Here is a 103,272-nt window from a genome sequence, read left to right on the forward strand (position 1 = left end):
TGGGAGCGAAGTTCACAGCTTTGCTGTCCTCAGGGAACCCGTTGCCAGACTGGGCTGACCTCAGAGGTCTAACGGGCGACTTGGGCTTTGCAAGAACAAGGGTCCAGACCTCACGCGCTGAGGTGAGAGAATCGTGCTGCCGATTCTCAGCATGTTCCTCGAGGGTCTCATGATATTTGGGATTTTCCTCAAAGCTCCAGCTCCCGGCGTTCTCAGACTACCGGAGACTGTCTCCGAAGGCGAAGGTCTAGCCCTCGGGTGCGGGGAGAAGCTGGCACACGCGACCCCGCCGGGGCAAAGAAACCCAGCGGGCCGATACAACCGCCCCCCTTTCCAGGGACGTCCCGAGCTGGGTATGCTGCCCGCTCCCAGGCCTGGCTCTGCTTGGCGTGCGTAGGCCGGGCGGGGCGGGGGGCAGGGGGCCACGCTGTGGGGGCAGCCCCTGGCACGGCGGGCGCCCCGCTCTCCGTGGGGGTCCTGGGGCTGCCACAGCACCCCCAGCAAAGTGCCATCATCACCGGGGGGGGGCCCTCCCCCACTCTGTGGCTTTGGGAGGTGGCTTCCCCCTCCCTGCACCGTGCACACAGCTGGGCGGGAGCCTTCCGCCCCCTGACCCCTCAGGCCCTATTTGAGGCGCGTAGCCCTTTAAGGCCTACGCCATGTGGGGCGCGGGAGGGGGGACGCATGCGCACTGAGCGGCCGCGGAATCCCGTGCGGTGGCCGAAGTCCTCCTACGCACGCGCAGTAGCACCTGCGGAGAGCCGCCGGCCTCTTCTGCGCATGCGTATCCGGCTGGGGAGTGGGCGCGCCCGGCCTCGGCCCGCGCACGCGCAGTGGCGCGGGCGAAGCCCTTTCCCCTCCCACCGGAAGTGAGTCAGCGCGAGGGCGGAAGCGCCGCGGCGGCTGCGGAGGCTTCCAGAAGGGCCTGGCCGGCGCGGCCCGGGCGGCACCATGGTGGATTACAGCGTCTGGGACCACATCGAGGTGTCCGACGACGAGGATGAGACTCACCCCAACATCGACACGGCCAGCCTCTTCCGCTGGCGCCACCAGGTGCGGCCCGGCCCGGCCAGACCCGGCCCTGCAGAGACCCGGCCCGGGCGGGGTTCCTGCCCCCCCCGCCCGGCCCCAGCCCCCCTCCCCGATAGCCCCCCCCCCAGTGCCACTGTGCTCCCGGCCCGCCCCAGCCCGGCCCCAGCCCCCCTCCCCGATAGCCCCCCCCCAGTGCCACTGTGCTCCCGCCCCCCCCCCCGCCCGGCCCCAGCCCCCCTCCCCGATAGCCCCCCCCAGTGCCACTGTGCTCCCGCCCCCCCCCCCGCCCGGCCCCAGCCCCCCGCCCCGATAGCCCCCCCCCAGTGCCACTGTGCTCCCGCCCCCCCCCCCCGCCCGGCCCCAGCCCCCCTCCCCGATAGCCCCCCCCCAGTGCCACTGTGCTCCCGGCCCGCCCCAGCCCCCGGCCAGCCCCTCTCTCCACCCCCTCGGCCAGCCTCTCCCCAAAACCCCTGCCCCCCCCGCCCCCCCGCCCGGCCCCAGCCCCCCTCCCCGATAGCCCCCCCCCCAGTGCCATTGTGCTCCCGCCCCCCGCCCGGCCCCAGCCCCCCTCCCCGATAGCCCCCCCCCCCCAGTGCCACTGTGCTCCCGCCCCCCCCCCGCCCGGCCCCAACCCCCCTCCCCGATAGCCCCCCCCCCAGTGCCACTGTGCTCCCGCCCCCCCACCCCCCGCCCGGCCCCAGCTCCCCTCCTCGATGGCTCCCGCCCCCCCCCCCCCGCCCGGCCCCAGCCCCCCTCCCCGATAGCCCCCCCCCAGTGCCACTGTGCTCCCGCCCCCCCCCCGCCCGGCCCCAACCCCCCTCCCCGATAGCCCCCCCCCAGTGCCACTGTGCTCCCGGCCCGCCCCCGCCCGGCCCCAACCCCCCGCCCCGATAGCCCCCCCCCCGTGCCACTGTGCTCCCGGCCCGCCCCAGCCCCCGGCCAGCCCCTCTCTCCACCCCCTCGGCCAGCCTCTCCCCAAAACCCCTGCCCCCCCCCCCCCCCCGCCCGGCCCCAGCCCCCCTCCCCGATAGCCCCCCCCCCCAGTGCCATTGTGCTCCCGCCCCCCGCCCGGCCCCAGCCCCCCTCCCCGATAGCCCCCCCCCCAGTGCCACTGTGCTCCCGGCCCCCCCCCCGCCCGGCCCCAACCCCCCTCCCCGATAGCCCCCCCCCCCAGTGCCACTGTGCTCCCGCCCCCCCCCCCGCCCGGCCCCAGCTCCCCTCCCCGATAGCTCCCGCCCCCCCCCCCCGCCCGGCCCCAGCCCCCCTCCCCGATAGCCCCCCCCCCCAGTGCCACTGTGCTCCCGCCCCCCCCCCCCGCCCGGCCCCAACCCCCCTCCCCGATAGCCCCCCCCCAGTGCCACTGTGCTCCCGGCCCGCCCCCGCCCGGCCCCAACCCCCCTCCCCGATAGCCCCCCCCCAGTGCCATTGTGCTCCCGGCCCGCCCCAGCCCCCGGCCAGCCCCTCTCTCCCCCCCCTCGGCCAGCCCCTCTCCAAATCCCCTGCCCCAGCGCGCCCGGCGCCGAGACCCCCCGCCCACCCCAGAGCCACTGTGCTCCCAACCTGGGGCCCCTGCCCCAGCTGGGACTTGGCCCCAAGGAATTCCCCCCCCCCCCCCCCCCCCCCCCGGGCTCAGCCCATTGCAGAGACCGGGTTCTGCCGCGGCACTGTTGAGAGAGGAGAGCACTGACCTATTCCCCCTCCCCCCGGGCCGCCCCTCCCCGATAGCCCCTGCCCCTTCATAGAATATCAGGGTTGGAAGGGACCTCAGGAGGTATCTAGTCCAACCCCCTGCTCGAAGCAGGACCAAGTCCCAGTTAAATCATCCCAGCCAGGGCTTTGTCAAGCCTGACCTTAAAAATTTCTAAGGAAGGAGATTCTACCACCTCCCTAGGTAACGCATTCCAGTGTTTCACCACCCTCTTAGTGAAAAAGTTTTTCCTAATCTCCAACTTAAACCTCCCCCACTGCAACTTGAGACCATTACTCCTCGTTCTGTCATCTGCTACCACTGAGAATAGTCTAGAACCATCCTCTCTGGAACCACCTCTCAGGTAGTTGAAAGCAGCTATCAAATCCCCCCTCATTCTTCTCTTCTGCAGACTAAACAATCCCAGCTCCCTCAGCCTCTCCTCATAAGTCATGTGCTCTAGACCCCTAATCATTTTTGTTGCCCTTCGCTGGACTCTCTCCAATTTATCCACATCCTTCTTGTAGTGTGGGGCCCAAAACTGGACACAGTACTCCAGATGAGGCCTCACCCATGTCGAATAGAGGGGAACGATCACGTCCCTCGATCTGCTCGCTATGCCCCTACTTATACATCCCAAAATGCCATTGGCCTTCTTGGCAACAAGGGCACACTGCTGACTCATATCCAGCTTCTCGTCCACTGTCACCCCTAGGTCCTTTTCCGCAGAACTGCTACCTAGCCTTTCGGTCCCTAGTCTGTAGCGGTGCCATTGTGCCCCCCCCCCCGCCAGCCCCTCTGCTCCTGTCCCAGCCCCTCCCCGATAGCCCCTGCCCCTTCCCCCCCGCCCCCTCCCCCCGGCCAGCCCCCCTGCCCCAGCCCCAAGGAAAAGCTTGCTAGGTCTGGAACAGGCTTCCCAAGGGAGTTTGTGGATTCCACATCATTGGAGGGTTTTAAGAACAGATGGACATACACCAGTCAGGGATGGTCTAGGGTTACTTGGTCTTGTCTCAGCGCAGGGGGCTGGACTTGGTGACCTCTTAAGGTCCCTTCCAGCCTGATCTTTCTATGATTTTGTTTTATCAGGAGATCTGTGATCCTCCAGTGGAGGGCTGATTTATATTCCCTTAGTACAGAAAGAGAAATGGAGGCACAGAGCAGGGAAGGGAATCGCCTGCAATGGTGCAGCAAAGCAGGAGTAGTGTCTGGACTACAACTCAGGAGTCCTGACTGCGAGTCCAAGAGGAAACCCTGGGGCTTACTGTCTCCATATGCTCTCTTGTGAAACCCCAGGAAGCTGTCTGGGCAGAAATCCATTCCCCAGTCTCCCAGTAAGTTTCTCCACCACAGCCAGTCTGCACTTGGGAGCCAACAGAAAGGAAAACCAATGTCATGGCCTTAACTGACTCTGATACCAGTAACACCAGTGTGCAGGTGCTGTAGTGGATACTAGCCAACAGACTAAAGCCTCAGACAGGCAGGTGTGGTAAGACACTCTACTAAGTCCCCATGTATTTGTAACTGGTTCCAGTTTAACAGATGAGGCATTGAGTCAGCCTTATCTGCCTTCTTTAGGGAATAAATGAGCTCTGGATGCAGTGTGTGTGAATGCAAAGGCTTAGTTTCTAATGCATCACCTGTCAGTCACCTTTTATTGGGGTTGGGAACCCACCCTGTTGGCTTAGGGAGTTCTGATCTTCTTTGAGTGGCAAACACTGGGGAAAATCCAGTTTTATTCTGGATAAGATGGGGGCTGTTCACCTCTGCTGCATATGTGGTATAGATACCAAGATCGACCAGTCTCTCAAAGGTCCTAGAATGTTGGCAGTGCACTTTGCCTTTTCTCCTTCCCTGGGGAATTCCAGGGATTTGAGAAGGGAATGCGATGCTGAGGTCCAATAATGATTCTGTCACTCACTCGTGCTGAGCAACTCATTTCATTTCCCCTGCCTCAGTTTCCCTATCTGTAAAATGGGGATAATACCTGTTAGAGGGAGCTGCGGTGGGGGAAGCTGAAGTTTTGATGGCTAATTGAGGAGTGTTTTGGTAATCTAAAGCACTACGTAAGTACTGGGAGACAATGGAGAAATAAACTGTGATCTTTTTCAAACCCTCCTTCCCTGAGTGTTGTGCATCCCTACTTTGAGAGCGCATGTGCAGTGTGAGTAACTGTATCTCAGCTAGGGTGTTCTTCCTCCAGACTAGCATGTTATGCCCAGGAAGGATCTCTGCTCCATGTGGAGAAATAAATGTTTTTCTCCACATGGAGAGGAAAATGGGAATTCAGCTTTTGTTTTCCAGGCTCAGAGGGGGAAGAAATTGTTCTCCAACAGCCACAGCAAGAGCCATATCCAATCAACAGCAAACAAAATCCTAAGGATCTTAGAACCCTCTTGAAAACATAACACAGCAAATGTGTTCACTAGTTAACTGTTGGGTCTCTGGAAGGAAGGCAGCATTAGGATGCCTATAGCTAGGACACACAGACTGAAACAGAACAGGGGGCAAATTTGAGTTGAATGTCAAAGGAATCTCCAACACTATCGGCCTAAGGGAGGTGGTAGAAACTCCATTGCTTGAGGCGGTTGCACCTAGATTAGACTAAAGATTGTACAATAGTGAAGAGCCCTGCCCTGGCCTGTGAGGGTGGATGACATGGGGATCAATAGGTCTCTTCCACCTCTTAATTTTCAGCTAGTACAAATTGATACTGCAGAGGAGAGGAACGTTCATTCTCCTGCTTCTGGGTTAACACTGATTTCCTGCATCGCGTGCTCTGTCGAGCATAATTGGAGTCTCTGCAGATGTGCCAAGCCCTCGGGAAACTCTGACTACTAAGTGGCACTGAGCTCTCATTTAGCAGCACAGGGTGGCTGTGTGTGTGAGAATGTCAGTGCAGCACAGAAGAGAGACAGCTAAAAAGTCTGATTAAACCATAAGGCTCCTACAGGCTAGTTGCAATGAGTGAGAGGCTGAAGGTTCAGCTCTCTACAGAGGCAAGAAATTAGCCACGCACTCAGTGGTACTGGGATTAAGCGAAAAGTCGATGAGTTGGGAAGCGTGATAGTGCAGGTAGGCTAACCCTTCTCTGGCACAGAAAATACTGTCTTGTTGGTGTAATGTAATTCAGCATGTCAATTACTGTTCTGTTAGATCCTATCAGGGTTCGAATCAGCCCAACGATCATCTCCTGTGTGTGGTACACGAGACGAGGAGAGGGTTCCCAGTGTTACTCAAACTGTCTGTACTCTCCTCTTTGCCAGCGAATCAGTTGGCTCTTCTATTCCAAGAGCAAGTGATGAAGAGTACTTTAAAAAAAGCTGTAAATTGATATCTGCAGGCCCGAGTGGAGAGGATGGAGCAGTTCCAGAAGGAGAAAGAAGAGCTGGATAAAGGATGCAGGGAATGCAAACGGAAACTAGCCGAGTGCCAGAAGAAAATGAAGGAGCTGGAGGTGGCAGACGCGGTGAGCGGGAAAGGGGAGCTGCAGAGACTTCAGGCCGAAGCGCAGCAGCTGAGAAAAGAAGAGAAAAGCTGGGAAAAGAAGATCGAGGAGCTGAGGAAGAAGGAGAAGAACATGCCTTGGAACGTGGACACCCTGAGCAAAGACGGCTTCAGCAAGGTTGGTCTGAAGGGTGCCTGGTGAGGGGAAGGAGCTGCGTGGGTTTCTGGCTGGGGAAGCTGCCTTGCAAACATGGCATCAGAGTAGGTGTGCTGGAACCACAGCTGGCGATGCAGCAGCACCATGAACCAGCCTCCTTTCTCTCTGTGTCTCTGCAGAGTGTTTTCAACGTCAAACCCGAAGAGGACGACGAATCGGAGGAACAAAAAGAGAAGAAACACAAGACGTTCGTGGAGAAGTACGAGAAGCAGATCAAACACTTTGGTAAGTTAGCCAGCTGCAAGTGCAGTGCTCTCTGGCAGTCTAGGCGATGAAAGCTTCAGAAGTCCCTCTTGACCTAGAAAAGGGCTCTGGGTTAGCGAGGCTGTGAGAGACTCTTCCAGCAGGGTGAGGGAAGTGACCACAACATAGTTGGATTCCCTGCTACCTGGGTCATGTCCACAATACCTGTCTTCTCCCGTGCTGTAGACTTAGAAAGGAAAGAACATGCAGTTGGAGAGACCCATGTGCAGTGTGGGGTAGCGGAGTGTTCTCAGCTGGGGGTCCCTGCCTCCTTTCAGAACCATGTGTAAAAGGCACCAATAAGCCAGAGGTCTCCTAACACAGCCCACTCCTGGGGCTTGTTTTTATCCTTAACTTCACTTACAAAGCCCTGCTGCAGGACTGTATGAACCAACATCCAGCTGTAGCATGTAGGCTCTTCTCTTGAGTCCCACCCCCGACTTCGCTGGACCTTCTCTGCCTCCTCCTAACTCTTCACTACTTCAATCATTCTGAATTGGAGCTTTTCTCAGGTGCCCTTCACCAGAACTCTGGAGCTGCTCACTTACTAGTGCATCTATCCGCCCCACAGTCCTGGGGTAGGGAAGGGTTATCCCCATTTTACAGAGGTGGATCTCAAGTACAAAGGGATGAAGTGACTTAGCCAGGATCACATGGAGAGTCTGGCGGAGCCAAGAAATGACCCCAGATTTCTTGAGTCCCAATCTAGTGCCTTCCCACAGGCCTGTCTTTTCTTATGAGACCCTCTTGGTCCAATTGGTCAGGCGAGTCAGCAGGTTAGCTCTATGTTGCCACATCATTGGGTCCTGCACTGGATTCTGCCTTCATAATCCTGCTGCTTGGATACCAAAGTCATAGGCCTCTAATAAATACGCTTGGTAAATTCAGCTGGGTGTTCTTCGGTTAAATTCCTACAACGCTTCTGTCCCACCCACCCCATCTAAAGACAGCACACCCTGCCTTCATTTGGGCTGTTCCTGTGAAATGCAGCCAGGAGGAGAAGTTAATCCACTGTCCCGTGTTTGATCTGTCCTAGGTACGTAGGTGGCCCCTTGACCTTGTAGATGGTGAGGTGCTCAGATACCAAAAGAGCCTCTCATGAGGGAGCCTACTGCTACTGGCTTAGCTGCACAGATAGAGAGCTGAGGCACAAAGGCCCAGATCCTCCGGGGTGTTTACCTAAATACCTAATACTAAGTGACTTGGCCAAGGTCACACGCACAACCTGGAGCAGAAGAGGGAATTGAACCCAGGTCTCCCTATCACAGGCGAGTGCCCTGACCACACCACCATCTTTCCCCTCCAGCAGGCGGAATCCTGCCTCCTAAAGTACCGCTGATCCTCTCTAGCCCTGTCCAGGCTCCGCAACGGCTTTGTGGGTGGGCTCTTCTCTCTGACCATGTGGCAAGGTGACTGTCTGCTGTTAACTGGGGCTCTCCTGCTTTGAAGGGATGCTGCGGCGCTGGGACGACAGCCAGAAGTATCTATCTGATAACCCGCATCTGGTGTGTGAGGAGACCGCCAATTACCTGGTCATCTGGTGCATTGATCTGGAAGTGGAAGAGGTGAGGCTGCTGTGTTTCCCCAGGAGCTGTGACTGCAGCTGATAGCAGCGAGGAATAAATCCCAGGTGCCCTGCTGAGTTCTGACCCATTCATGTTTGTGGTGGGCCAAACTCTTTTCCATTAGAATCCCTTCCCTAATGGACACCTCATGGCATAGTGAACCCGTGCTGGGGGAACGAGACCCGGAAAGCGTGTACCCAAGCGGCTCCATGCCGCGCTCGTGCATTAGTTTCCCCTGTCAGTACTGTTGTCCCAGCAGCTGTTCATCTGATCCACTAGCTGCTCATTCTCTTCCTGAGTCAGCCTTGGTTGTCTTGTGACCAGCTGCCCCCCGCGGAGCCAGTGTCTCTTTCAAAGACGGCCTCCTCCGTTTGCTTTAAAGATGGCGCTGACATTTGAGAAATCCTGGCAGCTGAGTCTGGAAGGGAATGGGCCAAGGGCTCAGACTGCAGCGGACTCGCTTGTCATGGCTCTCTGCCAGCCAGTGTCTTCTTCCCACTGCCTCCCTGAGTAACGAGGGGCAAGGCTGCGGTGGCTGGCGTCTCGGGGTCTGTCAGAATTTGAGCACGCCCTCAGCTGGCAATGCACCGCACAGCACGGTCCTTAGAGCCACAGGTGCCTTTCTCTTCCGCCTCCTAGAAACACGCCCTGATGGAGCAGGTCGCCCATCAGACCATCGTGATGCAGTTCATCCTAGAGCTGGCCAAGAGCCTGAAGGTGGACCCCAGAGCTTGTTTTAGACAGTTCTTCACCAAAATCAAGGTGAGTTCCAAGTCCCCTTCAGCTGTGCTGTTTTCTCCCCATTTCCTCCTCTCACAGGTGGCCTGAAGTCAGGAGGAATGCGGTGGACAGTGTGGAACTCCCTGCTGTCGAGTGTTGGTTAGGTCAGGAATTTAGCAAGATTCCAAGAGGGAGTGGACACACGGATTCCCAGAATATCCCAAATTCGAACAGTTACTGCTAAGGATACAAACCTGCTTCAGGGTTTGAGACAGCCTCTATTAGAAGTTAAGAAGAGATCTTCGTGAGGCAAATTACCCCATGTCTACATCCTGTGTGGTTTCTCGCACTGTCCTCTGCAGCTTCTGATTCTGGCCACTGTCAGAGACAAGCTACTGCGCTATGTGGACCTTAGATCTGAGCCAGTCTGGCAATTCCGATACCACGTGGTGACATCCTTCTTCGTTCTCAGTCTGCCCTCTCTGTAGAGAGGGGGCCCAAGGCCCACTCAGGAGTGAGGTTTAAATACAGTCTGACTTTTGCCCAGCTTCCCATGGCCAGCTCTCTGGCTCAGTAGTGTGAGGTGTGGCTGGGGTCACCACTGTGGCTAATAGCTAGAGCTGAAGATCCTTCTCCTTTGTTACTGGGCCATCTGAAAGACACTTGGGGAGCTGCCTCCTGAGAGCTCTGTGCCCAGAGGGCCCCAAGCTCGGAGAACATATTGGACTGTAAGTTTTATCCCTCCTACTTGCTGGACTTTTTCCTGCCACCTGTTGCTTGTGCCCTGCCATCGCCTGCCTGTGTATTTGTGGTGCTGTGCTTGCTCCCACGGCAATGGGTTGTGGGGACGCCGCAGGAGGAGAGTGTCAGTCTGTCACAAATGCTTCTGAGCTGTCCGTCCTCCTGCAGCAGGTGGCTTTTAATGAAGGAAGCACGTGGGCTAATAGGCAGCACTTCCCCTCCCCCCAGCCCTGCAATTAGCCTGATTGAATGGGGGCGTGGCTACACTGGCACACTCTAGCCTGAGCATGGGGGTGTGTAATCTGGGTTCGGCCACGGCTCTCGTGCCTGGCTGGATCCTGTGCCATCTTGGCTCCTTCGTTAACATTCTGGCCTCTGACTCTGCTACCCTGCTTCTCCCTGCTCGTTGCAGACGGCCGATCAGCAGTACATGGAGGGGTTCACCGACGAGCTGGAGGCCTTCAAGGAGCGGGTGAGAGGCCGCGCCAAGGTGCGCATCGAGAAAGCCATGAAAGAGTATGAAGAGGAGGAGCGGCAGAAACGACTGGGCCCAGGCGGGCTGGATCCCGTGGAGGTGTACGAATCCCTCCCGGCTGTGAGTAGCCTGATCGCTGAGCAGCAGGTGCCTTGCGCTCTAAGCAAGAGCAGCTGGTGTCGATCTCGCATCCTGGCTCCCACTGAAAAGGGTTTCCTTCCCACGCCCTATCCTGTCTAGAGTACTTATCTGGCCCCATTCTCTGAGCAGCTCAGACGCTCTGATGCGTTTATTCCCCCCACCCCCCAGGTCAGAAAGCCCTGTCCCCATTTTACAGTTGGGGCACTGAGGCATAGGGAGACTGTGACTTACCCAAGTCTGACAGAGCAGGGAAGTGAACCCAGGTCTTCCAAGCCCCCAGGCTAGTGTCCTGGCCACTGCACCACCCTCCAAGGGAGGTGGGCAAGGTGGCATTCCTCCATGCCCCGGGGCATGGGGGGGGCACTGCGGAGTGCCTCCGGGTGCCTGAGCCAAGCGCACAGTCTCCGCTGCCTTCCTAGGCCTTGTCTCCTGGCTGAGCGGGAGCACGAGACGTGAGCTCCTGGGCGCTGTCTATTGCATGGGGCTGTGGAAGGGGCCATGTCCCGACCAGCTCACCGTGCTGCCCTCTCCTCCCCCAGGAGCTGCAAAAGTGTTTCGATTCGAAAGACGTTCAGATGCTGCAGGATGCAATCAGCAAAATGGAGCCGGCGGTGAGTATGCCTTGGGTGGGGAGGACACGGGGCCTAGGTGAAGGCCGAGAGTGCCTAGCTCTTGAGGCACGGGAGGAGAGCCATCAGCTTTCTGTTGCTGTGAATTGGGGTCCGTTCCCAGGCACATTATCGCATCTTCCTGCGTAGCTATTGGCTTCTTCCCAAGTCACTGATCTCCAGCCAACCAAGTGGCAATGGGCCCTTGGCTGAAGGCTGCAATGCAGTGTCTGGCAGGGGATGGAGGTGGGCTTTGGGAGCTCTGGGAGGAAGCAGAGACCCGTGGGGCGAGTGCTGGGCTAAAATCCCTTCGCCCATGCTCTGCGTTCCAGGAAGCCAAGTACCACATGCAGCGTTGCATCGATTCTGGGCTCTGGGTGCCAAATGCCAAGACGGCGGAGGGAGCGGAGAAGGGAGGTGAGGAGGCGGAGGCTGTCTACGAGGAGGTCACGAAGGAGAGCAGCGAGGAGGAGAAAGGAAACCCATGAACTACTGCTGGAAATGCGTAAAGCAGACTGTCCCCTCACCTCTCCCCCACTGCCACCACCCTACCCCCTCTCGCCTTCCTCTCTCACCCAATTATCCCTCAGGATGACACATGCTTTACACACGTAGACACTTTGTGAATGTGTGAGCTGCTTGCTGGCTCTTTGTATCCAACCCCAAGCCCTGGGCTGCCTTGGGGGAGCAGCCGGAAGCCCCTGTATTCGCACTGGGGCCGTCCCAGTCAGTTACTCTAGGGACTTGGCATGGCCGTTTAGGTTCTAGGCCTCCCTCTGGTCAGAGTTACAGATGTGCCGTTGTATCTTTTCTGTTGGTAGCCAGTACGGCTATTACACGAATAAAGAGATTGAAGGAGCTGAGCGTGGCACGCACTTGCTGGGGGCAGAGTCGTGGAAGCTGCTGTGCTTTTGTCGTGGCTTCTGAAAAGAGAGAAATTGACCTAAAAAGTTGTCCCCGGTGCTGGGAGTTACGTTGCAGGCCAGCCTGAAGGCATTGGCCTTCCCTAGTCTGCAGGAGCCCTTGGTGGCCAAAACAAACTGTATGGGCTGCCGTGGCACCTGGCAGGGCCTGCAGGCCAACACACCAGCCAACCTGCACCTTGGGTAGCTCCTGTGCCACCTGGGCCATCTCCCGGTGTGCGCTCCGGGGCCTGGTGGAGCGGGCTGTGCTGTGAATGTGCCCAAGGCTTCGGCCCAGCTCTGCTGACCGTCACTGTGCGTGAGCAGTCTCTCACTTTCCTTACCAGCTGCCTGTCTCTGTCCAGCCCTGTCCCGTGCTGAGGGTGACGGTTTCACCGTAGGGCCGCGGAGTGACACCCTACATTGATGGGGACGCACAGCTGAGCCCATGCATCTGTCTGCTCCCTGGGTAGCCATGAGAGCGGGGCTTGGCCACGCTGTGCCCAGTGGCTCTGTTATTTCTGGTGCTGCTGTGAACTTCTCCAGTGCCAAGCTCTGTTTCTTCTGCAGGTGGCTCAGTGCCCCAGCACTCAGAAGGGCAGTGGGTAACCGCCCTGCTTTGCCGCATTCAAAGGGGGAGCAGCCCTAGGGAGTGCCATGGTAGAATGGCACAAGGCAAAATCCACCTGAATTTTTAACAGGCAAATCCCGTGCCCAGGTGTGGCAAAGCAGGGAGTTGGCAGTAGAATATCAATGGGCTTAGGAGTGCCAGTTTGACTCTGGTCCAGCTGGGATCACGCTGTGCTGACGCCGCACCGAAACTTCCTTATGCAATTCCTTGGCCTTGGGCCAGGCCTTCCCAGCGCGTGGGAAGGGCTTGGGTGTTAGGCCCAGGTTCTGCTGGTTCCCCCCGATACTAACTGCCCAAGGAGGTGGGCTGCAGATGGGGGGACCCTGGGTCTTCTAGCTGGAGTGCTTCATTTCCTGCATTTTCAGAAGCTGTCAGGGAGGGAGACAACTCTGACTGAATAAAGGCATTGATTATCCGATTCCCTAGCTTTGGCTGGGACTCCATGTACTACGGAATGCAGTCGCTGTTGTGTTCCCAGAGCTAAGCAGTGCGGGTGGGGGGAGGAAGGTTGAGGGGGAAATATATGTATAAAGGATTTGGGGGTGCGCGCGCACAATTCTGAGCGAAATGCTGGACAAGTGACCAGCTTGTTAAGTGGTGTGTCCCCTGGCTTGGGTGTGGTAGGTAGGTACTAGCAATAGCTGTGGGGACAGATCCCTGGGCAAGTGTTTTTCCCTTCTCTGCTTCCATTTCCCCATCTGTAAAATGGAGATACAATGTTCTCTGCCCTGCCTTAACTTCCCGGCATGAAGGCCCTGTGGAAAGCGTGACCGGTCCCAGTGTGAGAGTGGAAAACATGCAGTGCTACAAATCAACACCCCACGAGCCACATGGCAAGGGCTGTGCCCAGAGACCGAAAACCTGCTTTTAAAAGTTCTCAGGCCCTTCTTGGAGCCAGACGGGGGTCTGCTTGGTGATAGCATGAGCCTTGGCATGAAGAGTGACATACCAGCACGGTCTGGGAGACATGATCCAAATCTGCCTTCACACATCACTCCTGGGGGGGTTCAGGCTGGAGGATCCAGCAGTGGTGAGTGAGCGGAACGGCGGCCCAGCCAGCGTGACGCAGACCAAGAGCTTGCCTTTGTGCCTGCCAGGTCAGAAAGGGCACTGACAGGCACGTGCAGTGGTGGCCCTAGACGGACGCAGATTAAGCAATTGCTGGGGGCCCCAATGTAGTAGTACCCCCGAAACACCATTCATCTTATTTAATTTGGGCTTTTTAACATGTATTTAGTAGATGTTGATGTGGGGTTTTTTTGTTTGTGGAAATAATAGAATGGGAATTTAGAGGGGGTGGGTGAGGTGTAAGGGGGGGTCCCTAAAAACATTGCTGCTTAGACCCCCAATGGGCTAGCACAGCCCTGGGTGTGCACTTGTGAGTGTGTGTGTGTGTGTGTGGCAATAAGGACAATGAAACTGCCTCTCTCTCGGAAGTGAATTTAGTTCTGGTGCAAAGTGCCCAGGTTGACAGTTCTGCTTGTGCCCAGTACAGGTATAACCTGGGCATCAACATGCCGCTGATAAGCGGGGGCATTGGCATAGGAGAGTGAAGCTCTCCGTTAGGAATTGGACTGAATCTCTAGCCTCCAAAGGGTTGTAAAGCGAGGGACTGGCTGGTGGAGTAGCAGGGACAGCCTCTGTCCAGGCAGGGAGGGGTGTGGATGGAGTGCCTGTGTGACATTCAGGCATGTAGCATTGGGCTGGGGGCTGTACGTCATTCAGTGTCCATCACCTTTTGTCTCTGAGTATCTCTGATGAAATGTAGAGTCACAATAGGCAAGTCCAGAGTCTGGCTGTGAGTTCTAGGAAGCTCTTCATGGAGCAGGCTGTTTTGGATGGGAGCTGGGGAGAAGGATGTGAACATCTGTCTGATGATGCCAGAAAAGCTTGATCATAAGGAAGAGGAAGGTTTTGCTGTGTTTCCGAGCAGGCGGTCAGATTCTGGATTCATCTAGTCCCTCTGGAACCTGGTTCCATGGCTGGACCCACTCAACTGAGTATTGTCCCCTCCACTCTCCCACTCCTTGTTCTGTACATTGTTATTTGCATCATCCCAGCGGAGGGCAGCTGTCCGGGCAGCTCTCAGCTGGGGCTGTGGTCTCTAGTGTAGCTGGAACTGGAGCCACTCTCTTCCTTAGTTTTCCCCTCTACGACAGCTGCCTACTCTTCAAGGCCTCTTGTGATTTTTTCCGTCAGGGTTTGAGGGGAGCCGGAGCCAAGACCTTGGTTCTGTGTCATCTCCGTGTTGAGAGATGATGATTCTCTACAGCAGGCTCCTAGCCAGCTTCGGAGAGTCACAAGCAGCTTCAAGCCCTACTTTTCAGTTTTCATCACGGCTTCGCTCTCCACACAAGTACCTCCCCTTTCAGCCTTTCCCTTGATGATATTCCTTGTGGTTTTATAACCTCTCCTATACCAATGGCCTCCATCCCTCCGCGCCCCTGGGGCCTCTTTCTAGATGTGAAAGTGAAGGCAGCTCCTTGCCAGCAGGGTGGGCGGATGTGTGGGTGGCTGTGAAAGTCCTTTGCTCTGTTTGGAATGATTCATGGCCCAATTCCAAACTCAAGAGAAGTTGGGGGAAGAATCACTGAACTGGCAGGAATGTGAAAACTCTGAGGCTCTTTCAGAGCCCGAGGCCCTTCTGTCACTTGCTAGCACTAGTGCTTAGCCAAACATCTGCTCCTCTAATCCAGCCTTTGGCACGACTCTAGCCTGTCTTTTCTATTGGGAACAAGAGCATGGATGAACGTATGAACCTGAATTAGTGGGCTTGAGCCTTTACAATATACCTGCCTAGCTTATTGTTCCTTATTTCTATTATTGTAGTATCTAGGAGCGGCCCCCTTTCCCCTCCCATGGAGCAGGACGCTGCTGTACAAACACAGAACCAAAGGGGGGGGCCCTTTCCCCCAAAAGCAGATGCTCTCAGCATAAGACGAGCCATCAGGTGAGGATAGAGAGGGGTGTACAAGGAAACACTGAGCCGTTGCTGGTCAGCATGACAGGCAGTGCTCTCAACGCACCAGCACAAGACTGATTTATTTTTTTGTCCTCATGCCTACAAGCAAAAGCCAGCTCTTAAGGAGGGCTGTGAGGGAGGCCAATGACCTAGTCTGAGGTCATTCTGCGAGAGCCCGTCCTGCGTAGGAGGGATGGTATGGAAGAAAGCATAAAGGAATTTATTTGCTGCTTGTTCCAGTCTGTCAGTGAACTGTCCCTCTGGCCAGGATGGGCAGGTGGGTTGGTGGGGTCTAAGTCCGAGTTACTTTGGTCTCCATCGCTTAAATCATGCACCCCTTCAGTGCAGGAAGGGATGAATAACCCTGTATTCAACTGCTACACCGTGGAGGCCGGGGAGAAAAGAAAGAACATTGCTGTCTTAGCCAAACTGCAATGCACGTAGTTCTAACATCCTGCCTCTGCTGAGACTTGGCCTCTGCTGGCCTTGCTGATGAACCATGACCAGTTGCTGTCGGACAGTCCAGCTGCAGGTGGAGCTGCTGACAGCCAAGATCTGAGGAACGAGTGGCTGCTAATAGATAATGTCCTTCGTCCGAAGCTCGGTGGGAGTTCTGAGAGCTGAGACATTTACGCTTCTCTTGCTCGGACTGAACTTTCCTGCTACTGTGTATAATAGTTGGATTCACATCTAAGCAGAGCTTCATTGTGGGCAAATTAATAAAATCCACCACCTCTTAATGTCAGGTAGCGGGGGGAGTCGTGTTAGTCTGTATCCACAAAAACAACAAGGAGTCTGGCGGCACCTTAAAGACTAACAGATTTATTTGGGCATAAGCCTTCGAGGGTAAAAAACCCACTTCTTCAGATGCAATTTAATGGTGAAGCTATAATCCAATGCATGACCCTCTCTCTGGGGCTGCTGTAGAATCTCTACTCCTCTCCCTGTAGGCTAAGAGCAGGGCTCACTAGAAACATCTGCTGGCTTAGTTTACCTAACATGTATTTTCCCAGTGATTCACCGTAAGCGCTCCCACCCATCTACTGTGCTGGAAACCCTGACCCTAGAAATGGTAGCTGCACCTTAACAGCTGATCTCTGGTTGCACTAACTCACTGAGTCAGAACAAAGTGTCTTCTCTCGTTCGGTCTGTGGGCCCAAGTGGTCTCGTTTGCACTGCTATAGTCTCTCTATTGTCAATATGGTAACGGACTGGGGCAGGCCGGGCATAAACTCCTTTCTACTTTCTCTGAGAAACTGCAGAACTGGAATTAACTTGCAAACTGGACACCATCAAATTAGGCCTGAAGAAAGACTAGGAGTGGATGGATCACTACAAAAAGTAATTTTCCCCCTGCTGCTACTCACACCTTCTTGTCAACGGTTGGAAATGGGCCACCTGGATTGCATTGGCCTCGTTAGCACTACAAAAGTAATTCACCCCTTCTTGTCTACTGTGGAGACTAGGCCCCTTCCGCCTTAACGGAACTGGCTCGTTAGCACTGACCCCCACCTGGTAAGGCGACGCCCGTCTTTTCACGTGCTATAATATATCTGCTGCTCACTGTATTTTTCACTCCGTGCACCCGATGCAGCGGGCTGTAGCCCCGAAGGCTTGTGCCCCAATAAATGCGCTGGTCTCTAAGGTGCCACGAGGTCTCCTCGCTGTCTGATCTCATGGCTGCGTGCCTCGGTGTTCCCGCCTGTAAAATGGGGACGCTGGACTGCCCGCTGCGGATGGGTGTGCTGACCGCGGAGGTTTGTAAAGGGCTGGGGGGGGGGGCCCTTCCTAAGGGACTGGGCATGAGTCAGCGGGCGTCATTGTTATTGGAAACTCCGCAGCGGGGCGCCCCGGCCCTGAGCGCCGCGCTCGCCGGAGCGGGGATCGCAAGGGGCGCCGGCCCGCCCCCCCGCCGCGCAAAGGGCCCCGATCCCGCCAGGGGCCCCGCCCGGCCGCCATCCAGCGGCGCCCGCCCCCTCCAGCTGTGGCCGGGGGCGGGGCCGGCTGCGGCCGCCAATGAGCGTCGGCCCCGCGCCTCTTGTGGGCGGGGCGCGCCCGTTGCTCCCGCCCCGCCCGGCCCGGGCCGCTGGGGCGGGCGCCGCCAATGGGAAGGCCGGACGTGGGAGCGGCCAATGGGAGCGGGCGGCTCATGGGCCCAATGGGAGGCGGCCTCACGGCGGGGCTGAGCTGAAGGCGCTGGCGCGGCGGCCGGGCTCGGGCCGCCTGGGGCGGGGAGCGCGACCCGGAGCGGGGGTAGGTGGGGGCGGGGGGGCTGGCTGGCCCTGGGATTAGGTGGGGGCGGGGGGGCTGGCTGGCCCTGGGATGAGGTGGGTAATGGGGGGCTGGCCCTGGGAAGAGGGGGGGAATGGGGTGTGGGTTAGGGGGAGGTGGGGTGTGGGCAGGAGGGGGCTGGGCGGGGGCAGGGGCTGGCTCTGGGAAGAGGGGCTGTCTGTAGGGAAGTTGGGGGGCATGGGAAGGTGGGTAGGGAGTGGGGGGGGGCTGGCCGGCCCTGGGAAGAGGGGGGATGGGGTGTGGGGAGGTGGCAGTGGGAGGTGGGGTGGGGGGCAGGAGGGGGCTGGCCCTGGGAAGAGGGGGGGATGGGGTGTGGGGAGGTGGGGTGGGGGTCGGGGGTGTGGGCAGGAGGGAGCTGGGCGGGGGCAGGGGCTGGCTCTGGGAAGAGGGGCTGTCTGTAGGGAAGTTGGGGGGCATGGGGAGGTGGGTAGGGAGTGGGGGGGGCAGTGGGAGGTGAGGTGGGGGGCAGGAGGGGGCTGGCCCTGGGAAGAGGGGGGGAATGGGGTGTGGGTCAGGGGGAGGTGGGGTGTGGGCAGGAGGGGGCTGGGCGGGGGCAGGGGCTGGCTCTGGGAAGAGGGGCTGTCTGTAGGGAAGTTGGGGGGCATGGGAAGGTGGGTAGGGAGTGGGGGGGGGGGCTGGCTGGCCCTGGGAAGAGGGGGGATGGGGTGTGGGGAGGTGGGGTGGGGGTCGGGGGTGTGGGCAGGAGGGGGCTGGGCGGGGGCAGGGGCTGGCTCTGGGAAGAGGGGCTGTCTGTAGGGAAGTTGGGGGGCATGGGAAGGTGGGTAGGGAGTGGGGGGGGGGCTGGCTGGCCCTGGGAAGAGGGGGGATGGGGTGTGGGGAGGTGGGGTGGGGGTCGGGGGTGTGGGCAGGAGGGGGCTGGGCGGGGGCAGGGGCTGGCTCTGGGAAGAGGGGCTGTCTGTAGGGAAGTTGGGGGGGGCATGGGGAGGTGGGTAGGGAGTGGGGGGGCAGTGGGAGGTGAGGTGGGGGGCAGGAGGGGGCTGGCCCTGGGAAGAGGGGGGGAATGGGGTGTGGGTCAGGGGGAGGTGGGTAGGGAGTGGGGGGGCAGTGGGATGTGGGGGAGGCTGGCTGGCCCTGGGAAGAGGGGGGGAATGGGGTGTGGGTCAGGGGGAGGTGGGTAGGGAGTGGGGGGGCAGTGGGATGTGGGGGAGGCTGGCTGGCCCTGGGAAGAGGGGGGATGGGGTGTGGGGAGGTGGCAGTGGGGTGGGGGGCAGGAGGGGGCTGGCCCTGGGAAGAGGGGGGATGGGGTGTGGGGAGGTGACAGGGGGAGGTGGGGTGTGGGCAGGAGGGGGCTGGGCAGGGGCAGGGGCTGGCCCTGGGAAGAGGGGCTGTCTGTAGGGAAGTTGGGGGGACATGGGGAGGTGAGTGGGGGGGGGGGGGCTGGCCGGCCCTGGGAAGAGGGGGGATGGGGTGTGGGAGGTGGCAGTGGGAGGTGGGGTGGGGGGCAGGAGGGGGCTGGCCCTGGGAAGAGGGGCTGTCTGTAGGGAAGGGGGAGGGTATGGGGATGGCAGAGATCTGTGGGAGGACTGGGGTGGCGGGAAGCGGGGAGGATGCTGGGTCGGGGTCAGAGAGGAAGGGCTGATCGGGAGGAAGTGGTGGGAGGGGTACAGGTGGGGGGGCCAGGAGGTGGATGAGGGGTGTCAGGGAGTCGGGGGAAGCGGGCGTAGGTGGCTCTGCTGCTGGATAGCGTGGGGGAGTCATGGAGATGGGAACGCCTCGTCTATCTCCTTCCTCTGTCAAGTCTAACCCCTCTGGCCCTGGCGAGGCTATCCGCTGCTCTGGGACGGGAGAGGGGCCAGGAGGCTGTGGCGCAGAAGCTGGGAGAAGGGGTGTCCGGCATGAGGAGGAGTCAGGCTGGCTGCAGCAGAAATGGGGTGTTGTGGGGGCAGTGGGGTGTCAGTTGCGGGAAGATGCCAGCTCCCCTCCTGTGCTAGTGGGGAGGGGCACAAGAAGTGTGAACCTCTGACAGCTGACTTGCTTGTTGAATGCAAAACAGCTGCCCTCCCCAGGGGCCAGGGCGCTGCCAGCGTGCCTTCTGACGCCACCTTTCCCATGGACTTCTTTGAGTTGGCGTGCTCTCTGTCTGACCGTGGGCCCCCCGCTTCACCCTTCCTGGAGGTGCAGGATTCTCTTGATATCCCGGCTGGTGTGCGTCTTCCCTTTAATTTTTCCCGGGTGAAGCTCTTGGCTTGTGGGAGCATGTGGCTCATCTTGGATCTGTTTTTATTCTTTCTTTAGCCGAGCAGAGAACATGAGCAGCAGTTTCAAATGGTTCCTTGCCCTGAAGCCCTTGTGGGCTTAACCTTTGGGGGGGCTCCTCTAATTTCCAAGGCAAGGGAGAGTACAGAAGGCTGATTCTCTAGGCCTCGTAGTGGGTCCTTGCCTCAGGGAGTAGATAGTCTCCAGGGTAGACTCAGGTGAGACTAGCTGGTCCCAATGGCCCCTTCTGGGGTGAGAATCTATTGAGCTGACTTGACAGGCAAGAGCAAAATAGACCAGATTCACTGGTTCAAAGCCTGGAAGGGACCATTCCCACTCTCTGGTCTAACCTCCTGCAGAACATGGGCCATGGTACTTCCCCAGATTAATTCCTCCTTTGAATTAGAGCAAAAATCCAATTTTGATTTTAAAATTGCCCATGATGGAGAACCCATCCCAGGCCTTAGTAAGTTGTTCCCATGGCTAATGACCTCCATGGTTAAAACTTTGCCCCGTTGTTTCCAGTCTAAATCTATCTAGTTTCAACTTCCAGCCATGGGCTCTTGTAACCTACGCCGGGAAGAGCCAAAGGGACTTTGTGGTTATTCGGTGTAGGCAACTGTATGTCCAGGAGATTCCAAGCGTATTAATATAAAGATTAAAGTGTAAGCGCTGGGGGCCGGAACCTCAGCGGGTGTCAGTGGGCCTAGCTTCACTGAAGACAGTGGAGTGGCTGTGTCTGTTTACACAAGGTGGGGCTTTGGCCCTCCTTTGGCAGGGTGGTGCTGCAGAGGTGAGTCTCTTAGGGGTGGTTAGGTCGAAGCCAGAGTGAAGGTTTGGTAAATAGAGGCTCGCCTACCTGCCCCAACTGCGTTTGTTTGACTTCAACTGGTTTTAACCAATTGATTAAATCGGTGCAAAAGGCTGAATGGACACTGTTCTGTTGGTTTAAGCTGGGTTCATTTTGATTTATCTTAAGTCCATCAGGAATCCGTTTAACTCAAGCCCAGATGAGCCACTCTTAAACCAAAATAAGAATGTCCACACTGGTAGGCACTGGCTTAACTAAATTGGTTTCAAAAACAGTTTAAGGTAAAGCAGTGCAATTTGTGTGTGTAGACAAAGTCTAGGTTCCTGAAGGGGTGTTGCTATGAAGAAGGGAAGTGCCTCCCCTTTGGCTTTGGTGGTCTGCTCTTTAGTTTGTGTCCAGTTCTTCTCCCCTGAGCCTTGAGTTTATGGTTGCTTAGGATCTGTCTGCACTGGAGACATGCCCAGTTGCAGCCATTGGTGTAGATTTACCACTGCAGATCTCTAGCGTAGATGGGCAAAGCCGCCGTAAGCCGTGACTTGCAGCCGTGCAGCTGTACCCCAGTTGCAAGCCGGGGGGACTCACCACACTGCAAAGTGTGGTGAACAGCAGTTTTGCCTGTCTGCCCTAGGGGCTTTCTCTGGTGACAGGTCCCCAGGCCTTCATGTGGGTGAAAATAAACCACAGACATTGAGGATGTGTGCTTCTGAAATCTTGCCAGCTTCGCTCTTGCCCTAAGGTCCGGAGGCCTGAATCAACAGGATTCCTGCTCTCCAGGAACAGCAAACATTTTGGAGCATTTGTCCCTGTTACAAGGGACAGGAGAGAGGCCACCGGTGAAAATGGGGGAAGCCAAAGGAAAACATTTAGGGCAGTGGCTGTCAATTGCTTCCATTCTGAGACCCCTCCACACTTCTGTTTAGCAATATGGGAGGGGCAGTGTGGTCACAACCCTGGGGCACCCCCAGGGTCCTTAAATCAAGAACCCCCAACTTTGCAGACCAGTTTGGGTTTCCCCAGTTCCTGTGCCTCCATACTGTTATGGAACTTAATGAATACGAAACAAACCCCAGACTCCTGTAATTGTCAACGTTTTTCCTGTGTTTTGCTTTGTCAAACTGTTGACGTTGCAACTTGAAAGCTGGAAAAACCCTTTGAGCTCTTCCCCAGAATAATGTACTGCTGAAAACCACCATCTCCGTTGCTGCCAGCGGGTAGCCTGCCTGCAGGGCTGATAAAGGTTCTCATTTTTCAAAGGTGCAGTGCACATGCCCTGTTGGCTTCTGTGGGAGCATGGGGTGCTGGTGCCGAGTGCCCGCAGCTCCTTAGAGTTGGAGGCATTGAGCCCTCCTGCCAACTGAATGCAGGGGCAAAGCCAACACGGGGGAAGCAAATCTTCACATTGCCTGGTTTATAGAAATGAGGAAGCAAGGCTTTTTGAGAGGAGGAACAGCTGTCTGTTTTGGATTCCATTCTGGTCATTGGCAGGGGTGGGGAACTGTGCCACGGTTTAGCGTGAGGATGTGTCTGAGGGATCCTGTTACGCACTGAGGTTTGAGAGGCTTTGTCCTCTGAGCAGCAGGACAGAATCCAAAGGAACCCGTCTTTCCTCCACTAGGTCCCCCGTCTGGAACCGGGTATGGATGAGGAATCCCTAGAAAACTGCTTCTCACTGTCGTTTTATCCTCTCTTCTCCCCCTTTCCTCTTCCCCAGCAAGAGTAAATCAAACCCGGCAGCCCACGCTCCAGAAAGTGACACTGGTCTATGCTGTGCAGCGTTCCTCTGCTGAGTCAATAGGAGGAACATGACCTGGCAATAATCTAACCTTCCTGCTCCCTGGAGTAACCAGCCATGCAGTAGCAGCTGTGCCGTGGGTGGAAGGAGGGGGACGGACATATCTGATGAGCTCCCCCAGGAGTGAGGGGTGGCTTGAGATAAGCCTACTCACTCAAGCACAACACCCACCCTCCCCCCACAATCTAGCTCCTGTGGCAAGCCGCTGAAATGCACAGAGCACTCACAGGGAGCAGACACCTAGCAAGGTCTCTGGTGTATTTGCTTAAAAACCTAAACAGCTGCATTTTCTTCAGCTGTTTTGCTGACAGCCGCCTCCTCCCCCAAACAGAAAAGGATCAGCCAGGCTTTATCCTGGGAACCGGTACTGCACGGGGCTGTTTGGCCTTCCGGAGTGGCTTAATCCACTCTGGAATGGGGGTGTGTGTTTTACTGTGTGGCTCTGTCTGCTCCCATCTCCAGCACAGGGCGTGTGCGTGCGGATGTCTAGTTTCTGCACATCCAGGCCCTATTGTGGCTCCATGGCGGCATGGCACATGCAGTCTCTGTTGTCACTGGGACTAGCCCGTTTTTCTGAGCTCCCCAGGCGTGTCTGAGGTCAAAGTGAGCCCTGCGCTTATATCCTGTTCTGTGGTCGCACGTGCTTAATGCTCATTGTGGTATCGCCTGCCAGAGATGCAAAACTACAGACCCAAGAGGTTCGCCTTTCTCCCCCTCCTGAGTTACTCTGGAGACGAGCCCCATAAATCTTGCGGCAAGCTGCTGTTGCACTGGGTGTCCGTGTGATCCGTTGTGTCTCCGGGGAGCAGGATTTTTATCTCTGCAGTTCTTCAGTCTGCTTATCGGCTGCATGGTAGGCAGGACCTCCTCTGTCCCCTGCGGCGTTGGCTCTGGTGGGGAATGGTAGGATACTGCCTTTCCTATGTGGGAGTTCCCCACTGAACGATGTGTCTAGAGCTGGCAGAGGAAGCCAATAGCTGTATGCTAAGATCGGTCTTTAGTCAGCAAAAGGCACCTGGTGCATGTTTGGCTGCGTATCGAGGCCAAGGCCTGCCTGGTTACAAAGACACAGCTCCCACTGCCTTCTCTAGGGGGAAGCCCCCGTGTAACTGTGGGCAAAACGGGGCCCTGGCTTAGAGTGTTGTCTTCTGATTAGAACAGGAGAGAAGGGAGTTGGGACTCCTGGGTTCTCCCCAACTCTGGGAGGGGACTGGGATCTAGTGGGTTAGAATGGGGGGTGGGGCTGGGAGCCAGGATTCCTGGGTTCTATTCCCATTTCTGTCACTGACTTGCTGCACCCCCTTATCTAAGTCCTTCCCTCTCTTGGCTCAGTGGAGAAATGTCTTTGGTCTGTATCTTACGCTGGGTCACGTGGTGTGTTCTGCTGGGCAAAGTGCTGTTAGACTTGGATCCAGCTGTGTTTTGTCTGCTGGGGTTGGGGGGGTCCTACCTGTGAGGCTGATGGATCCTTTGTTGTGTGAGCAGAGCGGTGGAGCCTGGCCCACTGTCTCATCACCCACGAGAGAGAGAGAGAGAGAGCCACACCAGAGAGTGAGGGGCAGGTGGGGGGCAGGGGGAGGACATCTTTGCTTTCAGGGTTCTGGGCGCTGACCCCTTGCTTCACCCAGTCGTTTAGGTGGGGTGCGGCAAGCTCAGCTATTGCAGAGTAATTGGGTGGTGGAGCGAGGGCCAGAGTATGTCCCTGTTGTTGTAAGGCTTATGGGAGGGTGACTGGGCTTTGGGGGGCTGGTGTTCCTCCACCCTGGGGGAGGGAGTGTCGTAGGGACCCCATCACTCAGAGGCAAATGTTGGGAGCTGGCCCAGGGCATTTGTGGTTCTGTGTTGAAGCTTCACTCCTCACTGGACGGCTAGTTCCTCTTTCTTCTCCCTGCTGGACTTGCTGCCTTTCTGGGGCCCTCCTAGGACCCCTCCCCTATTGAATGCAGCCATGGCAGGCTTCTTCCAGCTGGCTGGTCCCTGGCTGGACCCAGAAGGAATCTGGGACACAAGCACCCGCAGCCACACGTCTCACCAGTGAGCCGGAGCAGCAATGTTCCTTTGATGTCGTCAGGCCCAGGGACACTTGCAACCCTGCCCTGAGTCCTACCAGAGATCGCCCCACCCTTTTCTTACAAACGCTTCCCTCTCTCCTTTCAGGCATCGGCGAGATGTCTCTGTGCCAGTGCGCGGTGAAGCACAGTGAGTCAGACGTGGAAGGCTGCTGCTTCTCGGTGGGCGGGGGCCTGAAGGTGTACCTGCACTGGAACGGCGAGGAGGAGGAGCGGTGCCAGACCTACACGCAGGGGGTGCTGAGCGCAGAGGAGATCTGCATCAACATTGCCCAGAAAATCGGTGAGCACTGGCAGCCTGGAGCGTCCCTGGGCTACCGCCTCTCTACGTGAGCCTGCCCCTGCCCCAAAGACAGGGCTCTGAGCAGTCGCTTGGGCTTAACGCTGCTGGGTCTGCCAGGGAGGGTCACCGCCCAGCGCTGCATTGGGGTGAGAGGTCGTGTGGGCTGATCCCTCGCTTCAGACTCAAAGACGAAGGATTCCTGTGCTTCCCTATGATGCCGGCAGCCCGCTGGGCCAGCTGGCAGCGCAGGTGTTAACGGCAGAGCCAGTGTCGTTATAACGTTTTCCTCCTGCCCTCCCTGTCTGTTGCTGCCCCGTGGGGTACGATCCAAAGCTGGTTCTTTCCTTTAGCTTCAAGGGGCGGTTGGGGCCAGTGTCCTCCTGAGATACCAAGAACTGTGAACTCGTGTGACCCCGGGTTGCTAGTGTGCAGCCACTCCGCAAGCCACCCTCTGCCCTGTCTATGAAGGCAGCCGCGTGGCCAGCCTGGCCCTGGTACCCCCTGCATGTGCCCACTGCGCGTGCAAGGAACCTTGGCCTCTGTGTCACCCTGAGCTCTCGCTGGCCACTGCTGTCTGCGATGATGTTGCTCTGTCCACTGGGGATTATGAATCACGTCATTAGGACGATACCAGCCATGGGCTGCTGCTGTAGAGCTGAAAGGGCTGTTACTCCATCCCCGATCACCTCCCCGCTCTGAGCCAGCCAGTCCCTGACCAGAGGCAAAAGGCTCTAATTCCTACCTTCCCCTGTCACCACCGAGTCCCCCTGGCTATGTGTTGAGAGTTCACGTTGCCCGTAGAAGGTCTGTGTCCATTAGAGCTGTAGCTCTTACTAATCAGGACCATGGGCTCTAGCCTCCTGTGTCTCTGGCATTCCTAGGCATTGGGATGAATCTCCGTCTTCCCCTGTGCTCTGGCTGTCAGGCCTTTACTGGAAGGCTGAGGTATGGAGCATGACTAGCTCGAGTGTGGTGACATGGCCTCTGACTCGTTGGCATCCTCGCACGATAAACACTCTGCCGCTCTCCGGGGACTTTCCCTGGTGAGCCGCAGGAGCCGTAGATGTCATCGGAGCCTGGTTCTTAGGCCCCGTCAGAGCCGAGCTGCCAGGGCTGCCCTGACTGTCTGTGCAGGGGTATTTCCCTGTCCGCTGGGAGGAGGAGGGAGCGGTTAAAGTGCCTGTTAACCCCAAGTTTGCTGCAAACCCCCTTTCCTCCTGCGTGACGCCAGCTTACAAACCAGGCTGGGGTAACATCTCCCATCGTGGTGTTTTCTGCTTGGTGAAGTTTAAAAAAACCCCAACCGCACAAAACCCGTCACGCTGCTGAGGGGCTTGTCAGGCCAACTGGCTGCCTCTAAGCAACCAGACTGGGGTGTGACGATGTCTCTGGAGGATGCAGTGTGGCCTAGTGCAGAGAGCACTGGACTGGGACTCAGGAGACCTGGATTCTAATCTTGGTTCCACCACTGGCCCGCTGCTGGGTGACCTTGGGCAAGTCACTGTCCCTCCGTGTGTCTCAGTTTCCCCATCTGCAAAACAGAGTTAATGATACTGACCTGCTTTGTAAAGCCCTCAGAGATCTGCTGCCGAAGTGCTATTTAAAAGCTAGCTATGAGGATTATTGTTAAAAGCAGGCTAGTTTTAATAAGTACCTTTAAATTCATGAGCTGTCGCGTGACGTCTGCATGGCTCAGAAAAAGCTAATTCCATTCTCGCACTGTGGGACTTGGGCCTAGATCTTGAGTCTCAGAGCACAGGCGCTATGCCTGCTGCTGGGGCTCAGTGAAGGAGTCTGTGACCAGTAAAACCCGGTAACGGGGAGGAGAGCACTGGGAACAGCTTTCAGGACAAGACAATGAGAGAAGCAGCTTTGCAGCAGCTATAAAACCGTGCAGTTTAAAGCAGGGGCAGAGGGGAAATGAGCCCCTGCCATCACACAGGAATTCTCTTGTCTCCTGCAGGGATCACGCCGCTCTGCTACAGCCTCTTCGCGCTCTGTGATGTGCAGACCAGAGTCTGGCTCCCTCCCAACCATGTGTTTGAAATCAGCAAAGACACCAACCTGAATCTGTTCTTCCGCATGAGGTGAGAATTGCTCCCTGGGGGTCACAGGTGGCTCCACACACACTCTCTGCTTTTGCCAGCTGCAGCTCAGGGGTGAGGGGCCCCTTAGCCAGATGCTATGGGGTAATGTGCCAGGCATTTGAATAGGAACGCTCATGCTGGGGAGAGGCATCCCTTGGTGGTTTGCCTGGTTACCTGGGAAGGGAGGCAACAGAAACAATTAAGAAACCTGGATGAAGGTTGGCGTCCGGTCAAATAACGACCGGGCAGCATCTCTGGGGAAGTGAGAGGCTGTGCACGCCTTTCTGGGTTTCACTTGGGCCGACTGCATGGCTGAGAGCTGGACGGTGCAGTGGAAATCTGTTCACAGGGTTCTTTGTGCCCCTCAATCCCAACCCACATCCCCTGCTGTTCCAGTCTGTGCTCCCCACAGTCAGCTCTGCTTCTGCTGTTCCAGACTTGGGCTTCTCCTGAGCAGAATCTACCAGTCACGTTATTACATGGTGCTGGCGACGTGGACAAAGGCCCAAAGGGAAATAGGCTAAGACCCACCGAACTCATTCTACCTGTGACTGGGGGGCAGCGTGTTGATCTAGGTCTCCAGGTATGAAGAGAGTAGTGTGTGGGCCCTGCTTATTGATATCCTCTCGGTGAGGCTCTTACATACCGTGGGAATCCGGCTGCGTGACCCGGCATATCCTCCTAGAATGCAGTCACTAGTGATCGGATCAGCAGGGCTTTCAGGCTCATTTTTATAGCATCTGAGTCCTAATAAAGGCAAAAGTGACCAGCAATTACAGGTCTGGGATTTTATTAGGTCCTGTGAAGCTCCCCTCTGGCAACTTTCCTCCTTGGCATCAGTGCGCTGCTAGTTAGAAAGTGGAATGTTTGCTTGTAGGCCTCTCGGACGTCACTGTCCGGTATGCAGGCGCTGAGGACTGCGCTGACCAGTCAGAGACCATCTGACTGGCACCGCGCTGCCAGCCTGTAAATCAGCAGTGGCCAAAGAGTCTGTGTGGGAGGGCTTTGGCCGCGTGCATTGCCATGGTACTGGAGTGTGGATCTTGGGCTTCTAAGAAGCAGCCTGTTGCCAGCCTCCTCTTCAGTGCAGACCACATATCCCAGCATGCTTAGCTGCTCAGCTCAAGATGGGACAAAGCATGCTGGGATATGTAGTTTTTGTGTTGCTCTAAACAACATCGCTATAGGCCACAATCTCTGCACCAAAGGTGAGGACACACGCAGTCTGAGTGCAGATAGAGCATAGGTCACATTGACAACGGACAGCCTGATGCAACGGCCCCATCCAGCCCCGAGATTACAAATGGTTCACGTTGGATGCTACGATCTCCCGGCAGCCGCGCTCTGTTTCCTTCCCCTCCGAGGCAAAGCTAGGTGCAGCTCTGTTGCTGCTCTGTCCTCAGCCCGGATGGGTGGCTAAGCCACCCACGGTGGAGTGCGGCTGTAGGAAATTGCGTCTGTGTGTGTGAGCGTCAGAATACCTTCGCGCTCGCTACCGCAGACTGAGCTGTGGCTTTGCGGGTTCTGGGGAGGATGCGGGCAGTGGAAACAGAAACTCGCTTTGGCTGCAGTTTGTGCCTCTGCCCCATTTCCACAGCGATTCTCCCATATGGGTATATGGGGCCCAGCACAGCAGGGTCCTGCTCCGGGCTAGCCCCTCTGGATACAGTCCAAAGAGCAACACGTCCGTGGTGGTCTTTAATAGCAGAGCAGGGTGCTGGGGAGAGGTGCCGAGCAGGGAGACTGGAGGCCTCTAGCCACAGTGCAGGCGCAAGACAGCTGGTGAGCTGACAGTGCTCTGGCTACGAATTGTGTGGCCTGCCAGTCTTTGTACAATGTGCCTTTGTTGCTGTTACCTCCTCCCCCCCCGGCTGCCGCCTCTTGCCTCTCAGACCGTGAGCGTTCTGGGGCAGGCACTGTTGCTGTGTCTTCAGCAGCCAGCGTGAGGGGCCTCCGGGATGCAAGCGGCAGTGCTGCAAGCTTCCCTCTCCTGACTCATCCAGCTTGGATCAGAGCTTTGCTGTGCGAGATGCTGGACAGTCCATGTGAGACGGTGCACTCTGTGCTTCGAGGAGCCCCTGATTCTACCCACACCCGTGTCCGGAGAGGCCTTTGGCAGGCTTAGGGCCTGTGACAGTAGCTTGCTCGCCGCACTGGTTGTCGTTTGATTCCGTTGCTGTTTAAGGGCTCAGGAGCCTTGCTGTCCGTGCACGTCTTGCTGCTGAACCGTCCTCTCGGCTGAGCATCCCTGTGTTGATTTCTGCTTGACGGGCTCGGGGACCCCTTGCGCTGCACATAAGTGACTCCTGTCCCAAGCAGCTCTGGTGCTGCAGTGCCCGCTGGAGCAGGCTTGCCCTGGGGAAGCACTCTTGTTTTGAAGTGCTCGATGGAGAGCCATGTTCTTGCCACTTTATAGGCAGGGAAACTGAAGCCCAGAGAAGCAGCGTAGCCTGCCCCAAGGTGACTGAGTCAGTGGCAGCACTGGGCGTAGAACCCAGGAGTCCTTTGCTCTGAGGTATCTCTGCTCTGGCTGAGACCTCTGATCCCAGGAGCCTTTGTAACCCCATCTCCTCTCTGCGCCCCGAGAACAATTTGAGTTGGGTGAATGTGGAGCTGGGCACTGAAAGAAGTGAGCGCAAGGCAGGTGAACTGCATTCCTTTGGAAGAAGCCAGCTGCAGCCCAGAGGTGTGTGTAGTCTGGCGCGTTTCCCTGGCCACGAGACCTGGCCCCTGGAAACACAAGCTGGAGATCTGTGTGGGAGGGTCCCTGGATCGGGGTGATGGGCAAAGAGGGTGCAGGGCTGTGATGTGCGGAGAGCCATTCCTGTTCAGTGGCCTGGATGGGGTCTTGGTCCCCGTGGCCAGTGCAGCACTGCCCCCCTCGCTTGCAGCCCGAGTCTGTCTTGTCCCTGCTGAATGGGCCTTGAGGTCTGAACTCCTCCGGCAGGGCCTTGCTGGCAGAATTGGGGAAAACGTCCCAGGACACTTGCCCTGCTGTTGCTCCGGCTGAATCTCTGCTGTAATAGAGGCTTTTGGTCCCCAGCTCACTGCATTGACATGGGCGCTGTCTGCCAGATTTAAACCGCCTGCACCTTGGGCGAGCGCTGGCTCGTGCCCTTCCTCGCTGCAGCATGGGCAGGCGTTTCTCTGGCCAAGCTCCAGCCCTTGTTCATCTGTACGGAGCAGCCTGTAGTGTGCCGCGGCTCAGGCAGCAGCTGTGGGGTGCCAGTGCAAGGGGCGGAGACCTCAGCCCTGACTAGGAAAGCACTTGCCTGGCTAGGCTGCGCCAAGCTGCACCTGGAGGGTCCGTGTTCCTTTCTACGCTCTCCCTGCAGCAGTGGGGAGACTGGTGGGGTCAGGTCCTTGCTGGTATAAATCCCTGAAACTGTACTAGTTTGCACCAACTGAGGAGCTGGCCCTTAACTCTAGTAGGGTGTAGGTCTGCTTGGCTGTATTGCCAGTCCCAGAGGGGTGGCAGTGTGGTTTAGTGGAGAGAGCGCTGGACTGGGACCCAGGAGACCTGGGTTCTATTCCCAGCTCTGCCACTGACCTGCTGGGTGACCTTGGGCAAGTCACTCCACCTTTATGTGCCTCAGTTTCCCCAGTTGTAAACGGTATTAATGATACTGGCCTCCCTTGGAGATGCACTAGTGAAAAGCTGGCTGCATGACTGTCAGAGCTGAGCCTCACAGCTGTGGCTTTCTATGCTGCTGCTGCTGTGGAGACCAGGCTCCTGCCTGCTGCTCGGGGCAGCTTTGCGGGGACTGACTCGGACAGGAGTGCCAGAAGGAGAAGAGGGAGGATTTTGTAGCCGGGGTCTGGCAGCTGCTGAACCACTGGCTCTGCGTTGATTCCAGCAGGTGCCTGATGGGCTCAGTGGTGCTGTGGCCCTTCCCGCCTCTCACAGGCGTGTCTGTGTCTGTCTCCCACAGGTACTACTTCCGCAACTGGCATGGGATGAGCGACAAAGAGCCGGCCGTCTATCGCAATGTTCCCCGGCAGAGCGACGTCCCTGAGGACAAGCTGCAGGGCGGTGCGCTTCTGGACAAGTCGTCCTTCGAGTATCTCTTTGAGCAGGTGGGGGCGCCGCTCTATGCGAACCGGAAACCCCGGTGCCGTGACTGGGACGTTCACCTCTGAGAAGGGCTGGCGGCCCAGAGGGTTAGATAGAGACCCTTGACTCCCTAGGGATGAGGGCCACTTTCACCAGCGCTTCTCGCTGGACGCCTCTGATGCTCGGCTATGACCGTGCCGAGTGCAGGATGAGAACCTGTGTAGAATGGAACAGACAAGGATCTGACACCTGCCGCAGTGGGGACTTGGACGCGGATTCCCAAGTGCGCTGGCACAATGTTTTCTCAGCTTCCCCGTCACCCGAGCTGGCGCTCCGATCTGCTGTGCATGCATTTCCGAATTCAGTGGTAGGAGGTCACCTTGCCTCCAAGCTGGGGGCTGGGGAAAGGTTTAAACAATGATGTAGAAACTGCATCAGAGCAGGGGCCCATGTCCCTCTAGTCTGGTATCCTGTCTCCGACAGGGGCCGCACCAGCTGCCTCAGAGGAAGGTGCGGAATATCCTGCCCTTGAAGGAAATTTCCTCCTGAGCCCTGATAACTTGAGGTCAGGGCGCCTGCCCTGAAGCAGGAGGGTCTGCAGCCCTTCCAACACAGAAGAAAGTCTTTAAGGTTTTGCCTCATTTGATTTAAAGATATTCCAAATATGCTACAGGCCGTAGGAGCTGATCAAAGGGCTCCCTCTGTGAGGCTGAGAAGGAAGAAAGCTAAATCTGAGTGGATGCTTTGCGTCCCCTTTTCTCTTTGTATAACACTTTTTTTTTAATTTTGGTTCCCTTTGCAGGGGAAATATGAGTTCATTAATGACGTTGTGTCTCTGAAAGACCTTCAGAGCGAACAGGAGATCCACCGGTTTAAGAACGAGAGCTTAGGCATGGCTGTCCTTCACCTCTCTCACATGGCTCTCAAACGAGGCGTCTCTCTCGAAGAAGTGGCCAAAAAAACCAGGTGATTTGCGGGGTGGATGGGCATTGGGGCTGTGCTGTCCACCTCCTTCCCAGGCACTGCAGTGCAGCTGGTGTGTGGCCACTGAATGGCAGCCTCTTCTGGGGTGGAGCTTGCCTCACGCCTGTGCTGAAAATAACACTGCTTTCGTGGAGGTTGTTTCTGGAGCCCATCATGGTACTCGCCCTGGGAGCCGGTGTTGGAATTGAGTTGACCCCAGAGCACACTTTCACATTGCATTGCTTCTCCTTGAAGGTGGTGTGACAGTGCAAAGGCTGTGCCCTCATCCAGCAGGCCCCCTGTGATCCAGGGGGGCGGTAGGGCCTAAGACGCATTGCACTGCGACGGGTACTAGGGTTCATGGTGGAACAGCGTTGCGTGACTGCAGCTTCCTTTCTGCATGCTCTGATTTGCCATTCGCTCTCCCTCCTGTGTGATGCCCCTGCTGTGCTAACCTTCCCCTCTCTCTCTCTCTCTCACAGCTTCAAGGGTTGCATCCCGCGCTCCTTCTGCCGGCAGATCCAGCAGAACAACTACCTGACCAGGTTCCGCATGAGGAACGTCTTCAGGAAGTTCGTGCAGCGCTTCCAGCGGCACACGGTCAGTGCTGGGAAGCTGACGGAGCAGGACGTCATGTACAAGTACCTGGCCACCTTGGAGAACCTGGCCCCGCGCTTCGGGAGCGAGCTCTTCCCGGTCCTTTCCTTGGAGACGGCCTCTGAGGGCGAGAAGGTGCTGCTCTATGTCAATGGAGGGCACACGCCGCTGGAGGGCGGCTGCGTGTCGTCTCCCAGGGACAGGCCCGCCACCCACGAAGTCCTGGTCACTGGCACGGACGGGATTCAGTGGCGGACCGTCCCTGTTGAGGTAGGCTTGTACCCGGCTCCCCTGCCATGGGGGGCCACTGGCTCCTACAAGAACCTGCCCGGCACAACGCAGATAGCACTGGCTCCTCTGCCTTGGGGGTCGCAATGGGCGGTGCTGGCCCTGTTCTAGCTAGGGCTGACCCCCTCTTGTTCAAAGGCACTGTGGCCTAGTGGATAGAGCCCAGGGCTTGGGCTCAGGAGATCTGGGTTCTATTCCTGGCTCTGCCGCTGGCCTGCTGAGTGAGTCATGGCGCCACTCTGTGCCTCAGTTTCCCCATCAGTAAAATGAGGGTGATGGTCAGTGTTCGGTCCGGACCTGGGTAGGAGCGCCCCAGCCGTGGCAGGTCTGGCCCAGGGGAGGGGCACCCCTCTCCCCTGGCGGGTCCCTGGGCGGGCTCTTCCGCACCGCGCAGGCGCTCACATAGGTGACGGTTCTGACCTCCTGTGAGAGCTGCTGCTGAAAAGTGCTGGGCAAGAGCCAGGGAGCGGCTGCTAATGGTATGCGCCTGGGGAAACCCCCCCCCCTCCGAAGGCACAGAATAGCCTGGCCCAATGAAGGAGGGTGGCATCGGGCCAGTGTGTTTAGTGCCACGCAGGCGCTGCTAGCCCCAGGGACTCGCTCCGCTCTGCAAAGCATGTTTCTAGCCCTGGCAAGTGCTGAGAGTTCGCCCTGGAAATGGCACGCTCGGTCTTGCCTCAGCGCTGGCACGAGCCGCGCCTGCTGCTGGAGTTGAAAAGGCTGCCTCTGGAAGAAGAAGGGGCAAGCCCAGCTTCCTGGGGCTTGCGGCATCCGAAACCTCCAGGGATGGCACCTGCTAAGGCCGAGTCAGAACTGATGTGGGACAAAGCGGTGGGGCGGGGGGTGCATGTGGCGGGGTGAAGGGCTAGATGCTCGCTGGCGGGAGCTGACGCCGTGAAGCCTGGAGGAACACTCACCTGTACTCGTGCTGTGGGACAATGCAGGCCAGGTCTGGCCACCGCTTTGCCTGCCCTGTGGATACTGCCCAGCTGCCTGGAAAGCTGGAGCTGTGACCCTGCTTTCTGTCTTCCGCAGAGTGCAGAAAGCCACCCCCACCGGAGTTATTTTGGGAGGAAGACTAGGGCCAAAGAGCTGGACCCCAAAGGGCTGTGTCAGCCAGTGGAGAGGAGCGAGGCCAAGTGGGTGCGCTTCTGTGATTTCCAGGAGATCACGCACATTGTCCTCAAGGACTGCAAAGTCAGCATCAACCGCCAAGACAACAAGTGCCTGGTGAGGGCTCTCCCTGCGTGATGGGTCTCTGGAGCGGGGACTGTCTTCCTCTTGCCGTGGGGGCTAGTGGGTTAAGCAGGGGGGCTGGGAGCCAGGACTCCCGAGTTCTCTCCCCCGCTCTGGACGGGGTGTGGGGTCTAGTGGTTAGAGCAGGGAAATCCTGGTTTCATCCCCAGCTCCACCTTGTGTGGGCTTAGCCAAGTCAATCCTGCATGGGTCTATTCCCTGGTAACTGGGGAATGTTATCACTGAATGTCTGTCCTGTGCCTTGAGACCCGTGGCTCCGAGACAGTGCGAGCTGGGGGAGTATTTCTCCTTTTCCATCCCCCTGCCCCTTGGCAGCAGGGTCAGTCCGTTGGAGATGGGAGGGCATTAGAGGGCAGACCAAGGAACAGCTACTGGCTCCTGCCATCTCCAGGATGGGGGGGTGCTGGGGAGAGGACCTAAGGGAGCTGTGGGTCGTGTGCAGATGGGGTGGGGGTCAATACCAGAATCTTGGGGCTTTCCCATAGTGCATCAGGATTCCACAGGTGTTGCTGTTCGTGACCTGCCCAGCGGGGGGGAGTTCCAGCCCATGTGTTGAGTGCTCGGGGCTTGATCCTTGAACCACTGGCTGGCTCAGAAAGCGGAGCTTGGACGGTGAAGGGGGGGATGAGGCCTGGGCAGCCTCTCAGCCAGCGAGTGGTGACACCCTGTGGCTGTTCTCCCCCCCCAAGGAGCTGGTTCTCCCGTCACACGAAACGGCCCTGTCCCTGGTGTCGCTGGTGGATGGCTACTTCAGGCTCACGGCCGACTCCAGCCACTACCTGTGCCATGAGGTGGCCCCGCCACGGCTGGTGATGAGCGTCCTGAATGGCATCCATGGGCCAATGCAGTAAGTGGCGCCTGCTGCCGCGCGGGAGACCTGGGGGCTCTGCAGGGCCTGGGCCTGTCTGACGCCTTTCCCGCCTCCAGGGAGGAGTTCGTCTTCGCCAAGCTGAAGCGGGAGGAGCAGGATGGGCTGTACGTCATCCGCTGGAGCGTCCTCAACTTCAACAGGCTGATCCTGTCGGTGGTGAAGAGGGACCATGGCCAGGTAAGGCAGGCGTGGGGTGAGCAGCGTCCATCCGAGATGGAGTCGAATGAGCAAAGGCCCCGTGCGCGTGACAGCTGCTGCGTTGGTTGTACATTCTTGCGCTGTGCTCAGAGCTCCTGCCAGCACGTGGGGGTTGCGCACTCATCCTCTGCAGAGGGAGGACTGTGTGGGCGGAGGAGTGTCTTGTTTTGGTAGGGTTTGCTGGCGGGGGGAGGAGGCAGGTTAGAGCAGTGCCCTGGCACTTGGAGTGGTGTCGGGGGAGGGTTGGGATGGTCCTTGGTGTCACGGAGTCCCTGGACGATGCTCTGGAACTGCTCCCCACGAAGCCAGGCAGGACTCTGGGGAAGTCGCCTCTCCGGGAGCAGCCTGTCTGCAGGACACACAGCTCACCCGGCTTCCACCTTCCTGGGTCTGACCTCGGAGCATTCAGCATCCTCTGCCCCTCCGTGCGCTTCCCACAGTGAGTCCACCCAGGCGGGCTCCTGGGGAAGCCAGAGGGTCCTGCCCCCCAACTCCGCAGTCAGACGGGACTCTCAGCCAGCCAGTAAAACAAAAGGTTTATTAGATGACAGGAACATGGTCTAACGCAGAGCTTGCAGGTGCAGAGAACAGGACCCCCTCTGCCGGATCCATTCTGGGGGGCAGTGAGCCAGACAACCCCGTCTGCCCTTCACTCCATGTGCCCAGCCAGCCCCAAACTGAAACTCCCTCCAGCCCCTCTTCCTCTGGGCTTTGTCCCTTTCCCGGGCCAGGAGGTCACCGGATTCCTTTGTTCTCCAACGCTTTAGCTCTCACCTTGCAGGGGGAAGGGCCCAGGCCATCAGTGGGCAGGAAAGAGGGTGTCGGCCATTCTCTGTGTCCAGACCCCTGCACACACCTGCCCTCTAGGGCTCTGCAACGATAATACACCCTTACCCCACCCCCTAGATACTTAAGAACTGCCTAGGGGAAACTGAGGCACCCCTACAGTATTCAGAGGAAACATTAAGAACAGTCCCGCTTCGTCACACTTGGTTCCCTGGAGAAGTTTGTTGTCCAGTCCAGTCCCGGCCCGGCCCAGCCCTGTCTCCCACCCAGAGACTTGGTCTCGTTCCTGGGACACCCTGCCAACTGCATGTCAGAGACCTAGTTTTCTGCTCATGAGACCCACTTGTCTTGAACCGCGTCTGGGCTGGGAGCCGGCCAGTGGCTCCGGGTGCAACAGGGGTTTGGGAGTGATGTGCTCCAGTTGGGCGCAGTCTGCAGACCCAGCGCTGAATGTGGACTCCACGCGTTGGCGTGGCACGCAGCAGAGCCGGTCTCGCTCTGGCTGGTTTTTACTGCTCCCCCTGCGTTTGGAGGGGTTGGGCCAACCTGTGTCTGATCCGGGCAGCTCCAGGCATGCCAAAAATATGTGCAGCCACCTCTGGGGTGGAAAGTGTGGCAACTAATGGACACAGAACACAAGAGTGGGGCAAAGGGAGACTTAGAGCAAAGACGCTGGGGTGAGCCAAGGGATTTTCCCAGGACCCCGAGGGGCCCAAACAGGCGCAGCAGACGGCATCTTGTCTTAAGTCTCATTAGTCTCACTCAAGTACATGCGTGTCCCAGCATGCAGCTGCCATGAATGCAGGGCTGCTTGGGCATGTGCCCTGCACACTCCCTTTCCCTGGCGCCTCCAAGCCTTGCGTGGCAGGTCCCTAGCGTAACCCTCCACACAATCGCCCTGGGGAACGCAGGCCACGATGCCAGCAGACACAGGGAGCCTGGGGGCGGCCGGTGCCAGAAGGAGCCTTGGGAGGAAGGCTGCAGCTGGTGCAGAATCTGGGCGTGCTGTGTATCCGACGGGAACGTAGGGGCTGCCCTGGTGTCTCACTTGCAGTAAGAGTGAGTGCGTTCTCCTGAGCCGACCCAGTTACTGCAGGAAATGCTGGAGCCGAGCAACAATTTCCTGCCCGGTCTTGGGCGTGCTGGAACGGCCGGCGTAGGGCAGTGGCAGCAGACAGGCTTAATCAAGAGGCAGAGACCTCGCCCGGCCACTGTCTGAAATGGCAGCACTGCCCGGAACCCTGCTGCAGTCTCCTTGGTGAGCCTGGGGTGTGGCCAGCTGGCTGCAGCTCACATGGGAGAGATGCTGCTGGGCTGACTGCTTGGAGAGAGGAGCTGGAAGGAATGCAGTGAAATCTAGGCAGCCCGTGGTGGTGAGACGCTGGTTAGCCAAGCGCAGGGGCCTGACCCCAGACCCTGCTGGAGCACGGCACTCTGAACCAGCAAGTGACTAGGGAGAAGTTGCAGGCCCCTGCTGCCCACTGATGGGTTTTAGTGGCATGGGTGGGTGACAGCAGGGTCCGCGTGCTCAGGCGTAAGACCGTCAATGGGGCATGTGCGTGCTGAGCAGGGGTTCCTGGAGCCATGGACTTTGGGTTGCCCTGTCACAGCAGAGTCTCTTTTCCCCTTCCTCCCCCTGCTCCAGGGCTCCGGGACGCAGACCACCCCCACGTATAGGCAGTTCCGGATCCAAAAGAGAGGCGTCTCCTTCGTGCTGGAGGGCTGGGAGCGGGAGTTCTCCACCGTGCGGGAGCTGATGGACGTTCTCAAAGGCTGCACGCTCAAGTCGGGAGAAGAGAGCTTTGCTGTGAGGAGGTGCTGCCCACCAAAGCCGGGAGGTACGAGCCCCGTCCCGAGCCCCTGGGGAGTGAGATTCTCCCCAGGAGCCTCTGGCAGCAGCCGGGGCTCTGCCCCAGCCCAGAGCTCCCATGTGCAGAGAGCCAGAGCAGAGTCTCCGAAATGGCTTGTGTCAAGGCTGATGGGGTCTCTGACCTCCTCTTCCTGTGGGCCTCTCCCCACAGAGATTTCAGACCTGATCATCGCCCGGAAGGTGAAGGACAGCACCAGGCAGATCCTGAACCTGACCCAGCTCAGCTTCCACCAGATCCGGAAAAATGAGATCACCCAGGTTGGCCTCCCTGACAAGTGCTCGGGGGGAGGCTCCAGGGAGACGGGTCGGTGTCCTGGAGGAGAATCAATGCGCAAGGGAAGCTGAAAGCTGGTGCAATGGGGAGGACTGGGGAGCAGGTACTGGGCCTGGCCCAGCAACCCCATCAGGAGTGGGGGCTCAGCAAAGGCAGCACCTTCAGCCTAGGGCCGGTCTCCCTCTGGACATGGTGGGGGTCAAGCAGGGTTCTCCCTGCGGCACCGAGTGACCCCCTTATTGCTGTCTCCCGTGCAGAGAGCTCACCTGGGCCAGGGCACCCGCACCAACATCTACGAGGGCGTGCTGCATGTTTGCGGGGGCGCTGGCGGGGACGACGAGGCCGAGTACTTCTCCACCGAGCAGAACAACAACAGTCGCGAGATGCACGTGGTGCTTAAGGTGCTGGACCCCAGCCACCGGGACATCGCCCTGGTGAGCAGAGCCCTGGGGTGGCGGAAGGGAGCGCCGGGCCCCGGCTGCCTCACGCCGAGGTGCAGAGCCCAGCCTGCTGGCAGCTCAGGGCCCTGCCTGGGAGCCTCCCGATGGTGCCGTAGCCCAGGGGACCGTGGGGCGAGGAGGGGGGTACTCTGAATGTGGGGAGACAGCCCTGGATCTGGATAGGAGCCTGCGGGAGGAGGGGTGAAATGGCCACACATTGGCCCTGCTAGCAAAAGCCCCACCCCAAGCCTGCTGGCTGCAACTGCTGAGCTACCCCCTCTTCCCCACTCTTCGGTTAGCTGCCCCACGGTGGCTGGCTATCCCGGGGACCGCGTGCCAGTGCCTGACTTCCCCGCTTCTCTCTGCAGGCCTTCTTCGAGACGGCCAGCCTCATGAGCCAGGTCTCGCACATCCACCTGGCCTTCGTGCACGGCGTCTGCGTGCGGGGCTCCGAGAGTGAGTAACGGCCCCCCAGCGCGTGGCCCTCCCCTGCACCGTCCCTCCCTAACAGCCTGCCTGGCCCTTTGCCCCTGCTGAGGGGCTCAGGGACCCTCTGAGAGGGCAGAAGTCTCCCTGAATGCCTCCCCGCCCCATCCGGCCTGTGCAGGGGGGGTCTCATCCCAGCAACAGTTGATCAGGGTGCAACTTGCCAGCATGTATGCCCTGAGTGTCCTCACCTGGGCCCCAGCCTGCGGCCCTGCCTGGCCCTCCAGTGCCAAAGAGCTGGGCTGGTAAGGAACGGCCTCTTCTGCCTCTCAGATATCATGGTGGAGGAGTACGTCGAGCACGGCCCCCTGGATGTCTTGCTGCGGAAGGAGAAAGGCCGGGTGACCGTCGGCTGGAAGGTCACTGTCGCGAAGCAGCTCGCCAGCGCCCTGAGTTACTTGGTGAGAAGCTGTGCTTTGGAACTGGGCTCTTTCCCTGGGGCGCGCCCTGGTGCGTTCATGTGAGGCTGCTCTGGAGAGCCCCGGGCTTCTTTAGGCACCTTTTGCCCCTGCTCCAGTCCCCGGGGAGCACCATCTGCCAGCACGCAGCTGGGTGTCCACTTCAGCAGTGCAGATAGATCTGGGTAGGTCCTCAAACCCTCTCCCTCGCCGCAGTGTCCCAGCACCTCCCCACCCCTGGGAAGCACCAAGCAGAGGAGCGACTCACCCGAGGTCGTCCAGCGGGATGCTGGCAGAGCTAGGACTTGAACCGAGGCCTGGCCCAGCCCCCTCGCCAAGGTGCACCGCTCGGTCTGAAACCTCGTGACTCCTCTGGTTACACGTGAACCGTGCTCCCTGCTCCGAGCGAGGCCTGGAGGCTGGGGAGAGCCGGGAGTGGACTGCTGCTGCCTCCCTTCCTTGCTAGGAGCGTGGTCAGCGGCTGAGGAGTGCTCCCACGCTCGGCAGCCGCTTGGAAAGGCTGTGGGTGGCGGGACATAGCCCTGTGCAGAGCTGCACAAAGGCCGGTTCGGCCTGCTCCTGTTCTGCCCCCACGCCTGTTTCGCAGAGGGGGACAGAGGCAGGAAGCGAGTGCCTGCGTGCCGGAGCTGTGGCGAGGACCCAGGAGTCTGGTGCCCTGCTCCTGGCCTTGGGGCCACCTTCCCAGCCTGGTCTTCAGACCCTGCAGAGCACCTGGGAGTACCTAAAGGGTCGGGGCTCCTCAGCTCTCACTGTTTCCTATTTTATTTTTATAGGAGGACAAAAACCTGGTGCATGGCAATGTGTGTGCCAAGAACATCCTGCTGGCCAGGAAGGGGTTGGAGGACGGGTTGCTGCCTTTCGTGAAGCTCAGCGACCCTGGGGTCAGCTTCACGGTGCTCTCCCGAGAAGGTACCTTCTCCTCCTGCCTAGTTCCCTCCTAGTTCCCTAACTAGTTCCTAGTTCACAGGGCCCTCCCTCCAGATGCCCAGCTTGTCGGTGGCTGGGGCTGGGCTGGGCTCCCCGCAGCTCCTGTGCGGGAGGGGAAATCCCAGAGTGCGGTCACCTCCCCGCGGCAGCCTGTGCTTTCTCGCCAGGCTCTGCAGCGGGGATTCCTGTGAATTATGCATCAGCTGGGCTGAGTGCAGTCATCCCAGGTTTCATTGGGAGCACTAGCCAGGCTTGGCTCATGTGCTCCTTTCTGACCCTGAGCGGAGCTGCGTGAGTCGCCCGCTCCGGCATGGATCCCATAAGCAAACAAAAGGCCTTTCTCCAGCACCTTCCCACCCAGGGGGCCCTCGAGCAGTTGCCAAACTACTCAAGGATTCACTGCATCTGCCCCGACGTGCAGCCACCTCTGGGGTCTGCTGTCGCAGCTGTTGGAACAGCGCACAGCAACGCTACGTACCAGCTGAGGACAGGAAGTGGAGGGATAGTTTTCGGTAGAAACAGTCGGCAGAATTGGATGCAGCACGTAATCATCTATGCTAGAATTTGGCCAGGGCCCTGGGGCCAAAAGAGGTGGGGGATTGGCTGTGACCAAGATGTTGCATCTCCACCATCCCCAGAGCACCATGCTGGAGTCCTGAGATCTGAGCCCCACGCCCTGCAGTGCAGGCCCCCGAGCCACACTGGGCTGAGCAATGACGCTTGGGGGAGAGCGCTTCCTACTGAGCCACCCATTCCATTTCCTGTCCCCTACCCCTGTCTCTGAGGGGCTCGCCCTCTGCCTACAGCCCGGCTCGCCTGTGAGATGTGACAGGATTGGCGCGCACAGTGGTGTGGGTTACACGCCCGTGGGTGACTCCGGCCACCAAGCCCTGCTCGTGGGACTTCTGTTTGGTCGGTGTTTGCTTTGTCCTCTCCTAGCCAGGAGCCCGGCCCCTCCTGCTCCCCCAAGCAGGGCTGGGGACTCGGCAGCTCTTCCTGCCAGAGCTGCACATGTGACTGGGCTTGAAACTGCCCTTGAAATGTGACCGGGGCTGACTCCTTTGGCGTCTCTGAAATTCCCAGCCTCTGCCTCTGCCCCATTCCTGAGGTCCCGCTGCAAGGGGCTCTCCCCAAACCCGAGTTCTTAGTGGTGTGCATGGTCGCTCAGGCAGTGTCCCTGCAGCAGCTATGAACCCCTCTTGCCTCTTCCCCAAAGAGCGAGTGGACCGGATCCCCTGGATCGCCCCCGAGTGCGTCCAGGATGTCAGCAGCCTCAGCACCGCGGCCGACAAGTGGAGCTTCGGCACCACCCTGCTGGAGATCTGCTTTGATGCGGACGTCCCACTGAAGGAGCGCACCCCCTCCGAGGTAACGCCTGTACCCCCCAGCCTGGAATGCACCTGTCCCATAACCTCAGCTATGCTCACGAGCTGCCCTCCGGCTAGTGACAAGGGTAGCTGTAGGGGCTGGGAACGCTCAGACTCTAGGCTAGCGTCTCTTCCGAGGCCGGCGTGGCAGCGGGAATGGGACGTGCTGAGTGGGGTGAATATCTGGGGCTCTAAACCCCACTGGGAAGAGGCTGGTCTGTTCTGTGGCAGGCCAGTGCTCCTCTGGGCGCTGGGGGGCTGCAGAGGAAACATTCACCGAGTGTCTTGAGAGACAGCAGGAGTGGGGGCCGTGTGCACTGGAGGGCTTGCGGGGGGCTGGGGGACGCTGTGTGGCTCGCCGCAGCTGGGGTGCGGCTTGCTCAGCCCCGGGAGAGCTCAGTGGGACCCTCCTTTCCCCATAGAAAGAGCGCTTCTATGAGAAGAAACACCGCCTGCCCGAGCCATCCTGCAAGGAGCTGGCCGCCTTGATCAGCCAGTGTCTGACATACGCCCCCAGTGAGCGGCCCTCTTTCCGGACCATCCTGCGGGACCTCACCCAGCTGCAGCCACACAGTAAGCCCTCCTGCCCCCCGCCAGTTGGCAGAGCCCGTGCGGGGGCTGGAAACAGACTGAGGGAGACTTCCTGACTCCTGGGCGGCTGCTCTGCTCTGTTTCAGGCCAGGCAGGGAGGGTGAGGGGCCCTCAGCAGGGATTGCAGCTCTGCTGGCATCTGCTCTGCGTCAATACGTGACTCTCCCTCCTGGCCCTCAGTAGAAGGGAGGACCCAGGCAAAACAAACCTGCCACCCCTGGAGCCTAGCCAGGCACGTGCAGCTACCCTCAGCCTAGCCCATGCCTCGCACCTGGTGCCCCGCATCCTTCTGGCCACGAGGGAGCTCCCTTTGCTGCTCCTCGGCTGGCCGGAAGAGGTCGTCACTGAGCAAAGTGTCGCACTGGTGTCGTGTGGCTCGTGCCAGTCCTGTCAGCCACATGGCTCTTCTCCTTGTGTTCCAGACCTCGTCGATGTCACCTCTGTGAGCCCTGACTTCCCTGTCTCGGACCCCACGGTCTTTCAGAAACGCTACCTGAAGAAGATCCGAGAACTGGGGGAGGTAAATTGCATCCAGAGCAACCCTTGGCCCTGGTTCAGTGGCACCATGTTGATGCACCGACAGAGGGAGGTAGAGGTGGCTGCGTTTCCCGAGAGCTTGGCGGGTTTCACAAAAGGATCTGGGATTTTCGCCCCGTCACTTTAGCGAGGATAGACTGCATGTCAGGGAAGTGAGAGCAAAGCGGCTGGCTGAGGCCCTGCATCAGGAGGACGCTTGCCCTATAGGCAGGTTAGGGCGTGACTGCTGGCTGAGGGCTCATGCACCACTGATGGAGAGAGTGCTTGGATAGATGAGCCTCTCCTCTGCTCCAGCCTGGGCCGGCCTGTGCTGCCCTGTCCCTGGGAAGCTGGGATTCCCTGGCTGTTACTGTTCATTTCCAGCCCAGCGTGGGGCCTCCACCCATCTCTGTCTAGCACTGCTCTTTGGGCACTGCTCCCAACCTGCCACGAGCAGTCCTTGAGCTGGCTTCTGGCGGAGGACATTTCCACTGGAGACCTTTCTGTCTGAGAAGCTTTTCTGCCCCAGCTAGTGCGTCCCACTGGGGCCTCTCCCCGCATCAGACAGCTGGAGCCCTGCTCCGTGGCAGGATCTCAAAGCCCCCTTTCTGTCTCTCCCAGGGTCACTTCGGCAAAGTGAGCCTGTACTGCTATGACCCCACCAACGACGGCACCGGGGAGATGGTGGCCGTGAAGTCGCTGAAGTCCGGCTGCAGCCAGCAGCTTCTCACCAGCTGGAAGAGGGAGATTGAGATCCTCAAGACGCTCTACCACGAGAACATTGTCAAGTACAAGGGCTGCTGCAGCGAGCAAGGTACAGCCTAGCCTCCCCTGCGGAGTGGGGCTCCTGGGGGAGGATCGCGGCAGAGCGTTGTCTCCCCTAGTCCTGTGTGTGCTGCGCTGTACATGGCTCCCTCCCTAACAGCCCAGGGCACGTGCTCTATGGATACCCCTCCCTCTGTAGGCTGAGCGTGCTGTGGGGCTCCTATGCTTCCCCCAAGGCAGGGTTAACTATGCATGTGCCCCCCGAGGCTGCGGCTTGGTGCCAGAGGTTACGTCTCGAGTGCGAATCCCCAGGCCAGAGCAGAACAGTTGCGCCTCTCAGTCAGCTGGCAGAAGGGAGCCCTAGGCACTCCCTGCAGAGGCTGCCCAGGGGTCACTCTCCAGGAGCGTGGGACGTAAGGCATGAAGCTGCAGCATTGCAGGAGGGGGCTTAGCCTCTGGTAGGACAGTGGTGGGGATTCGGGCCATGTCTGCGTCCCCCTCGGACGTGCCTCTCTGCTCTGCTGCCTGCCGCAGCCCATCCCGCCGAGTGCATCGCTCACATCTGGCTCCTCTTCCAGGGGAGAAGATCGTGCAGCTCATCATGGAGTACGTGCCCCTGGGCAGCCTGCGGGATTACCTGCCCAAACACAACGTCAGCCTGGCCCACATCCTCCTCTTTGCCCAGCAAATCTGTGAGGTAACGACAGGGCCCAAGCCAGGCAGCGCGTGGGGGACTGTGCTGATGCTGCCCCTGCCCAGGCGAGAAGGGGCTACACCGTGTGTCTGCCGCTCCAGAGCTGGGGTGGGGGCTGGGGAAACCAATGATTGTGCAGTGCAATGTCCAGGGGAAGGAGTGGGGTCCAGTGGCTAGAGTTAAGGGGTCTGAGTGCTGGGACTCCTGGGGTTCTGCTGCCAGCTGTGGGAGGGGAATGGGGTCTAGTGGCTAGAGCAGGGGGGAATCTGGGCATTGGGACTCCTGGGTCCTTTCCCCAGTTCTGTCACAGACTCTCCATGTGACCTTGGGCCAGTCCCCGTCTCTCTGGATGCTTCATGTTCCTCGCTGCAGAATGGGGATAATCCGGTGTTTGCTCTCCACAGGGCATGGCTTACCTGCACTCCCTGCACTACATCCACAGGGACCTGGCTGCCAGGAACGTGCTGCTGGAGAACGAGAACGTGGTGAAGATCGGTGATTTTGGACTGGCCAAAGCCATCCCCGAAGGGCACGAATATTACCGCGTCTGCGAGGACGGAGACAGCCCCGTCTTCTGGTAAGTGTTGTGGTGTCCCAAGAGAGCCCTCCCAGGGGTCCCCACCTTTTCCCTCTGAGGGCAACGCTGGTAGCTGGCTAGCGATCCCAGTGCCCTGGTGAATCTGCATTGTGTGGAGCTGACTAGCTGGCCTCCTCTTGTTAATAGAGAGGGTTGGACTGATGAAAATACAGGTCCCAGTACAGCTTGGGTTGGAGCATTGCATGCTGGGACCTGTAGTCTTTGTGAGCCACACACAAGTATGTGCCTGTACACTCCATTGTACATGCCACGTGTGAGCTGTGGTGGAAACGCAACCTGCAGGCTCAGTGCACGCGGGAAAGCCTGCAGGCTGTGTGCTCTGAGGGTTGGTCTGAAGCGCAGCCGTGGCAAGGACGATGACTGGGTAACCAGTGTCTTCGGCGACTGCCAGAGCAAGTCTGCCCAGAGACTGCGTCAGAATGTGACAGCTTCCTTCTGTCCGTTCTCTGCCATGCCAGAGATGTGCCTAGGAGGCCCTGAGGAATGGGATCCTGCTGTCTGTGCAGGGTCTGGCCTGGGACTCTCTGGGATGCTGTGCAGGGCCATGGTGCAGACTCTCTGTTGTGAGCCCCTTGGAGCTCAAGTGCCGTTTGGAGGGATTCTTGCCACACTCTGGCTGTGGGTCCCTTGTGCTGATGCCCTGTGGTTGCAGCTATAGCTTGATGGTGCCTGTCTCCCCTGCCCCACCCCGCAGGTACGCCATGGAGTGCCTGAAGGAGTGCAAGTTCTATTACGCCTCCGATGTCTGGTCCTTCGGTGTCACTCTCTACGAGCTCCTGACACGCTGTGACTCCAGCCAGAGCCCCCCAGTGGTGAGTGGAGAGGGACTGATGGGGGGTTTCCTGCTCCTGGGGTTCGAGTTTGCTGAACAAGTAACAAGCAGGGCCCACCCCCACCAACCAGCTTCGTTCTCCCTCCCTCTTAGAAATTCATTGAGATGATCGGAGCGACTCAGGGTCAGATGACAGTGCTGAGGCTGATCGAGCTGCTGGACAGGGGGAAGAGGCTCCCAAGCCCGAAGGACTGTCCTTGTGAGGTGAGGCTGTTGTGGTGTAGTCAGCGCTGAGTGGCGCTTGTTAATAACTTCACGCGGTGCTCCAGCCCATTCCATCCCAATGGAACCCCAGGTGCTTCACAGACTGTACAGGGATCACTTCTTCAGCCCCTGGACTGCAGCCACCTCTCATGTGGGACCTGATGGCTGCTTCCTGCTGCTCAGCAGCCTAGGACAGGAAGTGAAGAATCCACTGACGCGGCAGGGGGACGCAGGGAAGCAGAACTGACTCCCTTTCCCCCATGACGCCAGGGAGAGCACCACAACTGTACAGGTGCTGGGCCCGGGCAGGCCCTCGATGAGCGGAAATACTCGGTATGTCACAGACTGACATACTGAGGCAGTCTCTCTGCCTGCCCAACGGGGGCTTTGCCTCCAGAGGGCCTGGCTAAGGATTAATTGCTTTCACTCTGATTAGGAATGGAAGCAGTAGGCTGGCCTTTCCCCTACCTGCTGCTAAAAGAATGCAGGGTGAAATCCGGCCCCTGCTGAAGTCCAGCGAGAGCTCTCCCTGGGATTCCACTCAGACTGGGCAAGCTTGAAGTCTCACCCGCCAGCCGCCCTGCCCTCGGCAGGGGCTCTGTCCTCCAACGCCCATGGCCACAGGCAGAGAGAACCCTCAGCTAGCGCAGTAAGGGAGCAGTGGTGGCTTCTGTTACTTGGGTTTTGGTTTTGACAGGCTTTGGAGCAGGGGAAGGTGCATGTCGGCCAGAGGGCCGTTCCACGGCTGCCTGCTCACAGGCCTGTTCCCAACTGCCTTCTGGCTCGGGGTGGGGGCGGCTGCGTTGCGACGTGGGTTTGAGATGTGCTCCGCCTGCCTTCACCTGCTCTTTCCTTCCTCAGATCTACTGCTTAATGAGAAACTGCTGGGAATCCAAAGCATCCTTCCGCCCAGCGTTCAAAAACCTCGTCCCCATCCTGAAGAGCTTCCACGAGAAATACAAGGCTCAGGCCCCTTCGGTCTTCAGCGTGTGCTGAGTGGGATGCTTGAGAACTTGCTCGGGGAAGGACCACGGCTGCCTTCAGCTGGAAACCCTCTGATGGAGAGGCCACTTCAAAGTGCTGGGGAGGGTTGGGACTTCACCACTTGCTGCCTCGGTGCCTGCTGCTGCATGGAACCGTCCTACGCGATCCGGTTTTCCACCTTGTGCCTTGGAGTCCCGGGAACCCTGTGTAAACAGAGATGGCTGGTGAAGCTTCTGTTGCCACTTCTGAAGTACGGACCTGCTGCTTTGGCCTGGATGCGTCGGCTCTCCAGTCAGGTGGATTTTAATCCCGGAAAGTGGTTTCCTTCTAGGCAATGCAGCCAGAGGAAGCTGTGGGGCTGTCTAGCAAAAAGGGCAAACTGCCTTCCTGGCGCATCTCATCTAACCTCTTGGCTTGTGTTGGAGCTGTGCAGCCAGAGCATTGCGTGTGTTGAAAGGGGCGGACGTGTGCAAAAGCCTCCTTGGAGCCTAATGCGCCGCACCCCAGGCCGCTGTCAGGAGCTCCTGAAGCCTTTGCAGGGAGCCATGGGGGAAGAGGCTGGAGCTTGAGGGGTGGGTACAGGCCTGAATATAGCCCTGTAATGCCGCATCTGGCGCAAGGGGAGGAGGAGGGTATATGGTTAAGACGGCTGCCGAGTGAGGGCTTGAAGCATCGTACAAAAGATACACTGGGCCCACGCCTGCTCCCTCCTCCAGCCGGACGGGCTCCCAGCCTGCCCTGCTCTGTGGTGCTTTTGCAGCTTGGGAACGGGCCTGTGCCCTGCCCACTCTTCACTGATGCTTTGGTCTTTGAGCTGGGGAAACCTCTGGCCCATCCCCCAGCTGCTTGGGCTCTTGCCTGGTTTGTACCATAAAGCACCACAGTGCCTGCTTCCGCTGGCAACCCCTGAGCCCTGGCAGAGGGGCTCTGCCCCCTGGCCTGTAACCCCCTGTGCAGCTGCCTGTGCCCCCCTCTGCTCCCATCTCTCCTTGGGCGGAGAGACGTTCCCCCGTCGAAAGACCCCTGGGGGCAGGTGCAGGCAGACTGAGGAGGGCTGCCCTCTCCGCATTGCCTGCGGGGCCTGGCTTTCTCCAGCGCTGTCCCCTCTTGCTGTACAGCAGCTGACCATGGCCTCTGCTGGCCCTTCAGTCAGAGGCCTTTCTTTGCTCCGGAGTAGCCCTTTGATGCACTCCTGCAGCCTTGGCTGCCACCCAGCGAGCAATGAGGGGAGCTCCTGTGCCCCCCGTAAGGGCTGCTTGGGGTCCACATCTTGGCCACTACCCCCATTCACGGGGAAACCTCCCTGAACAGGCAGCAGCTGTCCCAGCCTGTCCGTCCATGTCTCTCGAACGCCTTGGTGAGCGACGCCCTCCTGTGCCCCCCAGGGCTGCGTGCTCCAAAGGGACGTACCAAGGCCATTCGCTTGGCTGCCGCTGTCCACATGCCAACCAAAGGTTTTTCCCGCCTCTCCCAGGGGCCAAGCACTGTGAATTAGATCATGTGGTCGGGGGAGTGGGCTGGAGTCTGCTGGCCTTAAACCAAATCCAGATCACAAGACACGAACTGCCTTTATCTGCTCACCAAATCACAGCCCCGTCCTGTCCTCTGGCTACCTAACGCCAGTGTTAGCCGAACTGGTCCTGAAAAGGCCAGTGCGCCCTGGCTGTGGGGCTGTGTCTAGAGACGCAGGGCAAACACCATCCAGTCGCATGCCCTCTTGAATAACAGGGACTGCTGGGCTCGCTTGTGTGCTCGTCTCGACGCCTCGGATTCGTTCTCCATGCGCTGCAGAGACTGCTGCGTGGCCATCTTCGGTTATGTTGCAAAACCCAGTGGAGGGACGGCTCAAGCCTTGAATGAACAAGGCCTTAGCTCCATCCACTGCCAACATCCACTCAACCAGCATGCATGTAGCCTTTAGTGTTAGTTGCTCACTCTCTCACCTAAATGCCTGGAATGTATTTTCCTAAAGAAATGGGTGTGGGCTGTACCCAGCCCATCTGACTCTGCAGAACATTTGGGGTCTGTTGGTTCTCTCTCCTCACCAGGGATGATCACCGGCTTTGAGCAAGTGAACATTTGTGGCACTTTATTACTAAAGAAATGTTAGCAGTTGGGTGTCTCGGTTGGTGGTTGTTTCAAATGTGATTTCTGGAGTCCCCTATCCCTCAATCTCTTGTAGCCACAAGCTCGAGAGCAGGTGATATGGCCTGGTGCCCAGCCTCAGAGCCAAACGGATTTCAATAAGGTCAAGGAGCCAAAGTCAATATGGTGCCTGCACCAAGGGAAATAGTCACTCAAGCGCCAATCCCACTGGCCCTGAGGTGTTTGCAGTCCAGGAAGGACTCTGGCATTGGAGCAGCCAGAGCTGCTCCCACTTCCTTCCCTCCCTCCCTCAGCAGCTCCAAGGGCACGTGGCTGTATGTCAGAGCTGCTCCCACGGTCTCCCATAGTAATGGAGCCAATGCTTCAGTTTAAAAATCACAAGACACGGTCAGGGAAGCACTTCCGATTTCATAATCAAAGATGCATTTTCTTAACTTAGTGGCCCTTGAGGGCTACAGATTGGACACCACTGGCCAGCTACCGCATTGGACAGCTGTGGTCACCTGACCTGACCTCTCCTCTTCTTGGAGGCTGCTACATGAGGAAATCTTCCTTTAGTATTTGTAACATACCTCTAGTCTTGCCTTTGTATCTTGCCACTGTATTTCCACATACACAGCTCTTCCCCGACCAGTCTCTCTGTCTCCAAAGGCTCGTTATCTCCTGGCCTGGACAATTAGTGAGGAATCTTCTAATGCAACCAATTTGTTGGTTTGGTTCAAAGTAAATAAAAGGCTTGGGAAGAGACTTGTGTGTATAAAAAGTGCAATGTTTTTGTAAAGGATGGAGGGTCATTTTGCCTGAGTTAGCAAAGGTCACTCTTTCTAGAGGGAGGCCTTGGACTTATTCCTAAAATGATGCTGTTAAACTGTATAGTGGTTGATTTCCCCACCCCTTATTTATTGTTGTCTGCTATGTAAACGCCATTGAAATAACCTCTGCAGTGAGCCATGTGCCTGGAGTATGGAGCAATGCTGCCTGCCTCATGGGCCCATCCTGCGCCATGGTCTGCGTGTCAACCTTGACGCAAAAATAGACTGCAGCAATGTGCCTTGCGTCTTGCCGTTGTGCTGGAGCTATGACTCCCTCTCTCACCAGGGAAGCATGGGTGATTGAACAAGCTGCAGCTTCCTTGCTTCTGGCGAAAGCACCTGTGTGTAGAGACCTTTTTTCTATTGGACAGCGGGAGATGATTATCTAATGTGAACGTCACTGGTCTCAGTGCTGATCTACTACTGGCTAGTGTAACCTGTAGCTGGTAACATCCCTGAACTTTTCTTCAAATAAATTACTCTGTAAAGTACAGTCTCTTTTTTACTGCTGCTCTGCGCGCGCGGGCTCCTCTGATGGATCTGCTTCCATAACGGATTGCAGAAGGAGGGCAGGCTCTCGCTGGCGTTATTTAACATTAGTAGTCCCTAACTATGGATCTGGGTCCCTTTGTGCTACATGCTGTGCAGGACCAAAATGAAGGGACAGTCTTTCTAGGGTGATACAAATCCAGGGCTGCAGTTTCACTGCATCCCCTCTTAGCGCGGAGTGCCACGCAGCACGTCCTGCTGTGGCCTGCATCGCACAGAGCAGAATAAAGCAGAACATTTAGGCAGCCCCTGCAAGAAGCTCTGAGCACTAGTATGTGAGTCTCGCTTTCTTTGCAACTTTCAGCGGCTAGAGAAGTAATATGACGGCAAACTGGTGTTGTAAGGCCCATGCATCCCTATAAACGCTCCGTGCTGCCTCACCAGCTAAGAGCAGCTCAAGCCTCTCAGACCTCAGGAATGTCTTTTGCAAAGGTCCTTAACCCCACACAACCTGTCCAGGGGTGGAAGGAAACAGGTTGAGAGGAAATTCATAGATTCCAAAGCTGGAAGCGACCATTGTGATCATCTAGTCTGACCCCCTGTATAACACAGGCCCGAGATCTTCCCCCAAATAATTCCTAGAGCAGTTCTCTTAGAACAACATCTCATCTTGATTTTAAAAATTCAGTAACGGAGAATCTACCATGACCCCAGTACATTGTTCCAATGGTTAATTACTCACCATTAAAAGGTAAGCTTTACTTCTAATCTGAATGTGTCTAGCTTCCACTTCCAGCCATTGGATCATGTTAGACCTTTCTCTACAAAAATGAAGAGCCCATTCTTAAATGTTTTTTCCCCATGTAGATACTTACACACTGTAATCAAGTCACCCCTTAGTCTTTTCTTTGTTTAAATACAAAGAGCTAAACCTATTTATCTTCTCACTCAAAGGCAGGTTTTCTAACCCCTTTAATCATTCTCGTGGCTCTTCTCTGATTTATCAACATCTCTGAATTGTGGGCATCCGCCCTTGACACAATATTCCAGCAGTAGTTGTACCAGTGTCCAATACAGATGTAAAACAGCTTCTCTATTCCTACTCACCATTCCCCTGTTTGTGTCCAGGATCGCATTAGCTCTTTTAGCCACAACATTGCACTGGGACCTAACTCCACCATGACCCCTAAATATTATTCAGAGTCACTGCTTCCCAAGATAGCCCTCCATCCTGTAAGTATGGACTACATTTTTTGTTTCTAGATGTATACATTCACATATAGCTGTCTTAATACTCATTGTTTGCTTAACCAATTTACGAACCAATCCAGAGTGCTCTGAATCAGTGACTGGTCCTCTTAATTTGATTTACCACTCCCCCAAGCTGTGTCTCATCTGTAAACTTTATCAGTGATTTTGTTTTCTTCCAGGTCCTTGATTTTTAAAAAAAAGATCCCCCTAAAAACTGCTTGATGATGAGTCCCCATTTAGAGTTAGTTTTTTGTTTTTTTTTTGGAGACCTATCAGCCAATTTTTAATGCCTTTAATGTGTGCCATGTTAATTTTATATTCTAGTTTAATCAAAATGTGTGGTACCGAGTCTACAGACGTGTAAGTATATTGCATCAATACTGGTTTCAGAGTAACAGCCGTGTTAGTCTGTATTCGCAAAAAGAAAAGGAGTACTTGTGGCACCTTAGAGACTAACCAATTTATTTGAGCATAAGCTTTCGTGAGCTACAAGTGAGCTATAGCTCACGAAAGCTCATGCTCAAATAAATTGGTTAGTCTCTAAGGTGCCACAAGTACTCCTTTTCTTTTTGCATCAATACTGTTACCTTTATCAACCACACTTGCAATCTCATCAAGAAAAAGATATCACATTAGTCTGACAGGATCTATTTTTCATAAACTCATGTTGATTGATGTTAATTGTTACCCTCCTTTAATTCTATATTAATGAGGTGTTATATCAGCCACTCTATTATCTTGCTTGAGAGTGATGTCTGGCTGAAGGCCTATAATTACCCAGGTCACCCTATTTACCTTTTCTAAAAACCAGCACACCACTTGCTTTCTTCCAGTTTTCTGGAACTTCTTCAGTGCTCCCAGACTTACTAGATATCAACACGGACATTCCACCGAACTACTCAGCCAGCAGTTTTAAAACTTGTGGGTGCAAGTTCTTTGGACCTGATGGTTTAAAAATGTCTGCCTGCAGTAGCTTGTCTTTAATATTCTCCACAGGTACCAGTAGATGGGGAAGAGCTACCACCATATGATGACTTTCTAATTATTTTTCTCCAACTACAGAATAGAAATATTGAACACTTCTGCCTTTTCTGAATTATTATTGAAAATTCTACAATTTCTGTCTAGTAATAGACCAATATCAGGGTCAAGATTCTTTTTGTTCCTGATCGATTTTAAAATGCCTCAGATCGGTAATGTCATCTGCTGATTAAGTGATGGGTTACAGACCACAGTTAGCAGTTCTGCAATTTCATACAAGTTCCTTCTGCATTCTTGGATGAATACACTCTGGTCCTGCTGACTTATTACTGTTAAATTAATCAGTTTATTCCAAAACCGCCTCTAATGACACTCAACCTGGGCCAGTTCCTCAGATTTGACACCTAAAAAGAACAGCCCAGGAGTGGGGATTTCCCCCATGTCCTCTGGGGTGAAGACCAATGCAAAGAATTCACTTAGCTTTTCCACACCTGCCTTATCTTTATTATGTGCTCCTTTAGCTTGGCCATCAGCTCCTGCCCTCACTTCCTTCTTGGCAGGCTCCTGGGACACTTCACTTTTTTTTCCTGTTAGCTTTTGTGCCCTTGGCTTGTTGCTCTTCAAATTTATTCTGGGCCTCACTAAACTTTGATGCTCCATGCGCCGGTTGGTGCCTGTGCTCTCCGGGCGGGGTCTGACTGCCCCTCGTTAAAGGGTCCTGGTTTTTGTCTGTCTCTGGTAGACTTGGGGGGTTTTGGGGTGGGGGTGGCTCTCACAGGTTTCCGAGTTGGGGGTTGCCGGGTTGTTGAACAATCTGCGGTTTGCAGCCTCCAGCCTGGGCCTCAGTTGCGTTTAGCTCAGTGGAAGGCCCCTGGAGTCAGCCCTGGGGGGGGCTGGATGTGGCGGGTGGGGGGAAGAGGGGGGGCTGGCTGAGTGGGAGGGGGGGCTGGCTGTGGCGGGGGGCAGAGGGAGGGGGGCTGGATGTGGGGGGGGAGGAGGGAGGGGGGCTGGCTGGGGAGCAGGGGGGGCTGGCTGGGGTGGGGGGTCAGTGGGGGAGGGGTGGACATGCGGTACTCGAGTCTTGCGGGGGGGGGGGGGGCTTAGTGACGCAATGGGGGACGAGGTCACTGGGGGGCCGGCGGGGCGGGGAGGCGGGGGGGATGGCAGCTGCAGCGACTGAAGGCTCTTCCTATCCTGGCCAATCAATCGGCCCGATGCTAGTGCGGGTGGGCTCTCCCGACCAATGGGAAGCGCGGATGCTAGCGGGTGGTTTGTGTCGCTGGCCAATGCGCAGACGGGATATTGGGCCTGCGGGCGGGCGGGATGCGGGCGGATGGGCGGGGTTACGATGGCCCAATCGGGAGGCGGGATATTGGCGCCGCTCCTTTCTGACCGTCTCCCGCTCTATGGTCTCAGGAGGCGGAGGGCTCCCAAGATGGCGGTGGTGTCCGTGTCAGGCGCCGCGTCGGTCCCCAGCCCGGAGCCCCCCGGGCTGGAGCCGGGGCCCGGCCCGGAGCGAGTCCCCGAGGAGGAGCTGCCCTCGCTGGACCCGGCCGAGGTGCGGAGCCGCCTGGAGCGGAGCTCGCACCAGTTCCGCAACCGCCGCAAGGTCCTGATCCGGGGGCTGCCCGGGGACGTGACCAACCAGGTACCGCGGGGGGGGCGCGACTCGCCGGGTGCCGGGCGGGGAACAGCTGCCGTGTGAGGAGAGATTAATAAGACGGGGACTTTTCAGCTTGGGAAAGGGGCGACTCAGGGGGGATGTGACAGAGGTCTGTAAAATCGCGAGTGAGCAAGGACGTGGTATTTACTCCTTGTCATAACACAAGAACGAGGGGCCACCCAATGAAATGAACAGGCAGCAGGTTCAAAACAAACACGAGAAAGTATTTTGTCACAGAGCGTACAGTCAACCTGTGGAACTCCTTGCCGGAGGGTGTTGTGAAGGCCAAGACTCCAACGGGGTTCAAAAGGGAACTAGATAGATTCATGGAAGATAGCCATTGCGGGACCTATTAGCCAGGATGGGCAGGGACGGTGTCCCTAGCCTCTGTTTGCCAGAAGCTGGGTATGGGCGACGGGACGGATCGCTGGGCGATTCCCTGTTCTCTTCATTCCCTCTGGGGCACCTGCCGTTGGCCACTGTCGGTAGACCGGATACTGGGCTTGATCGACCTTTGGTCTGACCCAGTCTGGCTGTTCTTATGTTCTTAACATCACTACTCTGGCCCTGGGAGGGGGGAGGCTGAACCACACTCTGTTGAGTTTGGGGGCCTTGTATTCAGCTGGACTGGACTAAGAATGTGATCGAGCAGGGGATGGGTGAGGTAGGGGGAGAAAGAGCTGTTGGGTCCCAGGGGTGTGTCAATCTGGGGGAGTGTGGGGGGTGGGCTGCAAGTGTGACCACTCAGGGAAAATTAGGGACGTGGGGGAGACTGACTGTGGGCTGTGATCATGCAGATGTGGAGGGGAGAGTTGGAGTCAAGAAGCAGGGGTAGTAACAGCATGAAATTGGTGAAGTTTTATCTTATCCCTAGCTCATGGAACAGCCCCTCAGCTGTAACGGGAGGTCAGCTATTTTCTGAAGTTGAGGGGTGTGACGAGTGTCTCTCTTCCCCAGCCCTTCTGGTGTCTGGCTCTGATCCCTGACTCCTCACCAGGGTCACCTGGATGTTCAGGTGGCTGTCACCTGCTTCCTTGTTGATTTAACTTCTCAAACTTCAGCTGATGTCTCAGGCAGTGATTAGAATCTTTCCTCTAAACAGCTCCTGGATGACGCAACGGTAGAGTTGAACAGGCCATTTATGCTATTTGCTGGTCTCGTGCTGGTTGGTTTGTGTCTTTGTAATCTTTGGTCCCTGGCTGAGACATGAGCTGACGTCCTCCTCCCTCCACACCCACAAAAGTTGGACTTTCCAGAATCAAAGCACTTTACAAACATCAACTAACCCTCTCGATCCCCGAATTCGCCGCAGGCTGTTTTCCTGTTTTGCAGATGGGATGCAGAGAGGGGAAGTGACTTGCCCAGTGCTCCTGGGAAAGTTAGCCAGCCTGCATTTTGAGTCTTCAAGTGTCTCAGGGTAGCTAAAGGGTTACAATTGCTGCTAAAGTTAAATAGTTTGGGAGGAGGCACCACAATAGAAATGGATTTTTATACTGTGTACACAAGTCTGTTTGCTTCTGATCTGGTGGCAGGCTTCTTTTCTGTAGTTCACTCTTGTCTCCCCAAATTATACTCTCCTTTTTTTCCTCACTTTATTGGACAAGAAATTAAATCTATATTGCAGGCTATGCTTGTGAGGCACAAAGTATTTCTTTTTAGACAAGTGTGTTTCTCGTAATTTAGTTGCTGCTTAGTTTTGATTTGTTAAACTGACTCCCAAAAACTCTGGAGGAGGAGCAGGTCTCCTCTAATAAGACTGATTTTTTTCTCAAATCCTGCTTAGGGAGTAGGACATCTGATTTTTGCTTCTCAGAGGTTTGTGCAAACAACTAGAGTTCATGAGGTCTCATCACCTGAGTATCTGGTTCAAGTGAACCCTCAAACACCAAGAGAAACATAGTCAATAGCGCCTCGTTTCATCGTGAAACTGGAAATGTTGCATTACTCAAGGTGCAAAACAGTAAATTTCCACAATCTTCAATCTTTTACTGGAATTGGTCTGTTTCAAGTTGATACAAAACCCAGAACTCGGTGAATTTTTACATTTGCTCCAAAATCTAATGCAGCTTTAGTCTTTGGTCTTCGGTAGACCATCTCCTGCATAAGAAGCAACACAGGGCCCTGTGCATAAAAGCACCTGGCTTTCTTGTCCTCTCTTCAGCATGGCTAAGGTTTCTATTCAGCTCTCTGTATGGGAGCTTGGATGAAGTGACCTGGCTGTTAGAAAGGACAATGGGACTTTGCAGGAAATCCTTGTGAACACATTTCTATTGTCGTTCCACAGAATCAGCTCATCAGGCCAGCAGGTAATGGTGTGATCCCATGACCTACTGTCATTGTTCAGCTGGATCACAGGACTTCCTAATGCTGTCCATTGCCTCCAGAGTGTTGCCGCCTGGCTTTCCAGAAGCACATGTAATCTGTATCACAAGAGACTGAACAAGGAGCAGTCCCTCCCGGAAGGCAGCAGGCTCGCATTGGAAGGGCAGTGTAGGGCTTTTTCTGGAATGTCTCTGGCAGCTTAGGTCTCCTTTGTCGTTGCACACAGAAATCACGCTCATCCACTTTGGTGGGTGGGTTTTCTTGAAAGTAGTCACATTCCTGGATGAAGCAGGGAGCCAGGGTCAGGATTTCTGGGCTTTGTTTCTAACTCTACCGTGGACTTGCAATGTTGTCGAGGGCAGGTTATGTCATCTCTCTCCGTACATCCATCTCTTAATCTGTAAAACACAGAGAACCACCTGCTGGTGGGGAATGAAAGGTTCAAAGTTTATAAGTCACTTGCGCTGCTTAGCTGAGAGCTGCTAGAGAAGAGCAAATTCTTGCATAAAGCATTACATGAAATTGCTGCCGGGGGCAGCTGTAACATGGAGATGTTAACTCAACTGGTTTGAAGATCCTTATCTGAAAGGAGAAGTGTGTAACTTCAGGGTAGCGCTCTGGCAAAACACCCAACATTCTTGTTGGGAAATAGGCTGCCTGTTGCTTGGGTTGATGGGATTGTGCCACTCGGATGATACACACGCTATATAGTTGGGATGGGATTTTTCTCTGAGGCAGACAAAACAGCAATATTGAGTGCTCACTACACATCAGCCACCCTCAAAACCCTGTGGCTGTTAAAAGGATTGGCATCAGTAGCAGGATGTCCCACAGTTTGTGCATCTTGTTTTCACTTGATGGGTCAGATTGTTTTTTTTTGTCCCACTAAGTGACTTAGGTCCATAGTAGCAACTTGCTGTACAGACATCCTACAGCCTAATGCCAGCCACTCCTTCCACAACAAAACCCAGCTCCCAGGGCTGGCCCTTGCTCTCACAGCTGGAGAATTCCACTGCACTCCTACCCATTTCATAACCCTGCCCTTGGTGTGACATGGGGTGTGAGTGTTCAATCAGGGGAGGGCATCTAAATACTACAGCAGAGGCATGGATTGCACGCCCCATGAGCATGCAGCAGTGTCGAACCTGCCTTCCGATGCTATGAAGATGGAGAAAAGCCTCCTTGGTTTGCAAGGCCAGTCATTGCTGTGATGGAAGCTAGTCATGTCTGAGGGTTAACCCTGGGAACCAGGTAGTGCGTGGGAGCAGCTGAACTCCGAACGAGTGTAATCACTTTTCTGCGGGCTCTAAGCTGGTTGGGACTCGAAGCGGTGTCTCACGAGGTAGAAATGAATCTAATACGCAGAGTGGGCGATTTCTTGTGTCCAGACTGAACTCTGTGACTTTTAAACCCAAGGACTGAAGTAGCAGCAGCTTTGTGGCGTTCTGTGGAGCTCCCAATTCAAATTGCCAGCCACAGGTCTTGCCTTAGCCTCAGTCGTCCCATGAAACCAGAGGGACCTGTTAAAAACTAGCTCTGTGAAAAGCTGTCTAGCTGGAGCAGTTTGAGGTATGCTCTGTTGGGCCTTGTTTATTCAGGCATGTACCCCAGACCTGCCCAAGTGCAGGTAAGTACTTCTGAGGCAGAAAATGCCCAAGACCTTCAGCTCTGCTGGAGTGTGGCGGTGAGAACCAGCCCTGCTTGTTTTTGTGGTCAGCCCTGCTGCTGATGGACTCTTCTCCCTGGCTGTGCTGGGGGGTGGGGACAACATGCTGCCCTTTCCCACTAGCTAATTAGGGTCCTGGAGAATTCTGCCATGAGGAGCACAGTCCTGACTAGCTCCAGATACTCTGCTTGGGAGCTTGGGAATGGAGGGCAGGTAATGCTCTTCTCTGGGGCTGTTAAATGCAAGAGGTAATGTCACTCTCTCCTCGGGAGCTGATTTCTCTTTGACTTTGTTTATGCAGGAAGTTCATGATCTGCTGAATGACTATGAACTGAAGTACTGCTTTGTGGACAAATACAAAGGGACTGGTGAGTAAGCGTCTGTTGCAGAGAGCAAGTCTCCCACGAAGGGGACGTTCTGTTTAAATGTTGAATCTTCTCAGATTCAGGCTAATCTATGCCAGGATGCAGCTATCGGGCAGCCCACTCACAGGGTGCTGTGTGAGTGAATGGGTCCTTTTCCCAACTCCAAGACCTCAGGACAGCGTCTCTGGTGCCCTGGAAGGGGGTGTGGTGCCTGCACTTTGTTAAAATGTGGTTTCGCTTTATCCGAGTGCTAATCTACCTCAGTAAACACACAGCTTGCCGGGTTGTTCTCTGGCAGGGCTGGGAACTGTTTTTCTTACTGTTCTTTGGGTAGGTCTTCCTTCAGTTGTACACATCGGATCCTATTAGCAAGGGGGCCTGTAGCATCTGTCAGGAAACTTGGGGCTTACGGCCCCAGCAGATGATGTGGGGCTGTAATGTGCTGCAGTGTGGGGTTGCATTTACTTTATGGAACCCACAGGACTGCTTCTCCTGTGCGGTGCTGACCTGAGGGATTTTCAGTCAAGCCAGCCCCTGACTCTCCTTGCAGATTTTTCACGGCAGCACTTTGCTCTGCCTCTCTAACACTCGTTCAATCTCTGTGGCTAAAGGTTCCTGTGGATGGGAAAAGCTTGTGGAGTTGCATGAGGTTACTGTGATGCTGGGCCATTCACTGTCCGTCTGAGTGCCAAGGTGGAGGTTGGGACGCGAATGGCTTGAGCCTCTAGCTGCCATTATGTCTTGGGCATTGCTAGCAATCACTGGATGCTCCCAATCTCCTCCCTGTTGGGCCATTAGCCCAGAGAGTTAGGAGCATGGTGTGCTAGTGTCTGGGACCGTAGGACACCTGCGGACTGATCTTCTGTTAATATTGATTACAATGTTCCAGTGCTTAGACCAAGACTTCTGCCTTGTCCTGAAGGCTGATAGAAAGCATGAGTGCATGATACGTCTTCTAAGCAAGATGTCTACTGTGCCAGCACATGCTGTTAGCCGACAGTCTAAGTGACTGCCTCATGGGGACTTGAGCCCTTTCTTGTAATCTAGAGCCGCTAACACTGCAGTTTATCCCTCTCCTCTCAGTGGCTCTGTGACTTTGGATGTGGGGGTATGGACAATGTGGTGTGACTCTGGAGTTGGTGTGGGAATGGCACTGAAGGTGTGATGCGCTAGCTAGGTGCTTGCTGCTGGGTTGCAGGGTTTCTTGTCATAACTTCTCTGCTTGCAGCGTTTGTCACCTTGCTGAATGGGGAACAGGCCGAGTCGGCCATCAAGAAATTCCACCTGAGCAAGCTCCGGGACAAGGAGATCTCTGTGCAGCTGCAGCCCACGGATGCCCTCTTGTGCATTGCCAACCTCCCCCAGCTCTATACGCAACAGCAGTTTGAGGAGCTGGTTCGACCTTTTGGAAACCTGGAGCGCTGCTTCTTGGTGTATAGTGAGAAGACGGGCCACTCTAAAGGCTACGGTTTCGTCGAGTACATGAAAAAGGACTCGGCAGCCAGGGCAAAGTCCGAGCTGCTGGGCAAGCAGCTGGGGACGCGGACTCTGTATGTTCACTGGACCGACGTCAACCAGCTGACCGTAGACCTGGTTCATTCCAGGTGCTTGAGTGTGGGCAAATTACCCCCAAACTATCATGACCTGGAGGAGCTGAGGCAGGTCTTCTCAGCAATTTCTGCCCCGACCTTCTGCCAGGTGCGGAGCTCAGCCCCAGGGGTGGGTTTCCTGTGTGTCCGCGATGCTATATCTGTCTGGTGTTGTAGAGACCTGGCCCCATACACCATGTAGGGTGCGCTGACGCCTAGTCTGCACTAGAAAAGCCTTGCCGGAGTGGTTATCTAGCAAAACCTCTTGGCCTAGACACAGCTTATGCCAGCAATGGAGCGCTGGCTGGTCCAGCTTATGCTGGTTTGCCGGTATAGCTGACTTCACTCGGGAAGCGCCCTTTTTCTGGTGTAACTGCGTCTGCGCTAGGGCTTTTGCTGGAATAAAAAAATCATAAAACAATCCCACCCCAATGGACAGCCAGAGCTTTTCAGTGCAGGCCTGGCCTAGATGGAAGACGCGGTCTGTACCCCAAATGCCTTAGTGCTGCCTCTGAAAGGCTTCCCCTAGGCTGGCGGGGCCAGTGTCAATGGGAGAGGTTGGATCTTGCCCTGGGGCAGTTCCTGGCTGGGTAAGCTAGCCAAGGTTAAGGAAGGCAGTGAGGTTAGGGGATTCCCTCCCTAGCTAGGATCTTTCAGTGATGTAAAGGTTCAGGCCCTTGCCTTTCACTAGGAAAACGACAAGTGTAAATTTGCATCTCTGGGTAGGTCCTGGAAGTGACCTGTGGGCTGTCCCACTGGAAAGTGCCATCTGGCTCCATGACGCTCGTGTGGAAATGACTTGGCCTTGTGCCATCAGTCTAGTGTCTGTTCAGTCATCTTGAGTGTACCTGCTCCCATGTGCTGGGACGCTACCATCCGGCTCGCAGCCTCTAGCTCCCTCCTTCAAAGAAAGGGAGGGGAAATGATCTGAAGCTCCCTGCATTAAGGAACAAAAAGATCGTGAAGCTAAATGCTTTGCAGTTAAACAGTCTGGCAAAGCACAGCTCTGTGAGGCAGGCATGGCCTTTAAAGCAGGGATTTCCAAAGCATCCTAAAGCAGTTGGGTACCCAGATTCCTTTGACCATCCCACCCTAAACCACTGAGTTCCTGGATGATGTGGCGTCTCCTCCTGCCTGCGGATGGTGGTGACGTGTTGGCACGCTCCCCTGCTCAGCCCAGGGCTTTGAGCTCCATTAGAGCCCATTGTAAGGTTTCAATGCCCAGGCCTGAGATCCAGGCATGTTACATTTCCAATTGTGTGGATGTGGATTGGAAAAATTCATCGCCTGAAGGGTCTGAAAGCCCCTGGTCCTGTTAGCCCCGGCCAGCACACGGCTCCTCTGGCCTTCATGCGCTAGCAGCCAGTGTCCTCTCCCTATTGTACTAAACCTCCTTTTCACTGCCTTGTTTTTGTGTAGCTGGCGTATGGTCAGGATGGCCAGCTGAAAGGCTTTGCAGTCCTGGAGTATGAGTCAGCAGAGATAGCAGAACTGGTCCAGCAGGCCACAGATGGCCTGCCACTCGCTGGGAGCCACATCCGCGTCTCCTTCTGTGCCCCGGGCCCTCCTGGGCGCAGCATGCTGGCTGCGCTTACAGCTGCACAGGTGACGGTAAGGCTCGCTTATACAACTCTGCTCAGGCACCCTGTGGTGTTACCTCCCCCTTCCCCCGCATTTGCCCTGCAGTCTGTTCACAGCTCTGTCCAGAGACCCCAGGGGCTTCTCCTTGCACCTTTCCAAGGCCAGATCTCCAGCCTAGAACAGGCTGTCTTAGTTCAGACCACTGGCACGGTGCCTGTTCCAACAGCTCTCTGCCCGCAGAGCTTCCTTCTGTAGCCTGTAGCTATAGCTTGTGGGCATCCAGTGTTTGTTACAAGGGTCAGTTTGTGTGCAAAGCCAGTACAGATACTGCTAGCACTCAGCTGGACTGAAGGGAACGGGAGGTGAATTAACTTACTGCTAAAGTGGGAGTTATTGTTCACAGTAGCAAAATCTAATGTGGCAGTGTTGTCACGACAGAAACCGACAGGCTGTTCTGCATGAAGAGCCTTGATGCTCGCGTTCCATGCTCAGAGGGGACGGGGCATCTGCCCTGTCTCTCTGCACCTAAGACGTGGACTGTAAAATGTACCGAGCTCTGGAATTTCAGTTCCTTTCTAGCAATCAGAATGTCCCATCTTCCCTGCAGGCCAATGTCCTGCAGCTTCCACGTTATAAATACTCACTTCCTGTGCAAGTTAAGATACTGAAAGACCCATGAGGTTTTGCAGAGAGGGGAGGCTGGGTAGTGAAAGCTGTTAGCTCTGTGTTACTGCTCCTGTACCGCAGGGTTTCTGTCTGCACTAACAATGTTAGCAACCTGGCTCCATGCTGGGGTTGTTAACCCTCTCCCAGTGCTCCCCCGAACACCAGGATGAAATACTCCTGCTGAATGCACTGCTTCAGCTCCCAGGTGATCGGGAGTGGCCAGGGATGTCAGGTTGGTGGTCGTGATGGAATAGTTCAGTGCTGGAGTCATAAAGCAAATATACGCTGTTCTTTTTGAGAGCTGGATCCAGGCTTTAGATTGAGGAAGAAATTGGGCTAGTAATGATTGTGACCGAACTAGGTCACTGGGACAGCAGAGGGTCTGGTTTTTGGGATGTGCTGCCTGTATTCAGAGCGTAGAGTGGCCCTCGATTTGTCGCAGATGCTGGCTTGCCCAGTCACCACCAGGTATCCGTTTCATTGTGAAGTACAACTGTGTAATTCAGACTCCTCTTAGCCTCAGCTGAAGTTCTCGGTTAGTCAGTACCTCCCCCCCACCCTGGCTCCTTCAAATCGTGTTCCAGAACAAATGTCAAACCCTCATGAGCTAGGCTGACAAAGGTATTTAGGCCCCTGGAGCTGCGGGGGGCTTTGCCAGGGCACGACTCCAGATTTCCAGTGGAAAGTCAATAGGCTCAGGTGCATAACTCACTCAGGTGTACTGTAATCCCATTCGGCACCTGTCTGCATCTTTAGGTGCCTAAATATCTGTGTCAGTCTGGCACTGTGTGTACAGCCCTCGGCATGACCCTGCCTGGGCTCTTTGGACACTGCCGTAATGAAATAGAGAGATTCAGACTCTGACATCTGCAACGTTTTTTAAGGCACTTAATCGTGGGAAAGGGCTCCTTCCAGAGCCAAATATCCTCCAGATTCTGAACAGCCTGGGGAACCCCGCCTCGATCCAGCTCTTACTCAACCCCCTACTTCACGGAGCCGTTGGTGGAAAACAGGGTAAGAATGAGTAACGGGTTTTCTTACGTGGTGCTACGGCCCTGGTGTAGCTGTTGTAGGGAACAGGACCCCGGCAGGCCCTGTGCCCGTGAGGTACTGTGGGAGCTGCCCAAAGCTCCCCAGGCAGCTAGATTTGCTGACTCTTCTCTAGCAGCAGGAGCAGATGGCGTCTTGTACCCATGGTCACAGTCGCTCTTTAGCTGGATGATCACGCTACTCCTTCATAATAAGGAAAATGACCGACCGTGGCTGGGAGCAGAGAACGGGATCGAGGCTGAGCCTGTTCAGCTAGTCCGTAGCAAGCCCAGGCTTGTAGTCCTCTGTGGAGCTCCAGAGAGGCTGGCCAGCCGCCAGCCACAGAGCCCAGCATTCTCCTATTGAGCTAAGCGTACACTGCGTAGGAACCCAGGTACCTGACACTTCCAGGCTTGTTCCTGTTTTGTCAGCGTATCAGCCCCAGTCCGACCTGCTCCAGTTCTCTGCTCTGCTGGCAGTGCTGGCACGGTGCACAGATGACTTCCTGTTTGTATTTGCATGGTGCTAGCCCAGGGTCTCGCGTCACTGGGGGGAACCATGCACACCAAGGCAGAGGTCTGAGCGCACACAGGCAGAGGTGCCGAGTGGTGGGACAGAGCCTGGGAACCAGATATTCTGTTCCACTGTGAACAATGCCTAGTTGCTAGAGGGTCTGTGCCATGCCACCTCCATGCGAGAGTCTGCACTGTCAGTGTGTCGGCAGCCAGTATCAAAATGGTCTTGCCCTTTTCCTTTGCAGGAATCCTGGGCGCTCCGCCGTCCATGCCGCTCATGACCAATCCAGCCCTCTCCACAGCGCTGCTTCAGCTAGCTCTGCAGAACCAAACTCAAGCACAGCAGGTACTCACACAAGACGCTCCTGGAACGTCCTAGATGCTGCTCTGCTTCAGAGTTAAGAACGTCCTGTGCTTGTCTCTGTATTGATATTGCTCCCGTCGCTGGAGCAACTGGGCACCTCAGGAACCCTAGCAAATCTGTCCTCCCAGCACCCCAGGAGGTGGTAGGCTGGGGAACGCAGACACAAACTGTCTTCCTTAGCACCGCCCCCCGAGTCTGCTGCCGCCAGGAGTAGAACCAAGCTCTTCTGCAGCCGAGCAGTGCTCTAACTGTGAGGCTGCCCCTCCTCTTCTAGCTACATCCCGCTTCAGGGGGAGTGGGGTGAGCCCCCCTAGCCCCAGTTATAAACAGGCCCCTCTGTCAGGGTGGAAGCTGAATAACAACCAGACTTTCAGAAGTGGCCACTGAATCCATGTGCCTCACTTCTTGTGTGTCCAGCTTGAGATGCCCTGGGCCTGACTCTTCCCGTAGCTCTGATCGGGTACACAAATCACACACAGAGACATGTTCAGTGACCTCTTCTGGAGTGGTTGGCCTTGAGCCCTTGCCCGCCAAACCTACAGCTGGAGGACTGAATCTGAACTCTTTGCCATCTCAGTCAGTGGCGCTCTGCATTGCACCTGTTACACTCCGCTGTCTCTGTTTGCCTCGCTCTCTCTTTCACCCTGACGTAACTGGGTTTGCTCCTAACGGAGTTCCCCACCTCCCCAGAGCGGCTGGTGTAAATCTGAGCATTTGGAGGCTGGCTTAATGCTGACTCTAGCTGTTGTTAGCTAACATCTGCTCCTTTAGCCTCCCTGGTTCATGAAGTGATCTGTCTTTCTGGTCTGTCTTGCTTTGCTTTCTGCCCCAGAAGGCATTGCTTGGGAACTCCCTGTTACTGCAGAACCAAGTCTGGACGCAGCTGCTGCAGAACAAGGAGAACCAAGCCATATTCCATGTGAGTGGTAGGGGGCTTCCTCTGTGTGTGTGGTGTGGAGACGCAGCGCCAGATGCGCCCTCCGGCCTTGTCCGAATTCCACTTGTGCGCTGCCCTTCGGGGCTGGATTGTGACACGCGGTGCAAGGAGCAGTGTGTACGCTGCACTGTCCTGGGGGGGGTGACGCCGCCACCTGTGACAGGTTCTCCTGTCACCTCCTTGCTCCTGGGCGGTCACAACTTACTGCTGGTCTAGGGGCTTGACTCTGCTGCCATGGAAGTCAATGGGTGCCTTGCCACTGCACTTCCACAGGAGCAGGATCCAGACTGTACCAGCAGTGGATTGCTTCAGTCCTGCCAGTGGCTTTAGGGGGCAGTAAGGTCTCCAGCCATCCCCTCCCTCCCACTTGCAGGGGTGTGGCCCCTGGATCCAGGGACCTGTGTAGGGCTGTAAGGGGGTTCTGGGGTGGGCATGTCACAGGTCACAGCCTAGCCCCTAATGAACTGAGCATCTCTTTGAGCTTGGTAGTACCCCCAGAGAGCCTGTCTGAGTGGAGCCCCCCCCCCCCCCACCTCCCCCCCAACCAGCGTCATGGGTAAGGCTCAGTTAGCTGGATTTCAGGCAGATGTGCTGGGCTTCTGCCAGTGGAAGAGCATGTGCTGAGCAGGCCCGTGGCTGCGTTCAGCTGCGGCCTTGTGAGCTCCATGCTGTGGAATAAGTGGCACAAGCGGATCCTGTGGCTGGCGGGTTTGGGCCTCTCCGCGCTGGGTCTGTTGGACTGTGTTAACATCTCTGTTTGTTAGTGACCCAGGACCCGGGGTGGGCTGAGCTGGCCCCTTGGTTCTAGTGAAGCAAGCGGTCTGGACAGAGGGGAGGGCGCTGTGTGGGAGTAGCCCGGTTTCTATTTTCAGTGCTTTGTCTGTTTAAAGAGCCATGAAATTGCTGCAGGCCCCCCCACCCCCCTCCAGAGAGAGCTTTGAAATGCAAATTGTGCTCTGGAAAGACAAGCTGCGGCTGTGGTGTGGCCCTCTCCAGGGAAGGGAGATCCAGTGAGCGCTTGCATTGAGCTTATGCTAACAAGCTGTGCCCTGCTGTGTTTAGATCACTCCAGTGCCGGCCGAGCTTCCAAACCCGTTTCCTTGGGAAGCGCTGGCTAGACCTGCTCTCTGCAACAGCACGTTGGGTCCTTGAGCATGCGAAGATCGCCAGCTCTTCTGTCTTCTCTTCCCTTCCTGGGAAGCTCCAACCTCCCCTCCCCATCTGAAAATATGCACAGCCGCCTCCCTCCTGTGTCCGACCCCTCCTTATCTGGGAGGGGCGTGCTTGGACAGCCATAGCAGCAGTTCCTTAGCACAAGGTCACCCGGGTGCAACTGGACATCAGGTATTTGGCCCGGCCTCCCCACCTGCTGGTGAGGGTGACGGGCCAACGTCCTGCCCATGATAGCATAGGACCCAATTATTTCAATGCACATCAAGGGGATTTTTTTTAGCTGAACAGATAGTGAGTCGCAAGCTGGGGCGTAACTGCAGGGCACTACCTGTCCGTGTGGTACAGTGCTCTTGGATTGACTCTGTTTTGAAACAGAATGCCAAAGGGCTCTAGGCCAGCGGCTCTCAACCTTTCCAGACGACCATGAGTCTGATTTGTCTTGTGTACCCCCAAGTTTTACCTCACTTTAACACTACTTGCTTACAAAATCGGACCTAAAAATACCAGTGTCACAGCCCACTATGACTGGAAAATGGCTGTCTTCCTCATTTTTACCATGTAATTATCAAATAAATTAATTGGAATACAAGTATTGTATTGACCTTTCAGCGTATAGCACACAGAGCAGTATAAACAAGTCATTGTATGACATTTTCGTGTGTACTGGCTGGGCTAGTGCTTTTTATGTCACCTACTGTAGAACTAGGCAAATCTCTAGATGAGTTGATGTACCCCCTACGTGTGCTCCTGGTTGAGAACCACTGCTCTAGGGAACTGTTCGTGTGCACAGGGCAGGCTAGTACGCTGCAGGTTCCGCCCCTGCACGCCGTGCACGAACTGCTCATGTAGGCGCTGATTTGCTTGGGCTGGCTTCTTGCAGGGCTCTCACCGCTTGGCTGCACCGTTCGCATTTCATACTAACCAAGTTTCCCGCTGTGCCTTCTGCCTGGCCTTAACCTGCCTCTTGTTTGCAGAAACCCGGGATCTTGGGGGACTCTCCTCTCAGTTCTCTACAGCACGGCACCTTGGGGTTGGCGACTGCCCCGGCTCAGCCCGGAAGCTCGCTGCTGGGAGAACTCGCCTCAGGTAACGCTGTGGGTTTGTGGCACGAGGCGATTGCTCAGGAGTCGTGATTCCTGCAGCATGTGCTGGATGCCGGGCAGAGCTGCAGCAGCTCACGTGAGTGCAGCTTCTGTTCTCTGTGCAGTGCCCCATCCCAGACGCTGGGGTCTGCGGTTCCACCGTGTCCGCCTGCCATCCTGGGCGCTGCCGGTTCACCATGCCACCTCGCGCATGGAGAAATAGCTGCCACGCGCGTCCCTGGAGATTACTGTGCTGGCATTGACTTTGGGGGCCCAGGAAGCACTTGGGGGTCTAAAGCACGGGCATGTTGGTCTACAGATAACCCTGGAGGAGGGCAGAGCCCTTTAGGGAACCTTGGGGCATGTTCAGATGTCTTGGGTTTTTGTGTTAGAGCCCTCTGCCCTCTCTGGAGTAGAACCGTTGGCGTGGGCCTGCAGAGGAGGCTGACCCAACCCTAGCAGCAGGTGTCTGGGTGCCGACCTAGCTGTTCTCGGGCTCAGTTGCAGGCCTGTGTGGGTGAAGGGGAGGGTGGAAGATGTTGCTGAGTGACTGTCTGTAAAGTGGTGGCATCTCCTCTCCCCAGGGGGGCCTCTGCCTGCTGACATGACGCAGGGGCATGTGAAGTCACCAATCTTGCCTTCGGGGGGCATGCCCCTGGCATCCTTTCTGGGACCAGTGGGGACAGATAGAGAGAACTCGGCAATGGGGACGCAGGTGTCCCAGCTGACCCCATCTCCTGGGACTCCATCAACCCTGCCGGGCCTCACGACCTCCATCCTGGGATCGGTGATCAGTGGACTTCAGAAACCAAAGCAGGTGGAGAATGGGGTAAGAAGAGCAGCTGTGTTCAAAGTTTACCTAGAACAAGCGCTTCACACTCTCCATATGCCGCCTGCTCTCCAATCTGTTCGGTGCATCCTTGAAAGTCTGTAACGCTTCCAGCCTCTTGTCCCCTGGCAAAGCAGCGTAGGAGTCTGAGCGGCTTGTGCGTTTTCCTGTCCTCCTGACGCTCCTCTGCGCGGCCTGCCTCGGGGCATACCCTCCAGCAGCACTAATCCCCGGGACTCCTTCTCTCCTAGGCCTCGCTGCTGGGAGAACCGCCCAAAGACTTCAAGATTCCTCTCAACCCTTATTTAAACCTGCACAGCCTTCTTCCTGCAAATCACCTGGGAGGTGAGCTGGCGGGGGGTGCCCAATAAACCGACAGTAGGAAAGGTTGGACGTCGGCATGGCTCCTCAACGAACTATGCCCTGAAAGGCGCAAACAAGGCCAGAACTGAACCTGAGCCGGGCAGGGATCTGTCCATGCTGGGACCTGAGCTGGGCTGCAGACTGGGCCGTGTCTCTACCTGCAAACCTGGGGGAGTAGTGCTAGACTCCTCTTGCTTCAGCTCAGTGCCTTGTTTGCACAGTGGAGAGGGATTGTCTCTCCAGTGCTACCACCAGGTCAGCCTGGGACCAAGCACTTGGCTTGTTCAGGCGCAGGCCTGCCGGGAGACTCCGTTTGAATGGGGGTGGGGAGGGAAGACTTCACTTATTGACCTCCTGCCACGGGGTTGGGGATCCCCGCTTGAGAAGCGAAGTCACTTGCCATGGGGCAGTTGGTGTCAGAGCCAAGCGCAGGAGCAGCTGTCAGTTCACCATGCTGCCCTGCCTCAGGTAGCGCAGAGATCCAGCTGTGTTCCCACCATGGGGGACTCCTGAGCTGAGGGATTAAACTCAATGGATGGCAGGGCAGAGGGACAAATGACTTTAGTTTTGCCTTGCGTGCATTACCAAAGCGAGGCCAGGCTCTGTCTCCAGCACAGTGCTAATGCCCCACAGGGCGACAGTACTCTCTGGGACTGTCCCTCTAGCAGGCATGGGGTGTCCAGAGAAAGGGAATCCCTAGGGCTGTGAGTTTCCAAGGAGAGCTGCCTCTCCCTGGGGGCAAAGGGCCAGGCTGAATGGTGCAGTTGGGTAATGGGACAGCCTGCAGTAATTACCCTTGAAAGGGAGCCAGTGCAGCTGGGCCCTTGGCTATCTGCCCAGCTGCTGTGGTGCTAATGAGTAATGCTGTTCTGCAGGTGGGGCCAATAAAGCATTTAATCTGAAGACTGGAGTGCTCGGCAATGTTTCCAATCCCAGAATCCCACAGCCTGCCATGGCTGACCCGCCACTGCCCTCTTCTGGGCTGGCAGGAGATAACTATGCTTTTGACTATCAGCCGGTAAGTACCTTGGGTCAAGACAGAGCATTAGCCCAGACTTCAGCTTGGATAAGTGGAGTCCTCTGAGTATTAAAGCAGCAGAGCTGGGAACAGAACCCAGGGGTCCTGCCTGCTATTGTCCTGTTTTCTCGCTCCCTGGTCAGACACACTCTTGAGTCACCTGGTCTTGTGTTGTGGCCTCTTGAAATGCCTATGTAAGAGTCTTGTTTACTCTTTTTTTTTCTCCTGGAAGGACTTGGGATCCCGAATGTATGCCCAGTCGAGGGACCATGCTGGGCCCATCCTGGGCGGATTTGGACACAGCAGGCATAAGGTAACTTCTGCTGGTATTCAGCTAGGAAGGAGCTGAGCCATGGGGCTGTTCTGAACGTGACCAGCTGGGTTCTGAACCTCCCTCTTTATAGGCTACAATGCACTGGACTGGCAGCTCTCTGAGACTCTGCTCTCCCCCGGCCCCCCATGTGCTCCTTCTGTCTCTGCCTTCCCAGTTCTCCCATTCTTCACCCCTGTGGCTTACGGGGTTAACGTCTGCTATCTGGGGGTGTGGCCTGCAGCTGTTGGGGCTCCCTGGTTTGGCTGGTTTTGGGGTGTGGGAGGAGCATTCCACCCTAAGCGCCTCCCTAGGTCACTAGTGGCGTGCATCAGGTTATGTGGAGTTGTGCCCTGCGTGAGCCCTGCAGCTCTGTACAGCTTTCTGGCTTCTCCTCCCAGCACCATTGCCACAGAGGCGCCAGGCAGTTGCCTGTCCCAGGTGTCCATGGCTGCTCATGAGGGTATCGATAACAAGGACCTGATTTGTGGATCTCCTCGGGGCAAGCTGCCAAGTGGAGAAACAATTCCCAGGCTGGCTAGAAAATCTGTGATGTGTCTGGTCGCTGCTCAGAGAACCGTTGTTCGCCTTGCCCAGAGCAGGATCGGGAGGGAAGTGGGGGGGCTGTTAGGTCGTGTTGGCCAGTGTCTTCCAGCTAACGTGCTGGAAAGTCCAGTGCAGACGGGACATACTGTCTCTGTAGCGGGGTCTAGTTAGAGCTGGGGTGGGGGGGTGTTAACTTCACTATCTTCATGGTTAAAGTACCGTCTACCTTGTATACATTCGATTTCCAGTGTGTTAGACCACACTAGCCAATCCCTAGCCTCTCGCCTTTCTATACTCAGCTAGCCCAGGCCTTCGGGGTCCACGGTGGCGTGGTCTCACTTTTCCACGAGTCCTGTGGGCCTGCTTCAAGGGGGATCCTGCCCAGCAGCCCCCTTTCCCTGAGCAAGAGGGGGTATTGTGTCCTCTGTGCCAAAGAGAATTTGGTCTCATTGGGTGTGTCTACACTGCAATGAAACCCGTGGCACCAAGCCTGAGTCCGGGTCAATTGACTCCGGCTGCAGGGTGAAAATTGCGGTGTAGACATTTGGGCTCGGGCTGGGGCCCCGGCTCTGAGACCCTCCCCACGGCGGGGTTTCGGATCCCCAGCCCAAATGCCTACGCTGCAATTTTCAGTCCTGCAGCCCGAGCCCAAGTCAGCTGACCCAGGCCTGCCGTGGGTCTTTGATCGCGACGTAGACATGCCCGTTGATCTATTTCCATGCTGCAGAGCACGGAGGCACAGCCTGCAGTTCTGCCTCCGGGGGGCTGAACCGAGCCTTGATCCAGCTTGTGATGCGGAGCCGCTTCTCTTCCAGATGTCTTCATCTCCTGGATTTGAGCGGAGCAGCTTGGGGCCACCCCTGCCGCCCTTCTACTCAGGATCCCCAACCTCCTACTTCACCAGTGGCCTTCAAGCTGGGCTTAAACAAAGCCACTTGAACAAAGTGAGACGTCACTTGTGTGTGTGCAGGAAGGGAGCGTCTGTGCTTCCGGCTGCTAAGGGTGCAGATCGGCGTGGGTCAGCTCGCTCCCACTCAAGCGTCCGCTAGTCAAAGATCCAGCCAGGCGGGCTTGGTGATTCCTGGCAGGGACTGTGGGCTGGGAGGCCAGCCTAGGTCCCAGCCTGCGGTGGCTCCTGCACAACCTGGGTTTTACAATGGCTGTGGGGTCTCCGCCTTGCTCTCGTGCTGTCGTGAAATGGAACCGCCTGGCAGCTGAGCAAGCCGGCCAGTTGTAGGCTCTCGAGGCAGAGGGGTGGCTCTGAGAGACGCACACTCAGCTAAGGCAGAGGCAGAGCGCTGAGATGTGACCTGGGGGCCGGTACCTTCCCTCTGGGGTCAGCCAATAGTGATTTAGAAATGGCCTGATATTTGAAGCCCAACCCTTCCTGTAAGACTCACTGGGCCGGCTCCCAAAGGGAGCTGCTCTCCCTGGAGAATGGGCGCGTTTCCTGCTGTCTCGATGTGCCATTCAGTGCCATAAAATCTGTCACTAGGGTCGCAGGCCAGGAGATGCGGCTGCAGCACTGTTCCCGAGAGGGAGGGGAGAGGTGTTTGCGCAGGATGCTAGCCCCCTTGAGGTGGGAATAGGCCTTTGATGGGTCCCTTGAATGGAAGGTGGCTGTGTTGGGACAGTGGGACTGCAGGGCGCTTGTGGGCTGCACACAGTGCTGTTAAACAGGGACATCAGTGGTAACTCCTCTCTTCCAGGCAGTTGGGATGCCACCTGTGGGCACTGGGGACAATATCCTGGGCGTGGGACCAAACAGCCATTCCCACGGCTCCCACTCCAAGGTGAGTAGCTCTGGGGACGAGGGCAGAGCTTTGCTACTGACCTGCAAACCCCCCACCCCACCCCACCCCCGGTGCTTTGCCAGTCCCCCTGATGCTCAACGCCCCGCTGTCTCTTCCAGACTCCGATCGGGGGCCAGAAACGGGCCTTCTCCCACCTGCTGCCATCCCCGGAGCCCAGCCCGGAGGGCGGCTACGTCGGACAGCATTCTCAGGGCCTGGGAGGGCACTATGCAGACTCCTACCTGAAGCGGAAGAGGATATTTTAACCCCTTCCCTGCTGAAGCACTATTGTCCCCTCCACGTGTAAATCTGTACAAACTTTTTTTAACGTTAGTCTTGATTTTGAGGTTTTTACATGTGTGTGAAAGACTTGGCTTCTCTGAGTGGGGTGGGAAGCCCCACGGGCTTCCTGCCGGAGGATGGGCCCTTCCAGTTACCCCCTGCTCCAGAACCAGCACCTCTCTGCATCACGGGCAGCCAGAGCAGAGGCAAGTGCTCGGAAAACATACTGTACGGGGTAAGGACAAAGCTCACCCCTGTGGCCCCTGTCACTGCTGCTCTCGGGGCCTCCCTGTGTTTCGTGGCCCACAAGGCAGAACCTGTTGGAGTCATGCTGTAGTCTGATTGCAGTAACTGGGAATCTACACACAGTCCTGAGTGAGGACAGTAAGTCCTAGGGAGATGCATGTTCCCTGCCTTAAACTGCTGCTTCAGAGACAGGAATGGAACCGACTCCAGCAGGTGCCTTCTGCTCACCGTAACGTGAGCATGGAAGTTCTGGTAGCGCAGAGGTGGCGATCTAGGGGGTGGCGATTCGGATACACGTACAGAGTTCTAGTTACGCCGTGGGACTCCGGATCTGCCTGGTTCCTGGTCCCACCCTGCGCAAAGCCTTCGGAGCTGCATCTGGGATGCAGCGCTCCCTGGAGGCTCACGCTGAGCTTGAGGTCTCAGGCCCTGCCTGCCTCTCCAAATTCCTGTTCTGTTTTGTTTTTGTTTTTTAAACCCTTCAGATGCTGACATTTTACACTTTTCTTTGGTAATGAGATTTGTAAGTTGCCTTTTTAATTCATGCTTTGGTTTTTATTTCCTTTTTTAACTAGCTAGGAGCAGGAATCTTGGTCCATTGTAAAGTTGCTGAGCCTGGTCATTCCTTTTTTTTAGTTTCTCCCTCCTGGGCATGAACTTTTGTTCTAGAAGTTTCTTTTGGGGTGCGGGGAGTCAAACGTTTTCCTTGATTTCTGTTTTGCTGAGCCTTTCAATAGGAGCCAGCTGCAGCGTGGCAAACAGATCTGCTTTCCCTGCAGCCAGGCAGCCTCCGGACGCTGCTTCCCAGGAAGCCGATCTGCCTTTCCCCTCCTGTTGACCAAGCTTGGAGGGTGATTGTGGTTTCGCAATGTCCAACACAAGGCCGCCCTTGTGTTCTGTGTGGAACTAGACGCTCAGCCCTTTGCACCCTTTCTCCAGCTCCATTTGTAATATCACATTAAATGCAGCTGAGCCGATGTAGTAGGATGCTGGCAGCTTTGGGTATCAAGCCCTTAACAGTGTGTGCTGCTGAGAACGGGACTGTTTAATGCCTTGGGACCGAGCCACTAGCCAGCTGAGATAGTCGCGCAGGACGTAGAGTTGCAAAGCAAGCCGGTGTCCAGTGATTGAGAACGGTGCCCTGGTGGCCTCTGTTGAGGGGAGAGTGAGAAGCTGCTTTCTCTGGGGAGGATTTGCAGGTCTTTTTATGTAGACTCCCCACACTCTTTTGATTTGAGGTTTATAAAATTGCTACCATGTTTCTACTATAGATGCTGTCTGGCTTGCTGTATTTGTGGGGCTTCCAAGTCCTCGAGAGCTGGACATTGCCTTTCCAAAGTAAAGAGAGATTTATATCGAGCCTTGTCCCCTTTCTCTACTTGCTGTAAAAATGTGTCATTTTCTGAACACGAACACTTACACTTCCCCTGGAGCCGGGAGCCATTGGCCAGAGGGTGGTCTGGGAGCCAGGCAGACTGGATTTAATCATATTTCTCTTGGCCATGGCTAAGTCCATGGACACCAGTGCCTAGTCCTACAGACACTGGTATGTATGTCCATCCAGCTACACGTTGGACCCTTCAACTTTCGTCCCCAGGGAGACCTCACTGAGCTAACAGTCCTGGTGATTCACAAGCCCCATCACTCCAATACTGCACCCTACAACCTCATGGCAGCTTTCAGCATCCAGACACCCCCTTTGCTACACTGAGCTGCATCCCCTCTTGCTTACACATGAAGGCCTGGGGTAAGCATAGCTCATGTCCAGGGTGCTCTATATTGGTAACTGCAGCTGTGCTGGGCTTCTGTCAGACCCAGTTCCCTTCCTGCCACTCAGCTTGGGATTTGGAATCTGCTCCTGGTGCAGCCGCTGCGCCTGGCTTTCACATCTCTGCTGTCGTGTTTGCTGGGGATTTTGTTCTCATTTTTACTTCATCTCTGCCCTTTTCTGCTCATTGCTTGCTGCTGTTGAGAGGCGGGAATGCTGCAGGTAGCACCTCTCGTGCTCTGGCCTGAGTCTGGGTTGAGCTGGGAACGCGGCTCCATGCGAGCCTTCTGGTTGCTGAATTGAAAAAAGAAAAAAACATGTAATGAACTCCCTGTGGCTGACTTTATCCTGATTAACGTTTAGTAGGGCAGGGCATAGGCCCGACCCACGCAGTCTCCTGGGCAACTAGCCCCTGCCTGGAGAGTGAGCTTGCGCTCTGCATTGACAAGCCCCGGGGGAGGAGGAGAGAAAGGGTGTAACCCCCAAGGGGAGGGAGTACCCGGCAGTCCCCTTCCATGATGGTGGGGGTGGATTTAATTAGAAGGGGAGCAGTGGCCTAAGAAGACAAGGTGAGGGTGGCAGACACCAGGGGAGAAGCGGGAGGGGATCTCCCGCACTGGAATAGGGGGAACTTCTCAGTGGATTCTGTCAGCTGCTCCCTGCCCTGTGGGTTCTTCGGGGACCCCAGGACTAGGACTGCGGGGAAGTCTGTCCCTTGCAGCTTGCACATACAGAGCCCCTGGGATGGCCGTGGTGGGAAGTAGCAGCAAGACCCATCTCACCTTAACTGCTACACGCTGAGGGGGCTGATGAGGCTTGTCCCTGCTTTCAGTTAATGGAGACAAGTGGCTGAGAAGGGTCTGTCAGCTGGTTACGTGGCTGCCGTCAGCGCATTTCCACTGAGCTCGTCTCCACCCTGTGCTACTCTGCAGGACAGGGCCGGTGCACCTTCAGCCTAGTCCATGACGTCCTCACGCAGGGACAGCGCCATGTCAGCGCAATGAATGCAAAACAGACTTGAACCTGTGCAAACTGCAGCACTAAGCTGGGGGCGAGCAGGGGTGAAGGCCCTGAGCCCTTCTCCCACTTCCCAGCTGAGTTCGCAGCTCTGCTGCAGCCTCCTTGGCCCAGTTCCTCATCTGTCAAAGGGAGAGGGCACGTCCCAGCTCTTAGCAGGTGCCTTTCGGGGGCAGATCTCAAAGCGCATTACGCAGCAGGTTGGTAACGTTCAGCTTCCGCCTCTGGAAATGAGGGCAGAGCAGGGATGTGCTGTGCCCAAGGTCGGGCAGCGAGCCCTGCCGCCAAAACCCAGCTCTGCTGCGTGCCACGCTAGCGTGTGATCCGCTGGGGCTCCTGGCCCAGGCGCCCGATCGATCAGGCGCTCAGCTCCTGGGGTGCTGGTGAGACCCATGTGCCTTCTGGGTGTGGGGTTCTGTCTCGGCTGGTGGCCCTGAGACCCCTTAGAGAGAGAGAGAGAGAACGAGTCTGCTCTACAGCCTTAGCTAGCAGCCCGTTGGGTTTTAGCTCATGCAGTGGTTCTTAACCTGGGGTGCACTCACCCCCTGAGGAGGCGAGATGCCCTTTCTGGGGGTGCGAGACAGGCCAGATTTTTTTAGAAGGTAAATCATCGAAAACACAAATTAAGCACAGGCACGTAAGTACAAACACTTTGTTTCATCAAACCTGTGTGTGTATTAACATGGGACCTTTTTTAACGATTACTGTACCATACAAACAAAAAATACAGGTTTAAAGAACTGACCTACTTCAGTGATTTTTGATGAGGGGGGTGAGAACACAGCTGGTGAACCAAAGGGGTGCAGGCTGCAGTAAAGGTCAAGGACCACTGCTGTAGAGGTTCGTGCACGAAGCTCCAGAGGTCCCAGGTCCGATCCCGCCTGAAGAGGAGCGGGGTCTGTTGGTGTTACGCTGGGCAGAGGGACCCTGGGGGGCTTGGTCTGACTCTACTGAAACGGGAACAAGGCAGGTTCCTTTGGCCCCATCGGTGGTGCCCCCGCAGCAGGTGGCAGGGCGGGGGGGGGGCAGAAAGAGATTCTCGGCTGTGCTGTGGCTGCTGCCCCCACAGCACGGCAGGCACCAGCCCGAGATCCTGCATCCGCCTCCCTGGGCCTCGGCTGGGCTAGGGCACAGCTGTGCCGAAGGGCCGGGGCTCAGCATGGCCCCAGCCCCCCTGCGCCCCTCTGGGTCCCAGCCCGTCACCCCCCAGCAGGGCCCTGCCCCCCACCCCTCCCTCCTGGTCCCAGCCGCTCACCCCCCCCAGCAGGGCCCTGCCCCCCACCACCTCCTCCTGGTCCCAGCCGCTCACCCCCCCCAGCAGGGCCCTGCCCCCCACCACCTCCTCCTGGTCCCAGCCCCTCACCCCCTAGCAGGGCCCTGCCCCCCACCACCTCCCTCCTGGTCCCAGCCCCCCTCCTGGTCCCAGCCCCTCACCCCCCAGCAGGGCCCTGCCCCCCACCCCTCCCTCCTGGTCCCAGCCGCTCACCCCCCCCCAGCAGGGCCCTGCCCCCCACCACCTCCTCCTGGTCCCAGCCCCCCTCCTGGTCCCAGCCCCTCACCCCCCAGCAGGGCCCTGCCCCCCCCCACCTCCTCCTGGTCCCAGCCCCTCACCCCCTAGCAGGGCCCTGCCCCCCACCACCTCCCTCCTGGTCCCAGCCCCCCTCCTGGTCCCAGCCCCTCACCCCCCAGCAGGGCCCTGCCCCCCACCCCTCCCTCCTGGTCCCAGCCGCTCACCCCCCCCAGCAGGGCCCTGCCCCCCACCACCTCCTCCTGGTCCCAGCCCCCCTCCTGGTCCCAGCCCCTCACCCCCCAGCAGGGCCCTGCCCCCCACCCCTCCCTCCTGGTCCCAGCCCCTCACCCCCCAGCAGGGCCCTGCCCCCCACCCCTCCCTCCTGGTCCCAGCCCCTCACCCCCCAGCAGGGCCCTGCCCCCCACCCCTCCCTCCTGGTCCCAGCCCCCCTCCTGGTCCCAGCCCCTCACCCCCCAGCAGGGCCCTGCCCCCCACCCCTCCCTCCTGGTCCCAGCCCCTCCCCCCGGGCTCAGCAGCCGCCCCCGTGACCTCTGACGCCGGCCTGCATCACGTGACGTGTGTCATGGCGGCCCCCGTGGCCGGCGCTGGCGGGTCGGTGACTCGCCTGATGCTGGGGGCGGCCGGGGGGCTCCGGCTCCGCCTGGGGCGGGGCTTCCGCACGGCAGGTGGGGCCGGGCCGGGGGGCTGGGAACCGGGGGGCCAGGCCGGGGGGAGTGAGGGCCGGGGGGGGGCTGGGAACCGGGGGGCCAGGCCGGGGGGGTGAGGGCCGGGGGGGTGGCGAGCCCCGTGGGGGGGGCTGGGAACCGGGAGAGGCCAGGCCGGGGGGCTGGAAACCGGGGGGCTGCCCAGCTCCCCCCTGTCTCCATGGGGTGGGGGCGTTGGGGGCCCAGGCAGTAGAGGAGGGGGCCGGCCCCCCCGACCGGGACCCCCCCCCGTTGGTGGTTCCCAGCCGCCGGCGGGCGGAGGCCTGGGGGGGAAGCGGGCTCAGCCTCTGGCCGGCCCCGCCTTGGGCCTCCCTGCTGAAGCTGCCATGGGGCCGGGGGGGGGCTTGGACCCCTGTGAACTGGGCTGAGACCCACCAGACTCATGTCACCTGGGGAGCCACCAAAGGGACCCAAATTCTCATCGTCACCCTGGTGGGGCGTGATGGCAACCCGGCCTGACCCTCCTCCGTGCCAGTCGCACAGGGCTGGCGCCAGTGGGCCTGCACGGGTGCCGATCCCGGCTGGGGACAAGGCTGCGGTTTCCAGCCGGACTTGTTCGCGGGAGCCTGCGTGAAACGCATTGGGTGCCTAGAGGACGCACCCCCCTCCCCGCTGCCAGTCAGTGTGAATCGGGCTTCTAATGCCCTTAGGTCTCAGTCCAGTTGGGATTAATGGTCCCGCCGTATATATTGGCTTGAGACTGACGCTCGTTCCGTCCATTGCCTATTTGAACTGGGCCCCGTGTGCTTTCAAGCTCCTGCCCTGCTCAGGTGGGGCTGACAGGCCCCGGGGGGGGGGTGTGATGCGACATGGGCTGCAATGTGTTTTCCCCAGGGCTGTTCCAGGCGGAAGACGAGAGCTGCACAGCGGAGCCCGCGGGCGACATGTGAGTACCAGGAGCTGCGGATGGGACTAAGCTCAGGCCCTCTTCACAGCCATTGCGTTGGAGGATTTATGCTGCTTCCTCAGCCAGGATGGTCTCTGTTTTCAGAGGCTGCCAGACATGGTCCAGAAGGATGTGGGATAGTAGTGGGCTGAGCACAGCACTGGGGTGCAGGATGCCTGGGTTCTAATCACGAACTCCCTGTGTGACCTCTGACAACTCACCTCCCCTCTTTGTCCCTGGTCAGTAAAACGAGGATCATATCTGCCTCCCTCACCAGGTGGATGTGAACACTGATGTACCCAAATGATATTTCCAGATCCTGCCCCTGACCCTCTGTAGGGGTGCTCAGAGAATGGGGTCCTGGGGGACTCTATAGCCCTACAAGAGTGGCAGCATGGCCATGTGGATGCAGTGCTGGACTGGGATTCGGGAGACCAGGGTTCCGTTCCCAGCTCTGCTGCTGACCTTGGGCGAGTCTCTGGCTTGCTCTGTGCCTCAGTTTCCCCACCTGTTACATGACTAGGATGACCCTGACCTTGCTCTGTAATGCACTGTGCAATCTGTGGCTGGGAGGTGCGTGGCTAATGCCTGTCAATCGCCCTGGCGGAAGGGAGAAGCACCAGGATTGCCTTGTGGTGCCATTCCAGCTGGCTCACAGGCTTCCCTGACATTTGCTGTGTGTGCCCCGAGAACTGATCCCCACCCACCCCAGTCAGCAGCCCTGGCTCCAGTCACTCTGTATAATCCTGCTAGCCCCCATCTTCCAGTGGCTGCAGGTTCCAGGAGGTCGCTGGATCTCATTGTGTTTCCCCAACACCCCCCTTCCCTCCTCTAGAGTGAACGTGGTTTTCATTGACCGTTCCGGGCGCCGGATCCCCGTGCAGGGGCGTGTGGGGGAGGATGTGCTCCGCCTGGCCCAGAGGCACGACATCGAACTGGAAGGTCTGTGCCGCTTTGCCCTCCCCTCCCCCATGCTGGGTGGCAGATAATAGGGGACGCAGACAGCTCTGTGGGTCCGCTATGGCCACGGGAGCACTGGAATACCTTCATTGCCACTCCCTGCGTTTCAGGGGATTTGCCAAGTCCCCAGAGGGTGGCATGGTGCAGGGAGGTGGGAAGGGGCAGGGCGGGGTCAAGGCTGTAGCTTCTATCTCACCTCCCCCCATGGCTCTTCCAGCTCATGGTCACCGCACATCCCTCCCTGTAGCCGGACGCCTCTTCCCCATAGGAGCCGGCAGGAGCTGAGGCCGAGGACGAGAGGGAGGCCCAAGAATCCAGAGTGGGTCCGTTTGGAGCAGGGGCACTGAGGCGGCAGGCAGGCTGCTGGAGGGTGTCCCAGAGCCGGGCCCAGGGACAGGAGGGGGAAGCTGCCAGCGGGAGGGGTCAGAGGTGAGGGACTCAAGTAGGATCCTGTTTGTTCCATGGGGAAGTCTGCCCTCACTGTACAGACACACAGCTGGGCTCCCCCTACTCCCTGGGGGCAGCTCAGGCCCCCCTCCCCCCTTTCCACTGCAGGGGCCTTGTCTTCACCCTGACCTTCCACTCTTGTGTTCCCAGGCGCCTGCGAAGCCTCCCTGGCTTGCTCCACCTGCCACGTCTACGTGAGCCAGGAGTTGGTGGACAAGCTGCCTGTCCCTGACGAAAGGTAACAGCCTCTGGGTGCCTGGGCCCTGCTGCCCGCCCCGCCCCCACCAGGAGGGCAGGGCTCTGCAAGAGCCAAACACTGTATTCCTCCCCCAGTAGTGCCGAGGGAGCGAGAGCGGCCCCGCTGTGTGCTGGGTGCAGCAGTGGCATCCCTGCCCCTCATAGTCTGAACAGACCAATGAAGAATTATCTCCATTTTACAAGTGAGGGAAACTGAGGCCCAGAGCCAGTCAGTGCCTCCCCCCGGGTCACCGTGGGCATTGCCGAAGCTGTGACTCGAACCCAGGGCTCCTGGGGCCCAATGTTTTAGCCCCAAGCCTGTTCTTTCCCTTTGCAATCCTGCAGGGCAGCTGCCCTCCCCCACAGCAGCAACTGCATTTCAGGGAAACAGTCCCTTGCAGTCATCCTGGAGAATGCTGCCAGCCAGCGAACGCCCCCCTGCCCTGCAGGCTCACCCTTGACTCTTCGGCTTTCCTAGGGAGGAAGACATGCTGGACCTGGCCCCACAGCTGCAGGAGAACTCCCGGCTCGGCTGTCAGATCATCCTCACCAAAGAGCTGGAGGGGGTGGAGTTCACCCTGCCCAAAATCACCAGGAACTTCTACGTGGATGGCCATGTTCCCAAGCCCCACTGAAGGCTGGAGGAGTCGCTGGGCTGCCCGTGGCTCTGGGGCTGGGCCTTATAGAGCCCAGAGCAAGGGGGGCTGGTTGGAGAAGGCTCCCCCTGGGGGCCTGCAGCACTGCTGGTGACATGGAGAGGTGCGGGGAGGGGTTAGTTTTATAGGCCCAGGGTGAAGCGCTGAGCTTCCTACAGGCCGAGGTGGGGAGGGGATGTCAGCAGCAAAGATGCTAGAATAGCCCCTTCCCATCCATCCTAGCTCTGCCACCCCCCCACAGCACCTGTGCTCACAGCCCCAGAGGCGACGTGGGGCTATACAACAGCCCTATCTTTTCTGTTCAGGGAATCTGCATTTTTTGGTGTTGGTTACCAAACCCTGCAGCTCATCCCAGGGAGCAGGAGGAGGGCAGGTTTTGGGGGGCCAGCAGGGGGTGCTCTGCATTCTTCCTGTCTGGAGGTCACCGTTTCTCATGGCATGCTTTAATATGCATTAGGGGCCTTGGTGCGTTCTCTGTGCCGTTTGACATGGGACGGCAGGGACCAAAGCAGCACGTTCTCTGGGCTGGTCACTCTGGATCACCCGGTGTCACGCTGTAACCTCGGGATCAGGGCCAACACCCCTCCCGCAGCCACATTTTATTATTAAAGCCCACGTTTGTATGACGTGCTGCCTGCTCTCTTCCCTGGCCCACAGGCCTGGGACTGGCCACACGGGCACAGTAGGGAGCAGAGAGCCCCGCGCTTTCCAGCAGGAGCCAAGCAATAGCTACAGCTGGGCTGAGGGTCAGAGGCACGAGATTTACCCCTTTTTGGTGCCAGCACTGCAGACTGAGGGGCTTCAGCGCTTCACAGGCAGCTGCAGAACCCAGACCCTTCTGCAGCCCCCATGGAGCACAGGGCGGTGGGCAAACATCGGCCAGGGAAGACGAGGCGGTTGCCAGATTGCGTGCACACTGCTAGCAGGCATCTTACGGGGACACGCAGGCGCTGGCTGGGCTGGTGCTGGGGGGAGCCCCAGGACAGCTGGCTGCTGCTGCGCTCCTCCCCTGGAATCGGTGCTTAAGGGGAGCTGAGCGGCCAGACGCCCCAGATCCCACTGAAAGCCAGGAACCAGCTTTGCAAGCCAAACGCCCATCCAGCTGCTGACTATTTTAGCTTCCTGCAAAGAGAGGATACTGCATCTGCCCCCAGCCGCACCCTCCCTCTCTGCTAAACTGTTGCTGTCTGGTTGACAAACAGCTGTTGTGTCCCACCCCAGAGGTGGCTCCATTGTAGAGGTGGGGGCAGTGCCTCCACCCTCCCATGAGATGTGCACAAGTGGTAGAGTTGGTTTCTGCTGCACCATCTCGCCACCCAGCCCCCACTGCGGGGAAGAGCTGGGAAGCTGGTTGGTCTAGGGGGCTGTGAACAGCCACAGCAGCTTAGCAAGTCACTGGGGGGTCTGACCTGAAGCCTTTTAGCTTTGGTGGCATTTGCAGGGTCACTTTGTCTCCTGCCTGGGGCAGTGGGAATGTTCCAGCCCCCGGGTAGGGCAGTGAGCACCCTGCATGGATTGGCACTGGTAGGACAGCTGAGGGCAGGTGGTCTGAGGCCCGACAGACTCACTCCATGGACAGTCTGGATTCCTGAGCCCAAGGTCATTCACCCCGCAGGAACCGAGCTGAGTCCCCAGGAGCTGCTCGGCCTCCTAGGGCTCCCCGGCATGGGGTGGGATGCCAGAGCCAGCCCTGTGGGATTCATCTTGCCCAGCTCTGCCAAGCCAGGCACCTGGAGCCTGCAGGAGACCTGAAACCCACGCACCTGCCCGTGGGGACAGGAATTCAGATCAGCCCCACGCACTGCCCCAGGGCAGCTCTTCCCCCAGGCTTGTTCATTGCGCGTATTATGGTAGGTCCGATGGGCCTCATCGTGCTGGGTACAGCGCAGACCCAGTCCCAGAGAGCTCCCCCCAAGCCAGGACAGAGGGAATGGGGACCCAGACACACCGGGACTTGCCAGAGCCACCCAGGGCAGCCATGGCACAGCCAGGGATTGAACCAAGCCCCAGCTCCCTTGCTGTGGCCTCTGGCCCATCCAGCCGCTCTGCCCACGCGGCACCAAGCGCCCGAGGGGCTCCCAGGCCCTGCAGGGCCCGGCTGTGTGCACAGGCCCCCAGGCCAGAAGGGACCCTTGGGAACTCCTAGTGGGACCCCCTGCAAAGCACAGGCCAGAGTGGCGGGGGAGGGGGGGAGAGGGAGCAAATTCACCCCGGCATTACTACAGCAGTACCCAGGGGGAGTCCCCGCCCCCACCCCATCCAGCACTCACAGCTGGGGGTCACACACAGCACTTACTCACCTGCCAGGTTGCATCTGGGGCTGCCCCACTGACTGGGGGGCAGGGAACAGCGGAGGCAGGGGCAGGGGCTGTGTTGTTAGGCAGGTGGGGCTCACCATCTGCAGCCAGGGCAAGGGGGAGACCAGGTCTGGACACTGGGGGCGGGGGTCCTGTGTCCCCCCCAGCTAGACGGGGCTGAGAGCGCCTGCCCCTAGTATTGGGGGAGCAGCTCTGGGGTCCTCAGCAGGTTCAGGGTTTGGCAGAGCTAGACAGGGGCCCTGCCCCTCCCCAGCTGCAAACCCGCTGCAGCCCCTGGGGGGCAGGTGGACATTAACCCCCCCCCCGGGGCAGCACCCCCCGTACCAGCACAAATAGACATGAGATCCCCTCCTGTCCCCATACACCGGCCAGCCCCTTTCTACCTCCCCCCGCTGTTCCCCCCGGTCCTCCTACTGCGGCCAGCCCCGGCCCTCCGGGCTCTTATAGGGCGAGGCCCCCGCTGCCCAGGTGTGTCCGGTTAAGTCCCCCCAGCTGGGGCTGCCCCTTGCACCGGCCGCTCCCCGCAGCGAGGCTCCCGGCCCGCGCATGGAGGGGGAGCTGTTCCTGGACGGGCACCCCCCCGACTTCTCCCTCCTGCGGCAGCTGCTCTCCCCGCCCTGCCTGGAGCCAGAGCCCGGCAGCCCGGCCCGGGGCCCGGCCAGCCCGGGACGGGGAGCCAGGTCAGCCCTGGGCGCCCACCCCTCCCCTCGCGCGGGGGGAATCCGGATCAGCCCCATGGACCCGTCCCCTGGGGGAGTGGGGGAAGAGACGAGGAATCGGGATAAGTTCCGTGGACATGCCTCCCAGGAGGGAGGGGAGATCCGATTCCTCCCCAGGCACCTGCCCGTAGGGACGGGACGGGAATTCGGATCGGCCCCACGCACTTGCCCCGGGGGGAGGGGAGGGTCCGGATCGGCCCCACGCACTTGCCCCGGCGGGAGGGGGGGATCCGGATCGGCCCCACGCACTTGCCCCGTGGGGAGGGGGGGTCCGGATCGGCCCCACGCACTTGCCCCGTGGGGAGGGGGGGTCCGGATCGGCCCCACGCACTTGCCCCGGGGGGAGGGGAGGATCCGGATCGGCCCCACGCACTTGCCCCGGGGGGAGGGGAGGATCCGGATCGGCCCCACGCACTTGCCCCGGGGGGAGGGGGGGATCCGGATCGGCCCCACGCACTTGCCCCGTGGGGAGGGGGATCCGGATCGGCCCCACGCACTTGCCCCGGGGGGAGGGGAGGGTCCGGATCGGCGCCACGCACTTGCCCCGGGGGGAGGGGAGGGTCCGGATCGGCCCCACGCACTTGCCCCGGGGGGAGGGGAGGGTCCGGATCGGCCCCACGCACTTGCCCCGGGGGGAGGGGAGGGTCCGGATCGGCCCCACGCACTTGCCCCGGGGGGAGGGGAGGGTCCGGATCGGCCCCACGCACTTGCCCCGGGGGGAGGGGAGGATCCGGATCGGCCCCACGCACTTGCCCCGGGGGGAGGGGAGGATCCGGATCGGCCCCACGCACTTGCCCCGTGGGGAGGGGGGGATCCGGATCGGCCCCACGCACTTGCCCCGTGGGGAGGGGAGGATCCGGATCGGCCCCACGCACTTGCCCCGGGGGGAGGGGAGGATCCGGATCGGCCCCACGCTCTTGCCCCGTGGGGAGGGGGGGATCCGGATCGGCCCCACGCACTTGCCCCGTGGGGAGGGGGGGATCCGGATCGGCCCCACGCACTTGCCCCGGGGGGAGGGGAGGATCCGGATCGGCCCCACGCACTTGCCCCGGGGGGAGGGGAGGATCCGGATCGGCCCCACGCACTTGCCCCGGGGGGAGGGGGGGATCCGGATCGGCCCCACGCACTTGCCCCGTGGGGAGGGGGGTCCGGACCGGCCCCACGCACTTGCCCCACGGGAGGGGGGGTCCGGATCGGCCCCACGCACTTGCTCTCGAGCTGGGCGCGAGCTCCGGGGCTGTTTTGGGCGGGCAGCTCGCGAGCCGCAGCCTCCAGCTGCCATTGGCCGGGCTGCGGGCGGGATCCCGAGGCCGGCAGCGCCCAGGCGGGGGAGGGGGCAGGTCGATGGGGGACCTGAGCCTGGGGGCTGGGAGGGGCCAGTGGGGGGCTGAGGGGGGCTGCCGGGGGGAGAAGGAGGGGGAGCTGCCCCGGGGGAGGGGGAGGGTGATCAGACCCCGGGGGGGAGCTGCCCACGGGGGGGGGTGAGTGGGGACCTGCCCGGGGCGGGGGGCTGAGTGGGGAGCTGCCGAGGGGGACGGGGAGGGTGATCAGGCTTCGGTGGGGGGGAGCTGACCCTGGGGGGGCTGAGTGGGGAGCTGCCCCGGGGGAGGGGGGAGTGATCAGACCCCAGGGGGAGGGGGAGGGTGATCAGGCTTCGGTGGGGGGGACCTGCCCTGGGGGGCTGAGTGGGGAGCTGCCGAGGGGGACGGGGAGGGTGATCAGGCTTCGGTGGGGGGGAGCTGACCGGGGGGGGCTGAGTGGGGAGCTGCCCCGGGGGAGTGATCAGACCCCACGGGGACAGGGAGAGTGATCAGGCTTCGGTGGGGGGGAGCTGACCCTGGGGGGGCTGAGTGGGGAGCTGCCCCGGGCGACGGGGAGGGTGATCAGGTTCCGGGGGGGGGGACCTGCCCGGGGGGCGGCTGACTGGGGAGCTGCCCCTGTCCCCCCTCCCGCGGGCCCCTGGGTGCCCCGTCCCCCCCTAACGCCCTTGTTCTCCCCCCCAGGCCCGCGGGGCGCCCCCGCCCGGAGCCCCTGCCCAGCATGGCCTGTTGCCTGCAGGTCCCCGACAGCAGCGCCCTGAGCTTCCTGCAGGAGTCCGCCCAGCGGCTGCCCCAGGCGCCGGGGGGCCAGGAGGAGCCGAGCCGTGCGCCCAGGGCGCAGCCGCCGCCGCCGCCGGGGCCAGCCGTGCGCCCAGGGCGCAGCGCCCCGCAGCCCCAGGCCGGCGCCAGCCCCCTCGCTTCCCTGGGCACCTGCAGCCCCATGGACACCCTGAGTCTCATCAGCCTGCATTGTTCTCATCTGGTGTCCGGCGCGGCGGCCCCCGCCAGCCGCCCCGAGACGAGGGCAGGGCCCCAAACGATGTCCCCCTGCCTCCTCCCCATAGACTGCAATGGCAACCCCTCCAGAGAGGCCGGGGCGGCCGGGCAGGAGGGGCGGAGCTGGGAGCCAGGGGCCGGCAGCCCCAGCCAGCCTGAGCCCGGCTGCAGGAGGAGAAATCCCCGCAAGCAGCCCGCACCCAGCCGGAGCGCTGAGGCCCGAGACCCCTCTTTCCAGGGGGTGACCCTCTGCATGCGCCTGTGTCTTTGCCAAGGCAGCTCCGATGAGTACCAGCTCCTCATCCGCCCACGGTACAGCAGGTACAGGGCTCCTGCCACAGCGCGGGCACTGATCACTGGCTCTCTGCTAAGGGAGACATGGCTTTTCTGTCTGTCTAAAGGACCCACATAGGCACCCCGAGCTAGCTTGCTAGCTACCCCTCTACACACCCAGGATTTATCCATCCATCCACTTGCCAAACAGGCCCATGATCTATCGATCGATCTATCCCCATCATCCCCCTCTATCTATCTATCTATCTATCTATCTATCCCCATCCATCCCCCATCCCCATTCACCCCATCTATCTAATCTGTCTATCCCCATCCACCACCTCTATGCCCATCCACCCCACCTATCTATCTATCTATCCCCATCCACCGCCTCTATCTATCTATGCCCATTCACCAGCTCTATCTATCTCCATTCACCCCATCTACCTATCTATCCCCATCCACCCCCCCTCTATCCCCATTCTATCTATCTATCTATCTATCTATCTATCTATCTATCTGTCCCTCCCCATACACACCCATTATTTAGCCATCCCTCCCCACACACACTCTCTCTCTATGGAGCTCTCTCCAATCACGTGTTGTGGTGTGCCAGTCCCTGTGGTATCTAGGTACTGAAAGCAACAGGAAGGCGTGTGGCACCAAAGAGGGCAGGTTCCTTGATTTATGATTGTTTATTGTGTATGTGTCTGTGTCTTCTCCAGGTGCTCGAGGAACTCCAGCCCCAACTCCTGCCACCTCTCCTCCAAGCTTCCCCCTCCCCCCAGCCTTTGGATACTGGGGACCTGTTCAGCTCTGTGTAGGGATCCCCTTTCTGCGGGGGGAGGGGGTCAGAGATACTGAGCTGGGATTTGTCCTGACACTCTGTCAGTGTGTAATTGTAACACAAATGATGTCATTTCCCCATCCCAGCCGAGGAAAGGCTCCATTGTCTCTCCTCTAGCGCTTTCTGCTTACATAGTGATCTGATTTTTGGGGGTGGGAAATCGTCTGTTCTCTGGCACTTTAAACTGCAGCCAGTGGAAACTGACTTAGGACCAGAGGTGTTGCCAGACCTGCTCAGCCCCAACACCCATCTAGTCCACGATCCAGTCTCTGCCAGTGGCCACCACCAGCTGTCTCAAGGGCAGGTGTAAGAGCCCTGCAGTAGTAGCTGTGGGATAATTTGCTCCCCACTTTAAGTCTCTATCAGAGAGAGGTGGTTTAAGCCCTGGAGCATGAGGTTTACTGTCTCTTCCAGTAATATCTCGTACGACAGTCTGGTCTTCTCCCACTTCCTAAAGTGTCCATCAAAATACAACCACCAAACTCCTTTTAAAGTTTTTTGAAGCAGAAGAAAAGAGACTTCACTCTGGTTCTGTTTTCAGCCTCCTTTAGCCTGTAGAGATACGGGGAAATGTTGAAAATCCACATTTGGACAGGTATTGAGGGAGAAGTGTTTTTTAGCCACCCAAGTGTTTTAGGAGCACAAGTTCCATTGACTTTTGAAAGGGACTTTTGTGCCTAAATCCTTTCAGGTATTTTTGAACAGCTCCCCCTCAGTCCTTAGACAGCTGGGGCCTGATTTGCCATTGCCACATTCAAGGAAAACAGAAATTGGCAAATTCAAACAGAGAATAGGAAATACTTTTTCAAATGCAATGTGCAAATAGGCCATGGAACACATTGCAATGGGAGGTCACAGAGGCCAAGAATTTAGCAAGATTCAAGAGGGTTTGGACACGATATTGAAAATAAGCATCTCCGGAGTACTAACCGCTGGTGCTAATAACCATTTTGGAAGGGACATTAAACTTCCTGCCTTAGGTCTTATATCAATCCCTAATTACTAGGGGTTAGGATGAGACCCACATAGGGGGCAGATTACCCCACATCTGCCATAATCATAGAATCATAGAATCATAGAATATCAGGGTTGGAAGGGACCTCAGAAGGTCATCTAGTCCAACCCCCTGCTCGAAGCAGGACCAATTCCCAGTTAAATCATCCCAGCCAGGGCTTTGTCAAGCCTGACCTTAAAAACCTCTAAGGAAGGAGATTCTACCACCTCCCTAGGTAACGCATTCCAGTGTTTCACCACCCTCCTAGTGAAAAAGTTTTTCCTAATATCCAATCTAAACCTCCCCCATTGCAACTTGAGACCATTACTCCTCGTTCTGTCATCTGCTACCATTGAGAACAGTCTAGAGCCATCCTCTTTGGAACCCCCTTTCAGGTAGTTGAAAGCAGCTATCAAATCCCCCCTCATTCTTCTCTTCTGCAGACTAAACAATCCCAGCTCCCTCAGCCTCTCCTCATAAGTCATGTGCTCTAGACCCCTAATCATTTTTGTTGGCCTTCGCTGGACTCTCTCCAATTTATCCACATCCTTCTTGTAGTGTGGGGCCCAAAACTGGACACAGTACTCCAGATGAGGCCTCACCAGTGTCGAATAGAGGGGAACGATCACGTCCCTCGATCTGCTCGCTATGCCCCTACTTATACATCCCAAAATGCCATTGGCCTTCTTGGCAACAAGGGCACACTGCTGACTCATATCCAGCTTCTCGTCCACTGTCACCCCTAGGTCCTTTTCCGCAGAACTGCTGCCGAGCCATTCGGTCCCTAGTCTGTAGTGGTGCATTGGATTCTTCCATCCTAAGTGCAGGACCCTGCACTTATCCTTATTGAACCTCATCAGATTTCTTTTGGCCCAATCCTCCAATTTGTCTAGGTCCTTCTGTATCCTATCCCTGCCCTCCAGCGTATCTACCACTCCTCCCAGTTTAGTATCATCCGCAAATTTGCTGAGAGTGCAATCCACACCATCCTCCAGATCATTTATGAAGATATTGAACAAAACCGGCCCCAGGACCGACCCCTGGGGCACTCCACTTGACACCGGCTGCCAACTAGACATGGAGCCATTGATCACTACCCGTTGAGCCCGACAATCTAGCCAGCTTTCTACCCACCTTATAGTGCATTCATCCAGCCCATACTTCCTTAACTTGCTGACAAGAATACTGTGGGAGACCGTATCAAAAGCTTTGCTAAAGTCAAGAAACAATACATCCACTGCTTTCCCTTCATCCACAGAACCAGTAATCTCATCATAAAAGGCGATTAGATTAGTCAGGCATGACCTTCCCTTGGTGAATCCATGCTGACTGTTCCTGATCACTTTCCTCTCATGTAAGTGCATCAGGATTGATTCTTTGAGGACCTGCTCCATGATTTTTCCAGGGACTGAGGTGAGGCTGACTGGCCTGTAGTTCCCAGGATCCTCCTTCTTCCCTTTTTTAAAGATTGGCACTACATTAGCCTTTTTCCAGTCATCCGGGACTTCCCCCGTTCGCCACGAATTTTCAAAGATAATGGCCAAGGGCTCTGCAATCACAGCCGCCAATTCCTTCAGCACTCTCGGATGCAACTCGTCCGGCCCCATGGACTTGTGCACGTCCAGCTTTTCTAAATAGTCCCTAACCACCTCTATCTCCACAGAGGGCTGGCCATCTCTTCCCCATTTTGTGATGCCCAGCGCAGCAGTCTGGGAGCTGACCTTGTTAGTGAAAACAGAGGCAAAAAAAGCATTGAGTACATTAGCTTTTTCCACATCCTCTGTCACTAGGTTGCCTCCCTCATTCAGTAAGGGGCCCACACTTTCCTTGGCTTTCTTCTTGTTGCCAACATACCTGAAGAAACCCTTCTTGTTACTCTTGACATCTCTTGCTAGCTGCAGCTCCAGGTGCGATTTGGCCCTCCTGATATCTTTCCTACATGCCCGAGCAATATTTTTATACTCTTCCCTGGTCATATGTCCAACCTTCCACTTCTTGTAAGCTTCTTTTTTATGTTTAAGATCCGCTAGGATTTCACCATTAAGCCAAGCTGGTCGCCTGCCATATTTACTATTCTTTTGACTCATCGGGATGGTTTGTCCCTGTAACCTCAACAGGGATTCCTTGAAATACAGCCAGCTCTCCTGGACTCCCTTCCCCTTCATGTTAGTCCCCCAGGGGATCCTGGCCATCTGTTCCCTGAGGGAGTCGAAGTCTGCTTTCCTGAAGTCCAGGGTCCGTATCCTGCTGCTTACCTTTCTTCCCTGCGTCAGGATCCTGAACTCAACCAACTCATGGTCACTGCCTCCCAGATTCCCATCCACTTTTGCTTCCCCCACTAATTCTTCCCGGTTTGTGAGCAGCAGGTCAAGAAAAGCGCCCCCCCTAGTTGGCTCCCCTAGCACTTGCGCCAGGAAATTGTCCCCTACGCTTTCCAAAAACTTCCTGGATTGTCTATGCACCGCTGTATTGCTCTCCCAGCAAATATCAGGAAAATTAAAGTCACCCATGAGAATCAGGGCATGCGATCTAGTAGCTACTGTGAGTTGCCGGAAGAAAGCCTCATCCACCTCATCCCCCTGGTCCGGTGGTCTATAGCAGACTCCCACCACTACATCACTCTTGTTGCACACACTTCTAAACTTAATCCAGAGACACTCAGGTTTTTCCACAGTTTCGTACCGGAGCTCTGAGCAGTCATACTGCTCCCTTGCATACAGTGCTACTCCCCCACCTTTTCTGCCCTGCCTGTCCTTCCTGAACAGTTTATAACCATCCATGACAGTACTCCAGTCATGTGAGTTATCCCACCAAGTCTCTGTTATTCCAATCACGTCATAGTTCCTTGACATCACCAGGACCTCCAGTTCTCCCTGCTTGTTTCCAAGGCTTTGTGCATTTGTATATAAGCACTTGAGATAACCTGTTGATCGCCCCTCATTCCCAGTATGAGGCAGGAGCCCGCCCCTCACAGATGTTCCTGCCTGTGCTTCCTCCCGGTATCCCGCTTTCCCACTTACCTCAGGGCTTTGGTCTCCTTCCCCCGGTGAACCTAGTTTAAAGCCCTCCTCACTAGGTTAGCCAGCCTGCTGGCAAAGATGCTCTTCCCTCTCTTCGTAAGATGGAGCCCGTCTCTGCCCAGCACTCCTCCTTCATGGAACACCATCCCGTGGTCAAAGAATCCAAAGCCTTCTCTCCGACACCACCTGCGTAGCCATTTGTTGACTTCCACGATTCGACGGTCCCTACCCAGGCCTTTTCCTTCCACGGGGAGGATGGACGAGAACACCACTTGCGCCTCCAACTCCTTTATCCTTCTTCCCAGAGCCACGTAGTCCGCAGTGATCCGCTCAAGGTCATTCTCTATGACTCTATTGTGCTGTCCCCTTACTAGGCAGCCTGTAGGTCAGATCCATCATGGCAGTTCCTCTGTCCTGCACCTTGTACTGTCATCGACACCAGTGGAAAGAGGCTGTAAAACACAACAGGCTGATCTGGGGGCATTTTGTGCCACTTTGCTGGGTATCCGTGATTGCCCAACAAGCAGATGGAAAATCTGACCCTCGGTAGCTAATTTTTGTTGGTTTGGGAGGAAGATTTTTTTTTAATGATGTTCCACTGGTTTTTGCTCTTTGGTTTGTTTGTTTGAAAGTAATGTCACAACCTGGTAAAATCTGTCTCATCTAATCTGTCCGCAGTGTAATGTATGGGAAAAGAAGCCGTAACCCAAATCCAAGGCAAATCTCTTTAACAAGAGAATTCTGCAGAGCCAGCAGTTCTGAGGAGGATCAAGGCTCCCTCTCTGTCCAGAGTATGTTGCTTTTCAGAAACAGAAACCTTTACTATCTAATGGTAACACTCTGAAATGATTGGGGCAGCTATAAATACCGATACTGGGTCTGATTCTACTATTGCAGGGAGAAATTCAGTCCTGTGCAGAGACCAGCTTAAGATGTATACTCCACTTAAATCCCTGTCTAGCCAGATCCTAGCTGGTGGAAGTCAGACATAACTCCAAGGAGCAGCCATAGACTCACAGAACCACAGGGTTAGAAGGGACCACAAGGGTCACCTAGTCTAACCCCCTGCCAAGATGCAGGATTTGTTGTGTCTAAACCATCCGAGATGGCTATCCAGCCTCCTTTTGAAAACCTTCAGTGAAGGCACTTCCACAACCTTCTGAGGCGTCTGCTGCTGATTTACGCCAGCGGAGGATCTGAGCTTTTGTAACTGAAGTGCCTCCTCTCATATGTACTTACTCCCAGGTGTAGAACTTACTGCTGTGAGCAGTCCCCTTAATTTTCAACAGGCAATGCTCCATGGTTGTAAGCACAATAAGTACTTGTATGACTGGACACTGGTTTTGTAGCTGTGTTATTTAATTATAGGCTTAGTTCTGGAGATACAGTTGATAGGAAAAGCTATGACAAAATGAAGTCACAACGGTATTGTACCTATTGTGACTTTCTTTTCCTTTTCTTCTGCCACACCACAAACTAAAACCATGTTTATCCACCAGAAAATAAATAGATCTCTAAGCCCTTTCACTTGTTTTCCAGTACCTGGGGATTGTGGTTTTAATACACCCAGAGCTGTTGCTTTGTCTTGCTGTGACATAAGGCACATCAGAAATTAGGCACAAATTTTTAACAGGGAGGGTGACTCACCATTGGAAAAACGCTACCAAGGGAAGTGGTGGGTTCTTCATCTCATGAGGTCTTTATATCCAGACTGGGGAGGTGTTTTAGCAAAACACAAGTTATTGGGCTCAATATAGGGGTAAAACGGGTGAAATGTAATGGCCTGTGGCAGGTAGGAGGTCAGGCTAGATGATCTAATCATAGAAGGGTAGGGCTGGAAGGGGTGTCAATAGGTCATGGTGCAGTCCCCTGCACTCAATGCATGATGCCTTCTGGCCTTAAACTCCATGAAACTACGCAATAAAGCCACCACGCAGCCCACGTCTGACGCTTTGTCTGTTCCTTAGGTAGTAAGTGTTGCGCGTCCTGCCAGACGAGGAAAACTCCCCTGTGGAGGATTGCTGAGGACGGCACCCCACTCTGCAACGCTTGTGGCATCAGGTACCTGTGACATCGTGCTGCTGGTGTTGCTTTCTGAAACTGTGCACAAAAGGGCCAGGCCAGGGTCTGTGCAAAATTAACTATGTGGGTAAGTGTTTGCAGGACTGAGGTTAGATTCCTGTATTCAGGCACCTAAACGAGCAGCTTGTTTCCACGTTCTGAGCACCCAGCAGTTCCCACTGATGCAGCAGTTTGGGTTAAAACTGGGTAGGTGCCTGGCGTAAGATGGCAGCGACGCCATGCTCTTATTTAGGTGCCTAAATCAATATTGCCGGCTCCCATGATCTTATTGGGAATCTTGCCACAATTGGTATTTTGCTGGAAGCTCCGTCTCCCAGAGTCATGTGATTACCCAAAACACTAAGCTTTAATTTTTGAAAAACGGATCAGAATGAAAGCTTTAAACTTTGAAAAATGATTACAGAGCTGAAAACATGACCCTAGTCTACCATATAAAGGCTCTGAAGCCTGACTGCAATTACCAAAAAAAATCAACATTTTATTTTTTGTTTGTTTGATTTTTAAGCTAACCCCTTGATTTTTTTGAGGGTCTGCTGACTCGTTGGTTTTGGACACTTGGGGCTGGCAAGGCCCCTAAATATGGATTTAAGAGCTGAACCCTGGCCCAGATTCTCAAAAGTTGCCTAACTCCTCTTGATTTCAAGGCACCTAAAGACCTTTGAGAATCTGGGCCCCATTTCCAAAAAACTTGGCCCAAGGCATTTTCCTAAATAAATTCCACCCTAAATATCCCCCTTCTAAGCAGAGGGAACATTTCAAAAGACTAAGGGGAAATAAAATGATTATTCCACTTTTGGCTAAAAATGTAATTATCTGAACCAACTGATTTCCCCCCCCCCCCCCCCCAGGTACAAAAAGTACAGGGTACGATGTTTCCGCTGCTGGAATATCCCGAAGAAAAGTGGAAAACCTTACTCCCGTTGCTCTAACTGTGGAGACAGACTGCGCGTGGCCGTGGCCCAGCAGAGAACCGTGAAAAGGTCATTCCCATTTTATTCATTTATGTTTAAAAAAGGAACAGCTTTGGCTGAATTGCAACATCCTTATTTTAAAATTAACCCCTGCTCCCCTTCCAGAGCCTTTGATCAGACAAGCTGGGCCGTGGAAGCCACAGATCTGATCCAGTGAAATTGTTTACCCTAGTGAAGGGGAATGGAAGGTGTGAATGGTTTAAATGTGTCCATGGAGGCAGCTCTTGGTTACAGTGAAGTTAGTTTGTGCTTAGAAGGTGAAATTTACCCTTTTGCAGGGAGTCAGAACAAAATCTAGGGACTTTTGTTCCATTTAAGCAGGGAGCCTTGTACTGGCTCTTTCCACATGTTAAGTTTCACTTATTGGAGATATTTTTCCCCTGGAAAATAGACATTATTTTGCTACAAGAAGTTATTTTGCAGTAGAAACATTCTCATCCTCTCTGTACTCTGGGAGTGTGTGCACGCGTGTGTGTGTCCCTCCTTCCCTGGCCCTGCTGGAAGAGATGAGTCCTGCCCTCTATGTGTGTTGTGAGGCAGGAAGGAATTGCCTCCAAGTAGAAACAACGCACACCTGACACAGCTGGACATGTCTGCAGCCAGAAGTTGGCTTATGCACCAGGTATTTAAACATGTTACCAGCCTCCTTCCTTTGTCACATGTCTTTCGCTGGCTTTTCTCTCTGTTGCATTTGTTTTCTGCTGCAGCGTTTGCCTGCGTTAGTTTAGCAAAGTGACAGAGCTGAAAAGAGACGGGGCAGGCTGGGGGCTCAGATTAGCAAGAGGGAAGTGGCTGATTGTAGTTAAGTGCAACAAGCTCTCCCAGTAGCACTGGTTCTAGAGTGGTTTGTCGTCCCTCCCTCTCCCAGCTCCCTACTCTGGCCTGGTCTCAAATATTTCGGAGGCTGAACACTCTGAAATGTGTCCATCCTGCACCTCTGTCTCTCTCTGCACTCGCAGTGCATCTTTAACAAGAGTCAGCTGGGTGCTGGGTGGTCCAGTGGCCGGCAAGTCAGGAGCTCTGGGTTCCAGTCCTGGCTCTGTACTGACCTCCGCTGAGTTGCCTCTCAAGGCCTCTGTTTCCTGCTCTTTGGGGCTGGCAGTGTCTCTTGCACTACGTTTGTACAGCACCCGGCCCAACACGGCCCCAGTCTCACTTGGGGTCTTCTCATGCCGCTATAATGCACACCCTTCCCCATGACGATGGATGCCTGCCTCAGATCCAGCCCTTTTCATCCCTAGAGCTCAAACGGGGAACAATCATAGTAATTTTAGGGTTAAAGGACATAATTGAATTAGGTCCTTTTGTTTCAATTTCTAGAAAATGCGACGACTTCCTTAAATCTCAAGCAAGGAGTCTTTGCTATTAGCCGGACAGCGGGCTGCGTAGCAGAGGGCGCTGGTATCTGCTGGAGTGAGCAGGAGGCCAACGCTGCCCTGCAGTCTGAGCGGAGGGATGCAAGAAGCGTTGGCTCAGTCCAGTTGCCTTTAAGGCCAGTTGTTGCTTTTTTCCCTTCCTCTTATGCTGTTGTTTTCTGTAAAAGGAATGTTCAGTCCTGCCTTTGGTTTGCGCAAGCAACTCGGGAAGTGGACGAGAAAATGAACCCATGTTTTTGCACAGGTGAAGTTGTTAGAGATTGAATGAGGGATGGGAAAATAAGAGTTTGAATCTTAAGCTTGCTCCTGGCTAGCCGTGTTTGTGAGTGTGGGTGGCTGCTTGTTCGGACCCCAGGGTACCCTGGCCAGCAGTGATACGCCCTGGGTCTAACCTGTCTTGACTGTAGAATAGATCACTGCAGCGTGGCTCTTTCTGTCAGGCCTTTTTATGGGGCAAATGTAGAATCCAGAAAAAATTGAGATCACTCTGGATGTTAAAGAAAAAACAAAAGACGTTAAGGAGAATAAAATATTAGCTCCCTTCAGATAGTAACGTGCACCTGTGCCAGCAACCTGTGGCAGTAGATTCTGGCAATGCTTAAAAAAACCTGCTCAAAATGAAATGAAGCCTTGTTAAGGGTTTAAGAATGTTTTAGATCAATATTCATTCACAGACCCCAATGAAGAGCTTCCCTGTTAACGTGCTGATGTCTTTCCAAGGAGAGACACTAAGACTTGTAAACGTAGTGAACTCAGGGCTCAGACTTCAAAGCTTTTATATTTGCTAATTTAAAAAACTAAATAACAAGAAGTTAGTTGGGGATAATTAATATGAACCTCATTTGTTTTGTTGCACTAAACTCAGTAAGGTTTGCACTTTTTGAATAGATATTATCTCCTTCATTAGCTTGTTATGTATTTCAGAAATTTGTCACTTCTCAATTAGTTTGTTACGTAAAATAGTTCCTATGGGGCATTCTTGTACAAAATGATTATCTAGATATATTTATATGTGTAAATAATATATTTATTTTTGCAGTGTGACATTGTTCACACACACACACACAAACACACACACACACTTTATGTGCCAAGTTGTAAATATGGATGAAAATTGCCATGTTTTCTCCTTTCTGGTACAAATGTTCAAGCACTTCAATGTGGTGACAATGCGGGGCAGAGATCTGGTGTAAGATGATCAAGTGTTGTTGGGTTTTTGGCTTTCGTTCAGAAGTCTAATGGTTGCACTTTAGAATAAAACTGGTTTCTTGTAGCTGTGTATGGAAAGACTCTACTCCCTGCGTCCCTTTTGAGTTTTGATGTGACATGTTGGTTTCTCCTGGGAGATATAAAGCCAGGCCTCCCCTATTCACAGCTGGTTCAATCCATTCAAGGTGCTGTCTCAGTGGTTTACAAGCGGCAAAAAGAGTCTTGAAATCAATGGGTGTTAGATGCCTAAACACCTTAGAGGAGCTAGGCCTAAGTGACTTAGAGGCTTAGCTGCTTCTGAGAACATTACCCATGAGCAATCCCATCCCTATTCAACACAGCACTTAAGAATGTGCTTAAAGTCAAGGTCTTTGCCATGTCAGGGCCTTAATAGGAAGCCAAGAGGCAGTGAATTCAGATGTTCCTTGGCTGGATGCATTAGCTATTACTAGAAAGACCTTAGAGACTAACCAATTTATTTGAGCATAAGCTTTCGTGAGCTACAGCTCACTTCATCGGAGTTACGATGAAAGCTCACGAAAGCTTATGCTCAAATAAATTGGTTAGTCTCTAAGGTGCCACAAGTCCTCCTTTTCTTTTTGCGAATACAGACTAACATGGCTGCTACTCTGAAACCTAGCTATTACTAGAGAAACCCATCTCAGGGGCATTATCTTCCTGTCTCTGGACAGTGACTATGGGCTCGGTTTATTCTGCCAATGAACTTCTCAAAACAATGAAAACCCTGAGAACGGACTGGTCCCTGCTTTGGCATGGAAAAGACCCGCTATGAAAAGAGAGTGGAAAGCTTAGAAGTGTTGACCTCGGAAAGGCGATGAAGTGAGGTCGGTACATAAAATAAAGAATGGGGCAGAGAAAGGAGAGCGGGAGTTTCTGTTCTCCCATGTCTTATCACGCAAGGGCCAGGGGATGTTCACTTAAAAGAAGCCCACTTCAAAACAGATGGAAGCAAATGCTTTTTCACACTGTGTGATTAGTCTGTGGAACTCACTGCCACTGGAAGTCACAGAAGGCAAAAAAATTAGCAAGATTCAAAGGGGAACTGGAAATTTATATGGTTAGCAAGAGTACCCAGAGTTCTCCTAATTAGCTACACAGATTTTGAGAGGGATTTTGAACCTTGTGCTTCAGGGTTTAAGCCAATCTAATAGTAGACACCAGGAGCAGCTTATCTCACATCTGCTACTGTGGGGTGGGGCGGGGGGAGTGGTTCTTATAGCTTCCTATACAGCATCTGGACTGGGCACTCTAGGAGATGAGACAGTGGTCGAGAGGGACCTTGGATCTGATCCAGCCTTGGGATTCCTGTTTACACTGCTTCTTATTTAAGCTGCTCGGTGGTGCTGCTCCTGCTCGCTATTAAGGCTCTGGTTCAGCGAAGCATTTGGGCGTGTGGCTGACTTTACTGATGGGTTTAACTCCACTGAAGTCAAAATTAAAACCGAATGAATGCCCAAGTGCTGGGCTGAATTGACTGAAAAGCTTCTGACGTGCAGTGCACGAGACCAATGCGGGATTCAGAGTCCGGGGTTTCAGGATTTATTATGGGATGAGTTATGATGTTGTATAATAAACACAGTGTAACCCCCAGGCAAATGCGTGTCACAGGTCAGGCCCCCTTGCTCCCAAGCCGCAGGGGATAGGGGAGCCCTGATTCCTTCGGTCAAGCTCTAGTAGCTGATGCTTTTGGTCCTGCAGGTCCCTGGGTCAGTGCCCGGTGGGTTGGCCTTTCCGTTACCGTATTGTAGGGCAGTTGTCATGGTATGGGAGCACACCTTGTTAGCAGCCAACTAGTAAATAATAGGAGGACTTGTGGCACCTTAGAGACTAACCAATTTATTTGAGCATGAGCTTTCGTGAGCTACAGCTCACTTCATCGGATGCATACTGTGGAAATTGCAGAAGACATTATATACACAGACACCATGAAACAATACCTCCTCCCACCCCACTCTCCTGCTGGTAATAGCTTATCTTATCTGATAAGCTATTACCAGCAGGAGGGTGGGGTGGGAGGAGGTATTGTTTCATGGTGTCTGTGTATATAATGTCTTCTGCAATTTCCACAGTATGCATCCGATGAAGTGAGCTGTAGCTCACGAAAGCTCATGCTCAAATAAATTGGTTAGTCTCTAAGGTGCCACAAGTCCTCCTTTTCTTTTTGCGAATACAGACTAACACGGCTGTTACTCTGAAACCTAGTAAATAATAATAATCCTGCTTGGATTGTGGAGGATCGGAATAACCGTGAACCTCACAAATCTTTCCCTGGTTCTAATCCCCACGATTCTGTTAGCCCAGATGCCAAAGGCTTTGGATCCATCCATGTGTGGGCATGTGGGCACGGTGGTTTTTCCTATGTTTCTCCCTTGCACCGACATTGCTGGTGCTTCCTGGGAGCTCGGCTAGTCTGTGCTTGAGGACCAAAGTTTGCAGAGCTCAGGACCAGCTTGACAAGGGCCCAGGACCCACCATTATCGGTGAAGCTCTGGAGGCTGTGGAATCTCCGCCATTGGGGATTTTTAAGAGCAGGTTGGACAAACACCTGTCAGGGATGGTCTAGATAATCCTTAGTCCTGCCATGAGTGCAGGGGACTAGACTAGATGCCTCTTGAGGTCCCTTCCAGTCCTACGATTCTGTGATCGGGGCTGAATTTTCAAGAGAACTTGTCTCCTGTTTCGGCACCAAAACAAGCGGTTAGGTGTCCAAAAGTGCTCAGCACATGGGAGTGGAACTCTGGAAAACCTGGCCGCAGATGGACTTGGAAATGAGGCTCTGAGCTCTTCAGAGAATTTGGTCCAATCTGTCTACATTGTACGTTTCCCAGCAAGTCCTCCGCCCACACGCGTGTGCTAGTAATGCTCTTTTGCTAGCTGAGCCCAGGGGAGGGAAGGACAAGGGTGCACGCTAGACCCAGCTGGTCAAACCCTGACTGGCAAGCCCAGAACTATGCTCGGGCTGAGGAGGAGCTCACCAGAGTGGTGCAGTCCTGGGCGTTCTTACGAGAAGTGTTGCAAAGTGGAAGGAAATGAGAGGGCTGCAAGGACTGGCTCATGTGAGGATAGTAAAATTAAAGAAACTCTACATCAAATGCCGCGTATGGAGGTCTTGGTGCCCGAGGGGAAAGTCCCCATGGGCCCCAGGCACTTTTCTGTGGGATTCACAGGTAAGGGTCAGGGTCTCGGGGTGCAAACGGGGGTGGCACTGTTGATTTTGATGGAGCAACATTTAGTTCCCCTGGGCCCGAATCCAGCTGTCCCCTCTGCCGCGGCTGCGACGGTGACGCTTGCCCACTGGCAGCTATCTTGAGCCGAGAGTGGGCTGGGAGGTCACCCCCCCCCCAAGCAAAATTGAAACGATTGATTTTTTTCGTTTAAAAATCAGAAAATTGGAACATTTTTGGTTTTCCATTTTTCACTGAAACCCTGGAAATTTTGACAGAGAACACTGTCCTATGAAGAGTCGCATTCTTGTCAAACAGCCGTTTGCCTCCCCCGCCCCAGCTATTTGATGGAAACATTTCCACTGTCACACGTTTCCCGAACAGCTGGTGGATGGGAGGGGCTTTTTGTCACCCCCCAGGCTAGTGTTGAACCCAAGGTTGGGTCCTTGGTGTTTACCCATCCCACGGCTGGGAGCCCTGAGAGATCACTTCGTAACGACCCCCTGACTCTGCACTCGGGCTGTTCCTTCTGCAGCGGTGATTTTAGCTCCGTAGACCGGAGCCCCAAGGTCTGTGCATTTGGGGCTGAGCACAGCCCAGGTCGGGGGGCTGGTCAAGGGCCGTGTTCCAGAGCTGGTGAGTGGTGCCGAGGCCTTGCATGGAGTCTCTGTGCAAGGCAGGGATTTGAGGCTGGGAGGCTGTTAACGTTTAGGATACCCTGGTGGCAATTGGTCTTGCGCTGCTGACTTTGATGGAGGGACATCTCCTTACCCCAGCTGAGACTCTGGCCCCGACAGCCAGGGGAGCTGGTTCCGAAAGAGGAGATGACGTCAGCTCAGGCCTTTAAAAGAGAATCAGCCTGCAAAAGGATGAATGCAAACGGCCCGATTAGCCGTGGAACCAAACTCCCAGTGCAGCCGTTGGGTTGCTGACCTGGGTTCAATTCCCTGTCGTGCCATGACCTGGGCCAAGTCAGAGGGACAAGGCAGGGGAGGGAATATCTTGCATTGGCCCAACTTTGGTGCTGACACAGAGCGCTTCGCCTTGGCCAGTCTCTCTGTGCCTGTTTCCCATCTCTACAGCGGGGTTTACATTTCTTGGGGCATTGTGAGGTTAAACACAGTGCAGGCTGCAGCGCTCGGAGACGGTGGGGCGGGAGACGGGGTACTGGAGTCAGGCCATTCCAGCTTTCCAGCCCAGGCTGTGGGGAATCGATTTGGTGCATGTGCTGGCTTGGGTGCAGGCCATGCCGGGACGGGAGCTGGCACTCGTTAAAATGCAACCGTTTTTTATTTGGCTCTCCCCAGAGCAAAACACAGGAATGTTTCCTGGACAAACAGTCAGAAGGATCACATGGTCCCGGAAGCAGCACACTGCGAGCTCCGAGGCGAGTGGGAGCGACTGGAGGCGGGGGGCCGGAAGAGGGGGTGTAGCGGACAGGCTCGAGCAGCCCCTGAGATGGATCCAGCCGTGGGGGAGCTGGTGGGACTCTCTGGCCCACTGTCCAGTGAGGGAGGGGCAGGAGCCTGTGTCCACCACCAGGATGGGATGGGGGGTCAGCAGGGCACCTGCTGCTGCCAGTGGGGGGAGAGCAGGGCTCTGGGCACCACCCGTAGAGGAACGGACACAGGAGCAGCTTTAGGAACAACTGGAAAGCTCCTTCCCAGCCCGGGGCTGCTGGCCCCCTGGCCAGTCTCAGTAGCTCCCCCTCCTATTTGCAGGGAGCTTCCACTCCCCCTGCCGCCCCCCGCCCCGCCCCGTACTTAACAGTCAGCACACGAGGAGGCCGACGGATGCCACTCGTGCCGGTGATGCAGCAAAGCGCAATTAGCACGTCTCCTCCACAGAGCACTTTGCACAGGAGGGCAACGGCATTAGCCTCATTTTACAGGTGGGGAAACCGAGGCACAGCAAGGGCACCCTGCAGGCCAGTGTCAGAGCCCAGGAACCCCGACTCCCAGGCCCCTGCTCCATCCATTAGGCAATGCTGCCGCCCTCGTGTATGCACGTCCCTTCGACTGCGTACTGAGAATTTAAGCACGTGCTTTGTGGGTCATTGCCCGGGTCCAGCTCTCCCCGCGGGTGGAGCTGGACTCGTCCCGGGGCTCTTGGGGCCCAGGCCGACGTGCGCGCCCACGAGACGTGCGCTCCTACGGGCTGCTCCGCACAGTTTCCTTAGCAACAGAACTGTGTCAGCGGGGGTGTGTGTGTGATTTTTGGCCAACATCAGATCTATCAACGAGCGTGGCCCTGTTCTACCAGTCGGCTTGGTCCCCGTCCGCGGCAGAGCTGTCCTGGTGTAAACGCCTTTACGCTGGGGTAAGCGACTCCCCAGGACGGGCGGCGCGGGCTGCTTTAACGAGACAGGTACTGTTAAAGTGCGACAGCGGCTGGGGGTAGCCAAGCCCTCAGGCACTGAGGCCTGGTTGACGCTGACCTCGACCTCGCTGCACGGCCGAGGGCTGGGAAAAACGTTGTGTTTTGAGACCAGCTAACCCCCACACACACCGCACCCCCCCACACACACACCCCCTGTAACTGCAGCTCAGGCGATGGAAGAATCGTTCCCTCGACCCAGCTCCAGCCCCTCAGCGAGGTGGATGAACCACGGTGCTGGAAACCCCTCTCCGGGGAGGTAGGAAACGCCCGTGCTACGGCACAACAGCTGCGGCCCCAGAGCCGTGCCCCACGAGCGGAGACTTGCCCAGAACTACGGCGGTTGGGCTGTGAAGAAAGCCAGGGAGCTCTGCCACCCTGACGCTTGGTGTAGACAGAGCACCGGGGGTGGCCGAAGGCTTCTGGTGGCCTCGCTACCCCTGCGTGGGGACGGGGTGTTCCTGTGCCGGGGGCCAAACCCGTTTCGTTGGTATAGGCTGCAT

General features: G+C 56.5%; 5 protein-coding genes and 1 long non-coding RNA gene across 15 annotated transcripts; 5 read left to right on the top strand and 1 right to left on the bottom strand.

Moving 5' to 3' along the window:
* The first annotated feature begins 656 nt into the window (after positions 1-656).
* On the top strand, positions 657-11,731 carry CDC37 (cell division cycle 37, HSP90 cochaperone). The gene is made up of 8 exons (XM_037887999.2): positions 657-1,053; positions 6,060-6,341; positions 6,500-6,605; positions 8,073-8,188; positions 8,828-8,950; positions 10,062-10,244; positions 10,805-10,876; positions 11,206-11,731. The coding sequence occupies exons 1-8, from the start codon at positions 952-954 to the stop codon at positions 11,359-11,361; spliced, it is 1,140 nt and encodes a 379-aa protein (XP_037743927.1). The 5' UTR covers positions 657-951; the 3' UTR covers positions 11,362-11,731.
* A 5,747-nt stretch (positions 11,732-17,478) lies between these two features.
* On the top strand, positions 17,479-50,309 carry TYK2 (tyrosine kinase 2). 3 transcript variants are annotated; one of them, XM_037887880.2, is made up of 24 exons: positions 17,480-17,621; positions 24,638-24,832; positions 26,796-26,919; positions 30,852-30,996; positions 31,776-31,939; positions 32,419-32,803; positions 33,857-34,051; positions 34,768-34,925; positions 35,006-35,126; positions 37,579-37,771; positions 37,955-38,061; positions 38,335-38,511; positions 38,886-38,973; positions 39,277-39,404; positions 40,196-40,331; positions 41,566-41,717; positions 42,139-42,289; positions 42,730-42,827; positions 43,445-43,637; positions 44,167-44,285; positions 44,687-44,859; positions 45,575-45,692; positions 45,806-45,916; positions 46,778-50,309. In XM_037887880.2, the coding sequence occupies exons 2-24, from the start codon at positions 24,649-24,651 to the stop codon at positions 46,910-46,912; spliced, it is 3,555 nt and encodes a 1,184-aa protein (XP_037743808.1). In that variant the 5' UTR covers positions 17,480-17,621; positions 24,638-24,648; the 3' UTR covers positions 46,913-50,309. The 3 variants fall into 3 exon arrangements, 2 of the variants coding, with proteins under 2 accessions (XP_037743808.1, XP_043388721.1); XM_043532786.1 differs by lacking the exon at positions 17,480-17,621 and adding an exon at positions 23,142-23,333; XR_005223644.2 differs by lacking the exons at positions 44,167-44,285; positions 45,806-45,916; positions 46,778-50,309 and having other exon boundaries at positions 17,479-17,621.
* Positions 50,310-53,846: 3,537 nt separating this feature from the next.
* On the top strand, positions 53,847-74,237 carry RAVER1 (ribonucleoprotein, PTB binding 1). Of its 7 annotated transcripts, none has more exons than XM_043532666.1 (15): positions 53,847-54,187; positions 58,492-58,558; positions 59,784-60,253; positions 61,564-61,755; positions 63,276-63,405; positions 64,181-64,281; positions 65,132-65,218; positions 67,384-67,495; positions 68,076-68,320; positions 68,572-68,665; positions 69,559-69,701; positions 69,934-70,014; positions 71,373-71,501; positions 72,267-72,350; positions 72,470-74,237. In XM_043532666.1, exons 1-15 carry the CDS (start codon positions 53,873-53,875, stop codon positions 72,614-72,616), a joined length of 2,397 nt encoding a protein of 798 aa, XP_043388601.1. In that variant the 5' UTR covers positions 53,847-53,872; the 3' UTR covers positions 72,617-74,237. The 7 variants fall into 7 exon arrangements, with proteins under 7 accessions (XP_043388601.1, XP_037743714.2, XP_037743716.2 ...); XM_037887786.2 differs by having other exon boundaries at positions 53,857-54,187; positions 65,135-65,218; XM_043532665.1 differs by having other exon boundaries at positions 53,941-54,187; positions 59,784-60,274.
* Positions 72,621-76,862, bottom strand: LOC114022241. 2 transcript variants are annotated; one of them, XR_006286664.1, is made up of 3 exons: positions 76,413-76,862; positions 75,429-76,105; positions 72,621-74,940 (listed from the first exon to the last, which is right to left on the bottom strand). It is a non-coding gene; the product is annotated as an uncharacterized LOC114022241 (long non-coding RNA). The 2 variants fall into 2 exon arrangements; XR_005223638.2 differs by having other exon boundaries at positions 76,409-76,862.
* An 869-nt stretch (positions 76,863-77,731) lies between these two features.
* Positions 77,732-81,710, top strand: FDX2 (ferredoxin 2). The gene is made up of 5 exons (XM_037888091.2): positions 77,732-77,859; positions 78,733-78,784; positions 79,620-79,726; positions 80,342-80,429; positions 80,907-81,710. Exons 1-5 carry the CDS (start codon positions 77,757-77,759, stop codon positions 81,061-81,063), a joined length of 507 nt encoding a protein of 168 aa, XP_037744019.1. The 5' UTR covers positions 77,732-77,756; the 3' UTR covers positions 81,064-81,710.
* A 1,883-nt stretch (positions 81,711-83,593) lies between these two features.
* On the top strand, positions 83,594-97,286 carry ZGLP1 (zinc finger GATA like protein 1). The gene is made up of 6 exons (XM_043532491.1): positions 83,594-84,082; positions 86,125-86,757; positions 92,249-92,361; positions 93,538-93,631; positions 94,501-94,632; positions 95,944-97,286. Exons 1-6 carry the CDS (start codon positions 83,949-83,951, stop codon positions 95,990-95,992), a joined length of 1,155 nt encoding a protein of 384 aa, XP_043388426.1. The 5' UTR covers positions 83,594-83,948; the 3' UTR covers positions 95,993-97,286.
* The last annotated feature ends 5,986 nt before the right edge of the window (positions 97,287-103,272 follow it).

This window comes from Chelonia mydas, chromosome 20 (genome assembly GCF_015237465.2).
Source record: "Chelonia mydas isolate rCheMyd1 chromosome 20, rCheMyd1.pri.v2, whole genome shotgun sequence".
In the NCBI taxonomy this organism is placed as follows: Eukaryota; Metazoa; Chordata; order Testudines; family Cheloniidae; genus Chelonia; species Chelonia mydas.

Excerpts from the sequence above, each read along its gene's own strand:
- CDC37 (XM_037887999.2), top strand. The coding sequence starts at position 952 with ATGGTGGATTACAGCGTCTGGGACCACATCGAGGTGTCCGACGACGAG. Across the intron at positions 1,054-6,059 it reads TCTTCCGCTGGCGCCACCAG|GCCCGAGTGGAGAGGATGGA; the intron begins GTGCGGCCCGGC and ends TGATATCTGCAG. Across the intron at positions 10,245-10,804 it reads TGTACGAATCCCTCCCGGCT|GAGCTGCAAAAGTGTTTCGA; the intron begins GTGAGTAGCCTG and ends CTCCTCCCCCAG.
- TYK2 (XM_037887880.2), top strand. The coding sequence starts at position 24,649 with ATGTCTCTGTGCCAGTGCGCGGTGAAGCACAGTGAGTCAGACGTGGAA. Across the intron at positions 26,920-30,851 it reads AATCTGTTCTTCCGCATGAG|GTACTACTTCCGCAACTGGC; the intron begins GTGAGAATTGCT and ends TGTCTCCCACAG. Across the intron at positions 38,512-38,885 it reads GCCACCGGGACATCGCCCTG|GCCTTCTTCGAGACGGCCAG; the intron begins GTGAGCAGAGCC and ends TTCTCTCTGCAG.
- RAVER1 (XM_043532666.1), top strand. The coding sequence starts at position 53,873 with ATGGGCGGGGTTACGATGGCCCAATCGGGAGGCGGGATATTGGCGCCG. Across the intron at positions 54,188-58,491 it reads CCGGGGACGTGACCAACCAG|GAAGTTCATGATCTGCTGAA; the intron begins GTACCGCGGGGG and ends TTGTTTATGCAG. Across the intron at positions 65,219-67,383 it reads AGAACCAAGCCATATTCCAT|AAACCCGGGATCTTGGGGGA; the intron begins GTGAGTGGTAGG and ends TCTTGTTTGCAG.
- FDX2 (XM_037888091.2), top strand. The coding sequence starts at position 77,757 with ATGGCGGCCCCCGTGGCCGGCGCTGGCGGGTCGGTGACTCGCCTGATG. Across the intron at positions 79,727-80,341 it reads GCACGACATCGAACTGGAAG|GCGCCTGCGAAGCCTCCCTG; the intron begins GTCTGTGCCGCT and ends TTGTGTTCCCAG. Across the intron at positions 80,430-80,906 it reads CTGCCTGTCCCTGACGAAAG|GGAGGAAGACATGCTGGACC; the intron begins GTAACAGCCTCT and ends CGGCTTTCCTAG.
- ZGLP1 (XM_043532491.1), top strand. The coding sequence starts at position 83,949 with ATGGAGGGGGAGCTGTTCCTGGACGGGCACCCCCCCGACTTCTCCCTC. Across the intron at positions 86,758-92,248 it reads ATCCGCCCACGGTACAGCAG|TGTAATGTATGGGAAAAGAA; the intron begins GTACAGGGCTCC and ends ATCTGTCCGCAG. Across the intron at positions 94,633-95,943 it reads CAGCAGAGAACCGTGAAAAG|AAAATGCGACGACTTCCTTA; the intron begins GTCATTCCCATT and ends TTCAATTTCTAG.